At 38.0% G+C, this 128,613-nt stretch overlaps 4 protein-coding genes across 5 annotated transcripts; all 4 read left to right on the top strand.

Moving 5' to 3' along the window:
• The first annotated feature begins 15,514 nt into the window (after window positions 1-15,514).
• On the top strand, window positions 15,515-35,704 carry map1b (microtubule-associated protein 1B). The gene is made up of 7 exons (XM_041970679.1): window positions 15,515-15,895; window positions 17,851-17,952; window positions 23,969-24,051; window positions 24,764-24,904; window positions 26,065-31,216; window positions 31,303-31,532; window positions 33,528-35,704. Exons 1-7 carry the CDS (start codon window positions 15,712-15,714, stop codon window positions 33,681-33,683), a joined length of 6,048 nt encoding a protein of 2,015 aa, XP_041826613.1. The 5' UTR covers window positions 15,515-15,711; the 3' UTR covers window positions 33,684-35,704.
• A 4,147-nt stretch (window positions 35,705-39,851) lies between these two features.
• Window positions 39,852-43,052, top strand: ptcd2 (pentatricopeptide repeat domain 2). The gene is made up of 10 exons (XM_041969675.1): window positions 39,852-40,002; window positions 40,687-40,779; window positions 40,853-40,982; window positions 41,163-41,280; window positions 41,391-41,469; window positions 41,549-41,640; window positions 41,757-41,870; window positions 41,967-42,041; window positions 42,126-42,239; window positions 42,512-43,052. The coding sequence occupies exons 1-10, from the start codon at window positions 39,867-39,869 to the stop codon at window positions 42,731-42,733; spliced, it is 1,173 nt and encodes a 390-aa protein (XP_041825609.1). The 5' UTR covers window positions 39,852-39,866; the 3' UTR covers window positions 42,734-43,052.
• A 689-nt stretch (window positions 43,053-43,741) lies between these two features.
• Window positions 43,742-51,179, top strand: cacfd1 (calcium channel flower domain containing 1). The gene is made up of 5 exons (XM_041969676.1): window positions 43,742-44,320; window positions 47,178-47,250; window positions 47,794-47,919; window positions 48,105-48,212; window positions 48,561-51,179. Exons 1-5 carry the CDS (start codon window positions 44,212-44,214, stop codon window positions 48,649-48,651), a joined length of 507 nt encoding a protein of 168 aa, XP_041825610.1. The 5' UTR covers window positions 43,742-44,211; the 3' UTR covers window positions 48,652-51,179.
• Window positions 51,180-55,441: 4,262 nt separating this feature from the next.
• On the top strand, window positions 55,442-108,764 carry si:dkey-34e4.1 (carboxyl-terminal PDZ ligand of neuronal nitric oxide synthase protein). 2 transcript variants are annotated; one of them, XM_041969673.1, is made up of 11 exons: window positions 55,442-55,975; window positions 57,305-57,376; window positions 83,104-83,196; window positions 83,338-83,396; window positions 84,468-84,576; window positions 85,328-85,469; window positions 88,043-88,212; window positions 90,940-91,101; window positions 92,270-92,474; window positions 93,973-94,300; window positions 106,604-108,764. In XM_041969673.1, exons 1-11 carry the CDS (start codon window positions 55,871-55,873, stop codon window positions 107,154-107,156), a joined length of 1,998 nt encoding a protein of 665 aa, XP_041825607.1. In that variant the 5' UTR covers window positions 55,442-55,870; the 3' UTR covers window positions 107,157-108,764. The 2 variants fall into 2 exon arrangements, with proteins under 2 accessions (XP_041825607.1, XP_041825608.1); XM_041969674.1 differs by lacking the exons at window positions 55,442-55,975; window positions 57,305-57,376 and adding an exon at window positions 58,480-58,922.
• Window positions 108,765-128,613: the final 19,849 nt, after the last annotated feature.

A 128,613-nucleotide genomic window follows, 5' to 3' on the forward strand; every position in this document is an offset into this window, starting at 1 on the left:
ATCCCAGCAGCTACTAGGCAGGAAGCAGGGTCCACCCTGGACAGGTCACTAGTCCATCACAGGGCCAACACAGAGTGACAGCCACTCACTTCCAGAGAGAATTTAGAGACACTAGTTAACCAAACATGTATGTCTTTGGACAGTGGGACAAAGCTGGACTATGCGGAGAGAACCCACACATAAGCACAACGGGAACAAGCTAACTCCAGATGGAAAGGCCCCGATCAAACCTCCACTACCCAAGAACACCAAACAGCAAGTGACTTGAGCAAAAGTTGAAGTTTTATCCTAATTAATCTGCAAGCACTTAACTGGGTTTTAATTTTCTAAATTTCCTAACTCAGATTAAAGTTGTCAACACCATACTGTCCCCATGGCTTCCTTTTGTTGATCTCATTAAGGTCGGGATTACATAAAGGACATGGCATTAAGGAATACAAAGGTCTGAAATCTGAACTCTTGACTGTGAGAGCCTGAATGAAAGGCGACTGGAGTTCTTAATGTGGGTCACCTCTCATCCAAAAAGCTCTTTCGGTCCTTTTTTGTCCTCTTGGCTGAATTCTAACTTAGGTTTCTATAAAACAACATGCTTCCTTTGTTACCATCAAACAATATTTAACTTAAAGATCCATTTTTAAGGTTTGTGTAATGGTCTTGGTTAGTATCTATACTGTTTAAGTGGACAAACATTGTAATGATGGGTTTTAAATAAATGTGTTGCCCATGTCTCAACTAAAGAAATCTGAGAATAGTCACGTCTGGGATATGACTCGAAGCTGTTACAGCACCAACATCTGGGAAGTACTTTTATTACATCAGGGATAAGTGCCTGTGAACTAAATGAGTTAAATATGAGGGAAAAGGGACAAAACGAAAATCCAGCAGCACTCTGTTGCAATAGCTTTGGTTACAGGCAACAGATCTAATGAATGAACCCTTACTGCTCCTAGAAATCTCATACATGAGAAACATTTTACATTTTACTGAAAATGGTACAGATAGTGAGGTGAGATGTTTCTGTGTTTCTTCATTTGTTGTCGCTCTGGTTAGCTGGTTAAAGTAGCATATCCCTCCAATGAACCAAAACTTGTGTTAATGGAAAACATATTGTACCTACTGCAAATGTTCATCCACCTGGTTTCATTTCTAAAATGCTTCTTATGTTGTCTGATGTTAGGGTAACTGGATATTCTGTGGAGAGTAAAGAGGGCAGAATGCAGTGAAATTATCTCATGCACAGTGAATGGAAAAAGAAGTCTAGATCCAGATGTCTTTTATCCAGATAACCACTGGCTACACCAGGATGAACATAAGACTTTCACAGTAACCTCTGAGAGGCAAAGTCTGATTGGGGTTAACTATTGATGGTGACACTTTGAGGTACTTAAGGCAGGTTATCTAACTTCAGCTGGTAATTAGCTACTTTCTTGTTTCCAAACAAAGGTTAAAGGCATAACTACAAACATCAGGTTAAACTCTCTGTAAACCATTCCTCTGCACCTCACAAGATAATTAACATTTTACATTTAAATGATTAATCATCAAAATAATGTGTAAACTGGACACTGTAGTGGATACAAATTAGTAAACTATGTCCTTGAAACCCCTGCTCTTATATGTGGCGGCATATTGCTTGTGCAGTTTTTTAAGCCACTGTTTTTCGCATCTGTGGGAAACAAATCAGAGCTGCTCAGCACTCTGAATGACCTTAGACGGGTTACGACTTCGATCAGGATACAAACTCTGGTGAATCCTTGCAAATAAAGAATCCAGGCCAAATTGCTGTTTGTGATCTGGTAAAGATAAATGCTTTCCCACAGAAGGCAGAGACATCTAATGCCTCTAATGACACTTGGACCAAGTGGTTGAGTCTGACATTGAAGTTTTCAGTGTCCAAATTTGTGTTATTTCACTTTGTACTACACACACTACTGTTTGTCAGAGGAATTGTGAGTTTATGTGATTATTTTGTTTCATATCTGTAGTTGTCAATATATCTTTACGGCTTTCTGCTTAATGACCAAAAGTTCAGGTGCAGCAATAATTTATACTAGTATATTATTTATGTATTTCCATTGTTTCTATATGTTAAAAATGCTGCAGCTCAGCTAAAATGTATTTCCTACATAATATTTTTGTCCAAATGCAAAGCTGCACTTTGTTTTTTTTAAAGGAAATTCATTAATCTATGTGGTCATGTTCACCACAGGGAAATCCTAGGAGACTAGCAGTAATTTGTAGTTTTACCAAAAAGGGACTAAATGAGATGTAATTTTGTGGCTCTTCTTGAAGATCAGCTTGACAAACCTCACATAGAGGCTTATTTTCTCCCATGAGGGCGCAGAGTGCATACTGAATTTTTCAGAAAATATTTTAAACGTATTCCCAAGGATCCTAATTTCTTGGTTGTTTTAGTAGCTGACCTTACTTGGTTTTGTAAACACTCCATGTAGGCTTGGAAGTAAGATCTGTGCAGTTGGCAGAAAACTGTAAAAGTGCCCGGACCTGACCACTGCTGCCACACAGCTCAGGAAATACTAAACAGACTCAGCTTATAAAGGCATTATGAGAGATAACACAGCTGAGCTCTAACATACTGTGATATCCTATAAATGTTGAAGACCACAGTCATGGTGGTCCAAAGGCACGCTCACTAAAAGCAGAAGGCACACATGCTAAGCTTGACCTTTATACACACACACACACACACACATACATATATATATATATATATATATATATATATATATATATATAAAATTATATCATTGAGCTGTTTTGTTTCATATGGGACATTTGTTAAGTTATGTCTGATAAAACTGTTTTCCAGTGTATGCTGCTGAAAATGTCAAGTCCATCATTTCTGGTAAAGGAAAATCTGCATCTGCATCGGTAATTAATGATCAGGAAAGACCACTCTGCAAAATACAGCCCTCAAGCTTTTTAATTTCCCTTCACTTTGCTGTTCATGTTTACAGAACTGCAGAGCTTTTAACTATGAACACAGTCAATCTTTTTGCTGTCCATGTTTAAAAGTTAAATAGATTTTTTCAAATTAGACATCTTGTTGAAGAGATTGAATGCAAGTACTGAAGATGAGACTTCATAGAAAAAAAATATTCAGTCTATTAAGAATGGAATTCTTTGTTTTGTACTTTTGCAACCAGTAGCAGATCGCTCTTACAGGACAAGTTCAAGGAATGTAGTCAGCTACGGGAATGTTTCTATGTGCCCACGTGTGTGTGGTTTCTGTGAAAGCTTTGGATGAACATCAGTCAGCTTGTTGGCAGATAGCATACGGAGTCAGATAAGATGTGGCTGAGCTTTAAAAACGGATAAGAACCAGAATGAATAACCACAGAACAACAAACAGCACAGTGTCAACATGGATGTTTCCTGTTGTTTTGATCTCAACATCATGTAAAAGAAAAGAAAAAAAGCTAACTGGAGAATGTACAGATTTGACCAAAGGAACTGGATAGATAGGTCAGGACACTAAGAAATAAAGTCCAAAAGGGATAAGGGCAGGGTTCCAGTCATGAGGGAGCTACGGGGAGCTCTGCTGCACAGAAAAGCTGATGAGCTCCCCTGAAAACACTCACTTGAGACTCTATGGGGAAGATCTAAAAATAAACCACTTTCAGGTTATGTTTCATTTTATTTTCCATAAGGTTCCTGATGTTTCTTAAAGGTCCCATATTATGTAAAATTCACTTTCTAAAGGTTTTCTAGCAGTCATATGTGTCCTTGTAGCCTGTGGCTGAGGCCCAAAAATGAACAAATTCAGTCTCCTCTCTCACTTGCTTGCTCCACTTTTAGTGAATGTGTGCTCAAATGGGTGAGCCTGAGATGTTTCCCGTTGTGACCTCATGAAGGGAAATAACCACTGCCAGTGTGATTAAACTTTCCGCATGATGCAGGTGACCCTATTTATTTCATCACCATTGATAACAGAAATGTTTGTTGTGAACTGTCAGCCACCCAAACTGCGACCACTTTATTAGGTGCTTTTTTGTGGTTTGTAAAAAAACACTTTCTGTCCCTATATGTCTGGTTTCGGTCTATGTTTTGTTGCCATTGTGGTGGAGAAAACAGTGATATGTTAACTTCAGCCACTCCAGCACAATGAAAGATGTTATGTTGTTATATACAGTATTTTCTTAAAAATGCCAATTATCCTTACTAAATGCTGTCTGAAGATGTAGTGTAAGTTTGCGTTGCCTTAATGCCTCTGTTCAAATGGAAGCATTGGCACAAGACCATATGCTAACGCAACCCAAAAATCGCATCCCACATTGAATCAACTGGGTCTCTAAATGTAAATGCAGTTACCTATTAAGATTTATGTTACATTTAAGATCTAGTTTTAAGACTATGGGGTGCCAAGGGTAGAAATTCAGTATAAAAGTTGTAGCTGACACATTATTTATCTCACTTTTCTCACATTTAGCACATTTTCCCTACATTTAACATAACTGTTAACCACATATATAATGGTCAAATAGAACATCTAATCTAAATTTTAAATCTAAATCTAAATGTTATGTGTAATATCTAAATGTTAAATCTTATATTTAAATCTTAAATAATATATCTAAATCTAAATGTTTAACCTAAATGTTTCGAATATATGCTAATTGACCCCGCCCCTATTAACCTCAACCAATAGCTAGTAGGGAAACACTCACACACACACACACACACACACACACACACACACACACACACACACACACACACACACACACACACACAGAGGAGCTCGCACATAGGTCTTTATAGTGAATGTCTTTCTGTATGTACGAGCTGCACTTCAAAGTACACTTCCAACCAACCACTCACACCATTAATGGTAAGATGTATATATTTATTTTTAACTTTTTAAACAATATTTTGCAGACATTTCAGCTCTTTAGTTGATCTCCAGACCATTCTGTGGAAAAGGAAAATTTTCCAAGAAGACCAGCCTAAGCTAATCTGGTCTGGGTATGACAAAGACTGATGCTTCTGGAGAAAAAGGCAAGCATCTTCTTTTATATATGTTTTGACTTTGGCTCAAGTAGCCTGATGAAGCCCCATTTCGTCAAGGGATAGATGGCAGAGGAGCCTATTGAAAAAGAGAAAACAAAGATTTCTCTTGACTGAGTACAGGCAGTGGCTTTTAAATAACACAGACACAAACTTTGGACATTACAACGTTTACTCAGTTAAGAATTAGCAAATGCATTCTTGATTCACTCACTTTTCTTTGTAACGTGACAGCAGTTGAAAACCGGGTCACGCACCTCTGGGCACTGCTGGAAGAACCTGCGAGTTACTCTGTAGTCTGGAGACCTGTGAAAAAGAGACCATATTTGAAACGTGGATATTTTAAATGTTTTAATTTTCCATACCACTGCCAAGGCGGACCTTGTGTTTTAGATGGCATTGGTTTGTCTATCTTTTAGCAACGTAACTCAAAATGTTATGGACGGATTTTGATTAAACTTCCAGGGAATCCCAGAGATAGAATAAGGAAACAGTGATTGATTTTGCAGGCTGATCCACACCAACGCCTCGATCCAGGGATTTTGTTAAGGATTCTTTACTATAAGGAGATAGTGATAAATTTGCCGTTGGACGTTAGCTACAGCTAAGTAGCTAGCTAACAGTAAAAGTCTGCAAAATGTTGTTTAAAAAGATTCAAAATAAATGTATACATCTTACCGTTAATGGTGTGAGTGGTTGCGTTGGTGCAGCTCGTACACCTGCGATGACCACTCGCCATGTTCAACTCCATCCAGAAAGACGCGAGTGTTTCCCTACTAGCATATTGGTTGAGGTTAAAAGGAGCGGGGTCAATTAGCATATATTCGAAACATTTAGGTTAAACATTTAGATTTAGATATAACATTTACATATAAGATTTAGCATTTTGATATAAGATTTAACTTTTAGATTTAAGATTCAAGATTTAGATTATTTAAGATTTAAATATAAGATTTAACATTTAGATATAACATATAACATTTAGATTTAGATTTAAACATTTAGATTTAGATTTAACATTTACATATAAGATTTAACTTTTAGATTTAAGATTCAAGATTTAGATATATTAAGATTTAGATATATGATTTAACCTTTAGATATATCATATAACATTTAGATTTAGATTTCAACATTTAGATCTAACATATAGCATTTAGATTTAGATTTAAAATTTAGATTAGATGTTCTATTTGACCATTATATATGTGGTTAACAGTTATGTTAAATGTAGGAAAATGTGGGGAAAATGTGCTAAATGTGAGAAAAGTGAGATAAATAATGAAAATGTGTCAGCTACAACTTTTATACTGAATTTTTACCTTTGGCACCCCATAGTCTTAAAACTAGATCTTAAATGTAACATAAATCTTAATAGGTAACTGCATTTACATTTAGAGACCCAGTTGATTCAATGTGGGATGCGATTTTTGGGTTGCGTTAGCATATGGTCTTGTGCCAATGCTTCCATTTGAACAGAGGCATTAAGGCAACGCAAACTTACACTACATCTTCAGACAGCATTTAGTAAGGATAATTGGCATTTTTAAGAAAATACTGTATATAACAACATAACATCTTTCATTGTGCTGGAGTGGCTCAAGTTAACGTATCACTGTTTTCTCCACCACAATGGCAACAAAACATAGACCGAAACCAGACATATAGGACAGAAAGTTTTTTTACAAACCACAAAAAGCACCTAATAAAGTGGTCGCAGTTTGGGTGGCTCACAGTTCACAACAAACATTTCTGTTGTCCATGGGGATGAAATAAGGCGGCAGTGGCTCAGGCGGTAGAGCAGGTCGTCCAATGATCGGAAGGTCGGCGATTCGATTCCCGCTCCCGCAGTCATCTGTCGTTGTGTCCTTGGGCAAGACACTTAACCCTCCTTGCCTCCAGTGTTGGCATCGCTGGTGTATGAATGTGTGGATGAATGTTCGGTGATGGTCGGAGAGGCCGTAGGCGCAGACTGGCAGCCACGTTTCCGTCAGCTTGCCCCAGGGCAGCTGTGGCTACACACGTAGCTTACCATCACCAGGTATGAGTGAGGAGTGGATGAATAATGGATTCACAATGTAAAGCGCTTTGGGTGCCTTGAAAAGCGCTATATAAATCTAATCCATTATTATTATTATTAATAAATAGGGTCACCTGTCACATATTGATTATCATGACATTGATTATGTTATGTTTATTGATTATATTATATATTAATTATTGGACCATTTTTATGTGCACAGTGTTTCCACTTCTAAGGAGCTGCAAATTTCACAGAGACAGTGATGGTATAAAAACAAAAAACAAAAGTGTAATTTCCCTAACAAAAGCCAACACAACTTCTTCAGAAAACCACAAACTTTGCAAGCTGTGCTGATTCAAGCCAACCTGCCGCAGACTGCTGCACAAACACTGAGATCTTTTCTTTCTTATCTCCTTGTCAGAAAGGAAGTAAATAAGCCATTTTCTGAAAGTGTTCTTAAATGGTTTCTGTTAGTCCAAACAAGAAACTATAAACTGTAATTCTAAAATAGTTCTGGAGAAGGATCTTTTCATTGGAATCAGATATGTTGGAGCAGAAACATCTACAACATTTGAATAGGGAGTCGTCACAAACGGAACTGGTAAACACTGAAATAGAACACTGAAGTGTGTGTTCGTGCGCCAACAGATAGCAGACAGTTGCACGCTGTGCAACACAGCACTCTCGACCCACTGAGGCACACTTCTGATAGACCACATTCTGCTGCATTACATGAGTTCAAGTGTTGCTTTGCAGGCTGGTTTAATTACCTGCATAAGAAGTGAAACTGACTTACGTCAGAGGTTCATTGCACTATATTTCTATCCTATACAACTTTATGGCATAATCTTGCACTTATATTGAAATATTATCAAATTTCAAATTATGCTGCCCCAATAATTATACACTTTTCCTTAATTTTTTTGTTCTTTTTATCTTTTCTTCTTCCTTAAGTTTTCTGCTGTAATAACATTGTATGCTGCAGTATTTCTTTCTGCACAAGATAAACTTGTCTTACAGATATTCTACGCATTTGGTCTGCATTTAACCACGTAGGACATAGAGCATAAATGAGTACTGGTTGTGCTGTCATTACTAGCAGTAGCTAAATGGTGAATAGTAAGCTGGCTGACTTTGCAATTAACTTTTCTTAAAGGACTTAGAGATGACACACATTTGGATGCCAGGAAAAGTCAGTCTTTAGGTGTTTGTTTCTGTAATACGGGATAAGCTAAAGTAGTTTGAACAAATATTAGTTTAAGGTGAGACACTAAAAGACAGAAAATGTGAAAATGACTGACCAACAGCTGATTTTGCATAAAACATTTGATCTGATGTGTCAACGTGTCAGAAAAAATCCAATAACATTGAACCTGGCTTTCCTTGCTAGATTTTAGTTGTAAGACATTTTTGCAAATTAGCTGATTTTATGAATGTAACACCCCATTTACATTTTCAAACATAACATTTCAGAAAAAAAAACTTTTAATGCAGACTTTCTTTATGTGAAAATCTTTTCATTTATATTGCCTGTTAATATTGATCACCTGTACTCTTCCTTATCAACCTGCTCAGTCACACCTACTCCCAAATCCCCTCTTAAACTCTAGTTTTGGAGTGCCCCCATCTGACAGTTACCACTCACAAAGTAAATACTGTGGAAAGGAGTTGAAAAATCTTCCTAAGAATCAGCTCTCCTTAAATTCACCCAAGAAGATTCAATGTCTTCCAGAAGAAAAGGAAAACACCTCCATAAAGACATTTAGATATTCTTTTTTTTCTAAATGGTGTGAAATTGCTTGACTTATTAAATACATCAAATCACTGAAAACCTTTTCAACAGTTCACAACTGTTCACAAAATACCCAACCATTTATAAAGAAAATACTGGAAAAATTATTTGAAAAGGCTTTTTAATTCATTGCTACCTAAAACTACCCTGCTGTAATTGTGAATATATAATAAGATGCCATTCTTAACAATAACCACAAGAGAGAGCTCTCTGTCTATTTATGACAAACCTTCACAAGCGCTTCCATCTGCAGAGGCTGATCATGTGCCATTATTGTCTAAAAATGATCTTCTTCTGTACACTTTAAAAGCAGATTGCCTACAGAAACATGTTTCCTCCTTACTCTGCCATATCATTACATTTTATTTATTTATTTTACTTATTTATGTAATTAGATTTAATATTTTTGAAGTTGTGAATCTTGTGCATCATTGCACAACGTCCCTAAAACAAAATGTCTCCTGGGATCAATACCAAAAAAGCCATCTCACCTTACTGCAGCCAGTAACACTTTTCCTTTCTCTGTCTCAGCAGGAAATCACTTAGCAAAGTACAAAGTGCTGTGGAGGGAGGTCCATAAATACAGAATAAGCTTTAACCAGAAGCAACAAACCAACATATCAAAACAATAGAAAATAGAAAAAACCACCCTGACTCTGCTGTGGCTTATATTTCAATCTTTTTTTAATAGTTAAATAAAACAGTTTTTATATGATTTTAGTGATTCTCAGGTATAGGCAACTTTAATATAGTATGAAAACTGCAGCCAGACCTAAATTAGTTAAGATTATCAGTGTTTAAAGGAAAATCACTGGGGCTCATTAGAAAATTATGTTTCATCCTCATTTTTCATAACCAGAAGCCAAGATTTATGTTAGCTAACATTTCATTTTTTATTCTTAGAATAAATCCAGTAGAAATTGTTTTGTTACGGATGACACAATCATTTACAAAGTAAAAACCTAACTTCTTTGAATCAGCCTTGGGGCTCAAGCAGGATGATTTTCAACCACTTGTTTTCATTGTTAAAAAGGATGTTGTCTTGTTCCTGCACCAGTGAGTTACAGGTTGTATGTTTACGGAGACGCACTTCATACTAGTGTTGATGCCTTTAATGGTAATGTTGCTAAACTGGTTAGAAAGCTTTAAATGAAAGCTTTTTTTTTTCAGATGAAAACACCAGTAGCTATAATACAATACCTACCCCTCTGATTCCTTTAAATTTTCCCAGGGTGCATTTAGAGGTGGGGGAAATTCCTAAATGCAATCATCTTAGAAACACTGCCCACATTAAACACCTCTAAATGTGTTTTTGAAACTCCCTTAAGAAACAAGTTAGTTTACTCTCTAAAGAAACAGATGCTGTATTCCAGTTGAGACTCCGTTGTACTAAGAAATAGCTTAATATTACATTCTAAAGTACAATTTTCACCTAATCAACAGTGTGCATGTTGAGATATGTTCCATTTGTATATAAGTATTTTGTTGTGAGGATACAAAGAATTTTACGAGGCCAGAAAAGTCATAGCAAACATGTCTGACAAACATGGGTAGTAGCACTTTGTAATCAAGAATTGATTTGATTTCAGCCAAACGTAGGGACCAACGCGTGATGGCTCAGGCGGTTCTAAATGTAGACAGCCTCTCCCCACAGCAGTCGCCCAACACAGACAGCAGGGTTCAGCTGGTTCATGAGCATTCTTACCACTGCTGTGCACACTGTTAGCTTGTCTTTGTGCTGCATGTCTAGAAAAACAGGTCAGAATGATTGTTTTCTCCTTGGCATTTTTTTAAATAATTCACTGCACTGACAAATACTGGATGTTTGAAAACTGCCACTGAAAAAAATGTTGAATTATTATGATTTTTATATGCTTAACATTGCATGTGCATAATGTCATATCTGTGTGCTTAACTGATTGCACATTCTCTCCTCAGTCAGTCTGCTCAGACACTCACATGCAAACACAAAGTCATTAATTCTAGAGTGACATCCTGCGTGATGACAGCTCAGCAGGCTTTACAGACACCAGAATCACTGGGGGGTACACAAGGTGCTCACCAGTGATAGAGCAGCCTGCACACCTACAAGTCCTGGATTATATTTTTTTTTCTCTTGTGTTTGCATACATATTATCCTATTGGCCAATTTGTATTAACTGCTTTATAACATAAAACAACTGGGTCTGCAACTGAATCTTGATGTGCAAATTGGAGTAAACTATTATATTTTATAAACATTTTGTATATATTTGTGCATTTATAATGTTATATAAGAGACTTCAGTTGAATCCATTCATTGAAAAATCCTCTTTTCATTATGAGTGATGAATAATCAGGGGTTTTTTACAGATATTTTTAACCAGTGTAGTTCCAACACTTGATTTTTCTAATATATTAGGACTGCATATTGATCTTTCTCAAGGTGAAGGGTTTTAATCTTGTCAAACACATGGTGTCTGTTGGCTGCGTCACTCCTGGGGTCTTATGAAGATTATACACCAGCTCTGCACAGCAAGCTGCACCAGGGAAGAGACGGTTGTGTCTACAAAACCTCCATTTCTTATAGTCTTAACTGTGAGCTGGTAAGGGCAGATGGCTACCTCGATGCCAAGAAATCCTGTGACTTAAAACCTCTTCATTAGATGCTTTTAAGTGGTTTTCTAAGTGTTTGTCATTCCTAATTCTGATTTTGGAATAATTGGATGTCCCTTACAAGCATCAGACTTCAAGCTTGATAGATATACAATACAGTGTAATAGATTAGCTGTATCTTTATAGTTAAAAAATTCAGCAAATAAGCTATGTAACAATAATTAGCTAAATTAAGTATTTGCATTGTCTTTATGTCTATCTGTTGATGTTGTGCTCTTTTTTTCTGAGCCATGTGTTGAGATGTTTGCTGCAAAGGGGGCTTGTTATTAAGCTCTGCTGTGTAACAAATGTGACCAAATGGAGGAGTTTAACAAGGTGCAAAGCAGTCATTTGGACGTTTTGTTATTCATTGTAGAACTGATCTAATCAAACAATTTTATGGGTTAAGTTTAATCCAAATACAGTGAGAAGATTCTTAGCTGCATCAGGTGGTAGACAGCTTTTCACATCATAGGGACATTCTGACTCAGTATGAAAACAGCACCAACTTTAAGGTCTGAAAGTTATGAGGATTCGTGGAAATAAATGGGTCTGGTCAAATTATATGAACTAAAAATCAAAGACAGACCATTGGAGGACAAAACAAGTGGCATCACAGTTACTGGCTGACATTTCCATGTAAAACTGTTGCATTTCAAAGTAAAGATTTGATGCAGTCTGTTGTTTTCCTTAGCTAGGCTAATATTTTTTATTCATAGCCTTGTATGAACACTGTTGCTATAAAGTTGACTAATATAGATTTGTTTTAATTGGTTCACAGTGAATTGGCTTGAATTGATTATGTCTATAAAATGTCCTGAAATGACTTTGTTGTGAATTGGCACTATACACATAAAGCTGATTTGAACTGTAATTCAGTTGAGAGAGGTTTTGGGGCATAAGAGAAGCCAAAATCAGTCCAAACATTACATGAAATAAAAGGACTAATTCTATAATAGTATGCCTCTGTAGTACGCCTTCTAGAAACTTTTAAATTAATGTGTTAGCAGCTAAAACTGTACTTTTAAGGTACCAGTGAATGTTTGTCTGACTGAAATAGTCCTAAATCAAATTTGTAAAATCAGACTGACACATAATTCCTGAATTATACATCCACCTGGACTCAGACTAACCTGAGTAATCTGTACTTTCTTCACAAATACTGCTCTTTGATTTAGAATAAGGAGGAGCAGAATGAGAAGTAGGGATAGCATGCACCTCATTAGTGAAAAAAAATGTAGAGCATGTTTGAGGTGTACAGAGCAGTAAACTTTAGATTCACTGTTTGCTATGGTACCAATTTCCAGCTAAAAGAATTTCTTGTAGCCATAGATCAATTGTAAAAATCCCAATACTCACAAGCTGAATGGGAAGTTACACTACTGACTGTAGCAGAGTCAGACATGCTGTCATCAATAAATCGTTTCCCAGCTTGTGCTCATATCCTGGGACAAGGAGTAAAGTTCTGTTAAATGACCCAGTCAAGCTACGACTATGGTTCAATTTACTGTGCATGCAACCATACAGAACATTTATCAAGTCGTATTTTGCTGCTTTATGTCCATCAGGAGGAAGAATGGCTTTTTAAAGCAGATTGATAGAACACAGTCAGCTCTGATCGAGCAGGAATGTAAGTGTAATCCAGAGCTGAAAATCTTCTACTGACATAATCTGGATTAGCGTTCATATTATTTAATCCTACTTGGTGTTTGTATCTTCTGATTTTGAACTAAATTTCTTTGTTGCACCATTTGCCTCCCCCCCCCTACCCACACACATACTTTTTACTTTTTTTTTTAAAGTTACCTGGGGTATTACAGGAGTTGATGTTTTGTAAAACCCTATAGAATTTAGGCTTTGTGAATTATTAAAATCATCCAATGGTCTGTTTTAGAACGACTTTCACTGCTTGCAGACACAAATGCATATGGCCAGAAAAAACCCCCACAATCCCGTCCATCAAACCTACACCAAAAAGCAGCAAGACCTCCTTCATTCTTCATTCACATCCATCTTATCCTTCTCTGAATCTGAAAGACTTCTGGTGGCACCTTGTTGTATTTTTAATGGCCTCATTTCCCAGTGGTGTATAATGAATGTTTGATACAACCTCCCATGGCCTTGGGAGAATATGTTCACCAGCCCACCAGGCTACAAAGGCCCTGAAATATTTACACTCAGCAGCTTTCTAAGTCAATATTACACCAGCAGTGACCCCCCATCTATACTCACATCAGTGAGGGTTGTCAGAGGGAAATCTGGGGTAGAAGTCAACATTTGTGTGCATCTTTTTCTGTGTACACCAATCAACTATCAATAGTGCTGAAGGTGAAATCAAAGATGTAGATAATCTTGTTACCGTGTAATGTTCTGCTGGAAAACCCCCATCCTGTCCCTAACAGCAACCTAAATATTGTTAAGTCCAAACACAACCCTCCCAACCACTGCATAAGCACTCCCAGCTGGACAATGTACCACTCCACACTACAAGAATGATTCATGCATCAAAACAAAGAGCCCCAGGTATTGATCTAGCCTCTTAAATCCCCAGATGCTATGAAAGGCCCCTTTCCCCCAACCAAGAGAACCCAAAGGATCAACTGCCAATGTCTCGTTACCAGACTCCACATCCATACCACAAAGGGTCAGAGCTGTACGGTGACGTGAGGGGGATCGGTGATCATTTCTCATTCAGTCTGTGCTGTTTGACTGCATATCTGAAGTTTTTCTTTTTTTTTTCTCCCACACAAAGGGCAAACTTTTAAGCAGTTAGCTTTTCCTCCTGGGAGAACTAAGCATCTTTTATGTTTATATCAAAGGATGGAATAGCACTGCTAAACATCCACACACACACACACACACACAACACACATGCAGACTCACTTCCTTTCCAATAAAAGATGACAGCCTGGAATCCTGTGATCTCAGTTCTTTTCATTTGCAATTCATTTTGTCCATCTTTAACCCCCTCCCCTATTTGATTAGGTGTCTCTTTTATATGAATACATGAAGCTTTCCACAATCAAAGAAAATCTCTCGAAGCTCCATGTTAGACTGAGAGGGAGAGCAAAGACGACATCAGACGACCACACCTACATCCACATGAAGGAAGTTTTTGGGATAAAATGATAAACAATATATATATTGGGACAATTAAGCATGGGCCTACAAAATATGTTTATTATATTTGAACATATATTACTCAATTGAAATTTAATTAAATTCATTATTTATTCTTTTGTTTTATTTTCTTTCGTTTTCACTTGATTTGCAAAGGCCATTTTAAAAGGTTAATGGCAGCACCAGGCTGTAACAAAAGTATATTGGTTCAGCAATAGTAATTATATGAGTAAAAAAACTAGCAATAACTCTAACACGGACCTTAAAAATAAACTCTATGGCCAATGTATAGATTTGTGTGAATACACTGAATGTTTTGTATCATATCCATGAGGTTAAATGACTTAAATAGGTTTTTAAAATACAGTATAAATATTAAGCTGTGGTATGTCTTATTATAAATGGGCGAGGCTGCCTAAATAAACGTTAGAAACCACATTTCCCACAATCCAACCCAACACTATCGTTCAGCAGTTACTAGTCTGCAAAGTGTCATCGTAACTCCACACCCTCAAGATTCTGTTTATTCTACAAGTTCAAGACACCTTTACAGCAATTTCTCTGACTTTTAAAAGTGTTCAAAATTATTTTAAAGATGGCAAACATTTGAAAAGTTGTAGCACTAAATCTTCAAAAAGGTAAAACGCGTATACAAATAATAAGTGGCATATTTGACTGGAAAATGACACATGGAATCGGGGATTTCACCTTGTTTGAAAGCTAGTTGTTAAGATAATACGTCCAATTTTTCGAATACTTTGCAAGTTTACTGTTAGTATGTGAGTAACAAGTGATGAAAAGTCAAGTACTGATGCGTACTTACAGTGAAAAGCATCACATCTCAACTTCCGGAGTCGTTTTACTCGTTATGGATGACATCAGCTGTGGGGTGAGTGTGCGAAAACCCTCCCGGCGCCCTCTTCTCCCCCCGGTTACCGAGTATGACACAATGTCTGCCGGTATAAAAAGGTAGGGCCACTCCTATCCAGACTCTACTTGCATGTCTGGAGAACTCTGCGGCGAATAAGGGGAGGAGGCAGGCTGCTGTTGGGATCTTGAGCGAGAGAGACACAGCCAGTGAGACAGAGGAGTGGAAAGGCAAACAGGGGAGAGGATGGCCACGCTGGTAGAATCTGCAGATATGGAGACTTTAGGCGGCCAAAGCAACGTTGGGGCATCCCCGACATCCTCCAGCCCTTCGCAGCACTTCAATGACAGTAAATTTTACTTGCTGGTTGTTATCGGGGAGATCATAACAGAAGATCACCTGAAATGTGCCATTGCGGATATAGAGAAAGGTAAGATGCATCTTTGTGAGGTGGATGCAGCCACTGAGAGCTGACCTTAACATTTTCAGAATTGCATGAGCAGGGACGTAAAGGTTGGAAGTTGATTTTGAAGCTTTTGTAATCGTTGTTGGCAGTACCTTAAAATTTGCACCTGTTCGCTGCGCAGGACTTTACGCGCAACGCAGTCAGCTGAATTACGTATAGGTTATTAATGAGTAATTAATGATCTCTGAAACTTTATAATTCTTCATTTTATTATTGAAGTTCTTTTAAGCATATGTTGCTTCTGATAATAATATAGAACATTCACTCCCAGTTACAAGACTTTAGGATAAGGCCTACATGTTTCCAGACACGCACAGTTCCCAAATTTTGAACCACAGGTTTCCCACAAACCCCATCAACTGTGTTTTAGCGCATCTTGCACCAGTATAAATTATTTTGTGTGATATTAATATCAGAAGATCCGATTGTTGTCATGTACACATCTGACATAGGTCATCTATTTTAATAAGGATGACCACAATGATTCAGCATCAAATTTGTTAAATGCGTCACTATCGCTTGTCCGGTGCTTCTTTTGAGGTTTTATTTGGGTGCGTCAGGCTTTTGTTCCACAATTCGCAGTCAGGAGGAGACAGCTGTGGGGGTGGGGGCGAGGGGCGGGAGAGGGATGTGGATGTTCACTCTTCTTGTTGAGGAGCACAGCTTTTAACGCGACCAAGCTGACTGAAAACGCGTTGTGTTTTCAGAATTTAACGATTGCTTGTCCGCAGTAACGGAACAGAAAAAATCAATTCCTCTTAATCCCGTGGGAACATTTCTCTATTCTTATCATCACCATCATCATCACCCCGCATCCAGCTATATATCTCTCTCATCCCACACCGGCTTGTAGGCGTGGCCCTGTCCGCACTGCGGTCCCTACGGAAAGCCACAAGGACCTATCTTCATACTGAGCAGGGCGTTTCAGAGATGCTTCAGCTGCTGTTGAGGCCTGCCTCCTAGGCTAGAGTGCACTGTTTGTATGACAGGAGTGGGAAGATGAGAATATGGCGCAGCAACTGTGTGTTCGTGTAAAATAGGCCTCTTTTCTCATAAAGGCAGATGGAAGGGTCCTAAAAAACTTAAATTTCGTATGGCTGAAAATGCTGCTTTATAAAAGTAAAACTGATTTGGTATTAGTTTTTTTTTGTTTATGATTACATGTAATCTTTTATAGTCTCTGCCCATTTTAATCTCCACTTTAGATAAGTATTTATGAGTTTAGTGTAAATCTTAATAGTGGCATGTTTGACCTTGCAGAAAAATTAAAACATTAAGGTCTCTTTTGTATGGAGTTAGCTTCTCAGTTTTGTTTAGTTTTTATTTTTCGTCAGTTCTTGAAACCTATCAACATATTTTCACTCTCTCATTCTCAGACTTGTTGATTGGAAATAAAAAACTTTCAGTGCATCGTGCTCCAAGTTAGCTACGTTGCTAAGTTACTATTTAATGAGCTGCAGGTGGAATCTTTTATTTTCCTTCTTCTTTTTGTGTTCACTTAGGAACACCAACTCTGGATTTTTCATGAATGTTACTTCTTCACTAGGGTACAAAGGTTATCATTAGGTCAGTGACGCTATGTAATTACTGAGTGTGATACTATGACTAAGCACAGTAAGTGCTAACAGTACATCTGGCCCCTGGCAAATCACAAAAGCACTATGGATATTTCCTATTATAGATTCCTATGCTCTTGCCAAATTTGTGACAGACCTAGACAGGTTCTGTCTAAGATTTTTCCAATGAACTGGAAGCAGATGATCATCTGAACAGATGTGAGCAAATGAAAGATTTTTACTACACCTGATGTAACTATAATTTCCTGCTATGTGTATTGAATGATTTCCAACCAGAACACTAACTTTCTTTGTTTCTCTTTGCTGGCATTGTGTGTGTTTGTGTGTGTGTGTTTATTTCAGGGATCCGTTCATGGGACACCAACCTTATTGACTGCAACCTGGATCAGGAACTCAAGCTGTTTGTCTCAAGACACTCAGCTCGTTTCTCTGCAGATGTTAAAGGTAATTTGGAGGTCAAATATATTTGAAATGAGAATTTCAGACTGGCTAATATTTACACAGTTTTAGACAGATGGGAATAGATTAGAGGGGAAAAAAAGGAGGCCCCAACCCCTACTGTGAGGGGATCTGGCGGCCATGTGATGCCATTGGGGCTTTTTTCTGGCATGGCTTGGGTCCATTCGTCAGCTCAGAACAGTCACTACAGATCAATACAAAGCTGTTCAAAGTGATGATTTCTAATTTCTACTTTGATGTTAGTGGGCTCTTTCAGGACAATCCCTCCATCCAAAAGGTCACTGAATGATTTGAGTGTGAAAAAGAGTCATGTTCATGGTTCATTTGCAGTCATCCGATCTCAACGATACTGAACACCCAAGGGATATTTCAGACAGTGGCGTACACCACCATCATCAAAACACCAAATACGGAAATATGTTTAGGAAGATGGGTGCTCCATCCCTTCTTTAGCCCTCCAGATATTTCTCATTTCAGTGCAGCAATGAAGCTATTCAGTGTCTTCCTTCACTTTGTCACCCATCTAAACAGGTTCCTTTACAACCTAAACAACAAACAAAAAATGCAAATTATTAGTGATGAAAGAAATTTGTTAACTAAAGCAAAAAAGACTAGACAATAATGAAAACTTACTTGGAATAATATTTTTTATTTAATGTATATCCAAACGTATACACATTTATTACTAAAAATAAAAGACATTTTCTGTCGCCTCCCTTTAATTAAAGTGTCCCAAAGCTTTTTCAGTTAGTAGAAATTTTATTCCTTTTCTACATCTTCAGTGGTGACCAGTAGGTGGCAAGCTCAGTATTAAATCAGCCCCACCTTATGCTGGCTGTCATTGTTGGGGTGAGCCACTGAGACAAATACAAAGTGGAGTGTTTTCTGTTGCCTCTGCTAACTAAAGACTAAGGAAAACATGTTGGCTGGTGTTGGCTGCAAAAGCAATTGACAAGAGGCAAGAAAAAGCCAAATCATCAGTAAAGTGCATTCTTGGGACATGTACAATGCAACACTAACTTGCTGAAAATGGAGCATGATGGGCTGTTTAAGGTCTTCTTATAAAAAGGGGATGTTTTTCACTGAATTCAGTTTAAAAGGCATATTTAACTCTTGCAGTTAGTAGCAGGAAAAAAAAAACATCAGAATTAAGTTAAATGTTGCATTTAAAGGAAAACCACATGTCCTCATCTCCAAGCTATTTTTGGGAGGAGAACTTTAATGAATATACCTCATTCTGCATTTTATAGCTGTGTATGTTGTTACATAACTGTAGGCAGTAACTTCCTTTCAGTATACTAAACATGCGGGTTTTATTACCTATCTCCGGTACGCCATCTCAGCACTTTGTGGCATGGCACTTTTATAGTTGTATCATTTTCAAGGTGATGGAGCAGCTCTATAAAGATGGAACAGCTTCAGTATGGCCGGACATGTGGGCTGTCAGTAGGCAGTACGGCCTTGATGGCCAGCAGCAGTCAAAGCACCAGATTGACTTGACTCCACTTTGGATATGATCTGCAGGGTTTTAGATGCATTACAGATTGATCCAGCCAGAAACTGCTGCAACAGACTATATCACTAGATTAGTTTATTGCGTCAATGTCCCTGTATCAAGTCTCAGAATTGGTTGCACAGAACACGATTACAATAAACATGATGATTTATCTATAGTGACATTTAGTGGAGCTCTAGTTTCCCATTCCCTGTCACCCCACCTTGTTTTTATCTCATTCCCATCCTTCATTTCTTGCTCTCTATCTTCCTCCTGTGTGCTGTTGCCTAGATGCACACTTGATTTGGGAGTAATTAGCAGTGTAGGATTCCCAGTGGCAAGTATGTGTCCATGAGCATACAGAAAGGAGGGGGAAAGGAGAGGGTGAGGGGAGCTGAGGAGGGGTGAGGGGAATGGTTGTAAAAGAAAGAGAAGCGAGAGAAAGAGCAAACAGGGAGGAGGGGAAATAAGGGTGTGGACTGGAATTGGGAAAAATACAGTATATTAGGGGGAAAAAATAAAGACAACAATAGATCAGACATGGATAATAAAAAAAAACGCCAGCGCTTTTATAGTCAGAGCTAGCAATAAAAATAGGCGTATTGTACTCATATGTGCCTCAGATTTTTTTTTCTGTCATTCTCAAGCTGAGATTTTAATAAATCATCTAAATATGAACTACAGAACTGGCTTCGGCATAAACAAGAATTTATGCATGGAGACATGAATTCCTTAATTCAGTTCAAAATTCAGTTTTTTAGATATTTTCTTGCATCACTGCGTGAAACAGAAATAAACCCAGCATGGTAAAAAATGGAAAAAACTGATAGGACTCTTATGTCTGTTAAAGAGATGTAAGTGTGCAGCCAGCAGCTGTTTGCTTCAAAGCATTAAAACAAGACTCAATTTATTCATCCATTTAAAATGTAGAAATGCAAACCATTTTAATCTACTAAACCCAGGGAACAAATGCAGAGCAAAATTAAATGAGAGATAACTATATATTTTTAAAGGAAACATTGAAAAGAACAATAAAAACACCAATATAAAAGCAGTGTATGAAGTTTTGAAGAGAGCAGCTTCTCGTCAAATGTTTGGCAAGTAAATCAGTTTATGTCCCAAAGTGTAAAAAATAACAAAATTCTCCAGCTGCTGACCTTCTATGCAATATTACTAATTTCAACAGTAGATGTAAGAATGAAAATGTAATTTAAAAAACTTAATTTTGCAGGTTTTTTTTTTTTTTCTCAGTCTCTCTCTGATAGCTATATGAGGCTTCTGCAGTAAATTTCACTGCACCTTCAGTGTGAAACACCAAAGTCTAAAAGGCTGTCTCCAAACCACAAACCCATTAAGGATGCCTGGATTTAAGATTATTGAAAACAACATAATAGTTTATGATTAACAGCAATTAAAAGCTGCCTTTCATTTGTCCAGAATTAAAAACCTCATGTTCTTAAAATGTTATAATATAGCTATATTTTATATCTCCTAAACTGTTCTTGACTCTCACTGAATGATTCAGCACCTGTAAATCAGCTTTTTAGTCACACATCTGGATGCAGCTTGTAGAATTAATGATGATGACTGAAATGAGCAAAAATCTGGACATTATTGGAGTGCATCTGAACTATGTGGCACAGGTGATTGACCAATCAGTGCTCAGACCATTTAATAGCAGTGGCAGTGCCATTAGCTCCATTTCCAGACATGTTATGTGTGCTGCTTCCTTTTTCAGCCAGTTGTGTGAGGACACAGCTCCATGTGACACAAACAGTTCTCCTCAAGGGGCTTCCATTTTACAAATGAAAGTCACTGGTGTCAGACAAGAGAAAACAAAAGAAAAGATGCTGACACATACAGTAGATCCAGCCAATAAGATTAAATTATGACCTCTACATGCATTTTTTTTTTTTTTAGAGAAATGAGGGCTCTGAATTTTTTTTTTTTTTTTTTTTTTTTTTTTTTTTTTTTTTGTGGTGCCATGCACATTGATGTTCCTGTCTGGTTCAGTCTGTGGATCTTGTTATTCAGCCAGATAGAGAATGCTTGGTGATGCGTGTCACACTGACCTGCCTCCTGCTGAGCCAGATCCACACTGGACATTTAGGATTTTTATATCGATTGAGGTAATTGTCAGCATTGAGCAAGCTCCATTGCACAATCCATCATTTTTGAAGCATTACCCCAGATGTTCAGTGATTCTGCTTGCTTTCTGGCATTCTTTGATGTGCAAGGACTGCCACGTTTTTTTGTTTTAAAGCATGACAAGCCAGTAAGCAGGGCGGAACCAACAATGAGAGGAAAAAAAGGAAAAGAAGATGCATCTCTATTACATTAGCTGTCACTGATACAACCTGTGTATGGGAGCAAGAGTAGAGTGAAAACAAGACTATGGGTATTGATTTTTCTCTCATTTCGCAGACCAGTGATACCAGTGGTTACACAAGAACTATGGTCATCAGTTTGAGACTGCTGCCTCTTCAGAACCAGTTTGATGCACCTGGTTTCTCCCTCAGTCAAATGGGATTTGGTATCAGGCAGATACATATCTCTTTTTGAAACTGACAGTAAAATACATAAACAAATTAAACAACATACCAGGAGGAGTTGTTGTTAAATGTGACAAACATCAAGGCAGACATTTTGGTCAATGATCAAGCAGAATTATGGAAATAAATATATATATATATATATATATATATATGCTGTAACATTAGAAAAAGTTGAACAATTAACTCTATTAGTTGAGCCAATCCCATGTGGCCATGATATTGCATGTATAAAAGCTCAAAATTAAAATCACACTAGAATATTTTTCCCTCCAGACAACTTAATTCACTCAGCAGTGCAATAAAAAACTTTAAAATGATGCTAAGTGTCTGGAAAATAATGAAATCTGGAGTCATTATTTTCTCCTAATGGTCAAATGCTGTTTAAAAACAGCAGCAGAGAATGAGAGTTTTTCATATGAGATGACAGCCCTCTTGAGGGGAGCGGGAGGTGGAGTTAATGGTTTTGTGCTCCATGATGAGAATCTGCTGTATGAAATATGTATGGCGGAGTCGGCTGAGCAGTCATAGCTGCTGCATTGTCACATCTCCAGAGACGAGGCATTTTCTCTCTTCAGTGCTTGTGAATTTAAAGATTATATCCTTGCAACACTTCACCGCCTTCATGAAGCCCAGAGCTTCATTTTATTTCTTTCTTTCTTTTTTTTTCCAGCAGCAGAATCTTGATTGTTATCAGCTGGGCTTTTTTTAAGATATTTTTATTTAAAGAATGAGTTTGGAACAAAAGGAGACTAAACAAAGAAACCCCTGGTTTGATTCTATGAAACCTGATGTGTTCATCAAAGACTTCCACCCCCACCATCCCCTAAGCACATATAGCAGAATCATTGTCATTATCATAATCAATCACTCTTAACCTACAATGACTGATTGTGAGCCTGTCACACCCCACTGTTTATCCTCTGTGACCAAACTAATGAGAAAAAACTGCTACATGTGGAAAAACATCACTTTATACTCAAATGAGGCACATTACCATCATATCACAATACTGTTTGTCATCCTACAAGGAAAATTGATTAGTTAGTTGTTGGAACAACAGTTATAAATTCTCAGAATCCAGAACTGATATAAAGCTTATATAAAGGTCACCGCTGCTTTGCAGTGTTTTTTCAGGTTTAAAAGACTAGTTTATGCTTAAAATGTGTTGTTTTTGTGGAGAAGCTTTAGAAATGGACTAAACCTGTACCTTACTGCCTTTCAGTAGAAACAAATAAAAGCAGAATCAATCTCAAATAAATCTAACTAAATTGATAACTAATTTATATATATAATTCCACAAAAACTTACAGTATTATCACCTTTAATCACCGTAATGCAATAAGAGGAAGGTGACAAATTTGGCCTTTGAAAGAAGGATGGAGAAGGAATTTAATTCTGACATGGGCCTCAATGCCAATGAGTTGGATTCAGGAAGGTGTTTTACTTTACCCTCCAGAGATTTCATCCATCATAGTGATGAAGAGCTTTACTCTGCAGTGACTGTTAACATTTACACAGTCATACTGCAGCTGCCACATCAACCGTGTTTGATGAATTAGTTAATAAATTTGTGGAGCGATGCCTCTCATAAAAACCAGATGAGAGAAATACATTCACTGTGAGTTTAAAATCCCTGTTAGCTCCTGTTATAATGTGAACAAGTGCTAATAATAAAAAGAAATCAAGCTGATTAAAGGGATTGAATACTATAGATTCTTTTGAATACTACATGACACCAGGAATTAAATACCATAGGTGATTTTCTATTTGTCTGCAAGTTTGTTAGTTAGTTTTTTCAGTTCTGTCATGCACATTAAATTGACTTTAGAGATGTTTACTAACACTGTGAGAGCAAAACATGTGGACATGAACATGTAATTATGTGACTTAATAGCATTACTTTTTAAAAGGTTAATTTATAATGTGTTACTCTTTTCTACTTTGTGCTCAGGGCAGAGAATTCTTCACCATAAAAGTAATATCCTGGAGACGGTGGTGCTTATCAACCCTTCAGATGAAGCTGTCAGTACTGAGGTAAAAGCTCTGATTAGTTTTTAACAATCTCTGATTTCGTGTGTCCTCCTTCTTTGAGCTGCTGTTTCATCCTCCTGTAGAGAGGATTCTTCTCAGATCTACTAAGACATTTACAAATGTCAAGCGGCATGAAAACTATTATTATTAAGCTGGGTTCTGCTGGCTTGGAAAAAAATAAGAGACAAAATAAAAATCTAAGAGAATAGATAAATGCTTCATTGACTGCTAGGACAGCCTGCTCAGCCTTTAACATTAACATTCATCATTTTGCTTTTGCTGTTTTACACTATCATGTGAAGAAAAGGAGAGAGAAAGATCAGGAGCAAAAACAACGTGATCCCCCCCACTTCAGCCATGTCTGCAGTTAAACTGTGCATTAATAATATCTCACAGTAGCACAGGATCGACTGGGCCAGTCATCCAGAACAGCTGATGCTGCTGGAGTAGAATAAAGGACCAGCAGAGGGGGGGAAAGGCAGTGGGAGAACTGGATGAAAGGAAACTTAGCAACAAGAGAGCAAGTCAGCTAATTAGCTAATGGATTTGAGTGACACTGAACTGGTGGTATTTCAGACGCAGATAATCATTAAGCTGATTACTGCAGTGATAGTGTTGTTATGTAGGATTTCTGGTCTTCAAGCAGCTGCAGTAAATAAATACTTTATAAATATTAAATAAATGCTTTTCTTAATTTTCCTCTTCTAATTTCCAGGTCCGTTTGATGATCTCAGACACTGCCAGGCACAAACTACTGGTCCTCTCAGGACAATGTTCTGAAAACACTGGGGAGCTGATTCTTCAGTCTGGATCCTTCTCTTTCTTCAATTTCATAGACATATTTACTGATCAAGAGGTGAGCCAACTTGCATAAGCTTCTTGTTAGGATCAATAAAATCTCCTGAGAACATGACCCTTTTTTATTTGTTATAAATATCTAGATCTTGATTGATTATATCATCTGCTGCTTGACATTAGTTATTAAGCATTAGTATGAATCAAATCCCCCAAATTTTATGCCTTAACCTAACCAACTTATCCATTGAAGGCAACAAATATTAGCCAATGAGAGGCAATCTTAGACTGTCAAACGTTTCCATATTTTTATGAAGAATATTTAGTTGTAGTACACTACTGATGCAGACCAGATAATTTAGAAGTGCATACACTTGATGATTGTGTATATCCTTCACTTCACTACAGATATCACCTATCAGTCTTAAAGGTACAATATGTAAAAAATGTAACTATCAACATAATGAAAAGAAGTAAAAGATTTGATGCTACAGTAATGCAGATATATTTTTATATTAAAGCAGCTAATAACCCCAGAACCTTCTGAGATACTAAATCTCAGGATGCAAGAAAAATGGGAATGGAAATTGTAAAAGGTGAACATGAAACCCCAGTAGTGTACAGTCCCATTAACTGGTTTGAAGAAAATAAACCAGGCCTTGTTTTTCTGCCATTTTTACGTTTTTTCATTCTCCTTCCATTTGCTTTAAATCACCACTGCTATGTCATGTAATCATGCGAATACTCTTCTTTTGTCTGAGTTTTAGATTTGAAGCAACACAGAGTGAAACAGGCCTATATATTCATAACTGCATTTTTAGTGACTATCTCTGAAAGTTCACAAAAAAGTGTTGCCCTTTTTAAATATTTCTGATAATATTAGCCCCAGCCAAGGTAGTATGTGCCTAATTGTTATTTTGATGAAGCAGTTGTCACAGTGCCTTACAAAACTATTTGTGGTCCAGACTCTATCCTTTATCAAAATGTTATGATGACAGGTACAAACACCACTCACTCCAGTGTGCCATAAATTAAGCTGAGAAAGAAAAATAGCACTGGACGGGATCCAGACAGAGATGGGTGACAAAGAGGAACATACTTTACCTCTCTTTTTTTTTTACAACTTGCACCTTGAAGATTTACTGATACATTCTAGCTCTTAAATTGTATTCATTTAGTATGTTAGGAATTAAAATTCACTTATTTTTTTCTCATGAACAGATTGGTGAATTGCTCAGCACCATTCACCCAGCAAACAAAGCTAATCTCACACTCTCCTGTCCTGAACAAGGAGACTGGAAAAACTCCAACTTGGACAAACATAACCTGCAGGATTTCATTAACATGAAACTTAACTCCACTCTCATCCTCCCTGAAATGGAAGGCCTCTCAGAGTTCACAGAGTATCTGTCTGAATCGGTAGAGATCCCATCTCCTTTTGACATGCTAGAACCCCCAGCCTCAGGTGGATTTCTCAAACTCTCCAAACCGTGCTGTTACATTTTCCCTGGTGGTCATGGTGATTCTGCTCTCTTTGCTGTAAATGGTTTCAACATGCTCATTAATGGTGGCTCAGACAGGAAGTCCTGCTTCTGGAAGCTGGTGAGACATCTAGATCGGGTGGACTCCATCCTCCTGACCCATGTCGGTGATGACAATCTGCCAGGCATCAATAGTATGCTACAGAGGAAGACTGCAGAGCTAGAGGAGGAACAGTCACAGGGTTCCACTGCTAACAGTGACTGGGTGAAGAACATGATTTCTCCAGATATTGGTGTGGTGTTCGTAAACTTTCCTGAAAATCTAGATAACCCTGAACCGAATTACAGAGTGCGCAGGAATGTTGATGAAGCAGCGTTCACCCAGCAGTTTCTCAGCAAGCTAAATCTGAGGATTGAGCCTTTGCATAGGCCTGTAGGAAACACTATCGAACCAATCACACTTTTTCAGAAAATGGGTGTGGGGAAGCTTGAGATGTTTGTGCTTAATCCATCAAAGAACAGTAAGGAGATGCAGCATTTTATGAAACAGTGGACCGGAAGTGAAAGAGACACCACTTCCATTCTGCTTCCAAATGGAAAAGAATCTGAGTTTCCTCTTTCCTACTTGACTTCCATCTCATCACTTATTGTGTGGCACCCTGCAAATCCCTCAGATAAAGTTGTACGGGTTCTCTTTCCTGGAAATGCCACCCAACATCACATCTTTGAAGGCTTGGAGAAACTAAAACACTTGGACTTCTTGAAGCAGCCAGTTGTCACTCAAAAGAGTTTGTCCTCTAGTATACCATCAACACCAACACTAAAGCAAACAAAGATGAAACACAGAACAGACAGCAAAGAGAGCCTAAAATCCACTCCAAAACCATCACCAAGCAAGACAATCAGAAAAGAGTCAAAGGAGGAAACACCAGAAAAGGCTAAATTAGATGCAGAATCAGCCCATGAGAAAACACAAAAAATGGAGAAAAAAGAAAAGGTCCCACTAAAGAAGGAAAAAGCAAAACCTTCTGAGAGAGAATCAAAAGCAAAGGCAGATCAAGCCGCTCAAAATGAAAGTCCAGAAAAGAAGTCTGAGACCAAACCCAAAGTGGAAAAGACATTTAAAAAAGAGGCCAAAGCATCAGTGGAAAAGAAGAAGGAAGCCAAAAGAGATGTAGCTAAAAAAGAAGATACTTCCAAACAAGAAGGTAAGAAGGATGAAAAAGTAAAGAAGGAGGAAGCAAAGAAAGTTGTGAAAAAGGATCTAAGAAGAGACTCACCTATGAAAGAGAAGAAGGAAGAAAAGAGAGAGCCAAAGAAAGACATCAAAAGGCCCTCTAAAGACATGAAGAAGACATCTGCTGCAGGAGAAGAAAAGAATCTCAAACCAAAGTCCTTAAAGAAAGAGGACACTTCCAAAAAAGATGCGGGAATTCCATCAAAGCAGAAAGAGAAAGGAAAGACAAAGATAACAAAGAAGGAGGCAAAGGTAGATAGTAGCAAAATGGCAGCAAGTGCTGCAGCTGTTGTAGTGGATCCAGAAACAGAAAGATCTCTAATGTCCTCACCAGAAGACCTCACTAAAGACTTTGAGGAGCTTAGAGCAGAAGAGTTGATAGAAGATGATGCAACTGTCCAACAAAATGAGACTGAAAACATCCACCACGAGGAAATGATACAGACCAAAGAATCACCCGAAGCTTTAGAGTCTGTGGATGAGGGTATAACCACAACAGAGGTAGAAGGAGACAATGGAGAGACACCAGAGGAACAAGTACTTAAAGGAAAACTTAATGGCAGTGTCTCTGAGAAGTTTGAAGATGAGGGCACTGTTATGGAGGAGACATCTGAAGGAGGGGAATATGAAGAGAAAGGGGAGACAGAAGAAGTCTATGAGCCACAAAGAGTGGAATTAGATAAAAATAATTTGTCCCCTTGTACAGATGAGTACAGCGCTAAAGTGACAAAAGAAGATAACACTAAAGATGATGATGTGAGAAATAAAAATGTAGAAGATGACCATGTTAGTCTGAGAGAAGAAGAGAAGCAAAATCTGTTTGTGTCAGCCTCGCCTAAAGTGTCCTCACCCATATCTCCAGCTGCATCTATCCATGATGAAATGCCTCCAATTGGCTTTGAGAGCTTCACAGCTTCTGATGATGAGAACAGAGATGAACCCTCTGAGGATCATGCAGTTCACACTCAGTCCACCATTAAAATCTCTAGCGTGCCTACTCCCTTGGATGAGATGTTGACTCCTAGGGACATAATGAGTGATGAAGCCACCAATGACAAGACAGAATCTCCATTACAGGATTTTGGCAAGTTTGGGAAATCACCGTCAGGAGAGTTTGTTAAACAGACACTTTCTCTGATTCAAGACATGCCAGGGTCAGATCACTTTGAGAGTGCTGCCACAGAAGGCCAAGACTACATCCACTCTGCTTCAACAATATCCCCACCTTCATCACTAGAAGAGGATAAATTATGTAAGGAGTTTCCATCTGAAGGGAAAGCTAAAGGGTTTGCTGCAACTCAAGAGTCACCTGAGAAGTGTCCCAATGACTCAACCAGACTCAGTTCGATATCCACAACATCACCAATTGTTCGTTCCCCTTCGGTGGAATGCAAGAACACATTTGGCTCTTCAGCAGTGTTTGCTGCTCCAGTTGAACTGTCCACGACACTGGCAGGTGACACCAAAACAGCAGCTGATTCCTCCACAGGCCCAGATGACAAGACACTGGACGGAGCTAATTCCCCCCAGTCTTCAGGTCACACACCTTACTATCAGTCACCAGTGGATGAGAAAGCAGGAGCTCTACCACCTGTGTCAGAAGAAAAGGCAGAAGGTCCACTCATTGTGGAGGTCACAAATGATAAAGAAGATTCCTCCAACAGAGTTACCCCTGAGCCAGAACTAGAATGTTCCTCCCCAGTGGAGATAGTAATGACCCCTCCCAAGAGCCCACAACTACCTGAGCCTGAATCTCCAATAAAGCAGAACAAATCACCGTTTGATGTGGATCCCAAGAAACTTGGTGAAAACAGTAATTCAGTCCTGTTCTCAGCACCCCTGACCAAACACGACCCTGACACAAACCCCTCCACAGCTTTTAAAGAAGAGAGTAAAATGTCCATTTCAGAGGGCACCACCTCAGACAAGTCTGGAACTCCACTAGAGGAAGTTGTAGCAGAAGACACATTTTCACGACTAGCCTCAGCGTCTACAGCCTCCCTGGCCACCAGCTCATTGCCAGAACCAACTACTGATTCTCCTTCCCTTCATGCTGAAGTGGGTTCACCCCACTCAACAGAGGTAGATGATTCTTTGTCGGTCTCCATGGTTCAGACCCCAACCACGTTCCATGAGGCTGAAGGATCTCCAACTAAGGATGATAGTCCTAGACCTATGTCTATCTCCCCAGATATCTCACCTAAGACAAAAAGTAAGGCACAGATACCAGACACTAAATCTCCAGAGCATTCTACCATGTCAATAGAGTTTGGCCAGGATTCCCCTGACCATTCCTTAGCCCTGGACTTCAGTAAGCAATCTCCAGAACACCAGTCAGCAGGAAGCAACTCACGTGCAACAGAAAATGGTCCAACTGAGGTAGACTACAGCCCCTCTGATGGGACAGAGGTAAAAACTTCTGGAGAACCAAAATCTGCAACAGAGAACCCCTTGCTTTTTGATGAGATTGATTCAGCCCGTGCCACCTCTGCCACTCCTTCAGATGCCTCCCAGTCTACACCCTCTGTCACGACCCCATGTCAAATGACAGAAATGCAGCATGCTGTGGTGGAGCAAACAGATAAGTCTCCAGTCACCCCAAAGGCATCATCTCTAATCTTGTCTCCCCACTCTAATGACCCATCTCCAGTGCTAGAAGCTTCCACGGTTGAAGAAAGCACCAGCCCAGTTTCACCATCTGTAGAAAGTGTAGCTAGATCTGATGCACAGCAGAAATATGATAAGTCACCATCACCTCCTAAAGCCTCTTCCCCTTTATTTAACCTTTCAAAAGGAGAGACACTTTCCCCAGCAAAAGAGACTAATCCTTTTAAATGTGAGGATTCTGCACTTGAGAAAAAATCTCCTGTGAGTCCCAAAGTTCCTTCACCATCTAGTCTACCCCTCTCATCTGATCCATACATTTGCAACTCTGCCTGTGGCTCCAGGGACCCAGACTCCACTAAGAGGAGCCCCTCTGCTCCATCCAAAACAGATGTTGACCTTTGCTTAGTCACTTCATGTGAGTACCGTCACCCCAAGACTGAACTGTCCCCATCTTTCATCAACCCTAACCCTCTAGAATATTTCATCAGTGAAGAGAATGCTTTGAATGAGGAAAAACCTCTCACCAAGTCAGGAGGAGGGCCCCCACCCCCAGGAGTTAAGCTTTGTGCCAAACAATGTGAAGAAACCCCACCCACATCCATTAGTGAATCTGCCCCTTCACAGACTGACTCAGATGTTCCACCGGGTACAGAAGAGTGCCCCTCCATCACAGCAGATGCAAACATTGACTCTGAAGACGACTCAGAGACTCTACCTACTGACAGAACTTTGACCTACAGGCATGCTGATCCTCCTCCAGTGGCTCTCAGGGACTCTGCTCCTTCCTCAGGCCACCATGATGTCTGTATGGTGGACCCGGAGGCTCTGAAGGCTGAAGAAAATCTTCACAATGCCAATACTGATGGAGACGAGAAGCCCACTAAGAAAAAACTCTCCAAAAAGTCCTCATCACCAGCAAGGAAGAGTGGTCTGTCAAAAGTGAAGGACTCAAAGACTGCTTCTCCAAAGAAGGGTGTCGGAGAAGGAAAAGATGCCAAAAATGCAACTAATACCTCTGCATCTAGAGGTGTAAAAAGCACTGCATTGGGTGAGTACAATTTTGACATTATCATTTATGCCATTCTTATTATTGCTTTTAAAATGTTGTATTAGAGAAATGTATCATTTTTCCAGGTTCAGGTACTGGAAAGGCTGCATCATTGACCAACTGTCCCCCCATGTACATGGATTTGGTTTACATCCCCAATCACTGCAGTGCCAAAAATGTGGATGCTGAATTCTTTAAGCATGTGCGGTCCTCATACTATGTGGTCAGTGGCAATGATCAGACAGCTCAGGAACCCAGTCGGGCTGTCCTTGATGCTTTGCTGGAAGGGAAGGCCCAGTGGGGGAACAACATGCAAGTAAGTTACAACAAGATGCTTGTCTTTTCCTTGATCTCATTGGAAAAAGTCATGTGGTTAATGAAAGATTAGATAGAAATGTATATGTTCTTAGGAAAAGATGATGATAATTTAAAAAAAAGGAAAGAAAGGACTCAAAAGTCTGAATCTCCTTTATAAATTTCATGCAAATGTTTGTCTAACAATAAATCACCTAGATCAGATGGTTTCTCTGCCAAATTCCATAAAAAAATTTGGCTCAATTTTTAACTGCAAGAATATACTTATATACAATATATATGCTTTTAATCATGCGTGCTTAACGTGGCTGCCTTGTGTATTTTGAGTTTGTTTGAAGCATTGTTTGTGCGCATTTTCTGAAATTAATGCAACGCTTTCACAAGCTGCTACATGGGAGTAACTGCTAGGGGCAGTGTAAGGACCAGTTTGACCAGATGTGTGACAGGGTCGGCAGTGGTAAAATGACTTAAGGTTTCAAAGACAAACTTGTTAATCAAGTCTGAAATTACCTGCATCTTTATGATGTATCACAGTGTAGCACAGTGACAAATATGCTTGTCACAATAGTTGGCGAGAGATCAGTACTATTTTAGAAGCTGAGGAGGAGAGATGAAAAAAATTAAGTGGGAAGAAGTCTGTGACCGTTATGCACATACATGAAAGAAGATGAAACAGAGTGAAGATGGTGTCAGTAGAGTCCGCCAGTCGCTGAAGGTCTAAGTTGGCTCAGTCTACTGAGACTTCATACAAAAAAATGCACATTTTTGTTTGCATCCCACAAATTGAACAACTCTATCCAAGCTGAGTTTTCTACTCTGCCCCTAGTGGCATCTGATAAAAAATGTAGTCAACAAGCATGTATGTAAACAATTACACTCTGAACAGAGACAGTTGATTTAAACGTAAGGTTAAAAGTATGTTCTCGGCCTAGAAATTACCACAAAAGCCTTAGCAACAAGAATAGAAACCATATCAAATCAAATCAGACAGGCATAGTAGAAAAGAGAAACACTACTGATACACAAGTTATTTATCCTGCTCAATGTAATTCAGCAACGTCAAATTAATACAGCTGTCTCATCACTGGCTGCCAAAAACAGCATTTGAGAAGTTCAACTGGACATTCTATATTTCACACTATATAAATTTAGCTTTTGGGAGTCATTCATTAAGTACAGAAAAACACTTTACACTTAACCCAGAGCCACTATCAGAACTAAAGCTGCACTAAATACAGAAATGCAGCTCGGTATGACATCAGTACTCACAGACCTTCCTGTCTTAAAACCATTTTTTCTTTTTCCTTTTCTGCTTTTTGCTTTTCTACTTCCCACTCACATAATTACACTGTGAATAATTTTCTGCAATAAATAAAGGAAAAATTGAAAGATTTCTGTCACAAACTGCTCACACTCACCCTGATTTTGTCATATCTACACAAACCAGAGTTAGTATGATGGCTGCAAGAAATTGTGGGAAAAAAAGTTTTCTGTTTCATAAAGGATGGTCCAGTGTCTTCTGTGCTACAGGAGACAATAAAGGAAGCACTGAAGCTGTATTTAGAAAACATAAGCAGCTCTTATTTTGGCTGCTACTTAGATATTTTTTAGTTAGAAAGTTTCCCAAGCAATAATATTCAGCCAGGCCAAAGGTACCATGGGGAGTAAAAATGAAGAAAAGTAGGATATGCTCTAGGGCAGAGCCACCTAGTAATTACTAGCTGCTACTTAATATGCTGGGATTGTGTCCTTGGGCTATCAGTCAGATCCACATCCACATGTAGCATCCAATTTAAAAAAGCCATGAGGGTGACCGTCAAAATGTTAAACTCAAGGTCTCATTTAACGGGTGATGCCACAATAGCCAAATGCCACTTTCACGTGCATGATGCAACAAGATCTTGATTAACAAGCACAGCATCTGGAAGATGCTTTTTAGTCTGTTTATTGTTTTTAAGAAGACTGAATTTAAAACACTTTTTCTGTCTGGTGTCAGGTCACTCTGATTCCAACCCATGACACGGATGTGATGAGGGAATGGTACCAGGAGACGCACGACAAGCAGCAGGAGCTGAACATCATGGTCCTGGCCAGCAGCAGCACTGTGGTCATGCAGGATGAGTCCTTCCCAGCTTGTAAGATAGAGATGTAGGCCTGCTCAGCAAGATGTCAGGAGGGATTGTTTTCCATGAGAGAAAGCCAAACCATGTAGCGTAAGGCCTAATCAGACAGTAAATTAAATAAATACCTGGAATGAGGATTTGCTAACAATAACACAAAATACATGTAATTAGATTCTAATAAAAAATAATCAAACAGAAGGGAGATAAAACACAATTAAATTAATTTAAAAAAAATAAACCTGATTTTCCAGTTATGCAGCCTCCAGCACATTTCCAATATCGTTGCTGATGTATTGAGCTGTCCTGAATCCCCAGATCAACATATTGAGCCTTCAATCAATTTAACTGCTTTCAAGGAGCAGGTCTCAGCTGTATCTGCTCTGTTCTCAAATAATGGCTGTTGTGCACACCAAAGTATAAGACAACACTCTTTCTGTTACTGCCTTAGGGAATCAAAATGAATGTAGAAGAACTGCTTGAAGATAAAACAGGTAACACTAAACATCTTAAGTTAATCATAAAATAACAGATTACAGAGTTAAATTATGCTCAAACTAAAGGGACACTTATAAGCATTAATGATGTCTAGCATCATCTTCATCATGTGGAGTCAGAGAGCTGCTACCATTATGAAACATTTCCTGGCGTTTTCACATGAACTCAGTTTATTTATTATTCAATAAATACCTGTTTTTGTCTGTTTTTGTTGCTGCTCATGTGTTGCTGCTTATCATAAATTTAAATTATTCTTCTTGATTGTCCAGAAAGTCTCTAGCTCTTCAGTATGAGGTTGCTTGATAACAGTCCCTCTTGTTTTTGTTACCATCTTTTTAAAGAGCTGCCTTTAATTTCAGATCATCAGTCTTATTTACAGAATTTAATTTCTTTTAAGAGGAGAAACCTTGATCTTATGTCTTATAAATGTTTTTTATGTAATCAATGACCTTTGGGAAGCTTGTCTTTCCCCCATTGTAAAGCTGGTGAAGCAGGATATTTTCCTAAACCTTAAAATTTCTTGTTTTTCAAAACCATTGTATTATAATTATAAATAACTTTGTGGCCAGTTGCGTGGTTGGGAGACATGCATGGGTTAGAATTTTTCTCTTTTTTGAAGGATTTTGCTCAGACTTAAGATTTACGATCAACAGGGCTACATGGGCATAATTTTACAAAAGTAAGGAGCGTTGTGCCATGACATATGTATACTACAAAAAGCCAGACAATTGCCAGTGGCACAAAAGTGATGAAAAACTTGATTTTGGGTGCAGCACATTGAAGATTTCAAGGCTGATACTGAATGACAGTGATTCAGCTTATGGAAGGAGTGTGGTCATGAGGGAGGCAGCACACAGATGAGTGTGAGAGGCTTGAGTGTTTTAGATGAGAGTATGTGAAACAAAAAAACTTGACACTTTAAAGAACAAACATGACACATCCAAAACTAACAGTACTGAGGCCGCACATCGGCTTTGACAAGCCAGCTACTGGAGAAACATTTAACAAATCACCACATAATGATTACAGGCTTTGCTATTTTGTTCTATAAATCAAAATCAGTAAAATTAGTGGATATTTCTAAGATGACATCAGGCGTTCATGATACCACCACAGACTAGTTCTCATGCAGGAGAACCTCAAACTATCACCATGGACTTACTGTCAAACAGAACAGACATTTCTCTCAAACGGACATTTCTCTTTTCTCTATACTCTTTCCCTACACTTCCCCTCGTTCTCTCTCTATTTATCTGCCTTTTCTCCTCATCTTTCTCTCGGGAGACCTTTAATAATGTTTGTCTGCAGCTGTGTGGTATATTTGTCTTGTGATCTTGCATCCTCTCTGCCCTTTTCCCAAACTCATGTAACCTATAGCAATTAGTTTCAAGTGAAAATATTCCTTAGTGCTTTCTGATGTTTGTGTGCAATACTTCCTCTACTGTACCCATATGGCAAAACTAATGTAAGAGGAACCTGTACTAAAGAGCAAACATTCAAAGACAACCACAATAAAATCTGTTGTGAAAAAATGACTGATATTTTTTACTCTTCTATTCTCTGTACTTTCACTTATCACAGTTATTCCTCACAAGCTTTCACTCAAACAAGTAAACAAGTCGTATTGTTAAAATTAGTCTGCATCTTACCATTAACCAAGTTTCAAGTCCAGCCGACTGATGAGAATATAACTGATCACATTAGCATGACTAATTAAAACATGATTTGTTAGCTATTTAAATACATGTTGAAAATAACTACTGGCAATGACAGAACAGCAGCTCTGCCTTGAGATTCAGTACAGGTTAAATCACCTGCCCCTTTTTCTGTTATTTCAGTTAGACATTTTTATCACGTTCATGGTTAAAATGTGATTTCTGGAAAATAGCCTCAAAATATTCAGTTGAAGCCAAAATAAATAGTTGTGTTTATAATAATTATAGAAAATAGAGCTGTAATTGAGGAGTCAAAATCATGTCCTCATGGATGAGTTGACATTCTGGCTCAGGAGGAAATTTTCCTCCTTTGGCTTCCTTGAGAGCCAGACTGCACTCAGAGTGGGGATTTATTGCATGTTCCTTCTGCCAGACACCGCATGGACAGAGAACGGAGTCGCCATTTTTCTGGTTCAGTCATTGGTGACATGATGGAGCAAACTGGCAATAATTCTGTCTCAGGTGTGGCATCCTGCAGCATGGCAATGATTATTCCTAACGGTTGCGGTGATAATGTGCATCACACGTAAGCCAAAATGTGAAAGCAGCTATCTTCTCTATCTGACAACACTACAGCCTAGATGTAAACAAAGAATGAGACATTATCTCTTTATTTCTTTGTCTCTGTGGGTCCCAGTGCAGCAGTTACCATTCATATAACATAATGTTCATACACATTGTTTATAAGTTAGTTGTCAAAGCTTTACCAACTATTTGAAATAATAAAAGTGTGTCCTGTGAAAATGAATAAATCTGATCCTGTCTATCCTTATTTATCCCTTTAATTTTTGGAGTGTTGCATATAAAACTGGGTAGAATTACTTTTGGTCAAATGGTGCATGATTAAAGAAAAAAAAAAAGATAAATGCCCTCAAGTTACCTTACTTTGGCAGAGAAGCCTCTAGTTAATTTTGGCTCCTGCATGGACTGTATAAAATATAAATATTTTAAATTTTAACATGCAAGTCCTCCCTTGCATTTATATATTTTTGGTTGATGTAACAAATCTAAAAATTAAAAAAAAGCTACGTTAAACACTGTCCTTTCCTGGTGATAGACAGTAAGTATGTAAAAAGCACTGAATGACATTACTGGTTAATTTAGGCAAAAAGTAAATAAGACATCACAGAAATGTATGAAGAAAAGTAGTTAAAACACTGACTAAATATGTACAGTAAAAGCTGTTTAAATCTTCTGGATTTGTCGTCGGTGTTTCAGTTTAGTTAATAAGGATTATTAACTTAGTTTTAATGCCCAGAATATTACCTGAATGCATTGCTGCAGGAGGAAACAATGCAATGGCAGAAGACACTGAGCATGAGGTATGAAACCAGAGGTAAACTATAAAGCAGCACTAATCCACTACTGCTGCATCTGTTGCAGTAAATGTAGAAAAACAATAATAATTGCAAAAATGTTTGCAATCAAACACATGTAGAAACTATATTTAAGTGGTATATAGAACATGTACAAGAAGGCTTCTATTAAAGTGAAAGAAGCTAAATTTCTTGAGAGAATTAATAAATTTTCAGCATGTATTTAGTTCTTTCTGTATGGTGTCCTGACATGCACTCCGGGGATTCTGACTTAAAGAGCAGAACACAACAGGAGTGGCACAACAAAGACTTGTCTTCACAATGCAGAAGCCTTTTGTTTTATAGTGGGAGGTCACAGCTCTTCATGTAGCTCAGTGAGAACACTGACCTCGTAAGTCAGGCTGTCAGAGCTATTTTAACAAATATTCATCATATCTGTAAGTGAGCAGCTTTTATATTTCCTTTCATGTAGTATTGAATTATTAAAGAGCTATGCAAATGAGATAGTGTCCCTGCCATTTCTCCAAATCCAAAACACAACCACAGGCATTTATGATTCAGTAGAGAATCAGTCAGGGGGTGAGCAGCCCTGCATGTCAGTGTACATCGTAGGTCTTGGATGGAAACTACTGTATAATTGTCTTTCAAGGGCAGTGGCTTTAAAAGTGTGACACAGCCAGCAATCACTACCAGTTGTTTTTATTCTGCTTTATAACTGTTTCAGTCTGGACATTTATTAGTGATGATGGGATACCCGAGGCACTTTCCAAAACCAAAGGGAAGTGCACACAAGGATAAATCAAAGAAGATGTAAGAGCTACGATCTGTCAGCAGAACCTGGCTGCTTGTCAGGGGAAATCAGACACTGTGTGTTAAAATAGAACCCCTACAAACAGCATTGTGTTTTTTCCTGTTAATTATTGAGCAACCTCACATGAGCTGACGGCACACCAAACTCAGAATGTAGCTATAAATTTGCTCTACCAATAGATGCATATGTAGTTAAAGAGAGATCTGCAAAGATTTACTCACCTTGCAGGAAACCATAAATTATCCAAGGTGCTGTGTCTGATTGGCTGAACAGGCAATCTCAGCAGGATGGGCTGAGGTTGTGTTGCTAAGGCAACAGTGGGGAACCTCCCTGTCCCAGCCCTATTTTCTCTGTGCATGATTGTTTATCATATCTAAGAAGCACTTCAATAACTGGAACACACTGTTGCAATAGCTTCCACCCTTGCAATGAAAACAAGTGTAAGCATCCAGGCTAGGAATTATTTTAACAAAGTCTGATTTAAAAGGTATGGCCCAGATGTTGCTTTTTACAGAGAAAATACATACAGATTCTTTTTTAAGGGTGCAGAGCTTCTGTTATGTAATCCTGTGGAGGTCAATGGGTACACTAACATGAAGCGGCAGGAAGTGGTGTTTAGTACAGCCGTCTATATCAGCCGTCTAGTGTTTGGTGAATGTACACCAAGTGAGAGACCTGCTTGTAATTTGATTTATTTTTTACTTATTCATCATGAAACTAGCTGGTATGCATTTCTGAGCATTTTTTGGAAATATTATGAGTTATTTACAGCTTTCAAATAGTGATGCTTCAATTTAATTTAATTGTAAGATGTAATTAGTTTAGGCAATCCCAATATGTTCAAAAAGAAATATCTGTGATACTATGAATTTTTTTATGTATTTGATGTTTTGTTTGTTTGTTTGTTTGTTTGTTTTGTTTTGTTTTTTTCTTGCCTAAATGTCTCTTGACATTTATATTTAACAAAACAGGTGGGTAAAATTTTAAAGTAGGTTATAGAGTATCCCAAAAATGTACCTTAAGGGCACAAATTTAAAAAAATATTAGTAATAAAGTTACTCTTTGTTTAGTTATATTCTTCTTGAAACAAGCTTGTATGGTATTGTAGAGCCTTATATGAAGGGTCATTCCAAGCCAGATTAATGAGGCAGTTTATTACATTTAGTGAGTAACACAAAAATATAGTTTACTAAGTTGAAATCTCTCTCTGGTGACGTATGTATGTCTCTCTGGTGACACACTATAGTCAGAGTGTCTACAAGATCTGACTATAGCTGTTTCAAACAGAAAATAACATTTAACTGGGGAAGAAATGTGTATTTTATTTTATTTTATTTTATTTTGAGTTTAAGGTTAAAAGGTTTTTTGTTAACCACACAGCTTTAGATTCCTGACAGTCTTTTAAGTCTTTGTCAGTAATCTACTATTATTTTTATTATTACCACTGTATTGTATAGTGCACCAGACGTGAACTCATGTTAGGCAGTACAACAGCACCATCTGCAGGTTATATGGTGAAATGTCTGAAATGACTGTTAAGGGGAAAAGGGGGGGAACAGAAATGTTAAATTCTTTTTAAAATACAATTTATGGCACTTAAAATATAAATATGACTAGAAAACGTCAAAGTATGAAAGATCGCAATTGAAATTACGACAAGTTGCTTCAACGGCAACATGTGCAGCGCCATGTTGGAAGGTACCAACTACAATCTGCGAAAAAACAAAAAGGTAACACAAATTGCTAGATATGTCAACCAGCTCAAATTGATATAATGATTTTTATAAAGTGTATTCTGAAATTAATTAAAGTCTTCTTGCTGGCATTTCTGAACTCTAAACTAAATGTAAAAACACACCCTATGTTTTGCTCACCATGGTACAGTCAGTGGGCGACATGGCGCTGTTGGGGAGACTGGCTGGTAAATGTTGTCGGTCGCTGCTATACGATCCCTCTAAAAGAGTATTGTGTGGTGTTTTACAGTCAGGTTGGATTGACAGTTGCGTTGGAGGTAAGAGAAACAAAACCCTACAGTAAGTTTATAGACAGGGTAAAGCTAGCACCTTGTAAAGCAACCACAAAACAATTCTCGTGTGAGCAAAAGTAGCGTGCTGTTGTTCGCAGATCCATCAGTACAGTACTTATGTGAATAAATATTAGTAATTTAAAATACTACTTGTTACAGTTTTTCGATGAGAACATTTTTAAGTATGTGCATAAATACTTTTAGGTGTGCAAGACTAACATTAAACGTAAATAACAGTAAAAAATGACCCATTTGTTGCTGCTTATTATTTCTAGTAAGCAGTAACCTAAAAAGAGGCTTTTACTACTTTTAAGATAGGCTGTGCCCCATGGCCCCTTCCTGGATTTCTCTGGACCAGTCATGGTTATCAGTTTTTGGGCGAGAAATTACCCATTTTTGTATGATTTAATCTTTTTTTGTAACACCTAATGCCACTTCGGGGTAGGCCATATGATAACCTCATCTATTTATACACTGCCAGTCAAAAATTTGGACTCACGTTCTCATTTGATTTAATAGGAAATTAAATTGGACAGTACCAACATAAATAACAAACAAACTTGTCCATTAATGTTTGTCCTGTTGCTGATATTAGATTATTAGTAGAATGGATTAATATTTTATGAGTAGGGGGTCTAATTTTTTAAAAAATTATGTTTTTCTCTTCAGCTAAGAGGCATTTATTGTCAGAAGATGTTATCAAATTGCAAGACTTCCAACAAAGAAAGCTGGCAGTCTCTCACCTTGTTACTGGATCAGAAGGTAAAGGAGTTTTGTCATTTACAACCATACTATGTTTAAAGAAAAAAAAAAAAACATTTTCTTAATTATACAGGAAATTATATCGAGTTGTTCAAAGAGAAGATGCAAAGAAACGAGTTGATTCTGCGAGATGAGCTGAAGCTTCTTCTTCACCTGTGCCACTCTGCAGATGACATGTTGATAGCTAGAGAAGCCATCTATAGGTATGCCACATGTAAAACTGGCAGTTTCAATCTCATAAACAAACTGTGGAAAGCCTTGTATTTTTCCCACTCTGTATTTTCTTTTTTCTATTTCCATATAGTATAAAAATTAGCTTGACTATGACCACTTGCAAAACACCTGATGTGTATATATTATATCTCTTGATCTACACTTACAAGGTATCACAGAGAAAACCGCAACATGTTACATGGAGACTTCAAGTTTGGCCCTCTCTTAATGAGACTGTGCTATGAGCTTGGTCTGGAGGGAATGGCTGTTGCAACAATAACAGATGAGGTAAATAATACAGAAATTGTTGACTGTTGATAAAATGTAAATTCTGATAACAATGAAGAAATACTTTGACAGCTTGCACCAATAATGTTTCCTCTCACTTCTTTTTGCAGAATATGAATGGATTTTTCATCGACACAACTTCTTATAACATCACTATTGACATGTTATTTATTAAAGGCTCATATGAAAGTAAGTGATTGTTAAACCTTTCACTTTCCCTGCAGTTATTTTTACATGTATATAATATTCTAAACTCAGATTATTACAGGTGCTATGGAAGTACTAAGAGTCATGAGGAACCGACGTGTACCATTCAACAAAGACACAATAACGCTGGAAATTGCTACCTGCTATAAACTGGTAATGTTAAGAATATTTTATCCACAGATTGATTTTAATATAACATTGCAGTATCAAGGCTTGAATTTGGAGTTAATGTGTTTTGGTTGTTTCTGTGTTTTGTTTATGTTGAACAGAACACTGCAGAGTCCTACAGGATCTGCTCTGCTGTGATCGAAGAGCAACAATCCAAAGGGCACGTCATCCCCAGGCATGCATACTGCTTTGCTGTAGCATTAGCACTACGACGGGTGAGCTGTATCTTTTTTTCTTTTTTTTTTTTTAACTCTCTACAGTCATTATGCAGAAAATGTTAAAATATCTGTTGTCTTCTTTTTTCCCCCCAGAATGACCTAGAAAAGGCTAAATCTTTGTATTCACAAATTATAAGCACTGAAAACAAATTGTGCCAAAATTTTAAGGTAAAGATGGGATATGTAATTGCTTTACAATATTCCATGCTGCTATTGTTCAGTGATACATATTTTTTTTTTACTGTGCTTTAGGTTCTCGTTTTAGCAATGTCAGGACAAGTTGCTGATGCCATTTCCATCCTCTCAGCAGCCATGTTGCCTAAAAGCCCGTATTTTGTGAAAAGGCCTGAGTTTTCACAGGAAGTGGTAGGTGAAACACAGATGGTGTTTAGATGAAATACTTTCATTGCACGTAGTTTGCTTAGGATGCAGTAATACATTTCTACAGTGAATGTTATTGTTTACCTCCAAGTTCACATTACACATTTGTTCTATTATCAAAACTATAGAAAATTAATTTTATAATAAAAAAAAGGATTCTTGATTTCTTATTATGAACCACAATTAATTTTTAAACTAGATTGCAAGACTAAATTGAAGAAACAGGTGACTCAGTAGCCTCTTGTGACTTTTTTCAGGTGGATTTGCTCTGTTTACGGTGTGAAGGGCAACCACACAAGACAAAAGTGGAACAAATAGTAACTCAGCTAGAACAAGCTGGTCAGGTGACTCCGCGAACCCTCGATGACATGCTGTGCCGTGCACCAATGGGGAAAAGAAAATCGATGCAGTTGGAGGAGAAGAGGAGGATCAGTCAACGGACTCTGAAGCCTCTACAGTCCACTCTTTTGTCAGAGTGAAGCCTTAGGTGCTCACTTACAATTGATTTTGACACTAGTGACGAACTGATATGCAATTTTAGGAATGTTGTACCTCAAAATTATGAGCTAGTATTATTCTTACAGATGCTACAATGTGAAGAGGAAAATATGGGAAAATTTATTTTCTACTGCAACATCAACATGTAGAGAGCTTTCACCATCTCATTGTCAAGCATAAATGAATGACAGAAACAGAATAACTTATATATAGATAGTGAATAGTGTTTTGTATGTTTGTATAGGTACAAATAAATTATTAAAGGTGGATAAGATAATTTAATAATAAAATATTTGGAAAAATGAAAAGTACTGTGAGTTTTTCAGTCCAACTTCTCAAGTTGGATTTTCTTGACCTTGGTTTATGTAATGGATTTGAAACTGTATGAGCTGCAGGGTTTTGTTTATAATGCTTTTAAGCCACACAGCTCAGATTTTGGAACAATCCTTTTAAAGACCATGTCTGCTAAGAGGTTCTCAAAATCCTGCTAGACCTTCCTATCATCTTTAAAAATCGTTATTCATTGACATATTTGTTTAATAACGTTTAATAATTAAATTATTTGTATTTTCTTGTCACACACACAAATAATTAAAAAGAAAATTACATGCCAATCCTGCTACTTGAATATTAGCTTGCCTAGTTCTTGATGAACCCAGAAATTGCAACTACAAAACTGTTTTGCCACACGAGTCAGTTTGGGTGCTCTCATACTTCCATAACACTAATAAGTGCTATTAAACTACCTGGAGCAGTACATTGTGATAGTCAAAATTTCAACTGTATTGTAATTAGGGCATATTATTACTTCATCATAAAAGGTGATTGCTTTAAAAATATATTTAAAAAAATTACTAATTTATAATTTACCAGTGCAACAAGCAAAATGTACAGTGAAATATTCATTACAACAAATATGCAGATCGGAACACTCCCCGCATGTAAACAAAAAATGACGCACATTAAATCCCTCCCACAATGCACCGCTTACACTGGTAGAGCTCCTTCGGGGAAGAGCAACAGAGCAGCTAATTTAACCCTCAAAATTTGTGTTTATAATCGTACATTGGTTGTTAAAAGTAGTATTTGGTATAACTTTTATTCATTTTTGAAAAATCAGTTAAAGTTATGGATACATGCGTCGCCTAGTGGCTGCTGGTGGCGATGCTTTTTAGCATCAGCTAGCCGGTTAGCTGTTACTGACTGACGGGGAAAGCTGCTGTTAACATCTTACGGCTGGCCCCATCACGATCACCTAGGTGAAAGACATTTCTTAATAAGTCATATAGTTTAAGTTATATTTTGTCAACTGAACGCAACTGCAGTATCATAGTAAGCTAGTTAGCAGTTAGTTTGTCGCCACTAGCGAACTTAACCTAGATATTATTGGGTGGTCTCAGGCTGACATCTGTGAGAACTGGCTGTGGGTAGCTTTAGCAGACTTAGCTAGTACAACACAATGAACGCCGAAGAGACTGCAGCGCCCACCAAAACCGCTCCGGAGGATGATGGCATGACCTGGTGGTACAGATGGCTCTGCAAAATAGCTGGTATTCTGGGAGGAATATGTGAGTAGTTTTAAAAGTCAATAAATTGTACTTTCACAAACACAAAATCGTACCATCACATCTGGTAAAAATGACTGCTGTTTGAGCTTCGCTGTGTGCCAGTTTGCAGTATTTTGTTTGTCTTATTTTTCTCACTCTGCTGTTAAACAAAAGCCTTGTCATTGTCCTCTCCCTGCAGCAGTCTCTGGTGGGCACCGCCTGTTTTATGACTTTTTTTTTTCCTTCTTCTTGGTTGTCATTCCTAATTTTGCAGATATGAACACAAAGATTCAGATGTGTTTGTTCAATATTCCCCTCATGAGTTCAGTATGAGAAAGGGGTGATTTTTAATGACTGGCTTTGCAGTTCTGTAGCAGCATTGCAGCCCTTCATTCCCCCCTTTTTTTCTATCCATGTACTTCTCAGTGACACCAGAGTCCCTGTATCACATTAACTACTGCATATTCAATGGGTCCTGTATTATTGAGAAGGCTGGATGATGTAAAGGGGCAGGATACACTGCATGGTTCTTTCCAGTGTTTGGTCCAAGGGCTTGTTTGGTCCATCAGTTCACAGGGCGCCTTTCTTGTCACTCCGGAGACTTCATATGATAGAGGTTTGTGTAGCGTTAACTCCTAAATACAAAAGATCATGGGTAGCACCAGCGATGAAGGAAGTACACCGAGCCTTTAAATAAAGAAGATGATATCAAGGCTCATAAATTGCCATGAATAGTAAAAGTTATGCATTCATTGTGTAACTAAGCATTACTTAAAAGTATGTAAGTTTAGTGGGGATATTTCAAGTAAATAATAGTAAGTATAAGAACTCAGAACAAAAAAATGACATAGTTAGCATTATGCTATATATTAGTAAACATAACTATAGGTGTATGTATGTAAGCAGTATTTTACATTTGCAGCAGGTTGTGTTAAATGTTGATCAGATCTGCAACTACTTTTTCCTGTACTTGCTCAGTCTGATGGGTATTTTTACAGTGAACTACAAGATTATATCAATTGCAGCCATCATGATTATCAAGAGCCCAAAATGTGTCATTTTTATTAAATATATATTAAATGTTTAGCTGTATAGTTAAAAACAGTAGATCATGACAGTCATTAAGCTGAAACATTAAATGTTACAGCCCTTTTACATGAAAACTATAAATTCAACGTTTCTGTCACTCCACTGATCATTTCATTTGCACTTAATAAACTGCAATGAAAATATACAAATGACAGAAATATAAAGGGCAGTACATTAGTAGATATCCTAAACTTATATTCCATCACTGCTCAGCTCAGCCAGTGTTGTTTTTTCTAAATATTACACTGTCCATTTTAAATAGCACAGAATTATTAGTGATTTACTTTAAGCATTGATCTTCTTAAAAACAAACAAAACTCTATCTTTCAACAATTAACTTTTAACATACGGAGTTCCTGACCCATCGATAATAATCAGAAAGAGCACAGATGGAGAAGTGGTACATATGATTCCTCTGTACTTAAGCTGTACAATGTGCAAAATATAAATTAGTTGAATCTCCCATAGTCAAACGAGACTTCAGAGTAATCAAACAAGGCGGATGAACAGGAAAAAGCAATTATGGTTGTTTTAGGCCTCTTACTTTCCAAAAAACAGACAAAAGAAAAATGACGATGGAAAAAGTTTCTGCAAACAGCCAGTGGTGGGAATAACAGCGTTATAAATAACAGTGTTACCGTTACTGCCAAACACGTAGCGCATTAATATAACTGACGCTGTTTATTCATCAGACCACCTCTAGCCAAAGGGCCTGTTTTTTGCTTGTTTTTACTTCCTCTTCCGTCAGTCAGTTGAGTCAGCTCGCGTCTTGATAGGCTTTTGTTCTGGTACACGTGACATTATGTACCCTCCACACTACAGAATGTCTAGTCACAAATATTAAACATGTTTGTTTTTTACGATCTCTCCTTACAACGCCTTCAGAGCGGACCGGACAAAATCACTCTTAACACACCCCACACCACAGGAAAATTGGACACAATGTTGTTTGCTAACATCCGACAATCGGGCCTTTGCTGGCTTTAGATCGGGACAAAAATCAACTCGATTATCATGTAGTGTGTACCCACCTTAATTAATGAGCGGTAGTTTGAATAAAAAGCCCTCCTAATGACCTTTATTTAACTCCACTGCTTCCAGCTTCCATTATACTGTACATATACTATTATACATAATTCTTCCTTCCATGTCCTTCTATTTTATTAATTTTCATCATTTGGATTGGTTGTTGGAATACTGTGTGGCACATATTTCCTGTGTGACTTCTTTTCCCTTTGCTTTGCTGCCTAAACAATAAGGGAGGTCATCAGATTATTTTTCACATCTTCCACATGGCAATGGTGCTCTGCTAACTCAGAGGTCATGTTGACATACATGATGCAGCTGATTTTATACTATATATGTCAGCCAGTATCTCAGTGACACGTCCCATCGGCCTTGTGCATTGAGCAACACATCATGCATTATGTTGATAGAAAAAGATCTGAACTTAAAAACTTTCGAAGAGCTCATAAGCTGCCTTTTAAACACATTTTATTTTGTATATGTTTTGCAATTCATTCACTTTTCATTTGCTTGTGTTTCACACTGTTAATGTTTTTGGTTCTTATAGAGTAACTTTATCACTCACAAAGCAACATATTCATAACAATTTGGTATAACATTGAAGTCGGTGAAATGGGTCTTTAACTAGTCACGTGTCGTTGTAATATTTATTGAATATTAAATACTTACAGCTGTAATTCAGGGCTAATGTTTAGCCTATCATGCCATGACTTGCACCTGCTTTAGTGCGATAACAGACTTCTTGATTTGTCTCTGTTTACAGCTTGTGCCGTCTCAGGAGTGTGGAACTGTGTCACCGTGAACCCTTTAAACATCGCTGCTGGAGTTTGGATGGTGTAAGTCCTCTTTATTGTGGTTTATGTAGCATGACTGCATTTACTCAGAGTTCATATGTCCAGATATTTTAATCATTTTTCATATTAGAGGATCAATAAAAACAGTAAACATTCATTACAAACATTCCACATGTTCTGTTGCTGTCATATACAGAGTAGCACAGTTTCACTGCTAATGCTTCATGAAGCCACTCCTTCTGCTCAAATGTTCAAGAAGTGGAAAAAGTTTTGATGAGAACACGTAACAAATATTGACTTGACAACAATAAAATATTTTTTGCCGATGTTACTAGACGAGCTTCAGAGTTCACACCCCAACAAATCAGCCATATTTCTATCAGGCAGATGCATTAATTAGTCGAAGTTAGTCGAGTTAGTCGAAGCCCTAATGTCAGCAACCTGCTCAGTGGAGAAGTGTTTTTGTGACAACATAATGGTTCTTTATTTGCTTAGTTGGTTTATTTAGATTCTTGTGTTTGAGGTGGACGTGTTCAGAATGATTCACTGCTCTGCTGGGTGTGTGTCCCCTCCTCCCATCTCAAGGTTGAATGCCTTCGTGCTGTTCCTTTGTGAGGTGCCATTCTGTTGCCAGTTCATAGAGTTTGCTAATGCAGTCGCAGCCCGTGCAGACAAACTCAAACCCTGGCAGAAAGCCTTCTTCTACTGTGGGTGAGAACAGTTATGCATTGTACGCAGTTCATATTGGGGAAGGCTGTGCTTCAGTAAATGAAAAATGGAATTGTGATTAACATTGCATGAAAGAATGGATCTACTGTTATGAATGTGGCTCTTTAGACCTCATGCACTAAATGATTTTTTTTTCCTCCTTTGTTATGTTGGTTGTATTTTTTCAGGATGGCACTGTTTCCTGTGTTTTTGAGTTTCTCCATTACAACATTATTTGGAAATGCCATCGCCTTTGCCACAGGAGTTCTGTATGGCCTTGCATCCTTGGGCAAAAAGTAAGTTGTCCTGCATAAGTTAATATCATGTAAAACAGTACCAACAATGTAGTAACTCATGTCTCTTGATATTTCAATCACATTATATCACATTAAACAGGCTCTCACATTAAATGCAGTGTGCAGTTAACATCGTTTTTATTTAATGCCTAACAATCCTAATGAGCCTCCTTATTCATGCACATTAACTTGATGAAGAGAGACGAGTGATAACCTTGCTGCTGCTTCCTCTTCTCCTAACGCAGCTGCTTGTTCTTTATTTGTTTGTATCCACCTCTCCCCGGGCATAACCTTCCTATTACTCCCACCTTTCCTTCGCATCCTATTTTCCCTTTCTTCCTCTCTTAGGGGAGATGCCGTGACTTACGCCAGACTGCAGCATCAGAAGCAGGGAGACGAAGAGAGAATGACAGGAACAGCAAATGGAGCTCCAGAGTGAAGCATCTGCCTTGTCACCCTCCTCTTTTTCTGGTTTCCCTCAGTTCTTACACTTGGAATTTTCACCTTATTTTTTTATCCATCCTACATCTCCCTCTTTTCTCTTTCCCAACTCTACATAACAGTTGCAATATTTATTTTTTGCTTATTCTGGTGCATTGTTGTATTTCTTACCTAATTGTATCCAAGCAGCCTAATGTTGGCTTCATTATTTGTCACATGGTGTGTAAATGGGATTTATCATTATAACTTGAAACCCTTAATGTAGGTTTTAATGTTTTAACCCTTTTGTTTGGTTGTATGTGTTTCTGTTTGTTACTGGTGTCAGTTTTAAACCCTTTTTTTGGGCTGAAATGTAATATCTTTGTTGCCCCAAAAGCCTTTCAGAAAATTTGAGCAGAATTGATTGTGATTGTTAAATTTACAGAATTGACCTCAGGTTATTCACTCAGACTTGGAGGTTACAGTTCAGAGTTGTGTGACAAAGGAAGATCAGTGCATGATAAGCCAGATGATACACAGATGAGCTGCCATGCATTTTTGTGTTTTATCCTGCTTTTGTCAGCATTTCCCACTTAATTTTTTAATGGCAATCCAACCACAGTGGGTGGAATGAAGCGTTGATACAGCAAGGAGGAAAATCCCCAGTATACACTCAGCAGGAGCAGGCAGTCGTAATTACTCATTATTACCTACTTATGACAGTACTCCAAGTTAAAGAGTTGCAGTTTTCACAATGCCTACAGTAGCTAATATCTGATTGGAGGGCTTACATGTTTAGGTTTTGCATAGTCAGGCCACACATTGCTGCATAGTGGTCTGCCTGCACAGTCTTTATGGTGCACAAGAAATAACACTTGGGCTTGTTTGTAGCTTTTTAAACTGATGCAGGATGCACCCATGTAAAATAATGATGGGGGGGAACTGGTGGGCAGACATGCATGAATGTTTCTGTTAGGCAGTAGAAATTATAAGCAGTTTGATTATTTAGCATTTTAGCTATTCATTAAAAGAAAGAGTCAGACCTGCCTTAAAGCTTGATCCAAATCTTCATCATTCTGTAGCAAAGAAGGATTTAAAAACAGTAAAACACAGAAGTAGAAAGAGAGTGGAACTCAATAAGCTACCAATCTACTGGCTTAGAAACTGCAAACATCCAGACTGTAAATGTTAATGTTTCATCAGCGTCTATAAGGAATAAAGGGGTTGTGTGTTTGTTTTGTTTTATTATTCACTTTTAATAGTTTTGTGCATTTTATGTAAGAAAACTTACTTAGTCTTAATTTATTCCACTACACCACAGATGTGTAAATAGCCTCAAGTGTCTCCTTAAAATTTTCATTCTGTGTTACATAATGTTTTACTTTAATTTCCCCGTTTTGAGTTCATTTCTTGTATTAGGCTGATGTAAGGAAGAATCTTTTCCTTTAGTTGTCCTACTTTAATTTCATGGGCTTTGATCAAAAATCTATAAAAGGCTTAAGATTCTCATCTGAGATGTATTAACACAAGTAAGCCAAACTTTGACTGAGTAAGGGGGGAAGAGTGATTCTGGTGTTACAGTAAACACTTTGCACATACAACCCTGACCTGCACCTTCAGGACGTTTGTTAACAGAGGCTGAAGGGATGTTTTTAACACGAGGGAATGTAACTGGTGTACCCAAAGATGAGAACCTGTTATCTTTATTTATGTTTTAGCGATTATATTCTGCAATTTGCATTTGGTTTACACTTATTTGATGCATCTTGTTTCAAATATTTGGTAGCATTCAGCGCATGGCTCAATTCGTTTAAAAGTTACTTCATGGTCAAGTGATCGGCTGCCAGGTTGTAGCAGCAGATTTTGTGAGGAGGAGCTGGAAAAATCTGCTGATGGTTCTGTTGATCACAACTAGCTCGCTCTACCAAAACTAGTCTACAGGTTAGTGAGGGGAAGAGTCTTGATTCAGGGATTTGGTCTGTATCCCACACATTCACCAGAGCCATGCTTTACCTTTGTCATTATATTGAGGTGGTTAGTGGTCAATGATTGTAAAATTTGTGTTTTGTTGCCTTGCCTTTGAAGTGTTCAGTAAAATGAATGCGTTGAAATACCTGCCCACACATGTCTCTTACAGCTGTTTCTGTATTATGTCCTTGACCAACTGGTTTGTGATCCAGCGGTTTAAATTTCCACCAGCTCTCAGGAAGCATGCATAACTAGCATGAAAATTACTTGAGCCCATTAAAAAACTTTTGTGATGAATATTTACCATGCACAACCAGCAAGAGATAATATATCCACACCAGTGATATGCTACAGTCTTACACTACAGTTGGTACCCTACTTTGATGTCCACAGCCATCCATTTAAAAGCCCACTTTTATTCCAATCCAGTCACAAAAATCCAATTTCATGAATTAATTTATTTTTTATCTGCAGGTATGAATGTATGCTTTGCTGTAAGGGATACGTGTGCATTGTGTGTTGTGATGTGAATCCTGATCCGGTTTTGAAGTAGTGAATTAAACAAAGTTGCTAATAAGACTGTGGTGTCAGTTTCTTTATGCTTACCTGCACTTCTTGTGACGTTTCATTATGAATATGGTTTTAAGAACTTGTGCATGAGTTATCTTGAATGTGTTCAATTTTTTTGCAGGAAAAAAAGCAATCCTAAAGTCCTAAAATACCCATAATTCTTTTTTATAGGTGTTAGTTAGCTAATAATGTCACTATACTAAAGACATGCTGTGCATGGGTACTATATAAATGTCTGCTAAAATAAACATGTCATAGATTACTTGTAATTTGTTATTTCTTATTGAATATCATTTAGGACTATTACAAATAATTTACCTGGCTCTTGACCTTGTTGAATTGAAGCCATCTCCCAGTACATGGAAATACATGAAGGACAAAGGTTTGGACCTCAAGTCAGGCCTGCATCCTTTTACAAAACAGGCATCAAAGGGTATTTTGTTTGTTTTTCTGCCATCTAAGACAACAGCAATAATCAAATATCTTGGAAATAAAAATGTTACAACTTAGAAAGCCATAAATATTGTTAGCTTGTAAGCATTTAGCCACCAGCAGCCTGTCGGCCATAACTACACAGTCTACAAGCTACAAGTTTTGATCTGGCTATGGGATATCATTAAAAGTAAGTCATTTAAATTGCATTGTATGATGATATTATAAAAAGCAACAGAAATGCAAAGTGTATTGTGGTGTGAAAAGATAAAGCCTGTCTGGTAGCTTTAAGGTTTCATCAGAGGAGAAGTACATGAAATCTTGAAACATAAAGCAGTCACATCAGTGGAATTCATAAAATATTTAGCTTTTTGTTCTAAGTGATGCTATAAAAAGAAAGAATATGGACAGAATTGATTTCATTCATTATAACACGTTACCTTTGACATCTTAAAAGCCCCTCCAGTCAAGCTTAGAGTCATAAGAATATCTGCCTTTGGGTAATAAATTAGTCTTGTATGGTTTTCTTTTTAGACCATTGTAGACATACATTCTGAAAAAACAAAAGTCCTAATCTAAAAAGAATCCTGGAAATATACAAGAGAAATCTGTAAATAACTTCATTATATTTCAATTTTAGCTTTATGTATTAATATTTTCAACCTATATTTACTTTTTTAAGTTCCAAAACAGTTTGTTGAGCATGTTTGTATGTTTTCTTTTAATGTAATAAATAGTAAATTATTTTAATTCAGATTTGAGGATTTTTTTCCCCCCCCAAATATGTGGATAAAGTTGAAAAAGTGAAAAAATAATTATCAGATCATGTAGGTAAGGCTGTGCCGGAAAAAAAGTTACCAAACATGGGTATGGTAAACATTTTTTTTTTATAAAGGCAAAATCAAACGAAAAAAACATCCAAAATGGGCTCAGACCTCTAAAGGTTAATATTCCTGATAACATGAGGTGGATTTTATTGACAAAATCAAACAGGGACACCTGTGACGTGACAATAACCTCTTGTTCAGCATGTTTTCTCACCTTTTGCTTTGTTGAGATTCTATGAAGGATTTGTCTATATTAGTCACTCTGCAGAAACAGTACCATTCACAAGTTCATTTCCCAGACTTGCTGACATATATGTGCACCCCTACAGATAGACTCCCAGCACTTGCTTCTGAATATCTCTGGTACTATTTTTTCTTATGCCATCAGCCGCTAGTTTTAAAGATTCAGTACTTTCTTTACTGCACACTGTAGAAGAGTGGTGTCCACATGTTTCATGTGAGGACATCAGACCACTGACTTAGCGCAACAAGGGGTCATGTCTGGGAAGTGTCTGAAATAACAGCAGGAGAAATTAAATAGAGAGATAGGGGACCATGTGATTTTACTGCAGTGCAGATAAATGTGACATGACACTAATACAGCTAGAAATCTCTTGATAGGCTTCGCTAACAGAGGCAGTCATTTATGTTTTTGTCTTGTAGATAAGTGGATTGAGTTTACGCAACAGAAGTAACCATCCATTTATTATTGAATGTACTATAAATAGATTGATATTTACAAAAGAAAAAAAAATGAAAACCATAAAATGTTTCAGATATTCAATAATTTGTTTCCTGACAGAAATGAACTATTCATGGAACAGCTAATAAAGCTTTCATTTATTCTTTTTGCACTTAACAAAGAGATAAGGCCTAATATGTCACCTCAGGAGTTTTAAATAATGGGAGGTAGCATTATGTAACAGTTTATAAAGAATTTTTCTTTTTGTTTAAAGTCTACAAACTAAGCTGATGAGTTGTAGCATTATTTTTACAGTAAAAACGGAAGCAAAACATCTCAACAGGATGTTTTTAGGTAAAAGCTGTTCTCACTGCTGGATAATACCCATTTAATTAAGTTGATTATGATGCCAATGAATCTTTTGTCTCTTAACATCAGTTTTAATGTCTAACCAGATTAGTTATGGCACCTGGCTCCCATTTTCTGACATTTGCTTAATTTTCAAGTCTTAGTTAATAATGTCGTGTGTTAAATACAAGATAACTAAGTCAATACAAAAACATTTGCTTTACATGTTATCATACAACACATATGGAAGCAGGAATTGGGATTATGACATGAATGGGGTGTTTTTTAACTGCAGTAACTTATATAACCAACAGAGGGCGCCAAAACACAATTTCAGTCCCACGCTTAGTATTTAATTATGTAAGAAATTAGTTGTACTGCCAGCACAAAGGAAGGATGAATTCAATCATTAATGCTTTAAAAACTTAACAAGTGATGCTCCACATACTTTCAGGCTATTATTAGTTTGTACAAAGCCAACATGACAGGCTTCGTACCAGAAGTATCATGGGAATATATTCTCCATCATTTTCACTTCAGATCTTCACCAACAACTACTTTTACTGCCTAGAATGAGATGACATTGTGAAGTCATTAAAACAGTCTGTTAAACTGGTAATAATAGCTTTTAAGTAACTACTTTCCTCTACTCTTGTTTAGTTCTTGTGGGAAAACTTCAACGATGATGAAAACTATCCTTTAAAGGTTTGTTTAATCTTTTTCATTTGATCAGGAATCTAGCCAGAGGCTCAGGGCCTAAAGTAGAGTGAGGTAAGAAGTGAAAAAGACACACACGTGTACTGACAATAAAAGGCAGTAATAACTGTGTTATATTAATACACTTAAAAGCAAAATAAACTTGATCATCTATCCATTGTAGTAGTCTAATCTATTGCATTACTTTGCATGAAAAATCCTCTGAAAGGCCAACAAAGTAGCTACAGGTGTCAATGCAAACTGCAATGTTTTGTCTATAGTTGAACAAAGCTTTGAGCCACCTCATTTCTTTATATACTGTCAAAATCAGCCTGCAAGTGCACTGATTGATTGCAACATTGCAGTTTATTGCAAAATTACAATTCTGATAGGCTTGAAAGTCAATATTTGATATGGTCACGTTTATTTTTCAATACAGCCTGAACTCTCTTCGACAGACTGTCTTGTAATTTCTTTACTGCTTCTTGAAGGATGTTTTCAAACACTTCTTTGAATGTAGGCTGCCTTTTGTCCTATTCTCTGTCTTGATGATCCCGCACTGCTTCAGTAATGAGTCTGGGCTCCAGGGAGGATTTTTTCAACTGAATGGTCAGTTTTTTAAATGTCTCAAGGACACACTGGATGCTGACATATGCCAGTTTTCAGGTCATAATTCTAAAGAAATCACATTATTGGTGCAAAAATACTACTTTATATATTCGGACTGTGATATATTTGGCTATTTATCTGCTACATGAAGACACAACTTTGATTCATCTCTTGAATTGGTATTTTTCTGCTTTGATTAATACGACCTAACAAAAAATTCTCTCTCTAAAAAATGTTCAGGTCTAAGGACTGGACTAAAAATAGCCTAAGCAAAGAAACAGCAAATAAAAGCTTTGAAGCTTAGAGAGCTTTGCTGGATATCACTTTAATAGATTACAAAAAAATCTGTCAATTTGGAAACAAAATATAAAGAAATGAAGGACGATTCAAGACTTTCGCACAGTAGCCTACTGGATACCTCCTCCACCTAAACGCGGCACGTGCACCACAAAGATAAACATTTATTTATTAATCTGATCGTTTTTTATCTGTAGATGTTTTATCCTGGTAATAAACTCAGCCTCAGCTCCAGTAATGTGTGTTTCCATCTCCTGAGGGGAGGACTAACTTCTTTGCTGGCTGTGCTCCAGCTCGGGGTTGCATCATGCTTGGGAACTTCGCTCCAATGAGGGACTTGCTTTGTGCTTTGTGAGGTGGGGGGGCAAACCGTTGCAGCGTTGCCACCAACAGGACGGGATTGGGATTCAGAAATACCCTCAGCGAGCAGGCTGCATCACCTGCGGAAAGAGGAACAGCCCCGATCCCCCCTCTTGACTGGAAAAGCAGACATCCAACGTGTTTGCGTTTTCTGTTTAGTTTTTTTCTCTTAGTTTTTTTTTTTTTTTTTAAAGATAGGCATATGTGGTGGAGAAACCCAAAGTGTCTCCCTGTGTTTTGTCTCAGAGAAAGAGTCGCGCAGTTGTGTCCTTCTTGAGGACGGGACGTTTGGAGCTCAGAGCCACAACAATGCACCGCGTTCCCACCGGGAAGTGTCTCTTGGAGCCGCGTTGTGCTCACACATGGGGATTGTAGCGTTTCGACATTTATCCGTTTAGTTACCGAGCAGTGTTTTACTGTCGTGGAGGGGTCGTCGGTTGGAGCCCGGGATGCCCGCCAGGAACAGGTACAATCTGGTGGACGATGTGGCGGACTCAAGGGTGCCGCTGCACAACGAGGAGGCTTATCAGCATGGGATATATTTCCAAGCCAAGGTGAGATCAGAAGAGATCTCTCATTATTTTTACCAAACACTCTTTGCATTTGATATGTGTTGGAGTGGCAGGTGCACTGAATATAGCTGGGATCGGTCATAAAATATGAAAGCATGGCAGCTTGTCCTGTTTTAACTGTACATGTTTGTTTAAGTTTATTACAGAAGTGCTAAAATAACTTAGATGCACTTCACAGCTAATTGCGTGACACAATCATACAAGCAGATGTTTGTCAAATAAATCTGGGGTTTCCCAAGTCCACAACTTCCTTAAGGAAACTGGACAAGATTCATTATTGTGGAAATGATTGTTTTCATTATCTCTTGAGCTGTAGATGATTTAACACCATGTTAAAATCTAAGGAAATAGAATAGAAACAATTTCTAGTTTTGAGAGAAATAGATCCCAGTACATTCAGTACAGTGACTGAAAACAGCATCAGTTCGGGTTATAGATGCTAAAAAGATCAGATGTTTGACTTTTTGCTTGTAAAGTCTACAGATGGACTTAACCCACATAAATCTGCAACCTTATGCAGAAAAGGTTAAAAGGTGGGAGTGTTACTGCTCCAAAGTTCAACCACAAAGCTGCTTTTTTCATTTTATTTGGCCTACTTGTTAACATCTGTTTGTTCTCGCTATGACACAGTCTTGTTATAAAGTCACATCCTATACACAAGGAAACCATTACACATAAAGCAGCAAGTGGAAATTGTGTAATATTTGCTACTACTAAATGCACTATGAAACGATGAATGGAGACAAAGAGAGGAAGTGGATAAGTCACTGAATTTAGATACAGAACAACAAAGACTAAACCATATCCTTACCTTGTACCAACTTGGTTCTACAGATTTTACGCTCTCAGACCATTTAGTGTAATTATAATAACAGCAACATCAAAGGCACTGTGTTCCCCAGAGCCTTTCATGAATTCAAATATATGCAAGCCACAAAGAGCCTCTTAATAAGGCATGGCTGTGTCATCTATATCGTACATTAAACAGTTTTGTCTGAAATAGAAACACAGAGGTTGCTGCATTGCAACAGAGAAGCTGGTTTGCAGTGAATTAATGAAATTGATCTGTATGGAAGAAAATTTAGCTTCAGGTTCTGATCTTCTCAAGACAAGATCAGGATGCATTGTAGATGGGGTGTGTTTCATTCAAGGTTGCCTCGGTGATCCCCAGGCCTCAATTTGGGAACTCCTGTTTATCTTGTGGCAAGTGAAGTGATTGCATGCATGATATCACTAAAAAAATTGACATTATGGAATATTAAACGATTTGCTTTATTTATTTCTTTTATTTTTTTGTGACTTGTGCTGCAGTACGTGGGGAGTCTTGACGTGCCCAGACCCAACAGTCGGATGGAAATCGTGGCAGCTATGAGGAGGATCAGGGTAAAATAAGTATAAAAATGAATTTTTTAAAGTAATTTCTAACAAAAGCATTATAAAAGTACAGCTACATCTTTAACCTGTACTGACCGAGCACAGCCTTTTAAGACATTAGCGCCAACATCCCCCATGAGGGTCCATGGAGGACAGAAACCACCTTTACAACAACACAGTAACCACACACAATAAAAAGGGTGTGCTGCTGTCAGGCTGAATTTGTTTTGAGAGTGCACTGATGCACGCGTTGGCAGCTGGACAACAGATCACAATGTGTGATGGAGGGAAGCAATGCAGGGAGGAATTTTTGTAAGAAGGAAAAACCAGCAAGAAGGAGGTGGATTATGTGGCTTTCTTGATAGTTAGGTTTGTTTATGTTGTGTATATGTGCCTTTTATTAAATTCAGCCTGTGGCTTATTGCTGTTGCATTCAGTTTATATCTACAATTATTAAGTATCCACAGGTGCAGCAGTGGAAAGCAGCCCTTATTAAGACATCATATAATGAATTAATAAGTAAATACTGGAGATGTTTTTTATTTGCTAACTTTCAGTCTTCTTTCTCTTTTACAAATTTTCTATTCACACAATCATATTACAGAAATAATTAGCCCTTTATCCCTCAAAGCTGTAACAGAGGTGACTCAGACCGCTGGGTGGTTTCTGTAATCTAAGTGTGACTCACTAGACCAACGTGGTTCAGACATGGCCGAGCTCTTAGCCCTGGCTGAGTGAATTTGAAGGGCAGAAATATTGAAGTTTGTCTTTTGAGCTACTAAAAAAAAGTATAACCTGCATCTAAGCTCCAACATCTTTCTCTCTTGGTGCCTGTTAAGTAAAATACTGGGTTTTTTAAGGTGACTTGTGTGTTAAAATTAGAGTAGGTAAAGCCTGTTGTTTAGGTGGTGCCTTTTAATTCCTGCAGTTCCCAAACTAGCAAATCAGTGAGGTTGTAACTTAAACATGAAAACCACAGTGATACGCTGCAGGCTGGCACAGAGCATTAAACCAGAGCAAGTACAGGCAGGCGAGGGAAATCTTACCAGAAAAAGATTATCTTTGAGAAAATATTACATATAGAACATATAGTAATGTGTGTATATCAGTATCTTTTTAGTATAAGACTATTTTAAGATAATTTTAAGATGAATGGGTTATTGTTATCAAGCTCCAAATATGAAGGTTTTGTGTAGAATTGTCTTGCTTTTTGTCTTCATTGATGAATATAATGAAAAACAAGTGTGTTTATGATGAAAAAAACATTTTCTTTATTAACTTGTGTTAAAAGTGATGAGATGTTTACAGACTGGAGATATTACTCTGACCTGTGGATGACTTTAGCTTAGTTTGAACTGTCATGTCCTCTTTGCAGTCTGAGCTTTTAAGCCAAGGAATTCTGCCTGACCTTTACTGAGCAGCATTCACCTTTAGTACAAATGACAGTCAGATGATAAAAGCAAATTAAAGGCATTCAGCTGTGCTTCCTGGTGGTTGTAGCTGCCGACCATGTTGTTGTGATGTTCCACTTCCAGTCTGCTTGAGGAACTAACAGGTCACTACTTGTTTGTTTATGCATCTTTACTTTTTTTGTCTTGTTTTTTAAATGCAAATTGTGTTGACAGTGAGATGGGATTTTTATTGGTGAGTTTTATCTGTGCTGCTGGATTTTGATGTCATTGAGAGTCAGGCTTGCTGCTTGGCTCTGCTTCCAGTTTTAAAGTGTTTGTTGGCTGCAGCTTAATATTTTATAGCACGATATGAGAGTGGTATGGATCCTCTCCTCTAGCTGACTCTCAGCAATGCAACAGTGAAGCTTATTCCCCAACATTACATCAGTTTACTAATATAAAACAAGAAAATATCATTACTGTGAGTCAAATGGCATTAAAAACACAAAAACACAAGCTTGAGTCCTGGAGCTGCAACAGTTTTTTTTTACTGATGTTTTGTTGTCTCAGTCAGTTTTACTTCTGCTGTTTAGCCTGATGCCTGGTTTCGTCTGTACCGATAAGTGATCAGCTGGAAATATTCTCCTTCCCTCTTTTTTTCAGTAGCCAGATTGTTTTTTAGATTGTCTCAGTTTTAGATTTACAGAATTTCCTTATTGTTATGACTCTTCAATGCTTTTGATTTTTGCCTCTCTTTGGATTTTGTTATTTTGCTCAATGCCTGCACCCCATCCTGTCTCTGTTTGACATGCTGAGTACCTCCAAATTTTTGACCCCTTATCAAAAATTAAAGTTTGCATTTTGTAGCTTCTTCTTTACTTGGTACTTTATAAAGTAATATTTAATGCCTAAAGGTACTTAAGGATAAATCCAAACCATTTGCAGCCCAAATATTTGTCGTTGTACAGACTGAGCGCTCCAACTCTGCATGCTCCTTATTAATTTCCATTCAGAATAGAGACAAACCAGACAGAGAAGACAAAGAAGATGAGCAATATGGATGCTTTTTCACTTTTATCCACATTTCTATGTACTATAGACCAGTTACATGTCTGCTCACACATGGTAAGCTTTGGCACAGCTGACCTAAAAGGTATGAAAAAGGTATGGATAAAAAATTTTCAATGCTAAAAAGATGGTTTACTCCTTTCTGAACTGTATTGCCATGGTAACTGCTTCAAACCTAACCTGCTGTAGAGCAGGTGGTATTCAAATAAGAGTTCAACACATGTAAAAGTAACACCTACAATCAACTCTCCTGCAAGTGGAAAAAAAAAAGAAAAAGGAGCTTTTCTCTCCAGTTTGGATTAAAGTGTGGAAACTTGTACTTGGTAGTGAAATTTGCAATTAATGTCTGCTTGTGCTTCTTATAGTCTGAACAAAAAAGCTTTCTCTGCTGATTTCTCATCGTAAAACTTTGGTTTCAGGCTGTTTTAATTAAAGTGCTTCACAATATGTCTGTGGTCTTTAATTTTTGATTACATCCAGGTTATGACGCGCTTGAAAAACATTAAATTGTTAAAAATTACTGGGAAGCTGAAAAGCTTTTATTCAAGTTAATTTTATTTATTTGATGTCACCTTTTGTAGCTTGGGTTTTGTAAAGAATTATCTTAGAAGTTAGGCTTATGACCAGTTTACAGACATGTCTTTGTGTTTGATCTTTACATGCTTGGATGCAGCAGGAAATTTAAGAAATAGTCTCTGAAGTAGTCTCACATGTCTCATGGAAACAGGCTCATATCCAGAGTCATAAAGCCTGAGTTAATTTATAAAAAGTAGTAATCCAGCATTGTAACACCACTCAGTGTGATCTCAAGTGTCAGGGTAGTGGAACCAAGTAACACTGGTTGACCAGTAGTGTACGCTGAGCTTAGTTCTCTGCACGGACCTCTAGTGAAATGGTTGTAGTTCTCACTAAAAGACATTTCAGAAAATTTTATCAAGTCAACAAGTGTCATTTCAGCAGCCATCTCTCTTTAAAGGTTATCTGTAACAATAGATATAATTGCCTATCTAAGGGGAAACCAATGGATTGCACTGAATCTTTGATTCAGTCCCCCATCCTGAGCATGCACAAGGTGGAGGGCGACAGTGGAAAGAAAAAATTCCCTTTTAACAGGAAGGAAAAACCTCCGACAGATCCCGGCTCAGGGAGGGTTGGAGGTGGAGAGGACAAGAAGAAGGGATCAGCAGGCCCCACACCTTTTAGCCAGGGAGACCTGAGAGAGAGAGAAGAAAAATACAAGTTTATGCCACCAATTCGTTCATAAATGTATAGGTGCAGAGAGACAAAAAGGGAAGAAAGTGCACAGTGCATCATGGGATGTCCCCAAGCAGTATGAGCATGTGGCAGCATAACTAAGGAACAAACTACTCCTCACTGTAAGATTTGTCAAAAGAAGGTTTTAAGCCTAATCTTAAACATAGAGAGGGTGTCACTGGTTCCATAAGAGGAGCCTGATAGCCAAAGACTCTGCCTCCCGTTCTATTCATAGAGACTAAGAAAAACAAGTAAACCTGCAGTCTGAGAGTGAAGTGCTCTGTTGGGAAAATATGGAACTTTGAGAGCTTTGATATACAATGGAGATGGGTCATGGAGAGATTTCTATGAGACACGTGTTCTTTTACATGTAAAAAACACTGATGCGAGCAAAATAGCTAAGCTGAACACTCTGAAGAGGCTTTGACTTGGTCTGAGATAAGAATCATGAGTAGAAATAAGCACACAAAGCCAAGTGCATTTGGTTGTTTCTTGGAAGCAGAAAAAAGTTAAATTAATAGTAAAATTTGTCTTCCTCCTGTCCTGATCTCTGCAGCTCCTGTTGACCTGCAATGATAGATCTACTGAGTCAGAGAAAGTAGTTTTGAATATTTATTTATTTATTCCATCTGTTTTGTGTCTAATTTAATGAAATACTGTATTTTATCACATGAAGATACAGAAATAAAAACAGCATGATATCAGTACTGGTACCGGTACCAGTCACACTGCTCTGTGAATAATCATCATCAACAAAAAACAGCATGTCGATCTCCGTGTTGTTTTACTTATGGATTCACATTTCCATCTGTAGTTCCATCTGTGTCTTTTTTTCTTCTTTCAGAAGCTGCACAGTCTGGCTTTAAAGCCTCTTATTGAAGTGCAAGTCCACCCTTTTGTTTGTGCATTTGCTGCAAAGGAAACCTGTCCTCTACTTCAGCCCCACACTGAGCGAATGTAAACATATGAGCATTTAAGAGCATGCCAGCACGTTTAAGCTTGTTTGCTAAGCCAGATGTAATTAACTTTATAGATGAACACTGACTAGCCTTTCTGACTCTACCCTCTTCTCTTTTTCCACACAAGTAAAGGCCCTGCTTTTCATTTAAAAGAACAGCGCTTTAGCTGAGGGACTGAGCAGAGACTCCACAGAGTCGAGCGTGATTAAAGGGAGTGAGCAATGAACTGATTGCAGTGGCAGAAAGACTTGGGAGGAAGTCCTGTAATGGAGAAGGGTTGTAGCGGCTGGCAGAGCCATAGTGGTTTCATCTCCCTCGGATAATCTCTTTAGTCTCAGTCGACGTGAGAAAACCGCAGTAAACGTGAGACGAGAGAGGGAGAGCAAACACTTTACCACAGTAAAGGGAGTTGGGCGAGTTCAGTGAAGTCTTTACAAACTTACACACCTGCCATTCCCACAGCGAGAAAGTGAAAAGACACAATTTTGTGTCCTGTGGATCTTTTCAGAGTTGTTTTTTTTGTGGAAGGTTTTTCCCCAATTTGGCTGGCTGGTCCTACTGGGCTGGTTTGTAAGAATGTATTTCATTCAGTTTGACTGGTGGCTCAGAAAGTGAGTAAGCGTGTTCACAGACATGTTTGTGTGTGTGTGTATCTGAGCTGCAGTGCTCCATTATTAGTGAGACCTCTTGCATCCTAATGACCTCCACAATCGATTAACGAGGCTGAATCACAAAGGCTGGTGTTGCTTCATCCACATGGAAAGATTCAGTGCCTTCCACGGCTCACTGCCTCAGAAAAGGGAGTGTGTACGCTGGAATTTCCTTGGGAAGCAAACATGTACTATTTACAGAAGGCTTCTGTCTCTCCACAAAAAGAAACAAGTTTAAGGCTATTCTCCTCCCCATCCCATCTCTTCCCTCTCTTTTACTTCCTTATTTCTGTCTCCCCCTCCCTCCCCCACTGCTGTTTTCTTTTCATCCCTGCACTCTCCCTCTACCAAAATAGAGTGTCTCAATTTAGCCCATCTCTGGCTATCTACTCAGTGCTGACAGGAATAGATTTTAGGCTGAGGGCAGGCTATGCATGCTTCCCTTTGAATTTTGATCAGCTCTAATGGGATTTTAAGCCTTCCTCACATGTTGGTCAGGATGCAGCTTCCTTCCACAGACTGCCAAGAGTCAGATTTCCACAGCTTTTTTTTTCTGCAATCTCATAAGGAGACCTCTGTCTTCTGTGCAAGAGAGAAGGAAATCTGATGAGGTTTATTTTTTCTTTCCTATTTGGTCAAGCCCATTGACATGTCAGCATTGCGACATGGAGCAGATGTTTGACTGTGGAGATGGTTGTCATGAGGAGACAGTCGCTATGGGCCTGTCAGAGATTGCAGCAGAATTTTGTTTTTCTCTATTTGTCCTAAACCTATAGGTAGAAAAAGTGTCTTACATGCAATGAAGGTTACTTATTGATAAATAAAAAAAATATTGTCATTCATTGCGCCTTCCAGTTCCCATCAGGGCCTGGGGATTTTGACAATTACTCATGAGAACAGCCACATTCATCTTTCAGGTTTCCACACAGACATTTTCCTGTTTAGGGCCTATCCTATCTGGTTCATTCTGGATATGCTGTCAGCCTTTCAGTAGATCACAGGCTTAACAACGACAGACAGTAAGTAATGCACATTCATACCTTCTGCAAATTTAGAACCACAGTGTAATGTGACATGCTTATCTTTTGAATTGTGAAATAAAACCAGAGAAAACATGAGTAGTTACAGGGATAACATACAAACTCCACACAGAAAGGAACAAAGTGCCAAATAACCAAACACAATTAAGCTTAATTGCTGCACCACAGTTACAAAAACATGCATCTTCATTACGACCCATCTCACTGAAGTGTGTTCTTGTCAACTAATTTCTAGTTCATGAAATGTGGAAAGAAATTTGGACTGATTGGCTCATCTAAAAGTGGAAACATTTCACAACAGTCAAAAGGTTAGTTTCCTGTGTCTGTTATCAAATCTTGACACTGATTTGCAGAGTGTAGTTAACAGCAGTGACCAGCTGCAGCTTAAGGTCCTGTACCTGTTCTGAACTGTGCATTGCTCTGGTTAAATGCCTTTTTAAAGCATAGACCCAAATATTCTGCTATCAGATATTCTTTTAAATGTGCCAGTATTTACTTCTGACACCCTTCTTTTTTATAGTATTTAAAGTCACACTTTAGATCAATCCAGCTAGAACCATTCAAAAAGACCACTGTATTTTCTTTTTAAATAAAACTATCTAGTTAATGTTTGACAGTCAGGTGTGCTGCACCACGAAAGCCAAATATTGCTCCTGCTTCTCTGCTCTGACTCTGGACATTCAGTAGCAGAGTGCAGCAAAAAACCCATGAGTGAGATTAATCACTGTTAATTACAACCAAATGTCTGGAGCCCATAAAGTAGTATTTGATGCTTTTATATAAAGTATTTAAAGTCCTATATGAATATCATTTGATTTGGTTTGACTACAACACAATACAGCCAAACCTTACTGGTTTAAATAGATGTTATGTGTTGCATTCTTTAGTTGGATTTGTTGCTTTCTATGTCCCTGGTTTCAGAAGTTATTTATTTCCTGGTTTGTCTTGCTTCCTGTTTCATTATGAGGAGCTTGTTCCTTAGTTCCTTCACATTAGTTTGCTTTCTGTTCACCCGGTCCCTGTTAGCTGATTACACCACCTGCTCCTTGATTGTCATTAGTTCCCTCAGTAAAAATACCCCTTGGTTTCTGCTGTTCTTTGCCAGAACCTTTGTTCCAATGTTTTGTATTGTCTTTCTAGTCCCAGTTTTTCCTTGTGTTCTCCATTTACCTGTTTTTTCCATTTACCCACCACTGCATCATCAGTAAAATATTAGCATGCATTTCTTGCGCCAGTTTTTAACAACAGCACTTGTGGATCACCGTTAATATTTTGATTGACCCTCTTCACATGGAGTTTTTGTTCTTCTTTAGTTCTTCACTGTTAAAATTTGGCAGCTTTAAAAATGTTTACCCTGAACATCGCTGAAGACAAAAAACACTCTTAAGATTAGTTAAAAACATGTATGTTTATGCATTACTGTTACCACATAAGATTACAACACAGAAAATGATCAAAAACAACCATGCATTACTTTACTGGAATCAGGATCCAGCAGTTTTATAACAAGGACATTTATTTTTGCCTGACTGTCATACATCCCACATGCACTAAAAAACCGGGTAAGAAATGAGAGTTGGGGGTGGGCTTGGAGGGGTTGCAGATCTATAACAAAGTGGGAGCAGTTGGATGGTACATGTGTGTATGTGGGGTATAGTGTATTTAAGAAGACATGAACCATAATAGGAGGCTTTGTTTTCACTTTGTATTCATGGCAGCTTAATGGCAGCTGCAATGTAGTGGGTGACCTAAATGTGTATTGGATTAGACGTGATCTGGGCTTTGAAAAGGTGCTGTTTCTTTGTTTGTCCAAACACAGAGACTAAAAGGGTCCCATCCTTCTTCATTTGTAACTTCACATTCTGTGATCGGTGTCATCTGCTGCAGAAAGACTTGCCAACACCAGATAGTTATTCAGCACTGATGTGTAGGATGGATGGAAATACTGCAGGGACAGTTAGTCTTTGTTTGCATGGATGGGCAGACAGGTGATAAGTGGTCCCAGTCTTCACAACCAGCATCATGTCTCTCGTGTACACAAACGCAGGCTTCTGCTTTCATCTCCTAACCTCAGGCCATGTCATGTCTTTCACCCCCACTATTAGTCAAGTCATACAGACAGCGATGCCCTCCCATTCACCCAAAACACCCCCCCTTTAAATGCAACAGACCTCTCTAAAGCCATGAACTCAATCCGTCTGCAGGGCCTAGAGGCACATTTTCTACACTGACATTTCGTGACTCTTACATTCAGCACGCAAAGTTTGGATTGTGTGCTTTTGGGATTTACATCACCAGTGTTTACTTCAGTAAAGGGTGTCAGAGATGATTTGTCTGGAAAAAATGTTCAGATGACTGACACTGATTAGTTTTTTTTTTTTAACGAGGTTAACTCAGCGAGGAAAGTGTTATTTTAAATCCAAACTTATAGTTATGTCACAGTGTAAAAGCCTTGTGAGCAGACAGTCCCAATAGTCCAAACAGTCCCGTAACCTGTTAGTTACTGCAGTTACAACCTGCTGCAAAATTTGCTGAATCTTATCTCCAGTACAAACACAAGCAAGGTCAACAAACAGGGAACTAAACTCATGCATGTGTGCCTTTTATTGGATGGATTTTGCATGTGTGTTTGAGGGTGTGTGCCTGCTCTAAGTCTGCTATGGAAAAAACCCAAAACAAAAACAAATGAAAAGAAAAAAAATCCAGAAAATCACTATACATGGCCTTGAAATAGTTATAACAAATAAAAGTCAGCTCTAGAGGTGCTCAAGTTGTTGCTGATAAGAGTTCACATTGATAGGATTGAATTATCTACACAGTTAAAGAAAAAGTTCTTCTGAAATTTCATATGATCATTCATTTCTTCTCTACAAATAGTAAAAATCCTGCTTTTGTCCTTTAACTTTATGTTAGATGGCACATTCAAAATTTCACTCTTTGGCCAAATACTTTGTTGTATATGCAGCTTAAGCTGTATTTTGTGTTTATGGATGTTAAAAATAGCTAAATATTCGTGTGTTTGGACTAAATCGCCCCTGTGCTAAAGCCTCACGTGGTTGCTTTAATGGTTATAGAATCTTGTTTTAGTTGATTCTGCGCCTTTATTGTCATGAAAGCTGAAATGTTTCTCATTATCTCACTCTGTGTGAGGTCAGTACTTCACATGCTCTTTTGCATATTTTTTCTTGGTGTATCTTAATGTGGTCAAAGTAATTTTTCTGGTTTGTAAATCTATAACTTCAGTTTGGTCTGGCTTAACTTCAAAGAGTGATCAGATTTACTTGACTTGTTGTTCTGTTTTCATTAAAGCCATTAGTGTGCTCTCACTCACTGTTGCTATTATTCTGCAGCTTTGAATTGATAACAAATGTAAGGCTGCTCCTCAAGTCTATTTGGCAGCTACATCTACCATCAAATCACGTCCTTAACTCATTTTTAGGTTTTGGGAATTGGCTCTGAAATTTGGCATGGGTGAGAGAAGGCTTGAGGAAAGTGGGCACATTTTTCTCTGGTTTTAGTGAAATTTCTGACATGCTTTGGTCAGAATATAACAGGAGTATTACAACACTAGCATTTAAAACTAATATTTTATAGCCCTTTTCCTTGAAACTCATTTTAGGCCATCTAGTGAGCAACTCAACTTCACTCCTTTCCTCTCTTTTGTACAGTGTGTCTTAACTGAGATCAGTCCTACAGGTACGAGCTGCAATGCAAATATAAATTGGATGCAACTTTCACTCAGTAATTCTTGAAGCACGTTATTAGCATTTGAGAGAGCAAACCTAACATAACCTTTGAGCTGTTAGCAGAAACAGCAAAGTGAGCTCACACTGCTATTCACCACAATAATAGAATGTAATAGAAAAATACTTGACTGGCAGTTTTATTCTCAATGGCCTACTTGCCATTGTCTGCAGTTCATCCACAGACAGCTGGTATTGATCACTTTTTTTTAACTTGTCCTGTCCAGCATCGTGGCAAACAGAATGATGGTCTAGCTGCTGTGTTGTGCAAAAACAAATTTGCTCTGCCAAGGGGAGCTTTATGAGTATAAGGCCCCTCTTGAAGTGTCATATATACATAATATATATATATTTTATTTACATGAAATTGCTGGACCTGACAGGTACAAAAAAGGATGAGGAGTGAACAGAAATGAAAAGGAGAATGGAAATAAGACAGAGGAGATAAAGATACACTAGATAGAAATAAATGGCTTTTCAATCAAAAGAGAAACAGTGACAACTGCTACACCTGCACAGAAACACAATAGAGAACATCCTACGATCTTCACAGGAAAACAAAGCTGACAATCATTGGGAGCACCTATAGTAGACAAACAAGCTGAGGAAACATGTATCACATCGACAACCAAGGCACCGGGAGCAAACAAAAAAACTAAACAAAAGTCAGTATTGGTGTGTAAACCCACAACACAGTGACTGTGTCACCAGGCAGAATATGAGAAATGACGAGTGTTCAAAGATGAATGCGATGGTGCCTCTTCAACCTTGCCTCTGCGAAGGTCAGAGGCAAACCAGGGGGGCCCCAAGATCCAGGCGATCCCAAAGCACGAATCCCAGCCACCCACCACACCACAAAGACTACAAAACATCTGCCCAGAAGGTGGCAGAGGCCGGCCCCAGGCAGAGCCCTCCATAGCCATGGAGGCAAGATTGGCAGCCGTCACCTCCGCTGGGCACCGAACCCCCAGGGCGGGCAAAGCATAGGGCCCAGGGCCCCTACGAGCCAGAGAACTGACATTTTTGATATGCTTTGGTCACATTATGCCAAAAGTATTTGAATTCTAGCATTTAAAACTATTATTTTACAGCCCTTTTCCTTGCAACTTATTCTAGGGCATCTAGGGAACAACTTCACTCCTTTTCTCTCGTTTGTATAGAGTGTGTCTTAACGGAAATCGGTCCTACAGCTTCAAGCTGCAATGCAATTATAAAGTGGATAAAACTTGCACTCAATAACTATTGAAGCACATTATTTGCGTTTGAGAGAGCAAACCTAACATAGCCATAGAGCTATTAACAAGCACAAACAGCATTCACAATAATGATAGAAAAATACTGGCAGTTTTATTCTCAATGACCTACTTTTCCATCATCTGCAGTTCATCCACGTACAGCTGGTATTGATCACTCTTTTGGGAACAATCTCATCATGACTCATCTTACAAACCTGGTCCCAAGTTATTTAAATTCCACAGCACAGATAGGAAGGATGAAGTATAGGCATGTAGATTAATACTCAATTCAAAGCTCATAGTAAATTTTCATATTACCACAGATCAGCTCTGTAAAACCAAATTTCTCTGTTTTTGTTCGAGTATTTAGCACATAATGTTAAAAAATGCTGCAGGTAGTTAAAATCCAAGTTTGTGTTTGGTGTTAATAGCAAAGGAAAAAGAGCTAGAGGTGGAGCTTCTTGATTCTGAGGTACAGTCAGCGAACGCAGCATAATTTGAACTTGAAGGTGTTTGGAGATAAAAATGGAGAGGGCAGGATAATTCTGCACTGAAATGGAAGTACGACATAGAAACCCTCTGCAAATCTGAACCACTCGCTGAGTGACAGATTTTCAGGCTTAGTGTTATTTTTTCAGACTTTTGGATTTATTATTGCCTTCAGACTCAGAAATATTTGCTTTGAAGCACAGTTTTATTTTCTTTTTCATAAACCACCTGCCTAATGCTGTGGCTCTGTGTTGTTCAGTCAGAATTGCATTGCTTGTTCTGTAATAGTGTTTAGGTGGCTGAACATCCTCATAATGCGAAAAGTTTTCCAGCAGAAAGCTGTAATAAAATTATGTTACTCTTTTATCTTTTTCTGTCCATAATTGCCATTTAGCTATGTGTTTTATTCACATTCACACAAATTAAATTCTACAATTTCCTCAATCTATGGGTGGAAAAGTTGTTTCCTGGCTAGGTGTACCCTCTCTGAGCATGAGTAGGCAGATAAGCCAGGCTCACTGTATTATGATATCATTTGGTGGATCATGATTGAGGCTTTTGAACAGGCAGTGTAGGCTGCCCTATTTCTAAATGAGATATGGAGTTACGTGGGTGTGTGTGTTTGGGTGTGTATTCATCACACTTCTCTCATCTTCCTCCAGCATGCTAACTAAACAGCCTGAAGGCGTTATTCCCCTATTCATATCATTCATGCTTTGTCATAATCGGCCCTTCCTCTTTCAGCTCTTTTTGTCCTGTCATGGGCTCGTGTTTGTGAAAACATGCAGGAAGCAGTTGAACTTTAAAAGCTTTAAGTTCAAGTTGATGTTAAATTGTTGTTGACATTCTGATGTCAGAACCTCCATTAACCAGTTACCTACACAACTGTTGTAGCTGAAACAGCTTTTTTACTGACCATGAGGACTGAGTGTGGGTTGATTTTCTCATGACATTAGGACATTAAAGGCTTGCAGACAACCAATTTTCTCCAGTGAAATGAAAATAGGACCAAAGTAATTGTATTTAGTCCATCCCACTCCATTAACGGTTCAGTAAATTTGACACTCTGTGACACAGTGTGCTTGATGATGCAGTGAAAAAATGTTTCCTTCATGGAGCAGTTTGGACTACTCATTGTATATGCGTTTTAATTCAGTTTTAACCTGTCCAGATTAGGATAAATTTAGGATACACCTGTCAGACTTGGATAGGACAGACCAAATACTGCACATCATTCCAGTTCTGGCCCAGTTGCAATCATCACCTGCGAGATAAAGGACTGATTTTACAACCTCAGTTTAAAACAGATGAGTTTATGTTTTCAACTGTGTAGCTTCCACTTCTAACTTGCTGGATGTTTGGGAAAGGAATGTCCAATAACACAGGATTAACTGCTCATCAGTGGGGGTTTTTGTTGTAATTTGTGTGTTATGACTCTCCAAATGTTCTCAGAAAGGTCAGGACTGCAGGCAGGTTGGTCCAGCTCCTGCTCCTACTTAGCACTATTTTGCTAATGTGTAAGACTTTTCCTGGAAAAGATGTTGTCTGGATGGTGCGTATGTTTCTCTAAAACTTATATATCTCTTTTTTTAGGCACTCACTAAAATAATTAAAAGTAAAAACTTTCCACAGAGAAGAGTGTGATTGTGATATTGGCAGATATTATACGACTATATAACTTGATTACTTTTTTCTAAAACTAGAAACACTCAGAGAGATGTGCAAACAACTATATACTGTAATCACCTATTGGTTGAATTTGACTAATTTGTTATTCATTGAATCTTCTAAAACAACATGTTAGTGATTGTTTTTCTTGCTCATCGCTTGACACATCAATTTATTCTTTTTATTCTTTGATTGGATAAATGATGGAAGCAAACTGCTCATCCCGAAGACTAAATATCTTCAGTGCTGGCATCCTCACAGATGCTGCAAAGACAAAATATTATGTCTTGTCCAGATCATGGGGCTAATGTGTCCATTACTCAGTTTAACAACGAGTTTCACAAAAGAAAATGTCTCAGCCTCCAACCACGTATTGTCTGTCACTTAATCATATTACGTTTTCAACTGAGATGTGTTTTGTATATCAAATGGATAAAGAAACTATAAATAAAGATAATTCAACAAACTACATTTCAGTGGAAGTTTGAGAAGCTGTATTAATTGTTATCTCCACTCACATCCACCCATCAGGGCAAAAAACAGAATAAATAATAAGGAAGGAAACAACCCATGAGCCCATAATCATATGCACTGAAGGCATTAGCATGTTTCTGGAGCAGTGTTTCTCTTTCCTACAATCTCCAGTTTTTCATGTTTTTCTCACTTTGTGTTTGAGTTTTTGGAGTCTTTAATAAAAATCTGAATTCCTCAGATGTTAGTCTTTCATCTACCCTGTTTGTGTCTGTCTGCATTTGCTGTCATCCACATAAGGTGCATCAGAGAATTGAGTGTGTCATGACTTCCTATATTTTTGTAGGGCCTATTATCCCAGCTAACCTGTTCTCTGCGCTGACCTTCTCTAAGGACATTTGGTCACAGTTTAATGGGATATAAGACACCATCAAACCTCTGACACCTCTGGGCAGCCAAACATTGGAGCATCCATCCATGCATTGTATTCCCACAGCAGACTCTGATGCAGGCTGTTTATTACATTATTAGCTTGGCTAGCTGATGGCATTCGGTTAGTACATCACTTTCGACCAGATTAAAACAGTTCTTAGGATTTATTGCCATGAAATACAATGCAACCTTTAATAACTCAGAGAATAAATACTTCCAGTGTTTCCTCTTTTGCCACTGTGGATTTGAGGGTAATATGCTCAGTAAGAACGTCATGATGTTATATTTGCAAGCTGACATTTAAATGAAGCTGATCTCAGGCAGCTGTAGAATTTTTCTCTTGCCTCGGGTAATAACACAAAGGCAGAGCAGTGATCATCCCGGCTATCATTCTGCATCTCAAACTCATCTCCACGAAATCCTTTGATTCTGCACCAAAGATATTCAGTGTTTTTGATCCATTTGAATAGCTGTAATCTGTCGCAGTGGATCATTGTCGGGAAATCAGAGCCTCAGAGGCCCATCAAAAGAAACCCAAAATAAACTAGCTTATTGATTCGAATAGATAACTGCTGGCCAGATCTCTTTCTCAGTGATTCTGCCTGACACACTACAGTTTAGCTGTGTTATTTTCTGGGTGTAATGTAAATGGTAACACAGTTTACCCCACCTAGGTATTAATTCATATTAACTTTGACAGGTGGAAGGAAGCAGGACAGGAGTCAAACTGTTATCAGACACATTTTGCTCATCCTGCAGTTGCAACTTGAGATGCTGCCTCATACACAGATTTAAACTGCCAGCATTTGAGCTTTATGAACGCTGTCACATACTCTTAATTTCTCCTCTAAGGAGCTTTTTCAATATGTGTGAATATAAGGCACAGATGGCACCCCCAATTCATACCCCCCTCTAAAACAGGGTTAACATGTGGTGAAGCGTTGACCTCAAATCTGACATTGTATGAAATGGTTCATCACCTACTTAATTGTTGCTTTTGTCTGTTTTCCCTGTTCTTCCTGTTGATCCTTCTTTATACCAACTATAGCCTCTCCACTGTCTTTTTTTTTTTTTTTTAACTTGTGATCCATTTGTCAAAATGTTGTCATAATGTTGGTCATGAATCTCTGGGAGCACTGCCATCAAACAGGTAATAACAGTTGGAGTAGTTTATTTCTCTGTAGCTCATCCAGAGGATCTGGGTACTGCAGTACAGTAACGGGTTGAATATCTTATTCATTATTGATAAATGTTGTGATTAATCCAATATAATTGTCTTTTTTTCCCAAGAGACAAAACATAGCAAATCCTCACATTTGGACTGGAATGATCTAGAAATGACCAAAATACAGTAAAATTTTTTGTCATCAGTGTTAATAAATTAAGTAGTTTGTCTTATAAAGTGTATAATAAAGATTGTAAACTTTTCTTTACTGAAAAACTCCAAATTATGACCTATAATTAGGGACATAATATTGATTATTTACTTGAATAAACCACCGTTTGTACCATATGGGTGTACATCAGCACTTGCTGCTACTGGGATTTTAGGACCTGTGATCTGGCATTGTTTGTCTCAGTAATCCTATTACTCTGGCTGATTTGCCAGAATTTTGCATTGGGCAGTCACGCTTGGCATCTCTGTGGTCTCTGTTAACCTCCTTCTGCAGGATGCTCTCTTGCTCCACTGCTTGGCCTTATCCCTTATTCTGAAGGCCTTGTTATGCAGGCTCAATTGGAGCATTTCGTTGCACACGAGTTTTGATTTAAAAGCCCAAAGGAGTTCTGTATCATTGTATTGGTCTTATTTTCACTTTGTTTTTTACCGTTTGATAGAGCAGCAGGCTGACACCTCGTTTGAGGTACCTCACCTGCATTAGAGCAACTGCATTTGAATTGGTTGGCATTAACATCATGAACTTAATGTCAAAGCCAAATGTGAAAGTGCAGGAGTCGGAGCAGTTTCGTTTCAAGCACAAATTAAAAGAAAGCGTCCATTCACTTGGAAGAGCTGATTTGATAGACTTGCTGCAAAAAAATAGCGATCAGAAGTGTTAATCCTAGGGATAGACACATTAGATGGTTTTGAAATCGACTAGTTAGGCCAATCAAAATCAGTTAGTCGATTAATTGTGACATCATCATCATGTCATCAATATGAAATTAAAAGTACTTTTTTTTCAAAGGGAAAATGTAAAACTTGTGTGATTTTTTGTATATTGTGTGTGTTTAACATTGTGTGGGCTCTAGTGTCATTTATTGTAAGAGAGAGGGGATCAGGGAGCCGTAAGGATCAAACTCGGCCCTGCTTTGTTTATGGGGTGGCTGCTATGCTAGGTGAACCAAACAGTGCACCCACAGGAAAGTTCAGAAACAACAAAACCAATTATTTTTCCTTGTTTTTCTGTCTGTTCTTTTTGATCCTGATGCTCAACATTTCTGTGAGGGTTTAGAAACAGTGGTGCTCTGGTCTGTTGCCTTCACTATCAGTAAAAACTAGATAGAGAAAGCTACTAAACTTTCCTGTTTCCACCTCCAAACCAAGTTTAGGAGGCAGAGGCGAGGTGATTACTCCTGGATGAAGCTGCAGCTAACTTCAGGGTGAACTCTTTTCACTTCACCCAGCAGACACGGAACTCTGCTGTAACTAGAAGAGCTATGTGGTGTTTATTGCTGAAGTTTGTAGCAAAACATTCACCGCTAAACAGGCAGTTTCTCACAGTTTACTTTCTCTGCTGTTTCCAACCTGCTATGACTGACTCAGACCTGCGCTGCTGTGCATCAAACCAGCTGACATGCTGTATTTCTTTCTCTCCCCCTCTCTAGCGCAACCTTAAAGGGGGCATGCTGTTCTTTTAACTCAGTGCTGTAAAGAGAAACACAACTCTCATCCAAACAAAACGTCGACTTTATAAAAAAGTCGACTTTGTAAAAAAGTCGTCGACTTTGTGCATTGTTTCGACTAATCGATTAGTCGTGCACATCCCTATTTATTACCAATAATCTAAAAAAGAAAAAATCTTGCCATTCAATAACCAGAAAAAGAAAAGTCAAAAACTTCAAACTTTAACTTGTTCTACAAAACAAAGGATGATATTCCCAATGATTTGAAAGAAACTGCGTTTTACGTAGCCTCCATAGACATTGATTTACAAACCCTAACTGGAAAACAGGGAACAGATATTCATTATCACTGGGTTTAGCTAGCATAGTTACGTCAAAATGAAAAAAAAAATAATTGCAGTTATTTGTATGACAATATTCTGTTAGAATTTGATAATAGTTACAGCCCTACATGCAGCTATTTGAAAGCTGAGAGAAGTGAATTTGTCTCTGCAGTGGACTGTGACTAGCAGAAAAGTTTTATATCCATCAGTCATAATGCCAAAATTGCTCGCACATAAAAGGAAGGAATCAAAGGCTCCAGCTGCCACAACATTCACTTAAGTAAAATATATCAGCTCACTTGTGATCTTGGTTTTTTTTAAGAGTAAAATGATCACCCAGAAAGTCAGAAATTACAAGTTGTCTCTATTTTCCCTCTTGCCACTCTGCCAGCTGCTGTGGTCTTTCTCATCTTCTCTACCGCTCTCTGAACAAACTGGTAAAGTGGTAAAAGTCAGTCACTGCCTCTCAGTTCACAAATTCATTGTTTGGAGCAATGTCTCCTACAGAAAACAACTAAAATGTATTTAAAATGTCCTCATTTTTCCCTTAGGTGCTTATTTTTGTACACAAAAAAGACAGTTAAAAGGAATATGTCAAGACAATTTGGCAGCAGTACGTCTGCATAGAGAAAAGGGATTGATCTCCGTTTGTGTGTGCTTAGTTAAATTCAAACCCAAATTTCCTTTATATAAACCTGTTTCTGCTTACATTTTGCTGCCAGTGCACAGGCAAAATGTTTTAAAATCTAGATAAAGCAAAAGAACTCTATAAAAAGTCATGTCTTAAGGAAAATTTAATTAAATGCAAAGAAAACTGTTAAGATATGCCATGTTTGACTGGAAATGAATGAAATGATCTTTCACAGATAGAACTGAATAAGTAATTTATTCTAAAAGCTATACCAAATATATTTAAATGTATATAATTATTGCACTTCATTAGAATTGTTGTTTTTGTGGTGCTGAATGAGGCTGAGTCTGTCCTGCGTGCTGCTTAACAGTATAATTTTACCATCTTAATGTCCTGGGGGAATTACCCAGTTGTCACCAGTGAATTAGGAAGATCTCCTCATTTCAAATGGTCTTACTTTCATGTTGTGCAATTCTTATGCAGTCTAGACATGTAAAATTTCCCACATATTATTCTAACTTTCCTGCTACCTAAGTGCCTTTGCAACAAACTTACCAACTATGACATATATATTCTATTTATTTAACTTAATTTAGCATTTACATTTGCATTTAAAGGAAGCACTCCAACTGTTTCTCAATTCAGTTAAAGGATATGAGTCTTAACAGATGCTTTTCAATCCTTATGAATATTGGTGCACTCATCTTTAAGATGTCAGGACAAGTTTGATTGGATCATCTTTTTAAAACAAGTTGAGGCCCATTTTGATTTCTTTTATTTGAAATACAGAAGAGAATTTTAGGCCAGTGTTGCATCACTTTGAATGTGGGTTTTTCAAAGTTGTGAAACAATATAAATGACTTCAACTACAAGTGCACCTTTCTTCTGTTTATCATTGATTGCGAGTGTTTGGCATGCTCGGGTTGTTCTTTTGTACTTCCTCCATGCCCCATGTGACTAACTCCCGAGTAGCTGCAGTCAGGGCTCTGGTACTGGCTGTCCTTTTACTGTGCCTGTCAGCGACTCACTCAAGCGTGGGCCCATTCTCACTCCAAGGGCGTTAGTGCCCGAGGAGTGCCTGCCTGAGCCCGCACCGGGACTTAGCTGCTTCCTCTGACAAGCAAGCGTCAAGCGTAATTGGTTCTTCACCAAAGGTGCCTACGCTCCACTTTACAAACTGTTTTTTTTTTCTGTCTAAGGCAGGTTTTCATCTTAACGTTGCTGCCTTAATTTAAGAATGAAGGGCATTACGATGATCAATCAAGTGTACGACATTGTCTGTTTTATTGGTTGTTCAAAGTTTAGAGGCTTTGATTCATTCTCTGCTTCTAGTCCAATGTATTAAAACATCATGATTAATCAGTTTTGAGAAACATAACAGAAACTAAGTCTTTCAGTCAACACTTAAAAACACTTCCTTCTATAATGAAAGCCCCAGTCCCAGAGTTCCAGTCTTGTGTGCATTTCTGCTGTCATGGAGAAGCTCCAGTTAACCAGGCCGTTAAGCATCCTCTCCCCCAGGAGAGTAGAGCTGCTGCTCCTCACTACAGGCTGATCCATAATGTTTTTCATCTACTCACATCAGTGCAGACAGTCAGCACCAGGTACACATTAATACACACTTTTTCTTTTGTCTGCTCTAAAATATGGTTTTCACGCTCAAGACAGTCAGTGTACAGAAAAACAATCAACTCTTATCGAGGCCAAGGTCGCCGTCTGCTGCGACTGTCAAGGTAATTGCTCCCTCATACACACTCTGCTGACTAATGATGAGACGTGCCATTTCACTCGGGAGGTTAAGGCATCTCTGTTGTCAGGGGAGTCACTCTGTCCTCCCTGTCTGGCCACGAGGCTGATGGGCTTGGCTGGAAAAAGCGCTTACATTGTGAGACTAGCTGAGCAACCGTGATTAAAGCTCAGCTTTTTTATTTATTTATTTATTTTTGCTAAACTGCTGGGGCATTGTAAAATGCTGCTGCTTTAATGACTGTCAGAAAAGAAAAGGAAAAAAAAGAGGTGTCTGTTCTGGATGAAACAAAGATTAATTCAATTTTCTAACTTTCAGTTTTCCATTTTTACTCAGATGCTGGGCAGCAGTTATATTTCTCAGCTCGCCCTACTTCCAACAGCCCTGTCTTTGTATACTGAATTGGGGGAAAAACATGGTGAAATTCCTTAGAACTCCCCAAATCTTTGAGATTATAATGAAGAGGTTGCTAGGATGCGATCTATAGGGTCTATTGTGGAGTCCTATATGGATTCAAAGGCAGAACAGAGAGCATGAATGACCCACAATGCACCCACATTCCACTGCTTTTCAGAGCTCTTAGACAGGCCTGGGGCCTGGCCCTAATTTCCTATTCCACGATTTGGCTTGCCGTTCCTTAATCTTCCTCATTTTTATAAAATTTTGAAACACATTTTAAAAACAAATTTACACTTTTTCCAACTTTCTTTTTTAACTTTCTCAATAAAGACTTTGGCGTAAATAAAATATCATTAACTGAACTTTGTGGTCTTTGATAAAGTGGTGCCTGGCAGGTACGTTTTAAAGTCAGAGGGTTTATTTACAGTATCTGCGTCAGCTTAATGGCCTGGAACTCTGCTCCTTGAACAGCTGCCACTGTTGGGAAAAGTTATATAATCTAGATATTGATCTGAGTCTTGTATTATACAGTCCATTAGGTATTTTCAATACTGAGGCCCAGAACAGAAATATTAAAAAAGATCCATCTATCCATCCATTTATCCATCCATCCATCCATCCATCTGCCGCTTATCTGCGGTCGGGTCGCGGGACCACCTGCCTAAGCAGGGAAACCGAGACTTCTCTCTCCCCGGCCACATTCACCAGCTCATCCAGGGGGATCCCGAGGCGTTCCCAGGCCAGCCTAGAGATGTAGTTGTTCCAGCGTGTCCTGGGTCTTCCCTGGGGCCTCCTCCCTGTGGGATGTGCCCGGAGCACCTCACCAGGGAGGCATCCTGACCAGATGCCCGACAAACCTCATCTGGCTCCTCTATATGCGGAGAAGCAGCTTCTCTACTCTGAGCCCCTCCTGGATCACAGAGCTTCACACCCTATCTCTAAGGGAGAGCCCGGCAACCCTGCGGAGAAAACTCATTTCTACCGCTTGTATTCGTGATCTCATTCTTTCGGTCACTACCCACAGGTCGTGACCATAGTTGAGGGCAGGAATATAGATCGACCGGTAAATCGAGAGCTTTGCCTTTTGGCTCAGTTTCTTCTTCACCACGACAGACTGATGCAGAGTCCACATCACAGATGTCGCACTGATCCGCCTGTCGATCTCCCGCTCCATCTTCCCCTTATTATATTAAAAATCATACTTAAAATAATATCGGTGGACTACTGTGATAAAAAATAGTTGTTTCATTGTTGACTTCTCCTGCACATTATCTCCATCTTTTTATTAAACCTAGAAGTTTGTGAAGACAAGGTCATAGTATGGAGACTGTTACATCAGACTTAATAACTTTTTTGCCATTAAACAATGATGATATAGTTAAAGTTCATTGCTATTTATGGCAGAAGAGGAAACAGCTCTACAACTATGCATGGCTAGCTCCTGTATCATTAATAGGGAAAATGCATAGCCTCTTTCCTTTGTACTTTAATCTTGTTTAAATTTTTTTCTCTGTTTTAAAGCAGTCAATTTAGAATATACAACTTTGGGCTGATTCAATTTCTCATTTTCTGGACATAGGAACATCAATCACTATTGTGTGTGAAGCATAAAAAAATGCAGCAAAAAGGGTTGACTGAAATTTGTTTCGATGTCAAGGCAGACAGATAAGCCTGACAGCTTAAATGCAGGCAGTCAAGATTTGAAATTAATGCAGTCAGTCTTTTTCGTTTGAGGGTTTACTTTCCTGTTTCACTGCCACAGACACTGTCAGCATTATGTGTAGTTTAATGCTTTAACACAAGTCTTTGAAGAGAACATCAGAGAACATAAAACCAGCATTTAATAAAATATGTAATATTCCTGCTTAACTACATTTTCCAAATGTCATTTGGAAAGTTTCCTAATTTGTCAAAGTAGACTCTGTGGGCTTTTTATAATTTTGTTTGTTTCACCTTGTAATTTTAAAAAAGAAGCAACATACATAACAATAAAAGTGCATTACAAGCCTGAATATTTCAAAACATCTTGCACTTAAGCAAAGAAAATATAAAATTTTTATACTTTTGAATGAAGTTGCAAAATCCCATTTTACTTCAACAGAATTCTGGCATAAACCTTAAATTATAAAAGAGTTGTGCACATGTTCTGACACTATCATGTCAGGAACGGTACTTAGTTGCCTGGCTGTGCTGTGTGCTTGTTAGCCCTTATAGTTGTATATGTGGAAAGTATGTTTGATTTTTTATTTCCCTCTTAATTTACATTTGATTTGAGTTGATGGCTTTGGACAAAACGGACAAAAGGTAGAACCTTTTTTCATATGTGGCCAACATAATGTTAAGCTAAGATGCTCCAGTTTATGTCATACAAGCTGTGAGGCACCTCAGCAGTTCCAGTACCAGTAGGTCGAGATTAAAAAATAAGTGAAAAGGGTGCAGCTTTAGCTTCTAATGCTTGATTGCATTTACATTTGAGACTGCTTCTTCTGATAACATATAATGGCACAAGAGCTGGCTTTATGGAGCCTGGCATATGCATTGCATGTGCTTTGCTTAACTGTGTGCAGGTATGACTGCCACAGTTTTTTTTAACACTGCATGCCTCTAATGACCCTAAATACAAGGTTTTGCATAATATGTGGTTAACGCGACTTGAAAAGTGAAGAAATGAAAAGTTGTCCAGTAGTGACTAAGCATCAGTCACAAGCAATTACCAAAACTAAAGCACCATTGTCACATCCATCATCATCACAGATAAACTTGAAATTCAGTTCATTCCTATATTAGATCAATATTTTTATCAAGTTTTTGTCAGGTTGTTTTCAAAAAACAAACAAAAAAAATATTGTTTTGCACAGTCACCTTTCCTTGATTTGCCACATTTTACTTGCAGATTGAGCTTTTTTTTATTTATTTATTTCCTCCTCTTTTAACCCTGTCTTGAGTCTGATGTGTTTCCGCTTGTCCCACTCTAAAATTATTCTCTCTTTAATCAGCTCTCGCAGGACTTGGTTCTGTATAATTAGAGACTAAAACTTTAATCACCATGGATTCAGGGCAGGGAGAGCTGGGCATTTTCAAATAGACACAAGAAGAAAATGATCACGAAAGAAAGTAAGGCATTATCACAAAAGCATTTCACTAAGTCACAACAGTTATTTATGTCCAGCCTGTACAGACATTCAGACATTACAAGACATTACTTTCACATATCTGGCAGATCTTGACTATATTTCTACTAATTGTTGTTGTGTTGGATTTGTTGCTGGATAAAATGGTCACAGTTTCCAGGAGGTCAATATAAAACAACAGCTCTATCTTCACCTTCTCTCTTCTCTTCATTTCAGCCTCTTCTCCAATTTTCTCTTCTGTTTTTTATTCTTTCCATTTCTTGTCTCCATACTGACATTAATTTAACAATCATGTTCCATTCCCTTCTCTTGTGCTTTCCTTATTTATTCATTTGGATGATGACTATATATTTGATCATATTTGACAGGCTGTAGTAAATGAATGGACAAGTTTTCTGGATAACTGCCAGCAGATCTGGAAAAAGTAAACCACAGTTTCAACCACAGTAAAAAGCTGTTTTCAGAGAAAGTGCTAAATACCGCTACCTGCTTAAAACATTAACAAGAACACACTTTTGGACTTGCCAGTAAGCAAAGTGGAGCATCTTGTATTTAAAATTCCAGATGTTTTCCTTAAGAGTACAAGGAGTGCTAAAGGAGTATCTGCAACTTCTAAGAATGAAAAGTTGCCTGCAGTTTGAACCCACCTAAAAAGAAACCGAATATAACATTTAAATTTAACAGATAGCTACAAGCAAAGCCCTAAATGATTGATAATTTTTCTGTGTGAATGTATTATGTAGTTTGCAATACATTCTTTGTTTTTTTGTCTTGTAACTAGCGAAAGTTACAAACATCTATCTACTATTACAAACCTCAAAACAATTAACTCTGGCCAAAAAAAGCACACTTTTTTTTTCTTATATGTTAAATTAAAAAGATAAAAGTTGGAGTTGTGGGCTTTAGTGGAGCTCTTCAACTATTATTTCCATGAATACAAACACACTTAAGCTGTTTTGCCTTTGCAGGTTTTATTGCTAAGCTAAGCTAACCATTAGCTAACAACAGTTCCAGATTTGATGGACAAACATGACAATGCAGCCACTATTCTCATTAAATGCAGTATATTTGCATTAAATATGTATATAGTTAAACCTATTTTCCACTTGAGTCATCTCCCACATTGCTGCATATTTGACCTTACTATTTTGTGACATGACAGATGGCTGTGTCCTGAAAGTACCACTTTAGGTTTATGTTGCTAGTAGCTAGCAAGAGTTGTTCTACGCTCCAAGTTTAAAAGGGACACTGATTTGAGTTGACAGGCCAGGCTTGCCAAGTTTCTCAGCAGAGTGCCAGGCCAGCTGACGAAGAGGAAACATATTAGTCACTTAGTTCAAAATACAGTCTTTGTCTTTCACAAAGAAAGAAAAAAAAAAACAAAACAAAACAAAATAATAGACACAAATTCATATCCCAGACCTTTTACCGCAATATTTTTGTTTAGTTTAATGGGTTCTTGTGTGTATACTACCAGACAAAAGTTTAGAAACCCATTAAATCTAATGAGTAAGTGTCCAAAACTTGCTTTGGTATTATAACTATGTTATAGTTAAGGGACAGTAGACAGGTTTATTTGGAAGTGTTAAATACATCTTTTCTCCTGTCCTTTCTCCCGCATGGTGGTGGTTTCCGAGTTGGCTGAGCTACAAATATTCAGCAGACTTTATCAAAACTCTTATTGCAAGCTGCCAACTAATTCTAGATCTGATATATTGAAGAGCACTGTCTTTAATACTGCCACGTTGTGCCCTTGATTCAGTCACCCTGGCAAAGCAGAATATCACTCACTGTAGTGAAGAGCTGACGTAGTGTGGGAAAGCAAGTGTGTGCAAGGTGCATGTCAAAGTGAGAAGTGAAGCAAACTGCATTTCAGAGTTAACAGAAAATTTACAACATTGACTTGCTTAACTGTACATTTTCAAGAATAATGCTAATTCCAGCATCCCCAGTGTTACAGTTTCTTCTTGATCCTAATCTTGTATGTTAAAGGGAATCATATTAAATTATTCTGATCAGCATCAACAAATTGAAAACAATTGTCAATTCATTTTTGAATAAGTGAAGTTCATGGTTCTTGTAAGATTTTGACCGATCATCATATTATGTTTTTCTTTGGTATGTGTAATCTCCCTGCAACTAAATGAAACCAACCAACCTACAGTAGACAACAGGAATTTGATTTTACTTATACATATATTTTTTGCCTTGTCTTTAGGTTGTGTTATTATAAATTTGCTTGTTTTGATTTGTTTTCTTAGTATGAATTCAAGGCAAAGAACATCAAGAAGAAGAAGGTCAGCATTGTTGTATCTGTGGATGGAGTCAAAGTGATGCTAAGGAAAAAACAGAAGGTATGTCAGCATTAAACTCTGAAATAAAATGTGAAATTACATTTATTTACTTAATTCCAATCGTAAATGTGATTAAAATGTCAGTTACATTAAAAGATATCCTATGTATCTGTGCTTGATGATCTTTTGTGTCTCACACAGAGAAAAGAATGGACATGGGATGAAAGCAAAATGTTGATCATGCAAGATCCAATATACAGGTCAGTGACAAATGCAAACTGACAAATTAATACAATCATAAGCTATCCTTGCTACCTCTATTGCTCACCCAGGGAATAAAACTGTCAGATATTGAGCCAGTCTGTGTTAAATTTCACCACATACTGACTGAGTTTACCTCAGATGAGACTAAACCAAATCCTTTTGATGAAATTGTATCCTAATATTTGCCTTTGGTTGAATCTGAGTCGTTCTTTAGAGTTCATCAGATGTATTCACCCATTTTGCTTGTCTGTGCTTGAATGAGCAACAGTATATATGCCAAATGTTTTAACATGTCTAATAAATAATCTATAACTTGACATGTAGTTATTGGAGCATATGTATATAGGCTTGAAAAAATATAATTTTTCAGAGTTGCTCTACTTTCATCCAGGCCTCTGCATCTTATCCCCTGCTCTGTTAGCATAGTCTGGCAAGCAGCTTTCAGCAAACCTTTAACATGTTACTTAAACAAACTAAGCAAACAGCAATTTAACTTTAAAGTTTCAATTTAATATTATCTGCCAGACTGTATTCAAACTCTGCACCAACCAGCCTTGTATACACTCAGATGTGTGTGTGTGTTTATAAATTATGGATAAATGTCATTTGACAAAAACACACCTCATCAAGGGACTGTGTGTGTTTAAAATGCAATTATCCTTGCTTGTGTTTGCATATGTTAGTGTGTGTCTCAGTAGAAGATGGCCATGATTTCTTTGCCTGGTTCCCAGTGGAGACAGTCTACAGCTCTGAAGCTGCAGATGGGCATGTTACTCATGTAGCTCTGACCCTTCGTTTTGTCACAGAGTGGTAGCATATGGTTTCTGGCAAAGACAGATTCAGACAGGATAGTGTAAATTTTGACTAATGCACATCAGCATAATGAATTATATTTTTAGTACTGTAAATATTCCCCTTTCACCTACTTTTGAATTAGGTCAGGTTTTTCTCATTGATTTAAGACATAATTATTAAACATATATAAAAGTTAGTGGTGGTAGATAATTAATATTTTAAATTTTATGCCATTTTTACTCATTATTTAAATATGCTGTCATGTTTTCCAGGATTTTCTATGTATCTCATGACTCTCAGGACTTGAAGATCTTCAGCTATATCGCAAGAGATGGATCCAGTAATTCATTTAGATGTAACGTCTTCAAATCAAAGAAGAAGGTTTGATTCAGTCCATATTCTGCCTAGCCATTGAAATGTCCACCTGATTACAGAGTATACACACGCTTGTGTACTTAGTCGGATGATAAAATCAATGCCACGTAGTCAGTCTGTTTACTAAATTTAAAGTCAGAGGCTGCAGAGGATGAGCTTAGCTCTGGAAAAAGGAGCAAACTGTGAATTAGTCTTCTTCCAAGATTAATAATAATAATAATAATAATAAAAAACTGTATTCCGTAATGCCCCTATGAGCTAAGTTAATCAGTTCTGTTTTAAATTTGATATTGAATTAAATTTCTAGTTGCAGTTTACAATCCACAGCCTGCAGTGAACATAAAATACATGCAATCAAGGACGAGGATTACAACTGCATATTTAAGACAAGCATCTCTGCACCTTTTCTCGGGTTAAGCTCTTTCTTAGTGTCACTGCAAGCTAATGCTGTCTTGGCATCAGATGGCTCTGATGTCTGGTTCTTTTCTACCAGTCAGCTGTAATGAGAATAACTGCACACATTTGATGTAACTCTTTGAAGCTGGGGAGTTCACTAAGTGTATGTCTTTAACCTATCCACATATATCAGCAGAACATTTCACAGACTCACTCTTCTGAACGAGCCCATTAGTAAAATTACTTGCTGTATTATTTGGTGTAGGGAAAATGTGCTAATATTTTCTCTTGCTATCAAACATCTTAGCTCTAAACATTAACCTGTAAGTTTTTATTTAGATTTCTCTCCATCCTTTTCCAGACGCAGGCGATGCGTATCGTGCGGACAGTAGGTCAGGCGTTTGAGGTGTGTCATAAGCTCAGTCTGCAGCATGCTGAGCAGGATGCTGACGGACAGGCAAACGGAGAGAGTGACAGGTCAACAGAGGAGCCCAGCAGCAATGGTAAGAACAGGATTTAACCTCATCTGTCATCATCAATTTGATCTGAACACATCAAAACACACAGATAAATACACTTATGTGGTAACTGCATTTTAACTTATTTTTTAAATGAAATTATTAAGCACAATACTGTACTTGGCACATATTAAGACAAAATGTTCAGAGTTCATCATTAGAATTTGTTACTGCAGTTACCATCACTATGGCAACCTTAAGGGTCTTGTCAGACACAGCTGATGGACATTTAGTCATTAACAGCCTCTCTGGTGCTAACTACACGCATACTGCATACCCCCCCACTATGTTACATCCCCACTGCCTAGGAGCACTGGGACGGAACATAAGCGAGTCGGACTCCGGATAAAGTAAAACAACAAGATTTAGCTGACATTAAAAATACTATGTACAAACAGAAATGGGTTCCAAACAATCAAATCACTTCCAACCAATCACTTGTCAGATACTTTGTTAACCAATTCCAACTAAATAGTCAATAAAGAAAACACGCTAGAACCAAACAAACTGAAAGTGTAAAATAAATTAAACAAAAGAAGTCTCAAAAAACAGGAATCTGATATCCTAACAAAAGGGTACCTCACCTTAGTTCAAAGTCAACCTAAACTCAAGCAGAAACTCAAGCAGGGATGATAATTCAAACTCAGAACTCAAATAGCCTTTAGCAGTACTAATTTAACACTCTCTATGAAATTCCCTAACACAAAACAAGACGTGAATTCACTCCCAGAATGCAAACTGACCCACCGTCCAGTCGCTGACAAAGATTGGCAAACTGCGTCCCACTGGCCACAGTCGCCCTGATTGTGCAGGTGCAGGTTAAAAGGTGGATGTCCTCGGGGATTGGTCAGCCTTCCTGGAACCGAATCGTCTGTAGGCCAATCCAAAAAAATAGAGTAAGTTGGCCAACCGATTTGGATGGCAGAATAAAAACCCTGAAAGTACCTGTGTGCAGCAAGAGGAGTCAGAATGCAGGTGTGTCTTTGGGTGTCTATTAAGTAGATTGTCAGAATATTGTCCATTTAATTCATGCTCCACTGCGTTAATTGTCAGTTGAGTGGAGGAGTAAAATAATTATGAAGTTATTGTGTTAACAGAAATGTGAAGATCAAAATTGTTACAGCAAAAATATTCCACAATACAAAATGCATTGTTTTTAGTGGATGTGTTTGATCCGTGTCCTTTCCTTTTTGAAGATGTTTTATTAAGAATATTGGGTTAAATTAAAGCATGCTTTATTAATACCTAAAGCAAAGTTATTTTGTTGCAGCATATTAGTCATTCTAAGTAGTCATTACATAATCTCCGTTTCACAAAGCAAAGCTGAAGAAACAAACATACATGTTTAAACACTGTGTTGTGTAGAAGGTGTGAAATTCTATCTGTTATTTTTGCACCTTGTATGCATGATCATCTGCAAGGTCTCATGAGCAGTATCCATCACAGAGCCAGTTTCTGTCTCTGAATTGCAGACTCTGCTGCCGCAATAGAAATCTCTACCACAGAATTATAGTTATCTATTGTTTTCTACACGGAAGTTATGCCAGAACCCTCATGTAGAAGCATGTTTGTGTGAAAACATGTTTTACCTTGAATATCAGGTACTGTTGTAAACAAGGTTGTGTATTAGTCTTTTTTGCTCACTTTGGTTACTTGAAGTGTGTGTTCCCTTGGCTAAAGTCTGGTGTTGCCCTTTATTAATTTTGATTACATGCTTGTTTAGAGCCTAAATTAAACCATGTAAGTTAGTTAGCTTGTTAATTTGAAGCAGTAATGAAACAGTAACTGTGCAGATATTTGATGATGCTGGAATGTTAACATATATAAGAACAACACAGAGATGATGTTGATCTGTTCTTTAACCCATAAGAACCCGACGTGACATATTTGTCACATACAGTTTCTGAGACATTTTGCTTCAATTTATGGTATAAATTTTGCTCAAAATCCTGTTGAACACAATCTGATACTTGTCTTCTGTCCCCTAATAGATACCAAGGAGAAGAAAACCACATTATAATATTTTAAGCTATCACATGGTAATAAATGGTAGATATCCCCCCAAAAAAATGTAAATTTTTTTGTTACATTTTGTTAAAGGGCCAAATAAACACCTCATATTTAAAAAATTGGACTTTTCTTACCATTTTTTCATGGGTCGGGCCTTTATGGGTTAAAGCCTCATGCTGCAGCACAGTTCATATTTCATGGACAACACATGCAGGTGATCACCAGTGTTCCCACTAATGACTGTTATTTTGCACAGTTAATTAGTAGTTTTTTGACTTTAAGGAACTCTTGAACATGTGGGGGTAAATTTGTGTGCGCTCAAAATAGCATTACCGTTACGTTCAGTCTTATAAATTAATACCATCCATGTTTAATAGGTACTTGATCATTAATTTACTGCTGTGTAGGATACATTGGCGCTTTCAAACGGATCATGAGATGATATGAGATGACATGCACATGACATCAGTATACTGCGGAGAAAAGAATAGAGAAGTGAACAAAACTCAGCTCTGGAAGTCTTGAACTGTTTCTGTGTTCCTCCACAGGCCGTAAATTATCGGGAGCTGAACAAGAAGAAGATGAGGGCAGCAAACATGGAGGAAGAGGAGGCGTAGAAGATCCTGCAGCTGGTGCCTCATTGTGTGAGAAGGCTGTCAGTGAGATTCTGCAGAGCCTGGCTGAGCTGAACATTGTTAAACCTGGACAGACTATCATGGTGAGAAACACAAATGCACATAAAGTATTGGGCTTTTCTATCCTTCTAACAGAATGCACTAAATCCAGACAGCAAGGAGTGCACATTTCCTGAGATATATTAGACACTATCTTAAAGGCAGAGCATTCGTCTGTCAAAAAAAGTTGCCACAGATGCTAAGGGAGTTCTAACATTTGCTAAATCAATTGCTTTTGAAATTGATTGGATATTACAAATTAAAACTTTTAGTTCTTACAAAGCAGGAGCTTTAATCCAAACGTCAATACTTTAACACTACTGATCAATTTGGAAATGTTACAAACCGTACTGTAAAGAGTACTATTGCTGCACAAAGCAAGCATACATATCTGTACTGATTTTTACACAGAAATCAATTCAATTTGAAATTATAACATATTTCCTTAAATCTCTGTTGTCACTTGCATTCAGCTTTTAATAGACACTACTTGGTCAGCAGACATTGGTGATGACTGAAGACAAAGTCATCATCATGAGCGATTACAGAGCAGAATAGTGTATTCCGGGACAAAAAGCGTGTCTGTCTTGGAAGATTTACATAATGTTCTGTTCAAGAGCTCCCAAAATCACAGCCTTTCTCAAGTCCTCGTAGTTGCCAGTTGGGTGGAAATGTCATTTGATCTGTTTCTATACCTTTCAGTAATTGTCAGACACAACACAAAGCACCTCTGATGAAGTCCAAAAACGTTTTACTGTTTCTTGTTCTCACTTGTCAGTAAAACTTAGTTTCAGAGTTGTTGTTGTGCATCCACAAACTCACATAATAAACTCAACATCTGTGTGGCTGTTTTTTTCCATCATAGCTGTCGTAAACGCTACTCTTTTATTACGGACACCGGCAGTAGCATTGAGGCAGCAGCAGCCTCCACAATATTAATGATTTCATGTTTCCTTGCTCCAAACTGCATCAGCCTTTGTATCTGCGGAAAATCGACTCTGCTCTCTTGATTCACTGCTTTGGTATCAGTGGTGTTTTAGACTATTACCAGTGTATAGAGCTGTCAATGGCTCATTGAGCTAAGCAACTACAGCTTCTACTGCAATACCTGAACAGATAATTGACTGCAGCTCTCCATGAATAACAACAGCCCTTTTTTGGCAGCAGTTTGAGGGTATAAAATGACCTGGTCGCTCTTGCATAAAATTATAAGGTTAGGTTTTTATTTAGACTGTTTTAGATTTGGAAGAATTATTGTGATGCTAGAAAATCAAAGTCACCTTTGCTACCGTGACAGACAGGATGACGAGATGGGAAAGGCTTTGATGCGTCATGATGTGTTCCTTTGGATTTGTCATGAGAGCCACTGTGGTAGACAGAATTGTTATCATTCTGCTAAAAGAGAGGGGAACCTGAATATTACTGCTGGCTGTGTTAGGGGGGCACCTAATCCCAAAAACCCAGTCTGTTCCTTTTGATATCTGAAAATGCCACCATAATCCCACAAAGGCTCATGAACATCTGCTCTATGAAAATAAACAGAGATGGAGTAACAGAGGGAAGCTAAGAAATTGATTGAGGAATTAAAAATTAGATTTTGAGGACAAAGTCCAGACATTCACCTAACATTCCCAATAAGAACATCCCTGGAAGTTTTAGAAATCCTTAAGTATATGCAGGATTTCTGCAAGTGTTCAGTGCATATAGCAGTTGTTCATAGCTTTAAATTTTACATTTTTTAAAGGGAGAAGTATTTGATTTATTTTAGTTTTTAACCAAAGCTAAAGCATCTTTCTGAATCATTCTACAATTTTTATTTTTCTGAATCCAGACTGATACAAGTACACCATATTTTATCTAAACCCAGAAGAACAGACACTCAGATATGAGTGTCTTTGTCAGATACTATGTTTTTGTTTTTGTTTTTTTTTAACCACAACCTTGGCACAAAACTAGATTTTATCGTTTAAGCTTCACTACTCTCATAACTTTACTTCAATATGATGACAACTTAATATGTCAATACATTAAATGTGTAAATAAACTAAACTAAACTTAGAGGCTAATTTTATGTGCTCTCTCTGCAAACATTCTTTTAAGTGTCACTCGTCATCTTTTTTGCAATAATAATGGTTATATCAAGAAAATAAAACCCATAATAAAATTAAAACCCACAGCTTTAAAATTAATTTTTACTTTAAGCTCTATAAGCTATGCTGCAATATACAGAGATGAACATTTTAGTTTGCATTGTGCTATTTTGCCATCTAGTGGTGAAATGTAGTCATTACATTTTCTGTAGCTGTAACAATACCTTCAAATTTAGTATGAAATCAGAATAAATAGGTGAGTTTTTGCAGTTGCAAAGTATATATTTGTGCTGCTAAAGATCATCTGAAAAATCATCTAAAAATCTGCAGAAGAGGGGGACAGAGAACGTATGGAAACAGTAGAAGAGATTGTGGGACATTTTAATGAGCTAAGCGATTATTCAATTTGTGGTGAGTGTTTATCGTCGGCTCCAGGCTGCTTCATATCATTGGATTGCAGTACAGTCCTCTTGAATCCAGATGAGGGGGAAATCCTCTATTCTACTGGTTCATTAACCCACCTCATTTGGTGTTCATGGAATAAAAATAGGTCCCGTTATGATAGCCAGGATGAAAAATTGTTAGTTGTATTGGCCTCTGATGCCTAAATACTGAAAACAATTGTGTCATGTTACATTGTCACAGCTTTACTATCAATAATTTCTCTTTTTTATGTGTCAGGACTTTGATCGAAAGTCCGTCTTCACTGTGACATCCCAAGGAGTTGCTCCAGGCAGCCCCTGTTCTCCATCTCTCACTCCGCTAGCATCACAGCACTACCTGCAGCTTCTTCAGCAGCAACTACAGCAGCAACAGCAGCACACACAGGTGGCGGTCGCACAGGTACGAAACTCACTCAGGCACCGACACACACACACACACACACACACACACACACAAAATACCAATGTCTTGTACGAGCTGAAATAGATTCAGTGTTTTAATTGTGACCTTTATAAAAAAAAATGATAAAAAAAATGTTATGTTAAAAGTGTTAAGTGTTAAACTTAAAGTATAATTCTTATATTTTCAAGTTACTGCTCACAAAAAAGTTGAAAACTTTCCCAGTATTGAGCAAAAAATCACTGCAAGAACCGCAAGGGACCTTTACAAACATCAAAATGAAACTGCTTGCGTCTCCTGTCCTACAGTGGTTTTGTATATACTCATTACAAGTTAACAAAATACTTTTATCCAATCCCCTCTCTGTCTGCAGCAGGTGTCTCAGTTTCTTCTTAGGAAAAGTTGCTTTGATGTCAGATTTCTTTACCTGTTCAAATGGCTATTTAAATGGTTGTTAGGTACATGATAGTCTGCAGAATGCAGTATGGCGGTGTTTCCAGCCATTTGTTGCACAGCTAAACTACAACTTGGCACGTCCCAGTCCCCAGATGCAGTCTGTGAAATGTGTGCCAAGTGTGACTTGGCATTTTAATCCATAATAAAGTCAAAATTTGCTGTAGTATTTTTGTTATCTGTGACAATTTGTTGTGTTACTTTGGAAAAGTAATGTCCAGTCTGTATCAGCTGTAGGTCAAACATGTTTACTTCTGTAGGCCATTAGTATGCTGGTACTCTTAGCTTGAGGCATCACTGAACCTGACAAAATGATGTAAATTACAAGCTTGATGCATATTTCTCTTTTCTGACACAATTTGTGCTGTAGTCCACTAGGGGGCAGCACAAACACATTAGTGAAAGAACAGTGCCGCATACTAAAAAACACTAAACTATGCTCAGATGTTTGCAGCAAACATAATGTGGCATCACTCCTGTCAAAAATGTCACAAGTTAATATTCACCCTGTTATGTAATGTGTGATTCACCCCTCCCCTCAGTCAAATTAACCACTCAGTCATGTTACACCTTCATCATTCCACTCATTTTGTTTTTGCAGTTAGAGATATGGCTAGGATTATATTTTGTCATGGAGAGAAAGTGAGGTATGAGAAGAATGACAGCCTTTATACTGATGTCTAAACACAAACTAACTCCTTTACTCCCTCTACAGGTACAGCTGTTGAAAGATCAGATGGCAGCTGAGACTGCTGCTCGCATGGAGGCTCAGGCTCGCATCCACCAGTTGCTGCTGCAGAACAGGGACCTGCTGCAGCACCTGGCCCTGCTCGTGCAGCAGCTAAAGGAGCTAGAGGCCATCTCCCCAAAACCAACACAACCAGGGCAGCCACAACAGGAAACTCAAGCTAACAGACACAGTAAGTGACTGGTGGGAACAGTGTGATTCCCTCATACAAACAAGTGTCAGGTCAGCTTCGTGTCCTCATTGCTCACCCGTCTGTTTGCCTGTGGATGAAGCAGACAGTCACGACATGAACCACAATCCCATGCTGGGTTCCTGTCTGCCAATGTTGTCAGTTGTGCTTTATGGGGCAGGGCCCCTGTGTGCTCTCAACGCAATACTCTGAGCATTTCACTTCATCAGAACTGAGGAGAATAATATTGTCCTTTAGGTACCAGGAACATTTTAGAGGTGATAAGTTGTTTTGAGATTTAAAAAGGGTCACAATGCATAACTGTAGTAAGTTTGACACTTTGACAATTTTACACTTGTATCTAGAAAATGAGTTCATAGCACAGACTAGCTGTTTCACATTTTTACTAGGTCATATTCCAAATCAGTTTGAGGGTTATTCACCACATTTTAAAAGTGGTTTGCATCTTCCTCTGTCTTCCTTAAGCAAAGATACTACCCTGATACTTATTTCACGGTTCTTTTTGGGAAGAGGAAATAAAAAAATGGTGAGGATACTTTTGACCTAAATGAATTGCTGGACAAAAAACAGTATTGATTGTTAAACTCAGATCAAGCAGTTCCATAATACTATTCACATTGTAAGTTGTTTTCCCATATTCTAAAGTAACATCATTGTGATGGTACACCACAGTGGGAACAACAAACAAAGGCAGACTGGGTGTAATTTCACATTACGGTTAGCTGGATGTTAGCATGCTAACATTAGCTGATTAGCAGCAAACACAGACTGCAATAGAGGCTGCTGTTATTCTCAAGAAATCAAATTAAAGTCACAAAGATTGATCTTCTGGCAGCCTGAAAATATCTCAAGATGGGATTTTATAAAAGGCTGTCAGTTAAAATTGAGGGTCATGCACCAACTGCATTGTGTTGCACACCACGCCTCTCCAACACTCAAAGCATCTCTACTTACACTGTTCATTCTGTGGATTTGAAAGCTTCTTTGTTTTAGCATTGTCTCAGACTCAGAGTGTTTTTCTTTTTTCGCTAAGAGTTTTGATTGTGTTCACAGGATTTATTTTAGTGCATATGCACATGCTTGTTTTCCCCAAAAGAACATTTTTGGATTGTTGTGTTTACAGCAGCTAAAAGAATTTCTGATGCTGCCAAAGTAATAATAAATAACCACATGCTTGTTCTCAGTTTGAAAAGCTGTTTGTATGTATAAATCTGTTTACACATCGATTGTGTTTTCACCCGTGTGTGTTTGTGTGTATTTTTATTGGACACATTCTTGCATTAATCATGTCAGCCCCTTTAACAGAAAGTGTTTATCTTGCTGATCTTAAACATGGCTTGGCTGAGTGCAGTGACTGGCACCGTGCCGTCTCTTCCTTTCTCCCGAGTCAGCACTTAAGACGATCATTACAAAGACGCAGAATCATAAAAAAGAAAAAGCAACATTTGGGTTACTCAGTGATGTTTTCTGTCCACTCCAGATGACCAGCAGTCAGCATGCAGCTCCATTTCTACATCAGCAAAATCTCTATCCTTGAATCTGAAGAATCACTACAATCAGACCCTGGACCAACTCATCACCTCCACACCTGCATGGCCACTCCAAACATCACCTCTGTCCCCCACCCAGGTGGACTCTGCTGAGTCATACCTCAACCTGCTCAACCTGGAGAACAGCACCAAACCAGAAGCCTCGGTCACACACCTGGACCCTTTCATCAGGGCCAATGGCAACACCAATAGCAAGGAGAGCTTCAACAACGAGATCGTCCCGTTCATGTCCAGAGACTCTGCCAGCACAGATGAGAAGTAAGACTGCTGTTCTCATGTTTTATAAGATAATGCTGATTAGAACTCTCTGAACACCCTGAGTTTGGGGTTGTGTGCTTCTAAGTTGGATTGTAGTTACCAGTTATTAAACATTATCTAACTAGTTGCAATGCCAGTTACTCATCTGCACTTTCAAATATACACATCTTCCTATTATCTATTATCTATTATCTATTATATATGTCCCATTAAATCAAGTGTCTGGCCTTATTCTAAGATATTTGTCTCAGCCTACACTGAATTCTTTGACTGGCATTTGACTAATATCTTGTGACAGCCACTTAACTTTGCACATCCTGTGCTACAACAGACTTTGCAAGGATGAGATTGGACTTCTCTGTAGCCACACTAAAGTAGCTCAAATTAACTAAAAAATATTCATCAACTCTGGAAAAAAGCCTCTGTTGCTATGGTTACTAGTACTTTATCTATCCAGCTTAGAGTTTCTCTTGGTGACATTTATCCATGGTAAGAAGCTCTGCTGTGAAGAATGCAGAAGGATGCTGCATGTTACCACAACATGCAACTTATTATTTCTGTTTCTAGAAACAGAACACAGACTCCGCCAATGAATACTACACGTTTAGGAGTATTATAGATAACTGAAGTAAATGAACCAACACTTTAAGCCCACTTATATCTGTTATTGTGTTTTCAGATATGTGCAATGAACCCAAGTTACTCACAACATTGGCTTTCAGTTGGGTCGTGGCTTTGCCAAGCAAACTTTTAAAAATGTGGATCTGTGTTCATCCTAGTCTTTGCTCATGTATTCTGTGTTGTGGAGGTCTGTTTCACCACATGTGCATAAGTGCTCACCACGAGGCCTCACCAAAGGTTTTGGTTCTGACTTCGGCAACAACTAAAAGGCCAGTATCAGAGGAACTTTGGGACCACAAGGGTTCATACTCTAAAAGCAGGTCATATAAATAAGTAGACCCAAGACCATAAAGACATTTATAAACCACTAAAAGAACCTTTAAATTAATCCTAAAACACAAGAAGATGGACAGAACCAGACCCTCTTTCCCCCTCTCTCTTTTGTGCTAAGCTAATTCAAGCACCTGCTGGCTTAGCCAGGGTGTGCAGGTTTCAGTTGGTTAAAAAGAGGACACGTCAGCAATTTTGCCGTTTCACTGGATCTACTTTCCACAATATAAAAACAACTTTATGTTTTTCTTGGCAAAAGAATCAAAGTGTATATACATGAAAAAAATAACCTTGGATGTGGCTTGCAGTCCACTTTCAGTGTGGTGCTTCGAAATGCTCTAAGAGTCTTAATTTTTTTCTTTTTTTTCTTTGGAAGCAATAACGATAAAAACTAAGTGAATAAATAAAGAATTTATATATAAATCCACTTTGGGGTAAATATGTGAACCATGAACCGCTAGTTTCCTCATCAGCTGAATGATAAACGCAACAAGAGAGTTAAACCGCTCAGTTGATCGCTGCACAGAGATGACCAGAGATCCTCTAGAGCAGACACGTTGGTGCAAAACGTGAGAAATGATGGATATATGGGGCTTGTCAGGCCGCACATGCATTAATTGCGTTAAAATTTTTAATTAATTAATTAATTTAATTTAATGGAATTAATTACGTGAAATTAGTTAATGCCGTTAACACATTATTTTTGACAGCCCTAGTTTTAAACAGTAATATCATAATAAATGTTTTACTCACCAGTCATAAAATGATCTGAACAAATTGTCTAATATTTTGAAGGACTCCAAGGCGTATTATCAGCGTTGAGCTGAGCATTTGGCCCCTACAAGGAGGACATGTCCGGGTAAAAGAGGATGTTTGATCACACTAGCTTAGCTTCATGTTGGGCACACATGAAGAGTATCAACCATTACGTCTAACTCTTATGTACATGTAAAGCCCTTAATGTGCATATGCAGTTTGCACTGTGTTACCAGTCAGTTTGTGTTTGGAGTAACCAGGCGTCTCCATGACCTACACTTCTTTTAGCTTTTACTGTTATTGCTGGAGAACAGCTCAAAGCAGCAGAAACTGCCTGCAGCTAATGAAAGAGCGACTGTAATCAGGGGATTATATAGAAAAAAAAGGTTGGAGTTAGACAAACAAAGAAGAGATGAGGTCTGAGGTTGAAAGTGGGAAATCAGAGAAGCTTGTGAGAGAGAATGAGATTTAAGAGAAACACGGGAACTCCGTCAGCTTTAACTCCCATCCTAATATTTCTTTTTCAGGAAATAACTCATTTAAAGAAGTTATTAAAGTGCGTGTGGAAAGAAAAAATGGAATTGTCTTTCTGGAGGAGTAGTTTATGATAACTTCCTTTTGCTTTTTAGGGATATTTGCGCTTCTATTTCTTGCTATCTTGCATATTTTAGCCTGTGAAGTGCTTTTGCTTCTGCACCGCCGACTTAGTTTATGTTAGAAATCTCTGGTATGTTATATGCAGCTCATACCATTGCCTTAAATGCATCTGTAGAGCCGCAGCTTATAATCACATTTTAATGAGCTTTTTAATGAGCTTTTAATCTTCTTAGAGCCACCACAAAGACTGGGTTTGCTAAAAAAATAAAAAAAAGAAGAAAAACATTTACTACATGAGATCAAGAAGAGCTCTGAAGCATGACAAACTGGTTTTCTTTTTATCCTCCTTCTTGGTGTTCTCATTCGCACACTAACTGTCTTCTCTCTCCATCTTACTCTGAAAGTAATCCACAGAGAACTCTCTAAGGGGAGCATCCTAAACTTGATTTTAAAGCAGACAAGGAAAAAAAATTGACTTTTGATTTAACTGCACAGCAGTGTGTGTTGGATGGTATGACTCTTGTGTTTGTGAGTCTGCAGCTTATACAAACTCACATTCTGTGGTTTCCTGCAGCGTTGACTCCCAGCCAATCCCATCGCCGATCCTTTTACAAGCTGGAACTCTCTCCTGCTCCATGTGCTGGAATATATTCTTTTGACACAAGCACAAGAAAAAAGTTGAAGGAGAGGTAAAGGGGAACTTGAAATCTCTTCCAGGGAGAGGCCTCTTGTTACTCTACACTTGAATATTAGTTTCACCTTCAGGTGTGTTGCGTGTGAGGCCTCTTTTCTTTTTATTTAAAAATATAATGGCAACTTTATTGAAAGAACAGGCCAAAGATGTCCTGAAAAGCCCAACCATTAAATGATTCATGCACGGGTTAGATGATTTTGAAGGTAATTCTGCCCTGAACTGGTAGCTATTGAAGGGACAAGAGTAGTGGATTAATATGTTAAAATGTCCCTCTTTGTGCAGGTATTCTGGCTGCTACATTAATATTGAGTTGAAATTTTCCAACTGATTGATAATCCAGAAGTTCAACCTAAGCAATAGGTATTCATAGACCTTTCTCAGAGTCTGTGATTGATTTTCTTACTTTTGATATACTTATTCGAGTGTAAAAAAAAACTATTCTGGTGCTGTTGATAATGTGATTTTTAAAAACTGTGTTTGGTGTGTTTAAATGATAGAAAATCTTTATCATTGAAATCCATTATTTACAGCTGGATCACGGTTTTCTTCTACAGATGTGTGATTACAGCACCCTGAAAAGAGGAACGAAGGCCTGTAAAAAGCTAACAAGTGATTCTCTCTCCAGATCGTCCCATGGTAGTTTGTATTTTTATGTCTTGAAAGTTCTGAAAGATGCAACAGCATAGGGACGTACCACCAGAACACTTCTTTCACTAAAGTGGCTTTTTCATCTCTGCTGTTTTTGCCTCTGGTTGTGCCCTCTTCTGAGTGATATTTATATATACAGATATTACGTATAAAGTGTTATCTTGGGCTTACACAAAAATGCCAGATAAAAATAATGAAATGCCAGGTTGTTACTGCACAGAGAAAACTCAATTAATTTCCTGCTGTAGAGAAGACTGGATTGCAACTTTGCTACCAAACAACTGTGACCTTTTAGGAGTGGTAATGTGATGCAGTCACTCAAATATTTCACAAATACAAGAACAAAGGAAAAAGCCAGGGAGGAATAGAAATGATCTCCTCTATGTTATTCTGTTCCTGAACTCCTTTGCATCACCTCTGCTGCAGTCACACTTCTGCGCCTGCCCTCCCCGACCACACAGCAAATTTTATTGCTTCCATTTTCTTTTGTTTTCTGGATTTCCCCAGTGGGTTATGTTTATGGCCTGAGTGGCCAGGTTTTATGTTCTGCGAAAAGATACTCCTTAGCTGTCTTCTCTATTCCTGGTCTTACCCCCTATGACCTCCCTTCTTCATCAAACAGAGCAATGGAACCTGTTTGCTTCATATTATTAATTCATTTCACCTTCATGCATGCATTGTTTTTCACTATGGACAGTGTGCAGCTTCCTCCACTATCTATAGTGCAAAGCTAGGGTGTTGACAAAAAAGTTGGGATACTATCCATTATAGCTACACTGATAAGTAGGGATGGGCTCTGCTCACACTAAGAATCCCAGAATTCACTTAGAGGTCCTCTAAGTTTTTTTTTTAACCAGGAGGATAGAGTCCAGCCACTAGACGATTTAAAGGGGCAGCCATGTTTGAAAAGCCACCTGTAAATCTCCTACGGTAGCTGGCGACCATTAAAAATAACTGGAGTTGAACTAGATCATTTTCTTCTTCCAATCACGCACCACAGCCACTTTTCTGATTTAATCACTGAACATGATTTAAACACTGTTGTGTTGTTTCACTGTCAGTTAAAAAATATAACATCATCTAAGTACAACAACACAGACTGATAGCAGCAATTTCCAAAAAGCTCCATGTATCAGGCATGTTACACAACCCTAATGGCATGCAATTAAACTCAAATACCCCAAATGGTTTGCAGAATGCTGTTTTTGACTTATCCTTCTCAGCCATCTCTACCTGACTTTACCCACTAACCACATGTAGTGTTGTGAACCATCAAGCTCCTGCTAAGGCAGTAAGGGACTTATCAACCCTAAGCAAGGGAAATGCATCCCTCCTAATTTTGGTAGTTAACTGTCTGTAATTGTGATGGGCCGAGCAGTGAAGGCCAGCCAGACACAGTTTTAAAGTTCAAAAAGTTTTTTTTTTTATCTAATCGTCCCCCCAGTTTATAATTTCCTAGAATCGAAGCCCTTTTTAAAAAAAAAGTCCTCATTCACATCTGCTGCATTTGTGGATGCGGTGACAAGCTGACATGACTGGCACTCTCTTTGAGGAATATTCTCAGCCACTATCATCCACTAAAAAACTTTAGACTGTTTCAATGTGGCATCACTTTGTTTACAACCTTTTCTCTGGCATACAGAGATTTCACCAAATTGGTGGTTTTATACCCAATCATGTTTACTCCTCGGTTTAAAATAAACCTAATTAGTTCTGAGATGTTTCACCAGGTTTTTAAGTATTTCAAACTTCTTTTTATATATATATATGTAAGAAAAAACTTACAATTAAACATATTTGAGCCATTTTTTTTATTTGCAAGATCTTCCATTGCTTTATAAATCTAAAAGCACCACCCAATATGCATGCTATAACCAATATGTCTTTCTTTAAAATTTGAAAGAAAAAAATCTCATATGGTCAGAGGCTCAGAGGTTTCACAGGAAATTCCCATGTGTGTAATCTTATTTAATGGTTCGGGTTTAGTGGTTTGCACACTTGTCTCCCCAAAGGAACAAGTGGAATTGAATGTTTGGGTTGAATTTTGCATAAAATTGAATATGTTGCATGTGTTTACTTGTATATTATCCATTTGATATTATCTCTTTGCACTACATTAATAAAAAAAAATATTCACTGCATTGTTAAAAAAGAAATTGTATTGCACAGCATCCAGACTCCATTGAAAATAGGTTTGTACTTTATGATGGCTGCCTGTGGCATGTGTACTTTCACTGACCACTACAGCTAACCATGTAATGAGTCACATTTTACACAGCAAACAGGAAAGCCAAAGTTGAACCAAAACAGGATGTTATAGTAGGATGAAAATATTTTTTTGTAGCCACAACACTGACCTGAGTCAGAGGATGGCCAAAGTCATTACAGAATATAGTTTTTTGGGAAATCTCATTCTGGATAGAGGTGGTGTATTTTCAACTATAGCATGCCCACACAGAGCAGAGACAAGCACATGTTGGCTAAATTACCGCTATATGAAACTCAACCTGTGTATTATTCACAGGTGAGTCATCTTTTCCTCTGGCATGGCACAGACTGAATTCTCTTCAACTCTTCCTCTGACTGTATTGCATGTTGCATAATCACATTTCCTGGTGTTATCTGTGATATTCCCTTCCCATCTGTCCTTTTTTATATTGCCCCTTCATCAATATCATGGCCTGTGTGCCAGAGCTGCACCAGCAGATCTCGTTGAACTCTAATTTAATTGCAGGGATGTTATGGGAGCATAATGGATGAGTTTTCCTGGCGTTTAGGCAGAGCCAGTGCCGTCTGCTAGATTTGTACACTTTTACATGCCGGATTACAACAATTTGAGGACCTGCAGCAGGATTCATCCATGCTTTCTCACTCATGTTGGGCTAAATGTGATGATCCAGAAAGCATAAAAAAAGTGTAAGATTGTTTGACAGACTGTCAAGCAGGGCTGTGCTTTTTAGGACAATTAATTGACTTTCTATGTGTTGCAGACACTCGGCTGAGTCTCAAGTTCATTCACCCAGATTGCTAAACTTCCCACACAGACATTACGCTGACACACTCTGATGAATGCAATAATTTCTTCACTAAAGCAAGCTGCTTTTGCAAAGACACACTGTCCCTTGTGGGATTTGAAAACAGCCTCCTGCTGATTTTTTCTCTGTAGCTTTGTGCTGTCTTAAAGATTTGAGTGAAAAGAACGCAACATTTCTTTTTAGAGAAGTCATAGAAACTTGCTTTCACTGATTCCCTTTTCCTATTTCTACCTATTGATTGATTCAGCTCCTGCTGGTCTTTTTTTATGAAAAGTGTTCAAACCAATCAAATCCTTTTGATTGGCTGCTTTGTTTCTAACCATTAAACAAAGTAAATAAATGCACTTTGTCATGAGCTGTTTGGGCTTCAAACACGGCAGGGTACCCCCCTATAATTTCTACAACACCTTTGCTCCTCAGGTCTCTCCCTTGACTTTCTTGTGACATCTAATTAGTCCAAAAATACACAGTTCCCCACAGTGAAAAGTCTCTGGTGTTATCTCTGGTGTTATAAAAGTGAAACCGTTAGGACTGTACCATTGATGCTGCATGTTTCCTCAAGAAAACCTCCACTGACAATTTACTGCAAAACAGAATAAACACTTTATTTTTGAGGGAATGGCTGATTTGTTCCTACCATAAATCAATATAACTACAATAAACAGACTGCAGATTAAATATAATTTAAAAACGCTTCTTTTTTTTTTTTTTACTTTAAATGGCTGGTAATAAATTTTTTGTTTAGGTGTGTACAACATATGTTATTTGAAATGGCCATGCAATAATATATGAATAGAAAGAACTCTATTTCCTTTTTATTACCTTTTGTAACTGCAAAGACCTTTACATGCACAACATTTGTATCAACATTTATAACATAAATTTCCCAAGGGGTCAGTAAAGTGTGTCCTATCATATGGAATCATAAATTATGAGACTAATAAAGAATATGTCAGTGGTCCACCACCTGGAAAACTGCAGATAAATTGCTCAGTTTGTCAGGTCTTGCTTCAGACACAAAGCATGTCTAAAACGATGTCTTCCCTTCATCAATGCAAGATTCAGTGGTAAATGAATGCAACTGTGACATCACAAAACCTTATAGAAATAATGTTGAAGTGAATGTTTGCCATCACCAAAGTGCAGTGAGCTTAATGTGGCAAGTTAAAACATCTCAGCATTGGGTCTTCTTGCCATATTTTGAGTCATTGAATCATTTAAAGGAAAAATATCAATAAGCAAAATAATGTTAATATTGTTTTTTAGTGCTAGGAACCCATATTGGTTGAATGCCTCAAACCTTTGTTAGTAACAGGTTGTGAGTCCATGCAGCAGGTTTCATTTAGGTGGATCAAAGTTGTCAGCTTGTTGATTTTTATGCTTTTGGTTCTGTCTTCGTCTTTCTTTGTTGTTCTGATTTTTAGATTTTCTTTGCTAAGCTTTGTGAAGATTTCATTGGGTATTTTCTTTGGTTTTATGAATTTTGATCATGTTTCATTTCCTCCGTCTGTTTCAAGGGGTTCTTTTTCTGCTCTCCCCGCACACCTACATTAAATTAGCCAATTGTCACACCTGCCATTTCTTTGTGATTTGTTCTCTTTCTCTCTGTATAAAAACTTGTTGGTGTCCTTTGATCAGTGCCAGATCCTTACAGGAATGGCACCATGGTAGGCAGTCCTGTGCAGTTTTCTTGTTTGGAAAAAGTTAAGGGTTTCTTTGGCCTTTTGGTTGCTTAATGACATTTTGGCTCCTCAGTTTTTTACCTCCTGAGTCCAACATTGGGGTCCACAGTCACTATTAAATGTAACACAAGCTTTCTGTAGATATGATCCTGCTTCTGATTTCCACTTTGTTACTCATTTTATTGACAAACAACTTCCTGAAGATTGGAAAACCTCTCCTAAAAAAGTTAAAAGTGCAATCCAGTGTAGATACTAAGCAAGGTGAACTGTCAGACAGGAATCTGATGGATGCAATGCTTTAATGGTTGACAGTGGGCAGTGAGCACAACCTCAGATCAAGATCAGCACAAGATCAGACATGTGATGGAAAGTTGAGCTGTTTTCAACTTTCCAATGCAATACACATAGAAGTCAGCTTGGCCAAAAATTATATCGTTGTCTTCAATCAAGTCTACTGCCTCCCTGTCATATTTAAACCCATCCACCATATCATTCTGAGTGAAAAACACCAACACTGTGCATGTTTCTACCTTGTGCAACACTAAAAACACGAAGACCTGTTAAATAGGGATTGAAAGTAGATTAAAATGCCTTAAAAACCAGCGGCTCCACCTACTTATTTGATTACATTCCTGTGTAATTATCTTTTTATATGCTGCCACAGAGGACTAAAGTTGGAAATGTTCAACACAGTGGTTTTTAATGGTCCACAATTTCTAATTTCACTGTGTGGGTCACAGGGCTTTATATTCACCTTTCCCCTTACTGACCTCCCCGATCCTTTGTAGTCTAACTCTTGCCTCTCTTTGGTACAGGTGTGAGGACCCGCTCCTGCTCCTCCTCTTCCTCATCTAACTATTCCGTCAGTCTGTGTCTGAGCTCAAACAAAGCAAACCCCAGAATAACACCAAAACCAGCAGCCACTGCTTTGAACCCAAAGTTCATGCGTTCCATCGTCCTGTCCCCATCCCTGCCACCCTCATCGTTTGCTGCACCAGCCTTCCTCTCCCTGGGAGACCGGGGAGCTCTCTGCCACTGCCTAAGCCCCTTTCCTCTCCTCCTCTCCTCCTCCTCTCTTCCTCTCTGCCCCTTCTCCTCCCTCTATGTGAGTATTACTCATGATAACCAGCATGTGGAACTGGTGTCTGTGGCACAAGCATGGGACTGGGCATGTGGTGGATGAACAGTGTGGGTGTTTCACCAGTCAGTGACTGCATAATAGCCTCCACATTTACACACGGATGTGGTTCTGCAAATTTGGAATCACATTAGCATTGTGGTAATCAGCAAGTCACTGTGTGTTATGCATAGCAGCTCTGTTTTCTACACTTCCCTTCACTGGTGTGCCTCTTACACTTTTGCCAGAGGAGAAAAATTGCTCTTTTCAAGATTTATTATCAGCAGAGGTTCAGCCTGTGCAGTAAAACTGTCACATTTTTATGTACCTACCTTACAGTGTTAGAACGTTTAAGGCTGTGCATATTTTTGTCACATGCATGTTTATTTTTGCTGAATCAACCCTCTTCCAGATGGAGATTGTCATAGACCCCATCCTCACAAATGGCATCAGAAGTCTTTCAGGCTGCTCTGCTGCATGTGTGACCAGCAGCCAGAAGAAGAGCTGCTGGAGAAAACAAACTCGTTGGAGTTAAAAGATTATGGTAGCTGGGGGGAAAAAAGTCTGTAAATAGATAAAAAGTTGTTTGAATCCCACATCCTTTCCGAATAGCATCATATTCCATAAACAAACAAATATGCAAGTCGATGTTATGCAAATGCTGTGCAATTGCATTATTAAATTTAAATCCCATTTTAACCTCAATTAATGGATTACCTGTCGATGTGCAAGCAAATTTAAAGTCTATCCAGTTTTTTTTTTTACATTACACAGAAATTAGCAGAAACCAGTTTCTGATCAAACACAGCAACAGTATAAATAAAGATATTCTTCAGCAGTAACATAAATTTTATCACTCTGCCATGAGTTATCGTCATAAAATCTTTAAGTTTGGTAGCTAATGTTAAAAAATAGTACAGTAATTACAGTTTGAGTTCTTATGTTTGTTTTTTAATCAAAGGTATTCTTCTAGATTAGGCCGAGTACCTAAGAGAGGAATAACTACAGAGAACAGCAGTTCAGGGGTCTGTACACAACACAAAATCACTATTTTTTTAAGCATAAGCTAATGTAAATCTATATTAAAAGGATGAAAACGAAACTTAGCAGCATTTGATTTTACATTTGGAATGGCAACAGTCATAGAATTATGGTATAGATTATTAGAATAAATAGGAGAGAAAGCCACTTAAATGCAATCTTCCTTAATTTGTTTTCTGTTGGTGACAGTCCAAAACGTCAAAAGGAAAAGCTAAGGGGTAGGAAAAAAACTGCAGCAGCTAAGCTGCAGGTAGGCCGGATGAGACTAGAGGGAGATGAATAGAGACAGTGATGCAGCAATAGAAAGGCAGAATAATGGAAAAAGTATAACACTGCAGAGGTATATAAAGTGGAAAAGAACAGAGTGCTAAGTCAAAGTTATGATAATGAGGGAAAAGGATGGAGCAAACAAGAGAATTCTACTCTTAAGTCAGAAAAACAGCACTAAAATTAAACTGCAACATTATCATATTGTTAATTGAGCCAGTGGTCTTTATAAGCCACGAAGAAGCTATTTTATCCAGAGCGACCCAAGTGCATCAATTTGCCTGAGGACATCTATGAGCTCTTCTTGCACTCATTTCCTGTTAAATTCCATTTGAGGAATCTATGAATAGACTTAATTTTTGACTTGAAGATGGCACTAAATGGGGAAAAAAGACGAGGTCTAATTCTGAGAAATCTGAATGCAGTCTGATATTAAAAGGTTAAAAACCTTTTGGTGTCCGTTGTGATTTAACAGCACTCCAGGCATTTTGACAAAAAATGCCAATCTGATCCTAACGGGAGGCATGACAGCTTTAACTGCATGTGTTACCGTGTTCTGAACTGGTATTATTTCTGTTGACTCTGTCACCTCCGATTTATTTCCGAATAAACTTTACCTGCCAATGTCTTTTTGTTCAGTTTTTTTCTGAAGCGAAAGCAGTCTTTCACGTTGCCTTCCCTCGAGCCACACCTAAACTTGGCAAGTAAAGACTAATGATACCCCCTGTGGCACTTGAGTCAGTGGAGTTCAGCTTGACTTTTTTACACCTCTGTGTTGCTCTGTTCATTGGTTTGGGAAATGATGGATAATTATCCTTGGAGATGTTTTTCCCACCCCTACAAGTCTGTCACTATGCAGCTGTCCGTATCAACCTCCTACAAAAGCAGACAGTAACGACATCATTAAGTCACATGAGTTCATTACTCGCAGTTAGCACCCACCAGTATCATGTAACTGGGAGGAGTCCAAGAGGAAGCGAGACTTGTTATCGGGTGTGGGTCAGAAGTCATTTTCCAAGAGAGAGGCTATAATTGTACGTGGATGTGTGCACTGGTGCTTGTCATGGCATTGTTGTGGTGAAATCAGCGACTGCAATGCTATTTCTGGTTTGTGTGCTGTAGCAAAGCCTGCAGCTTTCTCCTTGCTTCCTTACCCCCATCCCTCAGGCTTTGGCTGTTGTTCCTCCACTGCCCCTCTATTTTCACAACAGGGGAGCTGCGGGATGTAGATAAGTTCCTTGACAGCGAGAACAACAGGGAGCCAGAGAGACTCTGTCCTATGTAGTAACAGCTGATGACTAAGTGTGTTCAGGTTAATGAAGTATAATGTGACTGATGAGGAGCAAAATTAGCTTGAAGCTTCTTTTTATGTACCTACATGGTAGGAAAATTATTATTAGTAAATAAGAACAATAACTGTTAATGGGTTTGTTGAGAACTTCTCATGTTACCCTATGATGATACAGCATTTCATCACTAATAAGTGCCTTTTCTCTCTCTCTCTCTGTCTGGCAGGTGTAAACAGACAGTGCCCAAACTCGACCCTCCTCCACCATCCATGAACCGTAAGAGGGTCAGCAGGACATTCTTCCCAGGGTCAGAGCTCACAACTGTGTCCAATCCTGCAGAGGTTTGCTCTAATGAAGTGCCCCAGAGCCGCAGCAGCAGCCTCTCATTTCCAGACATCACCCCCAGCTCCCTGTCATCCACAGATTTCCACTCTCTCAGCAATGGCGAGAGCAGCTCTTCTTCGGCCAGTGAGGACTCGGGAGTCCGTTCCGAGACCAAGTCCCTGTTGTCTCCATTGCGCGATAATGACGACTTGTTCGGGGACCGTGGGACATTTTTAACAGCCTCCAGTGGGTGTGGGAGTCCTCTAGAGGAGAGAGATAAAGCATTGATGTCTGAATCATCCCCAACTGAATCCAACACCCTGGCCTTGGACACCTGTGATCACCTGCAGCCCTTCTTATCTCCTCTGGATGATACCTGCCTTCACATTAGTTTTTCAGAGGATGAACTGCTGGAGAGCAGCCAGGAGGACACTAATGTTCCCCTGCGGAGTTAGGAGGATGAGCTGATCTTCCTCCATGCTCCTCAATCAACGGCTAATGTAATACTTGCTGTCAGAACCTCCCATATTTGCACTGGGCTTCATTTCAGGACAACAAATTATTCCATTCACTTGTGACACAGCGCACCATTACTAAAAATACTTCATTGTGTAAATTATTAGCTGATGGACAGATTTAGTATTTTTGTAATGAAATTCCTGATCTAATGTACTTTTTAGGGACTAGAAAGCTTAGCAGAGTGCATGTAATGGCTCTTGCACTGTTGATGTCACATAATTACTGTAGAATTCAAAACTAATGAGGGAACACATTTTATTTTTGCTAGTAGTCAATGTCAAAACATTATTTTGTATGATTCTTCACTGTGGCACAAACATTTCTGGAAATGTCCAGATTTCAGTGATATTGGATGGTCAGGCCGATGGAGGGAATGTTGAGAAGAGCCTCAGTTTCTGCAGAGCACCTGATAAGGATGATGGAAAGAAAAGAACAAGAACGTCGGTGAAGGGGGAGGTAAACGTGAGCAGATCTAGCTGTTGCTTTGGTTAATGTGCAGCCATTAATGTTAGGTGTTCATGATTTTGATACTGTCTCAGAAACATGGGTTTTAGAGCATTATCTCCTTGTTTTATCACTCCTGTTTTTTTGGGTTTTTTTTTTTTGGAGTTTAGGGAGTTTTCAGACTTAAAGGCTTTAAGGCAGAGCTGGGAAATTAGTTTTTTTCTGTACTGCATTAATTCTGTTTGCTGCATTGTTTGAAACTCTTTGAAAACAACAGGATTACTGCTTTTAAAGAAAAGTATTTTGATTCGGAGAAACAGAACAAGAAGAAAAAAATCACCTCTACATCATCTAACAGTCATTACAGCTTGACTTTGCATACATCTGAGTGGGAAGTCTGTTATGATAAATAAACCCTGAGACTCAGTTGGAAGATAATTGGAGAGTTGTTGGAGAAAGACAGCATAGTAAATAGATTTTTCTCATCTCTTTCTTTCTTAAACCCTGACTGAAATTCCCAATTAAACAAGAAAATGTGGATTCACCTGATAAATTAAACCCTGGTATTAATTTTATCGTATCCATCTGTAACAGTTTATCAATTCATGCCTCGTTTAAAAAAAAAAAAAAGCTAGATTAAGTAAAAAATTTATGTCATTTTAGTATTTTTAGAGGCAAATGTCCAAAATTACTGGTACTAGTTTCCTTAGATATTTATACTTGTTTTTTTGCAGGTATTCACTAAACTGAAATCCCTTAAACATAAAACATGTCACAAAGCAAAAGTAATGAGCAAGTCAGTTGTGTAACCAAATTATTTATTCCCATTAAAGCAGTAGCTCTTTAAACTGAATGTTTTTGTAATCATAAAGGGAGCACATTGATGTCACCTTGAATGTGCAGAGGTAAAAAAATAAATGGACGGGAGAAGTGAAGTGGTTGAGGTATGACAGGGATGGAGGGTGCAGATGTCAAGTGCTCCTGGGCTAAATGTTTTACACCCAGAAATGAGGCTTTTCCCAACACTCCATGTTGCAGGGAGCTTAAAAGCAATAATAAGTGGATGAAAACATAATAAAAAGATTTAGCTGAAAACTGCAGCCCTGTACTGTCTTCCTTTTGACTTGTTTTTACATCATATCCAATGAAGCTCAAGGTAACACTATAGATGCACACTGAATTCTGCCTTTACTTCTGAAATGACCTGTCAAAGCTCCTAAATTAATCTGCAAGTCATATTTGTTATTCGATGGCATGCTTCTCTGTAACTGCAGCACAGTAAAAATAATTGAGCCACAGATGGAGTTCAGTACGCTGTGATAAGATAAGGATACAAGTCAAAAACATTCACATGTAGCATTCAAAGGTGCAGCTGAGGAAACCAAAGGTAGCAACTCAGTTGAATTTAAATCACAGCATTTACAACGCTGCCATGAGCCCATTAAAAAGAGAACTGCTGTTCATGTTATCTCTTAGCATGAATAGGAACAAGAATATTCTGCCCACTCTTCTCTTCTGCCTTTTTTACCAGCGTCAATTAGGTCTCATTAGAAGTCCTGGCATTGGAATTTCTGTCAAACTCTCCCACATGCAAAGCATTTTCACTGTTCAAGACTTTTTGTCATGTTCTCCCCAAAGGTTAACCATTTTTCTCTGTCATCCTTTAGCCCACAAAGCTCACAATAGCAGCAAATACTATCGCTGTGAGGCACAGACATGTGACTGACAGGCTTAATGCCCTCAGGGCCTCTGTGGGATGCAGTTATTAGAAAGGAGGCAAATTGGAAATCCCTCAACTCAAAGGTATTAGAGCTGTCATTTCCCTCTGCTCTGCTCTCCGGAGCGCAAACACCACCTCTGGCACAACAAAACATGAAAAAATTGTGTGAGTGTTTTATTTTTAGTGCAGGAAGGCCAGTTCTCCCTTTGTGCCAACCTTTAACGTGGTATTCCCCAACTGGATGATCAATAATGCAGGATGTCAATGTGTCTCGCCTCTCCTCTCTGCTTCTGCTGCAGAGCGGCGGCTTCCAACCTTTCAGTGAGTTCAAAACTAGACTGCATCTGATACACGATCAATGTAATGTAGCCTTTAAGAGCCAGCTGAAACCTTGACTGTGGTTTTACAGAGATGGCTAAAGCACACTGCCATTGTACTTTGTGCAGCCATTAATGCTGGTGGAAATGCGTGTGAAGACAGGGACGAGCTGGTCAGCAATCAAAGCTTTGTTTTTGAAATCACAAATTTACAAAAAATGTAAATTGCTCCTGCTACACTAATATATATCATGAACATAGGGCATTTTTAAGAATTGTGCCATTCGTCAGGAGAATGACATAGTGAGATGTCTGCTGACTGCTTGGAAACATTGAAACGAAGCCTGGAGTAATGTTGTGTTAGAGTCTGACCCAGGAAGAAACAAATTAGGCCCAGGTTCAAACCACTTGATTTCTAAGGAAAGGCTTCTCTTTAAGGTCAAGTGGAGAAAAAGTAATACTGTATCCACCCACTACTTTCATAACCTGCTCAAAAAAGGTCAGCTATAGTCTGAAAGCAAAGCATCTCTTCTGATTTGCTCCTAGATACAATATATGACACAGCTAGCTCCCTCTGCAAAGCTAAATATAACTTGTGATGACTAAAACGGGCAAGGGATGTTTTTTAAACTTACAGACGTTGTCCAACAAATATAACAGAAAAATAAGAGCTCAGCAGGAGTCAGAGCTTCTTGTAACATGAGCGAGCAGAGGAGCTGAACGGAAGTGTGTCATGTCCCTGATGGCGACTCAGCTCAATTAATCTAATAATCGAAGGTGCGGTTTGAGATTTGGGGAATTATTTGTAGTTTTTCTTTTCTGAGGAATTGAAACTGCTTACAAGTTTGCAGAATGACTTAGAAATTTTCTGTCCGTTAAAACTATAAAAAGCCATTTTCACACATTTCCTTTTATAAAAGTATGATGAATCAAACTGTTACCAAATATTGATAAATTTACTACTCACTTTCTCACTGACAACAAAAAAACACTGATAATACATGGTCAGAAAATCACATGACATGAGAACACACTTATAGAGCATGTTGTAGTAGATCAGAGCAGAACTATTTTTAATAGAAGCACAAAAATAGATGAAAACTGCAGAGAATTCATATTGAATGAATAACAATGTAAACTTTTTTTTCCTTAAGTAAAATATCCAGAGTACCTTTCTGGGATATGATAATTGATGGTTTGCACAGAAAGTAAGGAATATAGAATTACATCAAAATATTATCTCTGGCGGCTCTGACTGAGAAGCTCTGTGGTTTTTCCTGCCTGCTGTGGGCAACAGGCAGCAACCGCACACTTCCTGCTGAACATCTGAGCCGAGACGTGGAGACAGTTCTGGCATATTATGGAGAACGTCCATGTGCTGAAGGTTTTGAAGTCTTCGTCAACACTGATGTGGTTTTTAGTGGTGTTGAATAATGTACTTTCAGAGATGTAATGTCTATGTCATTATGTGTAGGTGAGAAGGAGTTCAGTATGTCTGCACAACTTCGTAAACAACACCAAAGTCTGTCAAATAAAATCATCACAAAAACCTTGGACTCACTGTATAATTGAATTAGGCTTGACGCTGTTTTAAAATATTGCACGTTCAACAACAAACTACTTTTATGTTGGATCACAAATTAATTTAATGATGTTCCCCTCCTTACTCTGGTCACATCATCTCTACAATCACCAGGCTCTCAGTGCAGCTTCCACGACCCATGTAATTGAGTCCAAGACCCCATGCATCCCATCAGACTGGCTTATATATTTTATTTTCTGCTTTTAACAGTGTGCAATGGTTATAATTATTCATTTGAGAAAATTGATGAGAGGACAATGACATATGGAGAGCTTCTCAGTCTAAAACAAATTCCAATTTACCAGCAATCATTTTATATACACTACCGTTCAAAAGTTTGGGGTCACTTTGCCATGGGATTCAATAGGGAAGTGACCTCAAACAATTTTTTTTTTTTATGAGGATTTTGAGAACATTTATTGGAAGCTGCCTATTTTCTTTCAATTATTTGCTTAACAGATAGTATTTTCTACAATTACTAAAGGTAAAACGTCTGAGCTGTTTTTGAGGCTGTTTGATGCTAGTGCCTTTTATTTAGTTTAAACTTAAATTAATAAAACTACGATAGTTACACTTTACCTCATCTTATGCACATACCAACCTGGGTTAAATGGTGGACACAGATTTGAATAATCCTAATTCTTTTACATATGATGGTATGCTAATGAAGTGATCATTTTATTATTATACAAGTGTATTTAATTTACTCATCCGATGCGTATCGTGCAGTAGTTTGATAAATGTAAAGAACAGCAATCTCATTAGCAGACTGTGACTTGTCCCAGACCGTCCAGACTCTGAGAAAAAGAAACATCTGCATCCTAGGCTGAACAGTGAAGAAGAAGCTTCCATTGTTCTGTGTTTCCAACAGTTTCATGTGCCCAGCAAAGGAGTGCAAGATAAAATACAGCGCTCACCTGCACAGACAGAAAGCTCCTCCAATCAGATTTGTCATCTTTCTGATGACAAAATGACAATATTCTTCTCTTGCTCTTTGCTTCCATTCAAATTATTACAAGCTTTGTCATTTGTACGTTGTTCATTTAATTCAGTTCAAATCGACAAATAAAGTTATTTGAATTGAATTCAATGACACTGTACAAATAACAAACCTTGTAATAATTTGAATAGAAGTAAAGAGCAAGAGACATTATTATAGAGCCATAAAGTGTCATCTTAATATTGGTCTTTAATACAGTAGTTTCCTTTCAGTATTTTTGCCTCATTCATGCTGAAAAAATACCTTTTTATAAGGTTTTTTCCAACTAATAGCAGAGAGCACTGACATTCTCTAAAGTTAAATTGTGAAAAAAATATATTTCACACACTGCCCCAAATTTTTGGAATTGTTGTTACAAGGTTTGGCTCACAGTAATACTGTAGTCATTTTGTTACTCATTTCCATTAGCCTCTAATCAACATCTCAAATCTGCCCTTGTCTGAGTAGTTGCACTTCCTCTCTGTGCTGATGTTTCTCTGATGTACAGAGATGAACCCAGGGCGACCCAAGAAGCAACCTTTGGGGCAGAAAAATAAAGCCAGCATACCAAAATGATCTTATTATGACAATTTAGGTACTGTCACATCACAGCATTTGAAGCTTTTGCTTTTGAATAATGCTTCATTCTTTCCTTCAAACAATATGATTCATTGTACTGGCAAAGGCATGTTTTAAATTTTACACTGCAAGTAATAACACATAAACAACAAATAGAAGGCAGAATCAAGACAGAACTTTACAACATATTTACAAAACCTCTATTTGTTCCAGTGCCAAGAGCTGCATATGTTACACATCAAGACATGATAGTGTCATGAAATAAGGAGATTTTAGTGTTGAAACAACCATGGCATTTTGTTGGAGCTGTGAGTTCCTCTTACACTAGTCTTCTTTCTGACATCTTAGTCATAAAACACATCGCAAAACACATCCATCACAGATAGTACCTATGAAAGTACTTTCATGTATATGTAGCGTGCCTCATGTCTTAATAGATTGATGTTCAGCCTCTGTATCCTCCAAAGAGACTGAGAGAGAAAACACCAATCCATCCAGAAAAGAAAGAGTTCAGGCTGATTAATGTCATCCCTGACACTGACAAGTTAGTGACAAAATGTCTGTACCAGGTCGTTTCTCTGTGGAAACAAACATCCCCTAATAAAGTAGCAATATTCCTTTAATTATCTTTTAGTTACTATTTTGCATCTAATAAATCACCAGATCTTGTAGTTCTAGATTTACAAGCTTTTGAAACTTATAACTGTTTTGGTTTTGCAAGCAGAGAAAACTGCAGCAGTCTATTTTAGCATGCATAACCTCACTTTTTCCTTAAAATGCGAAGAAAATAAAACCACAGTTGCCAAAAAATGCAAAAGGCTTGCACAAGAACATGCATTTTGCCCCTTCACTGGAACTGTAGTTAATGTTGACAGGTATGCTACCTGCAGCATCTCTGAATATAGAAGAAAACACGACTATTCTTATTGCCCTGTGATTCCATTCTAAAGAAATGGAGAAAAAGCTAAAAGCTTTATTAATCACGACTCCCCCCTTTAGGGACATTCATACTGTTTAATGCAAAACTATGAATTCATTTAATGTAAAAAAAAAAAAAAAAAAAGAGTCTTTTAGATTACACATCAAACTGTGGGTAAACTGCAGTAGTTGACACTTCTTCAAAGAACCATATTTTCCTACATAGACATCCTTCTAGCCTTGAGGGGCCAGACATACATGTTCAGCATTTTCATTAACTTTCCATTAGCTGTCCCCTCAACTGCCTCCCCACATCACAAATGCAACCACTTCCACTCCTTTTTTCAGTGCTTATGTATTTTGGAAAATTTCAAACTCATGGTCACCCTAACAGCAGAGTACTCACTGTTTTTCCAGTGGCTAAGAATCATTTTATTACAGTCCAGCATGTTTATCTCTGTGTGTGACCTTGCTTTTAATCTGCCATCTGGGCAAAGTGCTGAACTCAGCCTTCATACACATGGACAGCGGGAGACAGTGACTCACTGCTCTTTGCAATGAAAATTGTTTGTTGATAAAATGCTTCACTTGCACTCATTAATTTCCCCTCCTACAACAGCTGAGGCAGATTTCTGCAACATGCTGGTGTTGAAAAATTGAGAGGTATTTTCTTTAATCCAGCCTGTTTATTGTCATTTGCTGCTTTACATCACATTATATGGAACAGGGTAATCTTTATTATTCTTTTAGTGTAGCTGCACCAAAATTAGAAAGTTAATTGATTTGGTTTATTGTAAATTTGTGTTTGTTTTTTGTATAGTGATTATTTGTCCAATGGATACCACAAGTATTTTGTGTTTTCTTAACAATTTCCTGAGAGCAAACATGGTTAAAGAACAGCAGCATCCACAGCGAGGGAATTTTGGGATGGGATGTTAGGTCAAACATAAAAAATTCAATTGTTCAGCTTAATCTCAGGCTCAAAGACAACTTATGTCAGTAAAATATATAATGTTGCTGCTACATTCAACATCCACAAAAGAATGTAACATGAAATGGAGCCTATATTTTTTTTAAAAGGGGAGGTTCTGGATTCTAACAAAAAGGGAAAACCAGTGGAAATCACAAATGATGGGGAATTTTTATTTTACTTCTCACAACAAGAGGTCAGAAAGTGTTTCTCTAAATGAGGACCAATTTATAATTCCCCTTAGATGACTGTCTTTTACAAGATCAAAAGGTATTTTGGCTGAGGCAACAAAAAGGGTTCTGTTTGAGACTCTTGGTATATTTTGATGGTATATTTTCTATAAATTTATTTCATGATGGTGAGTTTCTAGATTATTTCATTTGGCACTGAATCCCTCTTTATTAAAAGTGCTGACGTGTAATAAATTACTTACTTTATAATATAAGTGAATTCTAAAGAATCAGAAAATGCTATAAACCATTAAGTTAAGGTTTCCTGGAAGAGGAACAGGCTGCAGCAGCAGGAGGAAGAGACAGAGCGTTACAGTAAAATCTTCGCCGGCTGCACAAGAAGTTCCAGAAACAATGTTGGATCTTATTCTGATAAATTTTTTAAATCTTATTATGAGACTCATTAATCACTCTGTACACAATGTCCATGTTTTAATCATGGGAGTGTGTGCTAAACTGTGATTTCACAGTTCAATCTCAATATTCTATCACTTCTCATGTAAATAAAATCATTTAAATTTGGAGCTGAACATTTCTGTCCCTTTCAAACAGTACAAAACATCAAAACACTCACAGAAAGGAACATACAACAGCAACAGTAACATAACAAGACTATCAGGGCTTCATACCTGTACAAATGTCAAAGACCCCCATCCCATTTACACAAATACTTAGTAATTAAATTCTTGAATTAAACCTAAGAATTAAATATTCCTCCACGGTTATGAAAACATTTATATTATGCTGCATTGCTACCAAAGCACAACTCTAAATATTACAAACTGTCATTTTAAATCAGCTGAATGTTGCTGAAAGATGTGATGTGAGCCCTCTAAAGCTGAAAAATAAAATTCCAATCAACAAAGACTGGATTTTATCACAGTTCATTTCAGAGCAACTGCTGCACCTGGCAGCAAATGCTGCAACTGATGATGATCCCACACTGCTTCAGTAATGCTGAGCCCCAGGTTCTGGAGAGGATTCATCACTCCATAAGACCTGATGTCACTGATTTCAGATCAGTTCTTGTATTAGTTGGCATACCTTAGCTTTTTCCTTCTCCTTCCTCTTCATTCCATAAGAACAACCATGTGAAGGCTATAGAGATAATTCCTGGAAGCTTCAGTGTACAATAAATGATGAACTGAAGGTCCAGATGCATGACTCAGGTCCTGTCTCAGGTCTTTGCTGGACTACTTTTCCCCCCAATTCTTTACTTTCAATTCCTGTTATAGTTTTTCTTCTTTTGTCCTCCATCTGTAGAGTTTCTCGATTTCCTTTTAGAAGCTCGGGGAATCACATTGATGGTGATACTATTCTATACCTGTCAAACTGCTCCTTTTTTCTTTATTGATTTTTTTTTTTTACAGATGCAACTAAAGAAAATTGAACAAATGACGTGACAGCTTCATTAACATGCCATTTTATGCTCGAACGATTCATAGGTCAGTGTGACTTACCTCTGAAAATGAACTGAACTGGTATGCAACTATAAAGCTATAAAAAAGAAGATGATAAAAGATAACATTGAAGGAAAATATAAGGAAAAGAGGGTTGGCTTAAGACTTTTACACAGTTGTGCATGGTCAGCACCTAATAGTTGCAGGTTTAAGTCTATATAATTCTTGTAACACTATAAAATTTGAGTTTGTATTGTTATACTTTAAACCTGCCTTTAAGCCTCTCTGCTCATTAAACATTTTCCTCATCACTTGTAAGAACCCACATGTTTTAACTTGTGTGCTCTATGTGCTATACTCACGCTTTTGGTGTCACAAAGCATTGACTGAGTTAAGTATGGGTTCATTCAGCTGTGCCATTTGAGGTCTTTGAATCTGAGATGTTTTCACACTTAATTTGTTTCATCACATCACGAGAAATGAGATTTGACTGCCACACAAGGGACGTCTCAATGGAATTACATCAACAAAACAAAAGCAAAACTAAAGCTCCTACCAAATTTGATTTACTCCCATTTGGGCTTTTAACTTTTGTTTAGTTTTAATTGTGTTGTTGGCCACCTCTAAATAAGTCTGACCTCACAATAAAGCAAAAAATTGAAGAGATGTATTTATGAATAAATAGTTTGTGAACATGGTAAAAGAAAAAAGTGTTAAAAAAAGACCCCACTAAAAGACTTTGGAGAGGTTCAGATAAATGCATGAAGCTTTTGTAAAGCTTTGCATCTTCCATCTTTCTAAAATGAATCTCTACCTTTTAGAGATTAATCAAATTATTTGCACTACAGTTACGGATTGATTGGAGAGATGCTGAAGCAGCATGTGCTCCATTCTCTGGAGAGACACATAACGGAAAACCATCCAGTCTCATCTGCCTGCACTCCATCTCATACTTGTCATGGAGATAAGTGTGCATGTGCGAGGACACACATTGACACATGCACAAGTGCACATCATGCTATGAACATAGATCTGAACCAGAGAGCATTGATTTATCTGTTTCAGCCTGATTTATGTGTTTTAATTTATCCTCTTATTTTATGGGAAGGAGTAAATTATTGTAGATAGTTGATTGTGTTGCCAGGCAGCAGCCACACACAGCGCTCCAGTCATTCAGCATCACTGTATAAACAGCAAGAGTTCTCTTTCTCTGTGTTAAAGCATAAAAGAATCTGAAAGTTGGGGCCCAGCAGTGCTTTGTCTGCATCTTGATCTGGACCCCTGAGAGTTCTTGTCATTTAGAAAATATATCTTTCACCCTTTCAGTTTTTCCACCCTCTAGCTTTGTCTTGCTTCTTGTTTTGTCTGCTGTCTTGGCTCCATCTTGTCTCCATCCTCTTTTCTGCAGTGCATCATTTAATTTCTTCACTAGTCCCTCCTCTTTTCCTTCACCTCCTCCTTGACATCCAACATTTTTAGCAGTTTGATCTGCTGTTACTCCATATTTCTCAACTATATTATATTATCCATGCTATAACCTTATTCTTGGAATAAGCTAGATTTAAATTATACAGATGTAACCTGAAGAGCAGTAGTTGAATCAACTCTCAGAGCTGTTAGTTTTGTTTGGTTTAATTTGCCAAAGATGTTCTGTACAGCTTGTAGTGGCGTTTGCCATTTTGATTAGCAGAGCGCATTAAAACATTTTAGCCAAATTCCCAGAAGCTTTTGGCTAAACATTTATTGTTGTTTTACTATAGCTTCAATTATTTTCTGTTGCTTGCTGAGAGTTACACTCTGTCTGCTGCAGGATGATGAATACAAGTACATTGTTTTTTTCCTCTTGCTGTTAGGGATACAGGATTAAAAGAGGATCTAAGAAGCAGCTGCTCAGTTGTATTGAAGTGGCACAATTACCCTCTCTGGCAGGATTGACAGTTTCTCTGAAAAGATGCTGGCTGTACTTGTACAAGCCACTGACTGAGAAATGGTTGGCTGGCCTCCAGTGGAGGATTGTATACTGGGAAATGGCTACAAACAGACAGAGCACATCTGGACCCGAGCAGATGGGAAAGATGTTTGATCTGTTTGCTGTCCGTGGTTAGAGGAGATGTTAGGAGAATTACCGGGATGATGCCAGGGATGCCTTGTTTGTCTGATGTCTGTGATATAATGATAAAATAAAACCTTTTGAGGTTTTATCAGCTGCCTGATCACTGAATGACTTTTACACACATGTGATGGTAGTTGTAAGGATCTGTTTGCAAAATTATTTGAAATTTCAGGAAAATACATTATCAGATCATTTCAATTTCCAAGATACGTTATTCTTATTTTGCTGAAGGAACTGGAACTTAACAATCTGGACCTTGAATGCAACAGGAGCCGTGCAATATATCAGTGGTTCCCTTCATGCAACCATGAATGGGTATCATAAATCACTGCAACATATAATAGGTAACACAGCAAAGTGATTTAACCTGTTTTTACTCCCAACTTATCACATACTGTTGCTTGATTTGGAAGGTACTGTTTTGGTTTTGAAGACAGAAAATACTCCCTAATCACTTTTTGGAAATGTTTCCCCAGCAAATAACAAGAAAGTCACAGGATGCATAGTCATGGCAAAATGGAAAATGTTTGGGAGTAGAGTATCTAAGCTCACCTTTTAACCCTTTTAAACCCATGTTCATTGTTCATACCCAAACACTATAGAATGATATTTTTCTTTCACTTTTCTCTGTTGGTGCAGCTAGTGCATCAGTCACTGCTGCAAAATAACTGCCAATGTGCAGCATCAAAACCATCACATTGCTAGTGGAGTACCCTGCGCTTTGGAGACTGACACATATGGCTCTCAAACAAAAGCAGCAGTATGTGAAAAGTTGAAACTGACAGATCACACAAACATTTTCTTGGCAACTGCATAAGAATACAGTTTTAATTATTTAAAAACTTAGAACAAAGGTTTTTTGCTTTTAGGCTTTAAATCATTTAAGTATACTTACCAAATTTTAGCTATTGTGTATACAACAAAAGCTTGCTATCTCTACATCAAATGTTTCTGGGAGTCAGCTAAAATAGAAAATAACCAACATAATTTATAAAGTCTAAAAAACAATGATTACTCAGAATCTGCAGGAATTTAAATCTCTTTCATCTTGAAGGAAATTTGTCAACAGATAAAAGTAAAATCAGTGAGCCCATGAAGGCATATAATATTTTTCCAAAGCTCCCACGATTGAACAAGAGAGCAAATCATTTGACAGCAAGAGAAGCGGCTCTGATGAAAGGATAATAGCTGAAAACCCCTCTCTACACCAACTGTCTGAACAATGGGCCACAAGATCATTTTCACTCATTCTTCTCCTCATTCTGCACTAATTGTATTCAAAAAGAGAATATGTAGACTTTTCATGTATAAATGTAAAGGCAAGTGATAGAAATATACACGCTAGTATCAACATATAATTTGCCATTTTTATACTATTTTCAAATAAATTTGCTATCTAAATTATTTGCAAATCACTTAACAACAACAAGGATATAGATGTATCTCCAGTTATGTTAATGAGCTGCATAAAGAGCTTGTGACGTCCATGTCGGGGACAGATTGGATTGTCAGCCCCGGATTGCTTTTGTGTTCAATGAAGAGGCAGCAGCTTCGGCTGAAGCAGTATTAGTAACAGTTTCTACCCAGTGCCCACGCTCATACATTATTGTTTTCAGATGCAGTCCAGTTTCATAAAAAAAAACAAAAAACCATGCAATAGGAACCTTCATCTGCATCTCCAAAGAGCAATTTTGTTGTAATTTATGGTTAGGAGTCAAAAGATGGCAACATATCCTGGCCATGTTGTTTTCTTTAGGACAGCATCCATGTCAACTCTGAACCTTTCCAAGTTACCCCTAATGAGGTATAGTCTTATAACAAAAAATTTGTGATGTGTGTGAAGAAAAAGAGTAAAAAGTAAAAACAAAACAAAACAAAACAAACAAACAAACAAAAAAAAAACAAAACAAAACAAAAAAAAAAACATGTATTTGGAGAGTCTCAAACTCTCAAAGGGTTATAATATAGAAATCTACATCCTCGCATTCTATCCCCTTATAAGCATTTGTGATCAAATCAACAGTGACAAAAATGTCTATGTGGTTACATAGTGTGACACTATATGAGAGTATTGTGGTGGTTGAGGTGAGATGCTGAATATCTCATCATGTAATGGATGTTGTCACATAGCAAAATGTAAGCAGGAAAATGTGATCAACGTAAAACTTTTCATGCTATTATTAAACTGCACTGTTTTGTGATGTGAACCAACATTACTATTTCACATTCTGGCATGAGATAAAGTTATAAGATAGCAGAGAATGTAAAGGTACATTACACTGTGTGTGGCATCTTATGAGAAATCTTTCATTTCAACCATTCTTACCTTGTTACATTTAGTCTTGTTTGTCAAATTTGAAAAGAATTTTATGAGCCACTTTAATGATATAAAGATGTGTTTTGATATTGATTTTTTTTTTATAGGAATAGTGCCTAGATATGTTTTAAATCATTTCACAGCACATTTATTACCACAGTAGCCAAATTCCAGAAGTGGATCCTACAGTTTGAACACTATCCTAAACTTACAATTCACATAAAATACAGCTTCAGAGCAAGTGGAATTCCCATATGGCATCTAAACAAACTGATGCATAACACCAACTTCATATTTTCTATGCAATCAAATTCTAGCAGAAAAGCCTTTAGGAGTGTGGTTGTACATGTGGCACTCTGTGGAACAAAAAGGGACTCAGAAGAGGTTGGAAAATGAATATTTGTTAGCATTCTAATGAATGCTAATTAATGTTAACCTGAAATAGCAGACAGGTTGCAGCCCACTAATTAAGTTTCTGATTATGCATAATTGTGATAACTGACTCAGCACTGCTGCTCGGTAATACAGTAATATTGGTTACATACTGTCTCTTTTTTCTTCACACTGTTGCTTGAAAGTTTCGTTAATGAGATATAATGTTGCTTTGATAATTGCTTTGATCAGTAGAGGTGACTGGAGGTGAACAGATGCTTTGACAGGTTTCCCTCTTAGTAATTCAGCATCCACAGTAAATTCCTTTTCGTGGTGGAAGAAACTGCACCCTTGTCCCCTCAAATCTCAGCCTCCTACAGCTTCAGAAGACACACGATGCTGCAGAAGGCTGAGATAAGAGGGGAAAAGAGGCGTTCAAACCTGGACACTGGAGAGAAATGCAAAGGTTTGTGGAAAATAAGTATTTTGCTCACTTTTCTTTGAAACTATATCAGAATAAAAAGGAAACCTCTCCCTTGACATCCTCACTCAGGTGATTGACAGCTGAGGTGATTGGGTATCCCTACAGCGTGGCAACTGCACCTGCCCACCTTATGTTCCCAGGGTAATAAACACCTACTGTCCATCTTGTGTGTATGCGTGTCTGGGTACACGCTGTACAAACAGACATGCGCTCCCATCTGCCAAATCTGATACACTTACATTAAATGCCAAAAGAAATGGATGTTTTTCATATTACAGCATCCAAACGGTCAGAGTGACATTTAAGAAGAAAGACACGGTTATTACACGGTTGGATCAGACAACTTAATATAATTTCTGAGAGCCACCATGACGTGGAGACATCAGAAATAACTGACATCTGTTCTTCTAATCCTCCCACAGCACAGCAAGCTATCGACAGTCAGGGAGGCTGCAAAGAAAAGAAGCAGCTGATTTACATAGATGTTACTTTATTAACTTGTTTTGCAGAAGAGAGTTATAATATTGTAACTGTACATACTCCTGTGTGTGCTGATGTAGTTGATGTAGATAGTCACTGCAGAGACAAATAGTAAGCCAAATAGGATACTGACAAGCAAATGGAGGTAAAGGTACAACCAAAACAAACAAACAAAAAAAAACTTTGGTTCAGAGACAGCTTCCAACGTGTGCTGATGAGGCCATTTGCTTTCTTTTTAAGTGGCATTCAGCCCCGTGGTGAGGAAAGAATCTTCTTTAAACAATGCTGTTTCTCAATAGTACCCCAAATGGAGTTAAGTTTGTCTAGTTGCTGATGCTAACAAGATAAGGGGTTAATTATTGTTCGCAACCAAATCGCCACTAATTAAAAATAAACATGAAGCAAATCTGAGGTTGATGGCATTAAGTTTTACAGTTGTTTAAGAAAATTTTAAATTAGTCATAGATGTTTTTCCTAACAAATCACCAAAGCCATCACACGTGTAAATCTGGGTCATATTGAGAACACATTAAATGTCAAATCAACAAACTGTTGACCTCGTGTTGACATGAGGCAGTGGCTCAGGTGGCTCACGTGTGGTTGGGTCCTTGGGCAAGACACTTCACCCTCCTTGCCTTCAGTGTTGGCATCGCTGGGTATGAATATGGATATAAATGTTTGGTGGTAGGTACTGATTGGCTGCCACGTTTCTGTCCGTCTGCCCCAGGGGAGCTGTGGCTGCACATGTAGCTTACGATCACCAGGTGGATACAATGTAAGAAGCGCTTTGGGTGCCTTGAAAAGCGCTATATAAATCTAATCCATTATTATTATGAGGGAAAAGCACTTATTTTATCAGCCCTTGTCACAAAGCCTGCCTGATGTTTTTTATTTGGAATTGCTTGATTTTCTTTCTTTCAGCAGTTCTTCTGTAATACCAGTCATGTGAGTGTTTGCTGAATTTGTGGCGTGGGGTCGCCTTTCTGGCCAGCACATCAGGAGAAAACAAGTTTACTTGAGGCGGTTCTCTTTGTCTACACTTTGTTGTTGTCAATTTTCTTCCCCTCCCTGTTATTCCATTTAGTTTGCCTGCACCATGGGAACAACCTCAGTGACAACACTACATGTGTGTTGTAATATAACACCAGTTTTTACAGTATTTCCAATAGGAAAACAGTTTAGTTCATAAGTTACTATACTGCTGTTGGAAAAGAAAAAAAAAAAAAAAACAATTCCTTTGACGGTCATATATTGGATCTTTTGGATTTACTTGCTTTCCACCTTCCTGGTAACAAGATTTTATTGTAGTCTCAACAGAGAAATAAAAGTTTTTCTGAAAAAATGCTGCTTTCACTGGTATTCATGCAGGATCAGCTGCTGTTGAGGGCTCACTCATTAATAAACTGTGCCTGTTTATACTGCAGTCTTCTTTTAATCCAGCTCTCACAGCTCTCTGCCACAGCTCTGACCATAAAATGTGCCATGCTTATAGCTGATGAGCAACATTTTTATAGGTCTTCTAATCATTTAGATTTGCAAAGATTTGGGGTGATTAAATTTCTGTTTTTGTTTTGTTTGTTTTTAAAGAAAATATCTCATCTTTAACGGTTACTTTTTGTGTCCCAATTCATTCAGATTCACTGTTTTTAGCATGTGGATTTTTGGACTGGAGAACATTTTGAGAAATGTAATATAAAGAGTGCAGATAGAAAGGATCATGATGCTCAGAATAAGAGGTTCATCTGCGGAATTATAGCAACAGTTAATGCAAGTGAGCCAGACTTTGTCTCACACAGACATTATCATTCACTGTCACTGCCTTAGACATGAGCGGGAGGTGGACCTTCTCCTCCTCCATGAAGATTAGTAAGCCATTATCAACTAAAAATACAACTACTAAATCTGTGTCCAGATGTTGGTAGCATGAGAAACATATGAAACAGTGACTGTTGTTTTTGCCAGCCAGTTTTTTGTTACTGTTTGCCAGGTAATTTAACAAAACACTTTTAACTAAAACACTGTTTTCAGTTCCTCTTAGTTTTACATTTATTTTGCAGGCTCTGTTTTCACATTTTTTTTTATGTCAGGTTTAGGCAGTTTGCAAATTTAAAGAAAATATATCTTTGGTCAAAAGCTCACTTTTACATGTTGATAAACATAACGTGCATTTATCCTCATCTATAATTTAATTAATAATCAGATGGAAGGATCAAAAAGCATCTACTGCAGTTTTATTGTCCAGTTGCTGCTCAGATAATAGATATTTCTGTAGTGAGTCAGCATGGCCCTAAGGATGCTGTTGCAGGATGGCTAACTATCCCTTTATGATATTTGTTCACTGTGAATAAGTAACTACCTTTTCATTTATATAATGAATGTGCTACTTTTCTATGTTTACTTCTGAATTTTATCACATTTGAAGCCTGAGAAGTTTAATTCTGATTATCCATCCATTTATTTTAATATAGTCACTGGGAAACGGTAGGTATAAGGCTCATTCTCAGCTATCTCTAATCAAAGTTGAATTGATTGAGTGGAACCATCTGCACGTTCTTCGAGGTGCCCATTCTCCATGTAGAACCAAATCATCATTACCAACACTCAAAAGATTCAAGAGGCATGAACTCTATGCATGTATGCAGACAGCTTTTACAGGTTGGTGGATTAGCGTCAGAACAATGTAGCACGCCTGGCAAAAATAAAAACTCAAGCACTTCCAAGAAGACTTGCTTCAATTAAGCAGATGCGTGAGAGGCTGAATTAACATGTAGAGAGGCTGATTGACAGCCACTGATTCTGAATAATTGGACGTCTTAATAGCAGCAGAGATGTTCTCCCAAGAGACAGCTGAGATTAAACACATGGATGAGACCATTACGATTCACATGAAGACAGAGCCTTTAGATTAATCGGTGGAATAAGAAGTAATCCATTTACATGACAGGATTATTCTAAATCTCGTTTGGGGATGCCTAATCACCCAGTTCTGACAAAAGGACACAAAATGCTATTCTGTAATTGTTTGGCTTTGTGTGCAGCTGTTTAACATGCCCTCGAGACAGCTGCAGGATCAATCCACAACTAAACTCTTTAGTTCATTGCATGAAGTATTTTCTATGGTGGCTTCAAAAGCAGTGTGTTATTTTTCATGTTTCAGTTCCTAATGACTTTATAAAGCTGGATAGTTCTGTCAGCGGCTCCATACGCCATGATTGTTTGAGCTGTAATTGCAGAAAAAAATGACCAAAGGGCATCAGTAAAAAGCTCTGATTGTTCAAAGTTTCAATCATTGTTTATCTGTGCAATCAGCAGCTGCAAAAAGAGTAAAATTAATACGTTTTTGTCACTGATGAGCAAATGCAACACTTAACAGCTCTCTTTTCTCCCACAAAAGAGTCCCCCTTGTGATCATGATTCCAGTGTGTGAAGTTGCTTCTGTGACTGGCTGTGTGATCTTTTAATCAGGCAAAAGTGCGTTTGATCTTGAACATGACTGTGTAGGTGTATTTGCATATTGCACACGGACAGCATTGAGGTAAGGAAGTAAACAAAAAGGCTATCATTTATTACAGCAACAATGCCCTTGAAGTTTGTTCCTTCAGCTTGAATCAACATTGTCAACCCCAGTAAAACCTTGCACCTGCTCATACACAGCCACATCCAGGGCTGACACATACAGCATGAATTTCACCTGATCTGAATAAACATTAGGGCTGTTCATGAAAAATTAACATGTAGTGAAGATTTAAATACAGCAACACTTCTTTTAAAAAAAAAAAAAAAAAAAGAACACCGCTTTGTTTTCTATAAATGCATCCAGGTTTACTAGTGTTAGAATATGCTTCACAATAATGTACATGCACAACAATGTAAACTCCAGGTTCTTTTGGTTTTCCATTGTAGGTAGCATAACAGACACTTTTTTTAAAAAGGTTCCAATCAAGTTGAGCTGATGCAAAATGGTGAAAAATTAGCTACTTCCTATCCTGTCTATGAGTGTCTGTATAATTTCACATGGCCCGTGGACGAGAATCACCTGATCCTCCCCACATGGAGGGGAACGTGTGTGAAGAGTCAATCCATACCATGCAATGGGCCAGGGAGTTCTCAAGGGGCTACTGTCCTGCATATTTTAGATCAGGGGTGTCACACTCCAGTCTTCAAGGGCATTATCCTGCAGTTTTTTGTTGTTTCCCTGCCCCAACACACCTAATTCAAATCAAATGGACCAACAGCTTCTTATCAACTTCTTCACAATGACCCATTAATTTCTGTCAGGTGTTTTGGAGCAGGAAAACAAGAAACAAGTCAGTTGTGCACTATTAGTCTGTCAGTTAGTCCTGTAATTTCCAGAGTTTTCATTCATCAGTCAATCAGTCTTCCAATTGTCTTTAGTCGTGTCTGTTGTTTAATTAAGCTATTATAGTTCCTCTATCTGCCCCCAGTGTTTCTTTCAATCTGCATTTGGGTCCTACCTCCTGCTGCATTATTCTGTGACATATTCAAGAAAGACATGCAAGAAGACATTATTGGAGAAGACGAGGAAAACAAAGACAGGAAGTAACAGAACAAGAGATAAGAGAAGAGTTAACATCAGACTGACTTTTACTGGCTGGAGAGAGCTCAGAGGAGAGACAGGATGGAAGATGGATGCAAAATTAGTCTTCACAAGGAGGTGCCACAGTGTGAAATCAAAGTGAGGCTGCAAATTGATCCAGATTTTGTTGTTATTTGCTTATACATTCATGTTTTTGCTGCATTCTGGAGTATTTTCCTTGTTTTTCATCTCTCTCCACAAACCTGATTCTAGTTTCTAATTACTGCACCTAAATTGCTTTAGTCATTTTTTCCCTCCCACGCTTTTACTTTGCTCCTTGTAAGAACCTTGTTTTGTTTGTGGTTGTATTGCTCACTTTAAGTCTTGAGTCATGTCAGTCTTGTAGTTTTCCTGTCATAGTAGTGTGTTTTGTTTACTCCCTAAAAGTTATTTACTTCCTGCTTCCAGAGGTTTGTCAGCATTTGGGTCCTGCAAAGAAAATATTAGCTACTCTGTTTGCATTTTTTTTTTTTTCTTTTTTTGACAAATATCTCCAATTTCTGTTTCTCAAAAGTGAAATTGGAAATTAGTTTTTCTTTTTAGTTTCTAATTTATCTCTATCTAGTGCAAAAAACACAACTTAAAGACCTGAGGTGGACAAAGTCATTTTTTAATGTTATATATTTTAGTGACCTTTTCAGAATAAAATAATATTTTTGGGGGGATATCAGTTATAGGGCCTCTATAATGATTTTGTTTTCCCCTCATCCTTCTCTCAGCTCGGCCATATCAAATGTGTATATGGCTTCAAAATGGATAATCTGTCCTCAAATGTGACATGAGGATGAGAATCAGTGGGCTTCTGAGTCATCAAAGGGAAAGTTAAATACACGTACAACAAGGTGTGATTTACAAAGTGATAAAGTTGTGACTTAAAGCCAAATAGCAGCCTTTCCCTATCACTGCTTAAAGCATTGTCTCTGCAGCAACATTCCCCTCTCTCATCTCTTTGCTGCTGGTTGAGTCTTCTCAGGGGACGACAAGACTGCTGACACTTGTAAACTCACTGCCAGCCACCAACATCCCACTTGAAAAAAAAAAAAAAAAACACACCCTGCGAGCCATAGAGACATGTCTGTGTTGACATCACTCTATTAGATGACCGCCACGGTGTATTTTAGATTCAGAATGCTGTCTTCTGCTGGCATCGGACCTGGTATTATCAATAAACTCATCTCAGCTGTACTTTCTTTATTGCTCAGGTCAGCAAGACGCAGATGAATCAATGCATTTACAAACAGCTGAGGCACAGTGTGAAGGGACATGGATGAAACTCCATGTTAATGCTGCCAGGTTGTACTTTTCTTTCTACTGATAACACCGCTTGAAGACATTAGTCATTTGTTATTACCTACTTTGTTTTAAACATACTTTAGTCATGCTGGCAGAACCTATTTGTTCAGTATAATAAGTGGAGAGAGTAACTTTTTGATTCACAACTCATCACACAGAAACACTGTCATGTGAAAAATTTAGATTTTAAGAACTACTAATGAAAGTATGATAAGCTTTTTAATGTATTGGCCGGCACCTCCAGAACTCAATTATGTGTATTACATGCAAAATGTAAAGATTTTCTGAGTTCTCAGATGAATCCATAAACACTGTGGCTTTAATTGATTCTTCTCAAATTCAAAGAATTAAAATAAATCTTTATACTATATTTAGACTATCTTGAAAATCTTGTTTAATTCAGCATGATAACATCAAACTACATTCTAAATGTGCTACAACAACATGCGGTAAATAACTCCAGGTACTAAACTGGACTAACGCAGCCCAAGGTTGTCAGCCATTGTAAACTTATAACACATTATGAAATTAAAAACAAAGACCCTGAAAACCTGAGAAGAAATCTTAAATAAAACACAAGGTTAAAGTGTTCCACTTA

The sequence above is a fragment of the Melanotaenia boesemani genome, chromosome 19, assembly GCF_017639745.1.
Source record: "Melanotaenia boesemani isolate fMelBoe1 chromosome 19, fMelBoe1.pri, whole genome shotgun sequence".
Lineage (NCBI taxonomy): Eukaryota > Metazoa > Chordata > Actinopteri > Atheriniformes > Melanotaeniidae > Melanotaenia > Melanotaenia boesemani.

Bases quoted from the DNA above. Each gene is read 5' to 3' on its own strand.
- map1b (XM_041970679.1), top strand. From the start codon at position 15,712: ATGGCCACGCTGGTAGAATCTGCAGATATGGAGACTTTAGGCGGCCAA. The intron at 15,896-17,850 runs GTAAGATGCATC...TGTTTATTTCAG, and splicing joins CATTGCGGATATAGAGAAAG to GGATCCGTTCATGGGACACC. The intron at 17,953-23,968 runs GTAATTTGGAGG...CTTTGTGCTCAG, and splicing joins TTTCTCTGCAGATGTTAAAG to GGCAGAGAATTCTTCACCAT.
- ptcd2 (XM_041969675.1), top strand. From the start codon at position 39,867: ATGGTACAGTCAGTGGGCGACATGGCGCTGTTGGGGAGACTGGCTGGT. The intron at 40,003-40,686 runs GTAAGAGAAACA...TTTTCTCTTCAG, and splicing joins GATTGACAGTTGCGTTGGAG to CTAAGAGGCATTTATTGTCA. The intron at 40,983-41,162 runs GTATGCCACATG...TACACTTACAAG, and splicing joins GCTAGAGAAGCCATCTATAG to GTATCACAGAGAAAACCGCA.
- cacfd1 (XM_041969676.1), top strand. From the start codon at position 44,212: ATGAACGCCGAAGAGACTGCAGCGCCCACCAAAACCGCTCCGGAGGAT. The intron at 44,321-47,177 runs GTGAGTAGTTTT...CTCTGTTTACAG, and splicing joins TGGTATTCTGGGAGGAATAT to CTTGTGCCGTCTCAGGAGTG. The intron at 48,213-48,560 runs GTAAGTTGTCCT...TTCCTCTCTTAG, and splicing joins CTTGCATCCTTGGGCAAAAA to GGGAGATGCCGTGACTTACG.
- si:dkey-34e4.1 (XM_041969673.1), top strand. From the start codon at position 55,871: ATGCCCGCCAGGAACAGGTACAATCTGGTGGACGATGTGGCGGACTCA. The intron at 57,377-83,103 runs GTAAAATAAGTA...TTGTTTTCTTAG, and splicing joins CAGCTATGAGGAGGATCAGG to TATGAATTCAAGGCAAAGAA. The intron at 83,397-84,467 runs GTCAGTGACAAA...CATGTTTTCCAG, and splicing joins ATGCAAGATCCAATATACAG to GATTTTCTATGTATCTCATG.